Consider the following 144179-nt stretch of genomic DNA (forward strand, 5'->3'; position numbering starts at 1 on the left):
TCAACTCCCTGGCAAGAAACTTCTACATTTCCAGTAAGTCTGGGAAGTTCAGCAGTGTGTTCTGAGGAGCTGGTGTCCACTGTCTATGTATTTTATATATGGAGTTCTCTTCAGACTAATTGCAGTGCGCTCCTGTGTACAGAAGGCTGCCCAGGGAGGTGGAGTCACCACCTCTGGAAGTGTTTGAGAAATGTGGAGATGTAACTCTGAGGGGCATGGTCAGTGGGCATGGTGGGATGGGTCGATGGCTGGACTTGATTAACTTATAAGTCTTTTCCAGCCTTAGTGGTTCTATGATTGTTTTTAGAGATGATAATGATGTGTCTCTGTGGATTGTGGACATGTATGAAGAATGTATGTCAGAAGACCGTATGTCAGACTGTCTGTGGGCGGAGGCAAGAAGAGATTGTTTTTACAGACTGGTCTAGAACCAAACAGCAAAGTTTGCCAGAGAGGGAGAAATGAGAATCAGCAGAAGAATAAACAACAGAAGGCTTGGGCTTATGCAGTTTGTTGAAGATGTTGCCTTGTCCACCTTGGAGGTGATATGAAGCAATATGAGCAGATATGGACACCTAAGAAGTGGATGAAGACAAGAGGGTTCCATAAAGCTCAAAAAGATGCATTTGTTTGGGTACTGAAGCGTGAAGCCACGCAGGGCTGGGAGCCCATTGCTGCCCCTGGTTGGCCTCTGAAGGTTCGTGGGAGTTAGGCAGCAGCTGCAGTGCTCAGGGGCAGGGCACCCCAAGAGAGAAGTCCCACCCTGGATCACAGCTGTGTTCCACTCAACCTCACTTTTTGCCCTCAGCCATACTCAGCACCCAGAGCGCCAGAAAAAGCACAAACCCCAGTGCTTTGCAACGCACAGTGTGCTGGATTTTTCTAAAGGGGCTAATGACAAAATACATTATTGCCTGCTATTTGTATCCTTAAGCATAAGATTTTATTACGGCTTGCTGGACAGCTACGTATTTTTACCAAACCCTTTAAAATAATTCCAAGAATTTGACACATTGGTCTCCAAGAAGAAAGCGAAGAATTCCAAGAGGTGTTTTACATGCTGTGAAATTGCAGGTTCTTTCCTTTGTTCTAAATTTACTAGTAATTAATTTCCTCTAGCAATCCCATATTTGAATCTTGGCACTATAAAACAGAGGGGCTGAACACAGGCCTTCAAAGGCAGACGGCTGACGGACTAACGCAGAGTGCCCTGTAATAATGCAGATCTTATTTTTTGAGGAGGTGTTTGGGTAATGTTTCTGTCATAGCCTAGGTGAAAAACTAGCATCTGGCTGGTGAAATAAAGAAATGAAAGCCAAGCAGGGATTTACAGGGAAGAGTTTATAACTATATTTAGCATGCCTGAGAGAATGATACGTGTTTTCCTCAGTCCAGCCTTCCACCCTATTTTTTCAGGCACAAAGACAACAACCTATGTTTACTCTTCAAGCAAAAGAGGAAACAGTGCAAGCAGTGAAAAAAGACTCATCACGCTTTTCAGAGTTACTAGGGCAAGGCAGAACTTCATGATTAACTTTCCCGAGTCTAACATAGGCACTGTGTTCAAAACTCATGTACCTCCATGATGCTCCTGACTGTATACCTGTCACCCCAAAGTTTGTGAGACTGTTAATGCAGAAAGAATCTAGTTTATCATTCTTAAGATCTTCCCAGCTGCAGCAGGCTTACTCCAAAAGTGCTGACAGAAGTTTCATCAATACTTCATGGCTTCTATTTGTCCCAATTTCGTGGTTTTGTCCTGGTCAGAAAAAGCTGTGGTTTTACTGCTCTCTTGATTCAAAAGAATGGCAACCATTGGCCAGGGTGAAATAAATGGAGAAGTAATGCACTTTAAAATGCAAACGATACTAAAGTATGGTGCTCTTCAATGCTCGAGGGTGAGTCCCACCATCTGCTCTGGCTGTGGCTAAGGCTGACCTCCCTTTGTATTAGGGAAAAAAGTAACTGTGGGGATCAAAAGAAGTTTAAACAGGGAAAACGTAACTCCCAAATTTGCAGGCTGCACACAGCTTCTGCACACAGAACAGTGAGCATCCAGGAGGAATTTATTTTATTCTGAGGTGATGAGTATTTTACAGCCCAGGGAAATCCTCTTTGGCGAACCCTTCAGCTCTGGGATCCTTCTCACTCACACACCCATGTCTGCTTCACAATCCCCTCCTACGTATGCTCTTCATCAAACTGAAGATGAAAGCCACCAGCAAGCAGAGGGAAGTCACTTTCTTCCACATTTCCAGGTATGAGCTATTTGTGCAGTTCCCACCCCCCCAGCATTAGAGATGCTCAGAAAACAACAGACCATTGGTCTCCATTTGCATGCTGACATCTTTGCAGGGAAAGGCGCTGTTTCTAAGTCATGCTCCCCCTTCTCACAAAGCAGTTTTTGACTGAGACTGTTAACTAAAAGGAATCCAGTAGCTTTCCTGCAAGTAAATAGCTCGTTAATGCTGGAAGTAGGGCTTGTGTGCAAAGACTGTCCTATGCAAATCAGAGCTGATGAGCACTTAACTAATCTGTTTACAGACCAGAGCTGCTGGGCAGGCCTCAGCGATTTTCTATCAAAGCAAAGAACCATTCTTTATGGGCATCTGGTTGTCCCTGAATTGGTAGTTTAAGCATATACCCCTGCTTCAAAGAAAGATCAAAGGATTTATTACTTCTAAATGAGTGCATTATTTCCACTTACTACTTTCTTGTTTGCAATGTGTTATTAACAGCACCGTGGCAGGGTTACCTCAAGACTTGAGTTTCTCATAGATTCCAAAATGTGATTTCAGATGGTATATATAGCCAATAACAGGCGGGCTGTTACATGGATGGAGAAGGAAGTAGGAAACGTATTAGAGCAGCCAGTTATGGAAAATGGATTTAAAAAGAAAACAAAGCAACTACAACTTGATATACAAAAATGGCAGTTTATCATTTGAGCTTTAAAGGAACACAATGAGCCTATTTCAAAATGACAGCCACAGTTCGGCAGGCTGAGCCAGTTCTGGCTCCTCCTCATATGAAAAGAAACACATAGCAAAAGCCGAGATGCCGCAGTCATGAAGTAGCACAACGACGGGTTCAACGACCAGATTCCTACTATCCCATAAATGCCTACCATCCCCATCCTTTTGGCTTACTGTTTATAGCTCCGTTTACTTATTAAGTCTGGAAGAAACAAGGGAGACACATTCATTATGTGCTTTCTGGCACTACTGGGAGCACATGGAAAGCAAGTAAGACCTAACATCTTATTTACACTCACACTGAAGGCCCACAGTTAGCTCAGGCACAGAGCTGAAAAGGGAATTTTCAAGAGGAAGTGCAGAAGTAGATTCCAGGCAGCAAGGGCCAAGGCAGACAAAGCTGCCAGGACTAAAGCCGCAAGTGGCCCATGGGAGAATTTGGAGGGGCTGGTGTGATGTTTATTGCTCAAACTTCAGCTTTGGGTGGTGAAACAGGGACAGGAACTGCATTCTGCTGCCTGGGAGCTCAGCAGTGGTATCTATCTGTGGACTTGGTGTCTACCTTTATCACAGTGCCAGAAGGGAGCCCATTGCAGTCCCTATCTGTTTGACAAAGAGCCATCTCACTCTGACAGGCCTGGCAAGCCACACTGGCACAGGTTTTGCTTAGTTCTCCTTATTACACCCAGACTCAGTTTGCATCCACATCAGCCAACAGCTCCCTTTCTAGGACAAGCAGAAATAATAAGTGCCGTAGCAATGGGGGGTGGGGACACAATGTGTTGGCCTTCCAGGAAGAGCATCATGTTGGTTTTAGCTCTTGTGATAGATGTAAGCCTACTGATCTCCTCTGGTTTAGCAGCGTTGTTCTCCCCTTCTCCTGGCAGGGACCAGACGTTGGCTATTTTTAGTAATAACTGCAAAGACAACCCCAGCAAAGTCAAAGGCAGTGATGGAGTAATGTAATGGCTCAGTTTAGTGTCTGCAGCACAGCTCAGAGGAGTAATGAACTCAAACAACTGACACACCTCAGGCTTCTGCTTCCATGCAAACCATAGCTGCAAACAAGCAGAGCTTGCATTGAAGCCTGACTGCACAGGAATCCATCCATGTCTTAAATCCATGTATCTGAAGCTCCAGCACTAAGGGACATGATTTAGTGATGGCACTGGGGAGATCAGGTGGATGGCTGGAATTGATGATCCTGAAGCTATTTTCCCACCTACGTGATTCTGTTCTATAGCTCTATGATTCTAAAGCTATCTAGAATGTGTCAGGAATATAGTGGGAAGCTGGGGATCTGACAGATAACCCTTGAAAAGCTCACAGTTGTGTGAATTACAGGAGACTGAACATCAACAGAACCATGAGGCAGGGCATACTCCTGGGCATCATTCAAACAGACAAAGAAAAAGCAGATGATGCCAGGATGATGCTGTAAAACAGACAAAAGCAACAACATCCAACACATGAGCTTACTAAATATTGGTCATTGAAGTTGAACAGCACCTACATTCATGGAAAAACTTACCTTTGTATCAGTTGTGTGATATCGGCACTCCAAGTCTTTTAGAAATCGGTACAATTCATAGTATGTATGTTAGCATATTTATTATTTCCAGGCCAAACATTTAGTTAACTAAGCAGAACACTGTTATCACCAATGGGAGGCTCAGCAAAACCAAACAAAGAAACACACTGAGCTCTCTCTGACCTCAAATGAAAATAAAGATCTCATTTCAGGCCAAGGTCTAAAGGAAGAGTTGAGTGTCAGCGCAGAAAGAGCCAGACGCCTTTTTATCATACAGCTGCTATAAGAAGACATTTAGTACTTAAAAAGGGTTTATCCACCTGTTTCAATTGACTGTAAGTGCTCACAATCTATGATGAATACGGCCACCAACAAAAAATCATTGCCATATGGATGCCTAATTCCATATCGTACATTTACTGAACGCACCAGCCATAAAAATACTCATTCTCTGTCCACCTAAGAAAATTCCTTTAACTGTTGCTATTATTCTTATTGGAGAAAAAATTATGTGCAACGGTGCCAGCAGACAGGATGGTCTGTGACAAATCATATATAGAAGGCAACAAATCTTAAAAATACCAGCAGCCTTTAAAGACCATACATCCATTATGCTACTGCACAGAATGTCAAGCATGTCTTGCAAGCCTGAGCTCTTCCAAAATGCTGCTTATTCATTTGTAGACATTCAATTAAATTTCTCCCCCTGCAGAAGTATGTTTTTTCAGTTTTGCAAGGCTTGCAGCAAGTTCTAAGAACTTGATATGGAAGTCAACAAAATGGCTTCCCTTTGTAAAGCCTCATGACTTTGAGAGGGTGCTACTAATCTGTAAACCTAGAGCACTGCAGGGGGCCCAAGCTGCGCACATTGCTTCAGTGAGACATGAAAACACAGCGGAGACTTCTACATTGCATCAAAGTTTCTACTACTTGTTAGACAGTCTCTTCTTGTTAAACAGACATTCTCAGCTTTTCTTGAGCAAAATGGAATTACATCTGGCTTTATATGGAGGAGGAGACAGTAATGATGACATAAAGGCAAATCAAAAGCAAGAGGTACCACTCCAGTCTTAAAGTACCCTTTGAGTTGGGCCTGGTTGATTTTGATCTTGCTGATCAAGATGGAAAACTAAGATTGCAGAAAGGCATAGCATAATAGCATCATAGCCCCTGCATGATGGCTTTCCCTGCTTGCTCCATAGACAGTCTTTCTGCTCTGCAGATCATTTAGGAACACCCTTTTGTGTCAGAGTTGTAACATTTGTACAGCTGAAAAGATGGGCTGCTCTGTCCTCAGGCTGGAAGCGACAGTGGTTGTTCTATGCCCTCAGCAGCTCCATCATCTGCTGCAGGACAAGGCTGGGACACAGACTGGCAATATCACCTCCAGCAGCTCCTGCTGACTCCTTCCTTTTGCAGCCAGCACCCCAACTTCTCAGAATCCTGATGCCTGAGAGATGCCCTGAAGCTGTATCTTGGCCACACCTGCACTGGAATTACAAAGCCATTCAAAAAATGCTATGAAATCCTGGCAAGATTGTAGTTAATGGCAACATTCCCATTGATTAAATCAGAGCCAGAATATCATGCATAATACTTTTGCTTGGTCAGAATGCCTCTTCTTCCACCTGAGGCTTGTTAAGAGCCATAAATAAAGTTAAAGCAACATCATACTCAGCAGTTTAAATAGAAGGCCTCCTCTGTTAAACGACCACCAAAAACAGTTGCTTAAGATGGGTTATATTGAATCATAAAAGAGAGAAGGCTGCTTAGGTATATATATTTTTAAAACCATCACTACTTTTATTGGTTGACAGTGTTTTCCTGCTAGTCAGTAAATGCATCTGATACAGGTGAATTTCCAAAGTAAGCGTGATGGGAGGGCTAGTTTAACATTCAAAACAATTTTAAAAGAAGTTACCTGAAGTTTCCCTTTGGGACATTTAGAATATATGCAGCTAATTTGCACTACCTAATTTGTGTGTATGCACTGGGAAGTAATTAGTGTAGAAATTTAACCAATTTCACTGTCTTTCTGTTCAGCTCAATAAATTGCTGTTTTCAACACCTGTTTCTGGCAGTGACAACAGTTTTAGTACTTGCTTAATTTCCATAGGCCATAAGTATACCCCATGCAGAGCAAAGGATGCATTACACACACAGACAGATGCAGAATAGATGTAGCTAGCGTGAATACCACCACCATTATATGTATCCAGTAATACAGTATTCCCCTGCAGAATTAGGAAAAATATGTGTGTTCTACCAGAAATTGTATTACTGGCTTCAAGTATTGGACATTATTAAAAGTTTCAAGGCATATTCCATAGTAACATTTATGTTAAAAGTTGTTTCTAACTTTGCCAAAGTAACTGCCTGGTCTAAAATTTTACATGCTGGCTGTCTGCCCTGAATCTGGCTTTGGTTTGGTTTGGTTTTTGTTTTTAATTTCAGCCAAAATCCTCCTCTAAGAAACAGACCAGAAAACAGACCAGTTTTGTTGGTTTGCCAATAGAGCATTCTGGCAGTCTCTACTCCAACGTGAGCTTCAGAGTAGGAATTTAAAGTTTGATCAGAGGTTGTAGGAGAGGAGAAATGGACCCCAAGAAGTCTGAGTTACAAGCCTTCAGGAGAAACATAGAAATAAATCAAAGATTTTTACATGCTTCACAAAGACTTTACGATTTCAGCAACTAAATGTTTCAAGGGGTCTGTCTCACTGAACATATTCCTGTTCCTTATGGCTCCTAACATTTATATGTGCGTGTAACATATTAAGAAAGCAAATGATTATGCTTCCTGCAAGCAAACACGTTGATAGAAACTGCTGCTCCAGGGTGGGCTGGACACTAGAAGGATGCACCTATCAGAAATCCTCAGCAATCCTGCTACCAGACAGCTCTCCAAGTCAAATACAGAGGAGACTTAACCAGGCCTCCCTCTCCTACCATTCCTTATCTCATTCATTGTAAAACTGCCAAATGAACAAGAATCCTATCAGCAAAAACATCCCTGTAGTCTCAAATGTATTATGAGACTAGGTCCATCCTTTTTGTTGTGTGAGCCAGGAATGCCATAGAAAAACAAAAAGACCTCTATGTGATCTTGCAATCAAAGGTTGAACCACATACCTCTAACAGTGGTTCCACATTTGTGCATTTTCCAGCACTCATGCGGTTGATTTGGACATTTTAGTAGTTTTTATTGCAGATTGTTTTGTGCCTGATTTCAAAGAATGAATGGAATCAATAGTTTTATCGAATGAGAGAAGAACAACTATTAAAAAGTCAGATTGCTCCTGGTAGTCTTCGACTCATACAGTATTCATGAACCCCAAAGCTCTGAATAGCCTGGGATGTCATAGTCTTCAAAGCAAACTGAAAGGAGACCAGATCAATCAGTAGTTTAATGACTTTATATTATGTTACTAACAGGTTAAACCGTAATGTTCAAGTTCTCAGAAGATACTGAATTAAGCTAATTCAACCACACAATTTTCTTACTCGAATGTGCATGTATAAAAGGATCTGTCACAGGACCAAAATTGGAATATAAATGCATAATTGACCATGGTTTGAGCCTGGAACCTGTGAGTCAGTATGGACGTGAGTACTTACATTTGTAAGTATAAGTTTACACCTGTATTTTGCCAGAAGCAGTGAACGGTTAAGGTAATACATAGGCAAATATACCACTGGATGCATCACACAGTCAAGAGTTTTTCAAAAGCCTGTTATTGCAAGATAATGTGTAAAAACCCAATCAAATTACAACATAAGACCACTCAGTACCTTCTTAGTGAGCTGTGTGTGTGCAAGATTGCATCAAAACTAAAAGCAAATAATCATGGAGCAAGTATTTACCAGCATAGATTTTTATTTCTTTTCAAAATAATGGGGTTTGTTTAGGTTTATAGCATTGCAGTAGTCGCCTAAAGCAAATGCACACTTGGTTAGAACTTCTGGAAAGTGCTGTTTCTGGGCTCTGAAAATGTGTGACAGAAAATGTGTGACAGAATACAAGAAAATATAAAACTGGGTTAGCAAAATACAGTAACAGAGTTTTACAGGAGAGACACGCATACCATGTTATTTTAACTAAGTCTATCAGGCAAACATGCTGTAACAGCTCTCCACTTAGTAACATGTGCCTATAAACTTTATCTGCAACCTGAACCCCAGGAAATATTCACTACTTATCAATGCAAGGCTAGTAGGTCCAAGAAAAAAATAATAAAATCCATCTCACGCTGTGTTTCTTCATTGGAAAAAAAAAAAAACAACTCTTCCCTTTTTGCATACAGAATTCACTTTTAATTTGGATAGATTGCTATGTATCATTAAATCACTGTATAACTTTACTGTTCAAGATTCACCTAAGTTTGCAGCCATAATGTCAATTATTTTATATGCAAACAATTAAGTGTTTAATTTTTTAAAAAAATATTTATTTATTTATTGCATCTAGTGAAAAAAAAGACTTTTGATGGTTCTTATAAAACGAAATCACTGGCTGGATGGTTGCCAAACAACCCCATCCTCTGACTCACTTTATCAATGATAGATGAAGTCCCGGAGTTTGCTGTGATTTAGACAACCAAAGATGATTAGTCTGTATGAGATCAGTATGCACAGTATTTCATTAAACCCATATATTTCTTACATGAGCTGTAAGGATAAAAAAACAATAATAATGTGTTTTGTGACTGTTTTCATTGCCAAAGGACTGCTCACAAGCTTTCCTCCTCACGTAAAAACTGGAACACAGCTGAGAAGTCTTTCAGGGCATAGCCTTTTGCACACATCATCCTGTAGATCTGATGTGCCTGGGATCCCAAAGGAACTGGTGTCTTCGTGTTGGTGGCAGAAATCTGGGCCAGGCCGAGATCCTGAGAGGAAGGAGAGGAAGGAAGCGGACAGAAAGAAAGAAAGGAAGGAAAGGAAAAAAGTCAAGAAGAAAATGTCAAGATTATCAATAGCCATGTACATACGATATGTGAAATGTCTTTCATTGTTAAGAGAATTCTACCATATGAGATTTCAGTTCTAGAAGAAAGAAGTCTGTCCAGTTTTTCATTTTGAAAACGGTAACTAAATGTTATTCAATAGGAAAACAAAACAAAACAGAAGGAAAAAAACCCAATCCAAAAACCCAACTCACATACAGCTCTGCAAGGAAGACAACTTCCATCAGGACAGAGGGAATTTTCTTGTTCACTGCGCAACCTGATAGCAAGGCTCTGACTTTTTTTCCCCTCCACTTTACTACATTATCTCCAAAACTAAGATTCCTCTAGGTATTCACTTAAGTATTTCACATACTTTTCATATTAGTTGAGTGAGAGGACATTTTTCTTGCAAAAAACAGGTTAAAAACAAAGCTGGAGGTATTTGAGCAGCAACAAAATAAAAGCCTTTTATCTAACTTACATTTACTGTAATGTGACCACCGTGCAATTAATGAAAGAATGATAGGTGTGAGCCACTCTGTGAATATAAATGGTTTGCAGTCTCACTGAAAGGTTGTATTAAGGAATTCCCTGGGGAACTGTCCTGGTTTTGCAACAACTTGATATTTTCTGTAATGAGCGAAGATGAAGGGATATAGAGAATAATTCAACTGCATTTTTAAGCACCAAGTTTCAGGCAAAACATGAGGTTGTCAAGAAGAAAGATTTGAGATCCTATCCTCCAAAGGCATTTGGTCAACTATAGCTATAATCCAAAATAAAGAGGAGAAAAATGAAAGGCATGTAGCAGCACAGTGACTAACTGTAGTTAGTTAGAAAAAATCAGCTTCATGCATGCAGGACAGAAATGACGAGTCAGGCTGGAGGATGTCTTGAATTTTAAGCTGAATCAGACACGAAGCTCACTGAAGAAGGAACAGCTAACAAGGGCTTGGATATAGAAACAGATCTCTTTCTAAGTATGACAGTAATGTCTGCTCTCAGGGTTGCCTTTATAAGGTATTGCAAAAGAACGGAACTTAATTATGAGATCCACATTTTAAGAAAGCTTCAGAGATACTTCTTCACCATTACCAGCATGTGACGAGATTTGCTGTCCATCCATGACTGTGGTAGCTCATAGAATCTGCACTTTCCGTGGGTTTAATTTAAAAAAAAATAAAATATATATATATATATATGTATATTTATGACGAATAGGAAGAACTGAGAGACTGCAGTACTGCTGAGAGCACTTTTGGCTTCTCAAGAATGACTTACAAGACAGGTCTTTACTTTCTGTGTGTCTGTATTTGAAGTAGCACAAGGAAATTCAAGATCTTACTCTATTCTCTAAATGTCACTTCGATCTGTAAATCGGCTCTATAAAGGTCATTCTGATACAAATCAGAATTATAGTTACTCTTCCTATTACCCTTGAATGACTTCAAGATCTAGGGAAATGGGAAAAACATGCCACAGGGTTCAGATAAGATCCCTCATCTGCATCACTGCAGATCATTCCTTTTTTGCCTAGCAATGACTGATAACCTAACTCTAAGAACAGTGACTTCAGCCTAACTCACAGTAAGATATTCTATGCTATAATCCTAACCTCTTCCAGCCCCTCTTTGTGAAATCTGTTGCCATGTTGTCCATTCAAAAAACTTACATCACTTCATGTAATGATAGAACAGCAAAATCATCCTGCTCCAAACTAATGAAGGCCCTTAGTTTCAGTAGTAGTGGTCTATTATTCTCTGAAGGGGCTTGCACAAAAGCAGTCCCTGAATTCTGAACAGACTGTTAGCACAAGGACAATTTTATAAAGCAGATTTGTTTGCTTTTACACTGAAACTTGGGCTCCAAGATGGCTGAAATGTTAGATAGCATCTCAACATTTACTTGAACCAGGACTCCTGACTCCAAAGTCATGAAGGTCCCAGGGGTTTCTATTTGTTTGTTTTTTAAATTTCGTTCTATTAATTGGAAACCTGAAGGAATAAAAGCACAGACTGTACATAAAGCTTATCTTTAGCTTTAGGTTGTAAAAGATTTTGCGCCTTTTCTCTCAAAGTTGGAGCTTCCTCAAGTGAAATAGCACAAAACAGCTCGAAAGGAAACTTGTCTTTTTGCTGACCTTTCCAAAAAAGTGAAAATCAGAGCATAATTTACGGCTCCTCTCATACTCCATGAAGCTGATATAATCTTGCAGATGTCTTAATGTACCAACTATTCTGTTCAATTTTTCTCAGCTTGGAAAAGGGGAACAATTCTCTTTTGGGATACAGCTGCAAATGTATTTTTTAAAAGTTAAACAAAAATAACAACAAAAAGATCCACACAAAAAAAAAAAAAAACGGTCACCGTAGAAAGATGTGGCTCCTTAGACTTATTTTGGAGCTGATGTAAATGAACCTCTGCCATTTGGAATGAAGCATATAGTTGCGTTTTGCTTCTTGTAAGCAGCAAAAACATGCTTTGTACTTCCCAGACAAGAGTCCCCAGCTCAAATAACTTATATACTGCATGATCTATCACGCACCAGGATGAAAGGGATCACAGAAGTCCTCTGACAAACTAAGGATCAGTGTCTCAAAACTGGCCACTGCTTCACCATTTAATATCACAGACGCGATCAGCTTTCTCTTGGCTCCTTATTCATTCAAGTAATTTTCTATTGATACTGAAGAGGCATGAAAGGAATTTATTGTCTTTCCTTCTTACCAAGGCAGCCTATATGCTGTCTAGTAGACAAGATGGGCAGATGAGGCATCAGAAAAGGTGAAGAACAATTAAAAATCTCTGAAAAACAATCCTCTTATGCATTGATAATGCTTTAACCAAAAGCTGACAATTTCAACAAGCACAAGCCAAGCTGCTGTTCCTTTATTGAAGATCTCAGACAGAACAAAAGGGTGAAAAAATTCACCATTTACACAGAAAGTTAAAACGGATGGGAATATGTCCCATCCCATTTATATTATGAGGTCATTCAAGACAAGAGTAACAGTTAAGAATCAAAAGAACAGAGATTCCAGTGTGAAACAATGCACAACAGGCAGAACAGAGTTTGAAAGCTGCATGTGATAGAATCAAGAGCTTTGATGCAGCACTAGGACCAGGTTGCTTATCTCCAATCAATAACCCTGGCCAACTTCAAATGCATAATATGAATCATTTTATAGACCAGGAATTTTAATAATGTTTTCTTGTCTCCTGTGTTTAAAGTCACGAACATGATGTAAAAACTACTGCTTTCCAGTATTTTAACACATCCCTCAAAGAAATGAAAGCTGCTGGCTGTTGTTGCATAAACTTAAAATACTGCACACCAGACACCCAGGGATGAGATCAGAGTTCTCTTCCGGGGCTGTTTTTGTAATTCACCTTAGGCAATCATTGTGTAAAAGCAAAAGAAGTTCAAAAGTCAGCGTCCTACAGTTCCTCCCTCCAACTGTGTCCTCATCAGCATGATGCACAGCCCTGACCTCCTTGCCTACTTTCCTCTGCCCTCCAAGAGCTTTGCTTTCCTGACCACAGAGTGACTCAGGACCATACTTTTCCTCAAACAGCCAAGCGAGGCAGTAATTCTACCCTCCTGGGATGGGATAGCTGTAAGTTACAACTTCTTCATGCTGAAAAGGACCTAAAACCCAGATGTCTCACTTTGCAGACAAGTAATTTAAATCACTGGGTTATTACTTCTAAGAAGTATTATATTTGCTGCCACCGATGACAATTCAAGAGAGGTCACAGCACATGTGCACAGGCACCTGTAGAAAATCAGCCTGCAGAGGCTGAAGCCCGTCTGCATTATGCATTCCACATAATCTCAGGCAAACACCTTAGGAACTGGCTCAGCAAGGAAGGGGATGCTAGAAGGCATTCGTGGTAGCACAGCATAAGGTATCTGGAACAGATTAGGCCCAAAGTTTTGGATGCTTTTGCCATTATGGGCAACTAATTTGTTCAGAAGGGTTTTCTTGAACTTGAGCTGAGGCTCTTAAGTTCCAGAGCCACCTAAAAGGCTTGCTGAGCACTTGCCATACATACAAATCCATCAGGAGCTCTATGGCAACTCAGAACTGAAAAAGTATGTATTGTCTCATTGAGTGGCTTTTCAGTAACAATAGCTAGGAAGAGGCTGGAGATTAAGGAAAGCCCCCTACGCTACTTATTAATTCATTGCTATAGTAATAGGTTGAGATCGCTTCTGTCAATGCACACACATTTCCTTGTAATCACAAATTTTCACTGAGAATGCTTGCTAGAAACCCAGAGAAGAAGCGACTACAACGTTACACGCAAGTATTCCATACCTTAGCCATGAGCGTTGTTCCAAAGCCACCTTGATAATTATTAGCAGATGGTACTCCTTCCATCACTCCAGGAACAGGGTTGTACGTATCGCTTGACCAACAGCGACCTGAGCTCATATTTAGAATTTTGGCCAGCAGCTTTGGGTCAAGCCCTAATCTGTCAAAGGTCAAGGAAGAGAACTGTTAATGTCAAAATGCGCAAGACATGGGTGACTTGTTTTATATTTTAGGACTCTGCCATCATTTCTCTCCCTTTACTATAAGCCATGAAAAATGTCACAGTATTGATATTGGGGGTAGCAGAGCTGTATTTTAGATTAAAGACCATCAATCCACCATTTAAGCAGTAGGTTTTCAGAGCTTTTTTTCCTTGGCACTAAGCAAAGTGCCTCCAACCTAGCAATTCTGAAAGTGCAAGCAAAATAAAGGTCCTCTCAGAGGTGCAGCTCCCTTCTAATTGTTATAAGGCATTCTGTTCTGCCAGTGACTAGACCACATACCTGTTCTTCATAACAAAATTGTATTATCTAAAGCTAAACAAAGCAAATAATTGAAAAGCAAGTACCAAACCTGATACATTTCTAAAAATATATATATTACTATTGTATACATCTGTATTTTGCTTTGCTGTTACTTAATCTTCATTACATACTCTTGCTTATGAGGCAAGTCTGCCTCTTACTGTGACATACGCTATCTATTCACAAACATACATCATAGTTCTGGGTCAACTGTTGATAAGGTTACTGATCCTGATAAAACAAAGCTTGTCCAAGTAGAAAATTTGTTCTAGAATGGTTCCATTTGTTCTAAAATAGAGCTGATGGCATAAACTGCTGCTCAGTGTAGACTGAAAGTATTTTAATATTTTAGGAAATTAACTGTTTTGTGTTTTATGAATTTGTATTAATGCTGATATGAAATTGCAAATGTAAATTTTACTCCAATTACATTTATACCAACACTAATCGACAGTAGTGTATCTGATCCTATGGAAATGGTCAGTTACACTCATACAAGAAAGAAATCAAGGCAATTAATTCCAGTAACAATCAAGGATAAGAAAAAGACATTTTAAAATGGATATATCACACCCCCCTTGGCCAGGGACAAGAAAACAGGTTAAAAATAAAAAACTTTCCCACAAAATTTCAGAGGAGCTTCAGCCTTTACACAGGTCCTTCCATTAGCTTTTACCACAGACTTTTTGCAGATCTCCACAGCCATGGGAATCCTAACACCACTTCCAGGCTCTGCAGCTCTCTGGGTTTTAATTTTTAGGTGATTAAATCTCATTACCAGTGGAACAGTTCCTAAATTTAGATCTCTTTATTCCAATAGGATTTTCAGATTTGAAAAACGAAGTTTCAGGCAGCGATCTCTGCAATATGCTTCTTGTTCCCACAACAGCACACATCTCTGTGATTCTGTCTTCCTTATGCAAAGCAAGATCACTTTCTGTACTGCAAAGGTACCTTTTTAGCATCACTGCTGTGCAGCCTTATTTATGGCTTGCTGCACCAGCCCCTGGGACTGAGCTTTATCCTCCTCCCCATTTATTGAAGTCCTCTGAAAGCTTTCAATTGCTTTTTCTTTTAAAAAAAGCATATTTTCCAGCACCAATATCTCCTCACAGTATTTTAATTGCACTTTTATCCTGTATAACATATCAAAATCTTCATCAAAAACCTCTCAAAATAAAGGCCTTAATCGTTGCCATTAAAAATAACCAAAACCAAACAAAACTGAACCAAACCAACCAACCAAAAAAACTCCCATATGAACTGGGAGCACACAGTGCCTGAGCTTTCAAGCACAAAGAAGCTGCTTTTTGGCCAAAACAAATCTCTTGGTTTGTTTGTTTCCTTATTGTTCTTACACCCAGATCAGTATTTTTAGTGGTGCGGTGCCTGCCTTGTGCCACATCTAGCTGCATGCAGAGATCTGTAATTACAGCTCCAAGTACATTGCAAGGCAGAGGACCTAGCACTTCCAAATGCATATAAGCCTTCCCAAAAACGCTCTCCTCACACTATACCAACAGCCTCTCTGTGAAAATACATTTTAAAAGATAACTGTGTGTCATACAGATATGTAAAATACCGCCTGCATTACATCCAGCAGATTTTTGCTCCGGCAAAGGAAAAAGGCAGACACTGTCAGTTTAAATCCCTGCTCCTTCAAACTCTGCTGTTCTTAAAACATCATGCAGATTCTCTACAGGAGACCTGAACCTATTTCTTTTTTTTTTTTTTCTCCTTTGCAGCAAGTGTATCATTAATAAGAGCAAGTTAGAAGTGCTTTGCATTTCATCTTTCTGAGGATTCATCCAGTGGTGCATATATAACTGACAGTTAAAATTAGACATATTAAAATCAGTTACCGAAGAAGTCCTCTGTCTTCCACTGTGCCCAAGGCTTGTAATGGTCTGAAACTAGCTAGAATATACAGTAATTGTCATTCAGTGAGAGTCTATCCTAGAAAGTCATGCTTCAGTGGAGAAGACTGAGTTTCCATTTGAAATCAACAAATTAATCCGAGACAGGTATCTGAAAGGGCAAGTTTAATAGGAAGCAGCTACTGGGCTCTCAACCATGATAAAATGTTATTGCTGTTTCCCTGTAAATTGGCTGGGAACATATGATACTCTCTGCATAAGAGCTCCATTGCTGTTCAGGAGATATACTGCTCAAGCTATCAAAATGATGACAGTCTGCCAGTCCCCATAACAACTTGCCATTGGATGTGGCAAGAGCTTGTGCATGCGCATGTGAATTTACAATTACCAAAATATTCTTCTCCCTTATAAGCAGAGAAGAAGTCTGTGTATTAACTGCACTTCTAATAGAGCACAAAAACAATTAATTGCCTCAAATTACGGCCTCTTCAGTAACATTCCTAACGAAACGAAGAGCAGAAACTAAGCAATGAGCACAAAAACAAACAAAATAAAGGTTCAAGCAGAATCCCTTTGAGCCACTGCTCAATATTTAAGTTTATACTGAGCTCTGACAAAATAACACACTGCATTTTTCACACATACCTCCAGGAGTTCAGCCTGGAACAGGCAGAGAAACTCATAAGACATTTCACAGAGAAGAACAAAAATAAATGCCCTGGTCTCATTTCATGGTGTAACAACTGAAGTAGCTGAACTGTTGAGAGATTCACATCTCAAGGTGCTTGGGATAAATACCGTATTAAGTTGCAAAATATTCAAATGGAACCTTATGACCTTTCTACCACAGCTAAAACTCATCATGCTATCAGTGTTTTAAACAAGGTAAGTGCTCTGAAGCATCATTGGTAACCTTCAGAAGAGTTAGATGAAGATAGCAGAGACACAGAGTTCTCAGGGGAATTCAATTTTAAGGCCTTCTTTCTAAAATTTGTGATGGGGATGCACTCAGGACCACATGCCTCAGGCTGGCACACAGGCCTCTCTATGCTGCTGACTCCCATTTCTGCTCCCTTTTCTCATCTACAGCTCAAGGATGCTCACTAAAACCAGATCTGGAGGCTTGGCAACAGATGGCAAAGTTCTTTAACTGCCTTCGCACTTGATAGATCTAAAAAAGCGAGGCACAAACTAATACAGAGTAAAATTGCCAAGGAAGCAATTTTGTCTTTTGACACAAATCTGGGTACCACAGTAGTTCCTTCTAGTGGAGAGGACTTCCTCTGTTGTTAGTAGCCCACCAGTGATTCTGCAGTGCCAAAGACCACTTTCTGCTGTCATGGTATCCCAACCCCATTAAACTAGCTTGTACTGTCTTGTGTCAGCAGAGAAGACCTTCCCTGAGTCTCTAACGGGACTAAGCACTGCTTGATGAGCAGCTGCTTCCATCTGATGCAAACACAAACTTGTTATCATCAATAACTCATTTCCAAGGCTTACTTTGCTAGTATTAGACACTGCCACACTGGAACTCAGAGCTCAGTAACTGACATCACATGAGAAAAAGAAAAAAGAAAAAGAAAAGTAGTCTCTGGCTGCAGATAGTAACAACTAATGCTTTTATTTCTTATTTGTGAAGCTTACACATATTCTGTGCATTGATATGACACAACCATTCACTATGGCATTTTAAGATATGCACGTTACTTAATGTGTTTAAAAACCGTTTGGATGCGGTGCTCAGGGATGTGATTTAGCAGAGTGTTGTTAGAGTTGGGGTAGTACAGTTTGGTTGTGGTTGGACTCGATACCTTGAAGGTCTTTTCCAACCTGAGCAATTCTATGATTCTATCATCCATAAAACCATACAGTAAAATCTACTGTTTTGAAGCTAGAACATATTGATTTCTGAAAGGTACTATAATATGACTATAATAACTATAGTTACACCTAGTTCAGTCAGTGATATTTTGAATAGCTGATTATCCAAAGTCCTTAAAACTAGAACAATCCAGCAAATATACACGATGCACAACACAAAGATTTTATATTCTATCTAAAAGTTAACAATACGTATGAGCTCCACTGTTTCTACTGCGAGGGTACCTTGGGGTTTCCAGAGTTTTTTTTTTTACCACTTTTACCACTATTAGGTCAAATCAGATTTTCTTTATCAGTTCACCTTCCAGCTCTCTCCAAGTAGTCAAACCATTTCTTGCTAGGTAGTCAACTCATCCTTAGAGTGTTATACTTGAAGAAACAACTCACACGAACAACTAACCCACTTAATATTAACTGAAAACTTTTTGCAATTAGAAAACTGTAACTTGCATGTTGGAAATCTGTACGCACCAAAAGCAGAAAGCTCTTATTCTACTTGTATACAAAGTCTTCTCCAGGATTTAATTCACAGCACATTAAGACCACTGCAAGGGTCCTGAATTGCTTTACATTACCGCCTACGTCTTAATCTCATTTAGTCCAAAAATCACATGAGGTTTCATATAGGCTTTTCATATTATTCAGGTTACAATCAGCAGGTTTCTTCTACAATAGCTACTGTTCCTTCTTGACTGCCATCAGTGTAAGCAAGGAAGGTCAGTATATCGTCACCTCAACGATGGATTTTTGCTCACAAACACTGAATACAAATTGAGCCAAAATTTTCAATGGGAACCAACGAAATGAAATATGAAAATTCTAGAAATCTTACTACAGTCTACTACATCTGTTTGTTCTGTGCACAGAATACATGTCCAGAATACCCGTGTTCCAAAGCTTTTGACTTTATTCTATTTTTAATGTTAGACGTAGTCATTCCTATAAATACGGACAAAAAATTAATGAAAAATCAGTTGCATATGCTTTATTAAGCGAAACCTGACTTAAACCAGAATGTGATGAAAGCTTTACACCATACCAAATTACTACACTTGTATACAATGCCACTGTTTTTATTATGGCTTGATACAGATGTGCCTCTGTATCTTACAGACTCTCAATTTTAAAATGTAAATGGTACACGATATTGATAAACCAATTAGCACTGATGCAAAGCAAATTCCTCTTTTATCTCAATTACAACATGACAACTTAATAGGTCAAGATAGTCTAACATCTGAGACAAGGGCAATTCAATAAAACAACTGCATCTTGATATGGTAATTAAGAGGAAATGTGAATCCATTACACTGCCTCCTGTATGTGTGCATACGTAGGTGTTCTTTTTTATTTATTTAAGCATTTGACGCCCTCTTGTTGTTTTTATAGTGCAGCAAATCCACATGAGCACACGGTCTAAAGCCCAGTTGATAAGCATCTACACTTTCTGTAGTTTTAGCAGACCAACTGGAAGGATGCAACGGTGAGATGAATAATTCATGAAGAGCCCTTAAAAGATACACAATTGGAAGATAATCTCTTCAAACACAGAACTGCATATAAATTTGCAAATGTTTTAGATCTGGCCAAGAGAATTTAGGAAGGTTCAAATACTGTGATACTAAAGCGGTGCCTGCACTCACTGTATTTAAAAAATGTCAAACACAACAGGAAAAATAAACTGGTTACAACTGGAGAGGAAAAATCATTTTGTTTGAATATACTGCCTCTTACAAGTCAAATGTATCACCTGCTAGAAATGAAGTGGTGCTTTTAGCATTGAAAAGAGCAGAGTGGAACACACTCCAGCTCTTTGACAAAGCATTAGTTTTGGCAATTAGGTCAAACCACAGTGACAAACTCTGACAGAAAGGTTATTTTTTTATGCGCTGATCTTAACCTGACACATGCACTGCATTAGAACTTTCACTTGACAATTCAGTTTGGAAGATTTCACAAAGGTAAACAAAGCCAACATGAGCCATGTGAGAGAATAATATTCAGAATACAACGCACATTAGCTTAGAATCTGATACCTATCTCTATATTACCCCCTATGCACGTAATATAAGACAAACATTATTGTATAAAGTGCTACAACAGAATAAATAAAGTCTTATCTTTAGACGCAGAATGTAACAACCTTTACAGTCAATACAAGAGAACATTCCTGTTCTAAAGAGCCCTACCTTAACTAAATAATACCTTTAGCATGCTAATGGCTTTTATAAGAGAATTTCTGGCAAAAGATTTTCTATGCCATCCAATTATCACCGTCTCAGCAAAAGTCAACTGTAAAACACAAGTCTGTGAACAGAGAGAAAACACCTCCAATCCAATACAAAAATCAAACAAACCTGATTCCAAGATTCATAGTCTCAGCAGTTCCAATCATACTTATGGCCAAAAGCATGTTGTTACAAATCTTTGCAGCCTGAAAAGAAGTTTATCAGTCAATTAGTTTTTTTTTTCCTTGCATTTTCTAATCTGAAAATGCATTACATTTATGCATGAGTAATACACAGGGATTTTTTTTAACTACACAGGGGACAGTTTTGATTAAATATGCTCTTCTCAAAAGGTAGCATCAATAGACATGAACGTATAGTAGTACAACACATCAGTGAAAAATGCCCTACGGTTCCTTTAGAGACTAGGAAATATTTTTATCTTAGTACAGTAGGTAGGTTAGTATACATGGCACATGGGTGCTCTTTATCCTTCAGGACATTCAGTAAATCTAAATTTAGAAGAAATAAAATAAAAATCTGCATCCTTTAACATGCATTTTTTTAACATGTGAAAAAGCACCAGGTCAGATGTTCTGGTGCTAAGCTAACTGAGGAGCAAGTTTTTCACTCAAAGGGTGGTGATACACTGGAACAGCTTGCCCAAGGAGGCTGTGGATGCCCCATCCCTGAAGGCATTCAAGGCCAAGCTGGATGTGGCTCTGGGCAGCCTGGTCTGGCTTGGTGACCCCAAACATAGCAGGGGGGTTGAAACTAGATGATTATTATGGTCCTTTTCAACCCAGGCCATTCTGTGATTCTATACAACGTACTGGAGAATGGTTCCAAGATACTATTTCATCATGGTTGAAGAATAAGGAAACAAGTGAGAAAAAATAATACAAGGCATTTCATTTTGGAATACAAGAGTGAATATCATTCAAGAAAAATAAAGTAGTCAAAGCAAAAGTCTGAGATAACTCTTAATGCTCCAGCATTACCTGTCCAGTTCCAACCTCTCCACAGTAGACTACATTGGATCCCATGCATATTAGCAACTCTTTGGCAGCATCAAATTCCTGTTCCACTCCACCAACCATGAAAGTAAGGTTTCCAGCTCGAGCAGCTCCAACACCTGAATCAAGACAACATTGGATTTAACATCAGTACTTTTAAACAGTCTTAACAACTTCACCTGATCAGTAAGGGTCTGGTGATGTAAAATGTATGCATTTAATAAGTATATATAGTCTGAGTACCTACAGGATCATATATCTTAATTCTCAAACACTTGAGAAGATAAAGCCATCTTAAGAAAGGCTGCATCTTCAGCAATAACGGCGGACAAACAACTCATAAGAATTACAGAAAACTGGTAATGTGACTTTTTATAGTTTCATATGAAGAAACAACTAACCATTCCTGTGACTTTGCACCCCATAAAATTCATTGTAACTGCATCGCTACATAAAATGTCTGCATTGCCAAACCGCTCTTCAGACATGATTATGCACAAACAGTTGCTCAAAGTTAACTCTGGTTTTATCAGCTTTTCCAAACTCTGGGCTAAGTTTTATCAATGCTTGTTGACTGATAACTGAACAACTAAAAGTCACAGACATGTGAAACCTACTGCTTGCCTTCTGAAACTCTGCAGCTTATCACGTTCCTAATCAGGAGCAAAGTTCTACTATGTCACAGAAACCTCATATTAGCTTTCTATGCATAAACATAAAAACAATCATATAAATAATATAAATAAACATACACGGTCATATGGAGTACTATGCAAAACCAATATAAAACGATTGACAGGCACACACACATACAAACACACTATCCTCAGTTTTATTCCAAAAAATCTATCCCATCTTTACCACGGGTCAGTAAGAACACCTCATAATTCTGGATCATATTCTTCTTAAGCACAAAAAAAGCATATTTTTTTTCCCATGTAATATTTAGCACCTGCATGAAATGCTTCACTCCTTAAAAGATGCCTAATTCTAATACAAGTTACTCATATAATGTTGATCTCCACATCACCAACAGATTTAATTGGTAGAGCTGCTATGAAAATTTACCCCAAACACATCAGCTTCCCCTGTTTTTCACTTCAGCAAGAAGTAGAACCAGTATACATTTTTCTGCGTTATGCATCAAACTTTGGCCTTTTAGGATGTACAGCCACAGATTACAGCCCCTTTGACATGAAACAACAGTTTTATTTGAAATAAAACTAGTTAACAGTGTACTTGCAAACAGAACATCCAAGTAAAATGGTTTATTCTCCCTCTGTGGAGTGGACCATTCTGCTTCTACATAAGTCAGGCTGTTCTCTAGCTACAATTCACAATTCTTCTTCATGAACTAACTGCCATCACATCCACAATAATCCTTATATTGAATTAGTTTCCAGAGTGTAAGTGGAACACCCTGCACTGTGCTGGGTGTTGTGTAGTGACAAATGAAAACACACTCCCAAAATGGGAATTTCACATATTTTTGTTGGCACTCATTATTTCTTGTCCTGGTACAACTAAGAAAGATCTGACTCTCTCCCTCTTGTCAGACTTTTATACATGTTTATAACATCCCCCTTGAGCCTTCTGTTCTCCAAGCTTCTCCTTGCATGAAAGATGCTCCAGTCCCCTCATCAGCTTAGTGGCCCTTTGCTGGGCTCACTCCAGTACTGGGGAGTCCCAAACTGGAATGTCTGGAAAAACACAGACCCAAAGCTTTCAACTGATATATACAAAACATGCTGCTCCTAGAAAAGCAATTTAGCACTGAAATACTGACAATGGTAAAGACTTCTCTGCTCTTGTTAAGACACCTTATCTGCAGCCAATCCTTAATCTCACTCAAACAGCTCCTCCCCAGCCAACTCATGTGGCAGATCCTGAGAACTTGGCAAAGAGCAAAGCATAGATTTAGAACTAACACAAACAGGTCATTGTCATCTTGTTGGCTACCAACTTACTATGTACATGACCGCAAAGATTGCTACATTAATAAACACAATGATTTTCATTCCATTCCTCCAGCTATTTTTATTCAAACCACATAATGGCCTTTACCACTAATCCTGTGATCTGACCTGCAGCAAATTAAGTAGACAATTTAAGTCAAAGCTTACAAACAAAATCCAGTACTATCCATCATAGGTCAATAGCCTTGTATCTAGATTACAGACTGCTAAATAGCTTCAGAGAGTCATTTATTAGAGCAAAATTAATGCTGACAATAGTTTTCAGCTGGTTAATCTTCTGACAGCTGCACTCTCTCACTTGTTCAAACACTTACATTTCAAGTAGAAAAAATAAATTAGCTAACTAGGAAAAAAAAAAAAAGAGCAATTTGTTGTATAATGCAGAAGGCTTGGAAAATTCTGTTTTTAAAAAACAAAAGCCTATGCAGTTCATGACTTCTGTAGTATTTCTTACCACCTCAAACAGCGCTTTGTGTACCATGCCGGGTCAAAAGTCCACATTCAGGATCTATTTGTTCTTTACAAAATACTGAGAGCTTCTTCTTGTCCTCAGGGAGCAGTTTCTGAGAAATGGTATTAGCAAGCAGCATGTACAAGACCTCCTCCTCTGCAGGCAGGGCTGCAGGAGCCCATGGCTGCAGCCCTATGTTTGGCCTCACTCTAAGAGTCCCTCAGCCAATGTGCAGAATCCTCTAAGGCAGTCATGCCAGCAGATTGCACAGAGGAGCTCAACTCTGAGTCAGTAAATCATAAGACTATCAGAGTGTTTCCCAGAGATATAAATTGACAGGAACAGGTTTGCAGATAAGAGAGCTAGCCAGTGGGAGGGGCACACTCACACACACACACACACACACACACACACACACAAAGAATGTGGGAAAAATGCACAGTGAGAAGTTCTAGAGAAGGTCTGTGATATGTATACCCACCTAGAGACAGGCTTCCCACTTGGGTACCAAAAGGTTTTAGACAAAATCTGGAAGATTAATGTCTTGTAATGAGAACAGGTAAATAGAGAGCTGCTCCTTAAAACATCCCCTCACATCTGCCTGAGTCACTTGCAGGGCAAGGATTAGTACAATCCACGAGGTTCTCACTGAATTGCCCAGTGAACCTGACATAGAGCTGCTCCTAAGTTCACAGTTTTATATGAAAAAGTAAATAGAAGCTTAGGGGCCCTCATATGACAGCAGCAACTGGCCACAGCTGTCCTGAGACAGTTTGGATTCAGACAATCTCAAGTTATAGGCTCCCAGCCAGGCAGCCTATAGGTTCTCCAGCCACCAAGCACTTCCATATCCACTTTTCCTTGCTTATTACAGCTCCTACAATATTTAGTACCTTGGAAATAGTCTTGTAATTTGCAACGGATGCCTCCAGTGCCAAAAACAAAGGCCCTACCCCTAGAGCTACATCAGTAAGAGGAGTTTGTCTACAAGCAGCTTGCTTATTATAAAGAATAGAAACTGCTAGGAAAAAGAAAAGTTAACAAAGATGCTATGAGGGTATCTGCTTCTAGTTTCAGTTGTGTTACATGTCCATAAGAAGAGGAGGACATAGACAAGCTAAAAAGAAGCGGCACTGCAGGGCTGTGCATTAGAGGAGGATTCCAGCTACACTGCTGAATACACAGAGCACCCAACCATTCCCCTATGCCAAGACACTTGGATCACTGTTGTGTTGCACCTGCAGATAATAACTTTTGCTGTTGACAAAGTTGAACATGAATGCAGCAGCACTTGGCTGCTCTGAAGAAGATAAGGATGAGGGTTATAACACGATGAAGCTCAGAAGGCAAATATCCATTTCAACAATGACCTATTCGACATACAGCCTACTGAGCAAGATGTAACTTCAGCAACTGGCTTATGACCCAAAATCGACGTAATCGTCAACAATAAAAAATTAAGTTGTTGGAACTTGAATGCTTTCCCCTATTTTACAATGCGGTACATTCAGTGCAGAAGGGAACACTGTTCCCTTATCCCAATATTTTTGCAAAACTATAACCCAAGTGACTACAGTTTCCCCAAACAAGCAGTTTCTTGTTGTGATTGTTCTCCTACAGTTAGTCTGAACTTGAGAGCCTGAATCTGTGTATGTGTGTACGTGCTTATAGGCTCAAAGCAGTGTCCTTAAGTACCTGCTAGCTCAAGAGAAATATTTTGGCTTTCACATCTCGCAAGAAGTTAAACCAAAATACACAAGGAAAGATTAACCAGAAAGGTTACTATTGTTTCGTTCCATGTATAAATCAAAAACCAACTAAAAGGCAACAGCAGGTACAGGCAACCAACATGTATGGGCAACATCAGCTACAAATCCTTACTGGAAATAAAAGCAGCATATTTAAAATTATACCATAAATGTAAAATAACGAAGTGGAAACGACATATTTTATCAAATATAAATAGAACGTCGTTCCCTTCTTGTTGCTTCGTAGACAAAGTATGACGGGCTTGATCTATTACCAGGAAAAGAGTAAACAGAACAACCTGAGAAAAAACACAGAACAACCCCCCCCCACTCTTCCCAGGGATGGCACTTCTCTCCCTATTACAAAAATCAGCACCAAAGGTAGAGCTATGAAGCTATTCTACTGCCGTAGAAGCGAAACACAGTAAATCACTTAATTTGCTCCAAAGAACTTAAATGTTTTAACCAGTCTGCCATCACCAGAGATAAAGAAGAGGGCCGATGGGACCGGGCTGCGATGTGAGCCGTCTTTAAAATGCAATTGTTCTAATCATTTTCTACAGATGCAGCCTCACAAGGGGCTGCTGTCACAGGGACCATTTACGACTTGTTATGGTGTCTCTATTGTTTACCAGAGACATTCGCTAAAAAGGCGACAGCTGGGACAGAAAGCTGCTACTCAACGAACAATATAATCCCGTGAAAGTAATCAACAAATTTAAGGGTGTTAATTAACTTTACACTTTATCATGTTCAATTAGTTGTCCTTTCTCGAAAAGATTGCCGTGCACAATCGGTTTAGAGCGTGCCATGTTTGATTTGTAAGCGATCACAGTCTCTGTTCCTTAGCCCATGTCAGATGTCCTCTGGGGTGCCGGTGACACAGACGGATGGCTCCGCACATGCTGGGGGTGATGTGGTGTAGCTGGGACCAGCAGCACATAACCCCGGCCTCACACAACTGGAGCACCACGTACACACAAAGCCCCTCCGCCGCAGCACAGGCAACAACCCAAAGTTTGGTTTATTTGCCGAAGCACAAAGGCACAAATAAACGGGCAATTTTTCATCATTATATCCCAGAGCACAGGGCTTGTCTTTTAGGGGCACGCTCGGGATCATTTCCTCCCAGCAAGACCCCGAGTCGTGCCGCATTATGCACACGTTCCTACATTTTACATAATGCACGGCCGCCTCTCCGCGTGGCAGCTGAGCAAATGGGAAGTTCTTGTGGATATCAGATTCTGCGGTGACTTTTAAATGTCCATTCTGTGTTTCTAGCGGGATTATAGTGGAAAGTTAATTTATTAGTAAAATCTGCTGTTTTCCCTTGCACGCACCAGTTTTGCTTGCTAATGGGACAAGGCAAAGCTTGCAATGAAGTGACGGCATACTTGGAATTATGCCTTAATGAAAGCCATTGCTATCTCGCTTTCCTGATGAATAGAGCCTTGCACCACCGTACCTCATGAACTACTGATGTTTGAACAGAAGTAGAAATGGAGGTTCAGGTCAGTGCCTTGAAGATTTGTACAACAAGAGCTCAGTGCAACTCCAGAAGAAAAAGCACTCATGAGGAAGTAGATGCAGCATCATCCAATTATAAAATCGGCAAAATTATGGCTGCGCAAAGAAAAAAAACTAGTTGATTTTTATTCTTCAGCAACAGGCAAATTAAATGCACATTATCATAATTATGAAAGCACTTACGTTGTACATAAAAACAAACTGGGGAAGAAAAAAAAACAAGCAACAAAAAACCCGATACAATAAAAATGCGAAGAAAGCCCCATGGAAAAGTTGTTAACTCTGAAAGCTAATAATGGAGTAGGTTAAATATTTAAGAGGAAATTATAGTCTGTATCAGAAATAGCTGAAACCACAAAACAAAGCAGTAGAAAACATTAGTTTTCTGCTTGGAAGAAGATCTGCAGGGAGAAGGGAAGCGGTCGATAGATCCTTAAATTGGACGCAATAGCTGTTCTTCTATCCCAAGTTGGCAGCTGCTACATTTGCAGACCTGGTTCATTATTTACCCATAATGACCATCAAGCTCCAGTCAAAGTCAGATCACAACAACTGTCAGCAGCTCTTTTAATTAGCCTTGTTTGAATTCAGATAAATATCACAATGGCCCAGCTTCTGCTGAAAAAGCAACAGAAGACTGCAAGGAGTAAGCTGCTCTGAATTCCAAACAAACAGTATTATGAAAAAGTCCAGCAAACAAAAGTTTATTTTTTTAATTGAGGAAGGAATGATGATGTGCACGCTATTATTTCTCCCTCATGCGATATTCATATCGCAACCCACCGTTCTTGTTTACGGGCAGATTTGTGTTTCTCAAATGCCAACTCAAAGCATCACTCCTCAACCTGTAAGGTAAACTTCAAGAGATGCTTTACAGGTACTAATTAAATCTCTAACCTATGTGAAATTGTACGTTTTGAAAAACTGAATCAGAATTAAGGAATGCACATATTAACAGGATTATCCTCTCTCCTAATTTATCTCCTTCTGTTTGTTTATCCTCAGGGAACATAATCTTCTGTTGCATCAAGCCCCTCTCATTCTCCCTGTGTCAGCAGCAGAATAATAATTCCCTCCTCCTCCTCCACCCCTGCCTCCCACATGCACAGGCAAGAACGAGGAGTGGATCAGGCTGTGAGCATCAGCACTAATGCTCGATGCAGCTATTTTCATAACAGTGGCACAGAGTGAAAGAAAGATGAGAGAGAGGTGAGCAATATGCTACCTGTTCTGGAGAGCCCAGCGTGAGAGAGAGTAATTGAATGCATTTTGCCTCTTGGAATAATACAGAGACAGATGATGGGGCAGAGCACACTTTAATACCCTTTCTTTAGCACTTGTGTTGCTCTTGTGGTTGGCAGTACTTTGCTATATGCTGTGCAAAGACAAAAGCCAGCACCAACCTCTCCCATTCCACGTGGCAACCCAAGAGGCATTGGTGTACATACAAGGACCCATAGGGGTGGTGAGGGAATATGCTGAGGGAATCATGAGGATACACGTATGTGAACAACAGGAACACAAGTGCTACAGTGGCTCAAGAGAACAGAAAAAAATATGTAAACCTCATCAGGAAGGCAGTGCAGAGAGAATGATAAAGAAATAATAAAACAGGCAAAATGGTAATGAGAAGCTTTATGCTTTTAGAGGAAGCACTGAGTGGAATTCCGCAGGGATTACTGTATGAACTTGGCCATGGACACTAGCATAAAAATCTTCCATCTGATTTAGATGTATTTCAGAAGGATGCCAAAACACAGAAAACAATATGTCCTCTCAATAAATCATGCAAAAACTGAGCAGAAGCTATTGTTAAACAGGCTTAATATAAAGCAAATGCACCAGAAAAATTACGAGATGGTATTAAGTAACAACTGACACCTCCAAAATGATTAGCCAAAGAAAATAAGTTGCAACAGGAAAGAAAGCACACAGAAGGTGCTTTAACCTTGTCAACAAAGTACAAGCTGAAAGAAAGGCCTGATGAGACTGTACTGTTGGCAGCACTGTGTTTAGTTCTAGTTATTGCAATGGCAAAGTGAAATAACAGAGCACCTGGAAAGTTACCAAGGAAAATGGTTCATAGCATTGCAATAAGAAAGGAAATAAAGTACAATCGATTAAATTAGCAGCTTATTTTTAATACCCAAATTCTGCATCAAAAACCTTTTTGAGCTGCAGCTCATGCCAGTCATCTCTCATATGCTCTCTCTTTAATCCATACCCCACCATAAAAAGCCCTGGAGAACAGGAAAAGCCCTTGGGTGTCCCTGCTGGAATACCAGAGTTAGTTGTTCCTCAATATCCGTGTGTATGGTCTCCAAATTTCATTTAGGGCCGCAAGCCTATACGGCAATATTAAAACTTAACAACTGCAAGCATCTACCATCTTGGGCTAACTGTATAGGGTTTAGCACAGTTCAAAGCAGGAATTTCAGTTTTTATCCCAACATCAGCAAGAAGGCTGGCCAGCCAGTGCACAATTGAAGTGGTTTGTTCCAGGTATCCCATAAGTGGGATACCATAAGTGTTCTGATCAGACTTTGGGACAGTCCAAATGTAAAAAGCACATGGCACTAAGCTATTTGGTTAACCGTAGCTGTGTTCTGAGTAAGCACAGCATAAACACAAAAGAAACAAAGAAAATAACCCAAGATCTTCCTGGCCAGCACTACTGTTTGAAATTCTGGAGCTTCAGTGAAGATCTGAAAATGAAACATAAACATGCACACAGTTTCTCAACCATGTGGGCCAGCGCTATCCCTCCACACAACTGATTTTCAGTAGACAGGCTCCAACACAATTCCCATGCTGGCTGGATTATGCATCACATCCTAGAAACAAAAGAACTTCTCAAACATGTATTGCAAAAACAAGAATATTTTATGTTTAGCATTAGAATGGTGGCAGAGCCTCATATTTAACATATACTGACAGCTCCACAACTCCACTTTCTTCAGGATATTCCACACCATACCAAAGATCAGCAACTTAAAAATAGACCATTATGGAACAATACAAGAAAAAGCTTAAAGGGATGAGCATTTGCAATGCCCCCTTTATAAAAAGTAATATGCCAGAAGAGCAACTCTATCTGCTCTAGCCAAAATCCACAAGCAATACCCAAATGAACAACAGCAACCAAATCACCACATAAGCTTAAGGTTTGTGTGGGACAGCAAAGGCCACATGCAGAACCAGAATTCCACCTCAGCATCACAGCTTTTGATCTCATCAGCCTCAGTTGAGCACCATATAGCTGCTGTGCAAACCTGTGACCAACAAGGCATTAAGAACACAGCTAAGAAATAAAAAAGGAGAATGAAATCACACTGAGGCATGCATTTAAACTGCATTGCTCCACAGGTATGGGTTCTAGTGCTCCGCTTAATAAAGGGTTCCCTTTTAAGAAAGCCAGTGGCAGAAGCGTAAAGTCACGAAGTCCAATTTCTGTTGATGTATCCATTAATTCTTTCTTGTCGTATAATAAAAACATTGCAAAAACAAAAAAATCAACAATAAAAGAACATTAAAATGGGGGTGGAAGAGCACGGCAAACCTAGCCCTAAGCATTTCTGGTTTATCAAGAGCTGAAGATGTGGCAATGCCACAGCCAGTAGCAGTATCCCAAGCAGTAGGAGCCCATTTACATTTACAAAATCTATCTAGTATCTAACGGCATCAGTCTAATGAAATTCTGAACAAAACTGGACAAGATACAGTCAGAAAGAAGGACCAGATGCCATTCTAAAAGTATAAAAGATTTTCTCCTTTAAAATATATGCTTATTTTTAAGCAAGCCTAGCTTTATAACCATAGAGCAACATAGCATTTTGTGCTGCCTACTTTCAGTGGTTAATTCTAGTTAACTTTTATTCCGCACTAAAAAAGAAAGCAGAAAATGCAATCCGTTAGAAGAACAGATGAAATTGGAGTGATCCAGACCTTCCATTTAAGGCATCTTTTAGTTGTTTATTTTTATGGCTGTTCTCATATCTATTTCCTGTTTAGGGACCCTCTACACATAATTCTATTATTACTCCTTTGCAAAACAGAAAATACGTATCTTCCATAGAACCACATTTAGCATTGCCCTCCAGCCTAAAATGTAATGTACCATTCGATGTTCTCAAATCCATTTAATGACTCTTACCCAATGAATTCAGACCCCGTAATTGAATTATGAACCATACTTCTTTACATCACTCTAATTCTAACTTTAACATGGAAATATTTTTTAAAAGAGATGCTATTTTTACTATTACTTTTATTGTTTCAGGAAGGACAAATATGCAATCGTATGGTTTAAATTTACCCATCTTTACGTGCTCCAAATGCTGCACTTTCATGAAACAAAACACATTTTCACATTGTATGAAATATCAGCTTAAAGAAACTCACTATAATTACTGTACTGTTTTGGTTTCGTTGTTGCTGTTGCTTTGGGTGGTTTTTTGCAAGTAATTGCAACTATTTGAGCACTACGACTTAAAGAGATTTTGCACAAAACCAGATTCACCTTTTTTTCCTTAAAGTTATCTAAAGTCAACATGAGCCCTGGTCTTCTATAAGAAGAAGAAAATAGTAAGACTGCATTTTGCCTACAAACAGAATCGAGAGGGTAACAAAGTTAATTATTCCTCATAATCAGTAATTATGATTAGATAAGAGAGTCTTTGGTAATGAACTGCTCTAATGATGGAGGACCTCCATCCTAAGAAATATAATAGTACATTAACATAACTGTGTATGCAAAGTACATAGAACCACTGCCACAGTTAACTTGTCATTGAATGATTAAATAGGAATTCATAATTAGAAAAATCCACAGCGTAATTTATTGGCCTTCCCGACGGTTCTGGTTCATTAGAAGTTGATTACCAAACAGTGACCTCTAGTGGCCCGCAGGTTTGTCATGCTACCTTGTTTCTCCGAGCAGCTCCTCACTGCCAGTTCACCTACACCGAAAACTCACCAAAGAAAGGCATTTTGAGACATTTAAAATGTCTCCCTTGCTAATTCATTTCTTACTTCTCTTAACGCCTACAGCGTGTTAATGGCTTTAACAAAAGTCTCCCTTTCTGAGAGCAGTCGTAAATGTATGCACTGACATCAGATAGATAGAAATAAATGTACATACACCGGTCAACAAAACTAGCAAAAAACAGATTTTCAAAGTTAAAAGTTAAACAGTAAAAGCTAAAGTTTAAAGTTAACAGCAAGATTAACGCAGCCCTTGTGCTAATTAATAGCAGAACAGTGATTAAGCTCTGTGTTTTCTGGAACTATGTTAAACTGCCCACACTTGCAATGTTGGTAAGAGACCCTGCTTAGCTCAAGGTACTGTACCTTAAAGCCAAGACAAGCTTCACAGGATGAAATTTCCCTCCCAGTCAACAACACAAATCCCACTGGTAAGAAATCTGGGCAGTTTTTAAGTTTTCCATTATGATATCCACACCTTTTCTTGCAATAGGACAGCAGCTAATTTGTTTTTCCTTTATATATATATTTTTTTGTTGTTTAATCCAAATATTTTTGAACAGGAAAGATGCACATCTGAAACTAATACAGAAATCACTCAAACACAGCATTAAACAAGAATCCGTATTCAGGGAAATCCAGGCAATTTCATTTCAATTGTTTTCATTTTGTATCTTGTTAGTGTTGGAAAACAGAACATTTCTGAAGCGACGTGCATGGAGTTTTCTTTGTTTTTGTCTAACACAGAACTGGCTACAGAAATAATACTCTCCCATCAGGGAGAAGATAGAAAACAAACCACAGAGTCCTGTTTCATACACAGACAGATTTTCCAGAACAACTCCAGTCTCTCAAACAAGGAGGAGCCACTGGAGTGCCAGTGTGCTGGAAACCAGTTGCAGTAAACAGAGGAATGGATAGAGATGTGCACCCCTGATTATCCCACGCAGGAGTGAGATAGTGCATGTGTGTGTGTGCATATGCGTGCACATGCTGGATTCTGGCTGTTTGTGGCGATGATTTAATATAGCGAGTGGATAATGAGCTGTGCTCCCCGCAGCAAGTGAATCACCATTTAATGCTATTATCAACAGTTCATGACCCATCGGCATGAAGTGTCAGCCTGATTAATCTGAACACCACTGACCCCGGCGAGGGAAAGCTACCTTATTGTCAGAATTTAATATATAATAAAATCACACGCAGAATATAAATACCCGATAAAGCAAAGCTGATAACAGAAAATACACTGCATTCTGCTCTTCCTTTTGCACTTGCTAAGGCCCGGTTTATTTGTTTCTTTCTAAATAAGTATTTTTTTGTCTAGTCAAGCAGGAAGCAATCCATTAGGACCTGTTATTTTGATGTACAGCGAAACGTCTCAAAATGGCTGTCCAAACACAAACCCCAGGCTGATAACAAGTAAGAAAAAAGAATTAGAATATGCCAATGTAGGACTTGCTACTGTCAGTTCATATCAGGAAATGATCAGAAATTGTTCATGCTTTTCTAAGGTCAACGAGGCAATAAAAATAGTGATCTGTAAATAGGAATGGTTTGTAGAGTGATGCTGTATGACTCATAGAAGAACACTACCTCCACCTAATAAGACCAATATGCATCAGATAGATTAGAAACTTGTGCGAGTTATATCACGAATCTAAGGGGAAGAAATAACCAAACAACAGATTCTATTACATTTACAGTAAAGAGTTTTGCATATACAATTTAACATCATCATCACAATTCAGCACTACTCATTGCAATTACAAATGTAACCATTCTCCACAGAGAATAAACCACAAAAACAAGGAAGAAAGCTCTATGACACATCACAAGGAGGTTAGTACTATGCTGCTCTGTCTTCTTCACGCTTCCTTCTAATGGCCACAAGTCTGATAAAATGTAGAACTTTTAAAATGTCTTTTGTGAATCCTGTATGTCACAAGATATAAATAACTTAGATTAAAACCGGTGGGACTATGTGGCATTTATCTGTAAAATCACATGAACTTCTGCAAGCATAGGAACTGCTATGGCTTACTGTTAAAATGCCCTACTACAAACTAGGTGAAAACTACTGCAATTACTTTTAAAATGAAAAACAATTGTTTCACATCTCACTTTCTGTTGTTATCACCTGGCACTCTGAGGGTTAAGGGATTTTCAGGACAAGGGACTGGAAAAGAACTGAGACTGAAATCCCCAGATCTGTCCACATATGGATGGAATGATGGTGGGTGAGACAAGAGCCTGATCATTCCAAGTATTAACTTATAACAACTGGCAGCCAAGGGAAGGGGAACACATCAAACTGACTTGACTAAAACTTGGACAAAACAAGAACCCCGATGTCTGAGCTCCCAGTTAAGAGCTCTGCTGGAAATGTAAAGAAAGAATAAAGGAATTCTGGACACTTATGCAGGAAAGTAATTTATGCTGCCAACACAGACATATGTTTAAGCTTCACTTTTCCACTCAGAATCTAAAACGTTATTGTATGCCAGTTGACTAGTAAGAGTTGGCTTGTTTTGCAGAGGCTGTTCTCAAATACTGCTAGCTGCAGTGTGCCCAAGTGGGTAAAAGCATATGATAGCTGCTGAAAATCTCTACTGAACCTCCTTTTATAAGCTCTGAGTGCGTTTGCCACACAACAGCTGAGAGCCATGGTGCACTCAATTCCTGGAAGTGTTGAACGCAGCAGTAAGGAGCCTTAACACAGAGAGGCTGTGTTTAGGTCTTCATCTGTACATCTGTTTATGAGGATGTCCAGAACACTCTCGTTTATCTGCAGTTGATGACTATCCTCATCACCATGGGACTCTTGTAGATCAGCCCAGCTCTTGCAGTTAGTTCACATGTGCTGTTAGAAGGTACCAAAGTCTTCCTCTTCTATACAACATGTTTCTATCTCCATGGTTCCGCACTGTGCACTTGCTCTGCAAAGCCCTTTAAGAACCCTATTTGAGCCAACACAATTTTCACTGCATTTGCCTCTTGGAGAGGCAGAGAAACAAGGGAGCAGACATTATTTTGCCCTAATCAGCTGCATGATACAGTCAGGTCCAACAAGGGAGCACAAAGCAAACAAGGGGACAACCACAGCTTGCAGGAGTTTCATCTTCACAGAGGTGGGGAGGCACAGTATTATGCCTTATTCATATGGATAGATAACAGTATGGCATATTGCCCAGGAACACTGTTGAAAGCAAGGACCTAAAAACAAGCAGAGATTCAGTAGAGCAATGACTGATCCTATGTAATATTAAAGAACAACAAAAGTTTAAAGGAATAGATGAGAGACCAGTTTTCAACTGGTGGTGATGGTTGCTTATACGCTGGCACATGTGTGTGCTCAAATATGAGGAAAATAGAGATAAGGAAGATAGATCATCTGGGATATGGAATCCCAAGTTGATTTGTATCTTATGAAAACAAAAGCTGTAACTAGGAAATACAAACATAGTCCTCGTGAAGCAACCTCAACAACAGAAAATAAGAGAAAAATAAAAAACCCACTTAAGTGTGTGTCTGTTACAAAAACAACAACAAAGGATAAATTAAGCATGGAAAATTTAATAGTGGACAAGATTCAATTGTTATTGCTCAGAGAGCAGTCCAAGCAACAAGGAAAAGGTACCCAGTGAGGGCACAGAAACATTTCTTCCTAAGAAAAGAGAATATTAACATCAAAATCTAAATAAATAAAAATGAATTACAAAAGCCACATGTGGAGAAAAACAACTTGATAAGTAGTAAGGCTTGTTTGACTCATGCATAAGAAACACGCATCCTTCTTGAGCCATGTTTATGTTCTGTTCTCAACATTTTACACAAATCAATTACATCAGAAATGAACCAGATCACACATACCAAATAAATGCAGCTATTGGAAGTACTGAAGAAAGAAGCCCCATATTTTTGTATCCCAAAACCTGTCACCTTCAAGTATCCTCTAGAATATTTTGACATGCGTGTAAATTTTTCAAGAGACTGCTCACAACGTCCTCAATCAAAAAATATCATGAGGAGGTAAGAACCTGGAATAAACAATGTAATTTCATGTGTTTTCTACTTGGTCTATAGCTATGTATTAAATGCCCCCAAAATGTTAGAGAACAGTGGCTAAAATAATTTTCTTTAATTATGCTTTTTGAAAGCTCTTAAATCAGAAGAAAAAAAATGAGATAACAATGCAGTTTCAAATTGGCTTTTTAATGACACCCTGGAATGAGGATGAAAAAGAACTGCAGTTGTATGATAAAAGCATAGAAAAATGTGTTCTTAAGTTGTTGTACTGTGATTTTTCCGTGCTTATCCTGCAGTTCTTGGTACTGTCTCTTCTAACAGGAGAGAGGACATGCAGGAGTACAGCTCTTGCTTGTGCTGTACACCTTGTTAATTAGCACAATACACTTCAATGGGCACTTTAGGGGGGAAACATATAGAAATATGATCATAGCAGAGCTCAATACGTTTGGCTAAATATCCAGAGCCTCAGGGGGAAGTCAGCCTGTGCTCTCTGCACACAGACGTCTCAAGAGGTTTTGATAACACCCACAACTCCTTTTCCTGGAAAGTGGGTGAAGGAGGAAGGAAGAAAAGAGTTGTTGCCTGATAAACTCGCAAAGCATATTTAATTCTATATATATTTAAATACATAACTGCTCAAAATGTGAACCGAATAATCTACATGGCATCAGAAATTAAATGCATGAACCAACCACTGAGCAACTGGCATAAAAGTATCCACGCTGCCACAGCTAATACACAGACAATTATCAGATCTGCTGAACACAGCCTAACACTACAGTCTTATCAAGGAAGCTAATGATACCTGGTACAACATTTGAAATGGCAGCTCCTTAATCACTTTTGGCTAAAAATATAAGGTGTACTTTTGCCTTTCAATAATTCCTCTTAGCTTTTGCAGAGCACTTTTTCAGACTACGTTCCTTATCTCAGTGCAGCCTCTATATCCGTCTCAAGTAAGACTCCTCACTTTCTTTGTGCAAAAACTGGAAAGCAAGCGGATCAGAATCTCATCCAGAATCCAAAGATGCAGCACTTTGTCTTAAAAAAGGCTTTTTACATCTCATATCAAGAGACTGGTACAACTCAATGTATGAAACAGTGAAATGATGATGTAACCATTTGAAAACGTCACCTCAGGAAGCTGTTTGGCACGTCAGGAAAGCCTGTTCAATCAACAGTACTTCTCAAAATTCAGAGTTAATTCATGGAAAAAAAGGTAAGTGATCTAAAAAGGACATCTCCAGAATCAGATAAAAGCACAGTCAAAGGTTTCTGTTTACTTAGAATACAGACTTAAAGGGAATATACATACATCAGACTTGAAGGCGTTTCCCGTTCCAAAACAATGTATGCAACCAAAAAATACAGAGGCAAAGGAATACAAGTATGTTCTCTAGTTTTGGGGATTTTTTTAAAATCTGATGGACACAAATTAGTGATTTGCTCATCTATCACAGCTGGCTGAACACAAATGTTTTGAGTTTACCATTCTACAAGTGAAAGAAAGACCCAGCACTCCTCCATCGAAGACAGGCTCTGGCCTGACCAAAGGCAGAGTGCTGAAGTGCAGACAGGGAACCTCAGCCCACCTGCTGAGACATGAACCATTACAGCAGTAATATGGGAGTGCCTCTGTTACCTTCACATGATGGAATGGGTGGGGGAGAGCTTCCAGCCAGGTTGCCCTGAGCTGAGATTGCTAACAGAGCAAGGCCACAGCAGAATTAGGCATGCTGGTTACAGGGAAGGTGGAAGGTAGGGGTGGATAAATGCCATAATAAGTTAACTCATAATCGTAAGTCGCATGTTTACAAAGGCTAAACATTACTTTCTAGTAGAGACTACAATAAGAAGTTAAAGACTAATGTCCTATTTCGATATACTGCTTTTCAGGGCAGCAGTTAGGGCTACTGGTTTGGCAAAGTCTATGGATGATACCTCCTAAGAACAGTCCAAACTCTAATACTTGAAGAACAGTAGGAAATGTCTCTCCTCCAGCCTTCCCACATGAAAGTAAATTAATAAATTGGATGAAGTAAGAAGATCCTTAAGAAGTTCGGACATTTAGGGATACTATGTCCAATAAAAATCAGAGTTCCCTCTGTTCATGTTGCTTTGCTTACACCAAAAAAAGGGACTGCTAAAACCACTAGTCTGTAAGTTAAGCAGCAGCACCTACTTCAGTCAGTTGTGGCACCTAGTAAGTGGGGAATGTAACACCAATGGGGCCAGAAAGGATAAGCTGAAGAGAGAGCTTGTAATGGTTTTGTTCCTATTTTGGAAATTGAATGTCCTGGACAATGAACTTGTGGTGAACTGGAACAATAAAAGATGATTTTTTACATAATTTGATGGAGGAGGACTGAGGAAGAGATTACTAGAATCACACGTTCTTTTCCTACCTATACTGGTTTTTTGTGCACACTGTACAAGTAGAACAGATGTTGCTTGGATTGTTATTAACACTTTCCTTTACAGCGTATTTCCACAAACTGCTCCCTCTAACTGAGTATGGTAAATCCAGAATACAGGATTAGTTCAGATGGAAGGATCACAGGAGGAAAAAAGCTCCAGCATTTCATCTTATAAATGTATCAAGTCCATCAAAATGCATTTATGTCACTGACGGGGCATGCTTGGTTAGACGCATAAATATTGGTACTAAAACCCAACACGTAGAAACTAACACCAAAAGAGAGATTTCCAAACAAAATGCTGGAGAATGGGTTTGTCCTGTCCTTGTTAAAGGATGGAAAGAGCTTTCAGGAGGCTGGCTTTCAGCAGCACAGCAGCAGCCATTTAACAGAAGCAGGCTTCTGAAGCATCTTAACAACTCTCACTGGTGACTTGTTACATCCTCCCACCGGTCCCCGTAGGTCCCGTACCCTGACAGGCAGGATGAAAAGCTCCTCTAGCGGGGCGGCGGGCTGTCAGAAGCCACCAGCTGTCCTGCCAGGGCTCCGCCATCGAAGGGGCCAGCTGACAGCCTGGGTGTTGCTGGCCATGCTGAGAAACGTGCCACCCAGCTGCTGTGTGGTCACGTCCATCTGGAGATCTCCAGCCAGACAAATCTCTAGGCCTGTCAGCTCTCTTCAGCAAGCCTTGTTATGCAAATTCAATTACTCAAGTGTGCCCTATTACTGCTGGCTAACTGCTCCTAGAACCGATCTCACACTGACAGTCAGATCACATTTTTACCCACCAAAAGTACCTCATTTATTCTTGCTCAACTACTCCCTTGTATCATTAAGGCAGAACAGACAAAGTCCATAGTACTGTAACCTCTCTGCAGTGGGTTACAATTCCTTGCAAAGAGCTTAAAGAGAAATTAATTTGAAAACATACAGCTTCTAATCAAACACGAGTTAAAGCCACACTGTCTACATAACTTACTACTGGAAACAAGAGCTTGTAAACTTGGACAGAATCCTAGTTCATATAGCAAGTACTTTAAAAAGCAAACAGATAAACATGAAACATCGCTGAGAAAGAAATGAGCTCTGTTTGAGATATTTACTTTAACCGAGGGGTACAGGTAACGAGAAGTAGAATATCTCATTTTCTTTAGCACACCAGTGTTTGGATTTGTTCAATTAGTGGGACTGCTGCAGAAATAACCACCTACTTCTTTCACATATTTATTTATGGAATATAATTTAAAAGTAGCTTGAGCTATTAAAAGTTTTCCCCGATGCAGAGATATGAAAGGTTTTACTTAGAGGATTCATCATGCAAATATGCCAGTGTGTAATAAAAACGTTAGGTGAGGAATTGGAAAGGAAGAGTATGGCATCGTAACGTAGAGTTTCTCCGTATCTAAATAAAAGTTTCCACTCAAAATATTGTCATGAAATTACATGCCTTTGTTTAGAATAATTACTCGATAATTACTCCTCCTGTCATAGGAGACTGTAGCAGATAGTGCAGCTTGCTACAATGAACTGGTGTGTCTATATCTAGCATCTAAGCCAAATCTGAAGTATATGTTTTCCAAACTATGAACAAGCAGAAGAAATATTGTTAGTGAGCAATAATACTGATGGGATTTTATGAAACTAAGAATTCAACTATAACGAGTACAAAGTGACAGCATGGTTGTTTGGCCAGGTTTCTCTAACCTGGTTGTCAAGCCAGGTTTCTCTAACCCCACTCTCCTTCACAGGAATGAAGTGTTTGATTTATCTCTCAGCACCTTTCAAAACTGAATTTTGGTGAACAGCAAAGGATGAGGGGAAGACATCTACACTCAAACGGTCTTGTCTTTAAAAGTAACTGCTAAACCAATTTTTAAAGAGCCAGTGTTGGATGACTGTGGGGAAAATATTGAAATGCAATTGTGAGATGATGAGTTGATTAATACCGAGGAACTCGGGCTGTTGTGAAGGAAGATATGAGTCAAGCTCTGGGAGAAACTGGAAAAATGGCACGGCACACCGTGCTGGCAGAATGCTTGGCATGAATGAGGGAGATGGGGAAAAAAGATATATTTGTGAGATAAGCATTGTTTTAAGCCATGAAAGGTAAAGATATGTGATGCAGACAGAGATCAGAAACCAGGAAAAGGATTCCAGGAAAACATTTAAAGCAGTTTGTAAGAAATGAAGTCTTCAGGTTAAAGATAACAGATGGGAGACAAAGGAACGTGAGAGGCCAAGAAAAAATTAAAACAAAACACTCACAGTTACCAAAGTTTGAGATAACTGGGTCATGGACCACGGTCATATCAATAGCATGGGAAGATTCTAAAACAAATCTAGGTGAAATGTCAGCAATGCTTAAAACATACCGAACTTGGTGAAAAAAAAGAGAAACCCTAATCAGACTTGGTGAGACTGGAGTGTGAATGGGAGTACTAATGACTATGGGACAGCAAAACCTTTCTAAGACTGCAGACTGGTAGGAGGGAGATGGAAAGGTGTTTATTGCAAATCAGAGCAAACAATAAAGACATCTGCAAGGACACTGGAAAATGGATATCTGCATTCAGAATAAAACTGATAGTACTGGAGGTGATTTTGAAAAAAACCTCATGTTTATGCTTATATTTTTATAAAGGAATCCAAATTCAATTAAGCAAGGTGTCTGAAGCATAAAATGAACAGTCTCAGTGAAGGGTCTTCACAAATGGTGTGAATAACCCTGAAGAAGTCAAAAGAAGTCTTCCCACAGAAGATTATTTTTGTTGATTTGGGCAGAATGAGACAAAGAGAGAAGGACAAGTAGAATGGAAATACATATCATTGGCACATCTGGATTTGATTGAAGATCCTTGCTTTTAAAGGAGGTTTAAAAGCCTTGCTCCTAAGAAGCCAACTATATTCTTCTAAAAATCAATGGAGAGATGGGCACTGAACTCATATCCACCTCCTCATCCTCTCCTTAAAGAGAGAGCAGGAAAAAGCATTTGTTTTTAAAAATGGGCAACAGTCTGAGAGAAAATATCATCTAAAATGAATTCCATTCTGCCATTTCTTACACACATGCCTATGTTCTATCACCAAAACCCATGACACCCCCATGCAGAGAAAAATTAGCACTGTGAGAGAGTTCAGTTTCATTGACACCTTCCAGATAAAACAATGGCAGCTCCAATGACATCACCCCCAGCCTATGGGTGCCTGAGCAAAATCAAGCCAACTTCATGTAAAGTTTCTGTAACAATAATACAAATACTGCAGCCAGACTCAATCTATTCTTCTTGATTTATCTGACATAAATACTTAGTACAAATCAACATACAACTGTATAAATGGAAGCTAAAGAAGCATCACAAGGACACATTTCACTGGCAATAAGACAAGGACACATAATCGAAAGAAAAGTATTTCAAGAATACAATGCAAGTATCAAGTCAACTAACTTGTTCACCTGAGAAGCTGTGGTGATCTCACACCAGTAGATAGCTGAGCTCCAACACGCTGTTTTCTCACACCCCTTCCTCAAAAGGGCAGGGAGAGAAAATACGATAAAAAATACCAACCTTGTGGGTTGAGATAAGGACAGGGAGATCACTCACCAATTACTGTCATGGGCAAAACAGACTCAGCATAAAGGAGATTAATATAATTTATTACCTATTGATAACAGACTAGAGCAGTGAGAACTAAAAGCAAACTAAAACCATCTTTTCCCCGTCTACCTTATTCTAACTCCTCCGCCCCAGCTGTACAGGGGAATGGGGGCTGCAGTCAGTCAGTCCATAATGCTTCATCTCTGCTGCTCCTCCATGGTCACTCTCTGCCCCTGCTCCATGTGGGTCCCTTCCATGGGATACCCTTTCAAAACTGATCCCACATAGGCTTCCCACAGGCTGCAGTTCCTCAAGTGCTGCTCCAACACATGACCATAACATGGAGCCCAATCTGCAGGAACCAGCCCAGCAAGGGTATCCACAAGTGACAACTCCTCCAGATCTCCTGCCCCACCACGGGCTTCTCACCAAAGGTGGCAGCCCTGGCCCAGGACTGCTCCTGTGGGGGCACTCCATGGGCTGCAGTCTCCTTTAGCCATATCCACTGCTGCACAGAAGGCTCCGTGGGCTGCAGGGATCTCATGGCTAAGCTCTGGCCAGCACTGGGTCTCCTTTGGAACAGGTGCAGTTGGCTTTGGTCTGACATGGGGCAGTGTTGGGCTGTGGTCATAGAGGCCAACCCTGCAGCCCCTCTGCTGTCAAAATCTTGCCATGTAAGCCCATTACAGAAGTACCCTCAAGCCAACAGGATTCTACGTGGCTTTCTGCTCCCTCAGTCACGGTGTACCTTATAGTACGGACTCAGGGTAGTTGGAGAATTGACAGCCAAGCTCTTAATTGCTCAGTTTCTTGCTAAGAACAGGGCATAATTATTTCCCCACCAACAGAAGAAATGTAAGTAGTGATATGAAGAAAAAGAGAAAAAAGAGTGCAAGTAGACAGAATGAGGGCATGAAGAAAAAGCTCCTTCTGATGACTTTTTCTTCTCTTACCTCCTTACTTCAGAAGCAAGAAGAGTTGCACTACTCAGGTATTTCTAGACTAAGCTACAAAGCCCCATGCCTTTCCTTCGAAAATGCCAAAGAAATCATAAGCCTGCTCATGGAATTCTCATGGTAAGTTTTATCCCTGTTTTATGCAAAATTCAGTGCTGATGTTCATTAGAAATACAGCTTTAAAGCTCACACAGTTCAATGTTCTCATTTAAAGCTTTCTCCCATACATACATTCAAAAATTCCAGAAGCAAAAATCAGGGAAGATTTATGATTATTATTATTTTTAATCTAAAAGTCTGAGATCCTACATGAGAGTAACATGAAAATTATTCATTCTTAACCTCTGTCATCTGCTAGGTTTTTGATGCAGTCAAGTATGAAAATGCATACGTCTCATAGATTTCTGTTTAATTGTGTCTAATGAAGCTGTGGGTGTTCTTGGCAGCTGTATATACTGATTTAATTCTTTAATCTAACAAGCTTCTTCCCTAAATGATAACTTATGGCTGTATGTTCACTCCATACATTAAAACTGCAATGAATTAGAAAAAAAAGAGTCCTAGTTGTTAGTTTATTGCCTTTCAATTGGCCCCAATGTCCCTTTATCATCATACCTTTAAAAAAAACAGTCATATATGAGCTTTTTATTCAGTCCATATACCCTGCCCCTCTATATACTTCTACCCATGTATACTTTTGGAAGCGCAATTGCGAAAATGAAAGGAAACTACTATTATTTTCTTCCTTCTCTTATGTTTTAAATTCTATTTCATCAGTCTGAAATCTCCTCCATTTTAGCTGCATACTTGTGAAAGCATTACAACCAGAACATGTTACCCATAAAACTGGAGTAGCACACTGCTCATTTCTACACTGGAATTACATTTTATTATTACTTTTTAGGACTTGCTTCTCATACACACCAACATTTGTTTTGAATGCAGATCAATATTAAACATAAGCTTTTGCTAATTAGCATGCAAGGATATACAGTTAGCAGCTTAAAAAAAAAATGTTTTAAGTGCACCCAGCTAATTCAAAATCAGGCAGCAATGAGGAGTTAGTCAAGTGTTTTTTTCCTTAGTGATTACCAGTTTATATCAACACTGAACTGTATTTGACTCCATGCTGCTTGATCACATATCTTAATTTGTTGCCTTACAATTTAATTGAATGTACTTTTGTCACCGTATCTCCCCAAAAGCCAATGTATCTTTTCTACTTTCAAATGATCATAATATGTCTGAGGGACTTGTAAAAGGTTTATCTTAATTTTTTCCCCCTTAACATAACTAGTTCACAATGTGGAGATTAAATGGTGGGTTGTGGGCAAAGAAATTGCAATACTTTTAGACTGAGTGGCAGCAGGTGGCAAAAGGTGCAGAGCAGAAGGGAAGGTTAAGACAGCTGTAGTTTTCCTCTTCTGAAAACAGAAACAGATCTTGGAGAGATTAGAGAAATAAATCTCTGTGTAGATCAGAATTAGTTCACTTAGGGTCACTGCCAATAATTAAAGGGCATTTTAAAGGGTTAAAAAGAGTAACCTTCCTGTCTAGCCAGACCTTTCCACTCATCCAAACTGCCAGAAAAAGTCTGGTCCTCTTTTATTTATTTATTTATTTAAAACATTTCAATTTGAGTACCCATCTTGTCACACTCACTGTTACTGCTGGTAGCCAAGTTGAGTTTTTGCCTGGGCTCACTGAGATAGTGTTGTGAGATAAGAGATCATTTGTACTGAAGCTGATTTCTGCTTAACATTGGGATCCCTTCAACAGCAGCTGTTGGGCATCTGTGGTCTCCTACATTCCCAGCAGCTACCATACTTCTCAGATACTGTTCTCATGAAGGAATTAAGAGTAGATCCAATTTATTCACAAATACTACACTAAAAGCAGACTTGCAGTGGGCCTAGAAGAGAAGAATATATGTGTGTGGACGTGAATGCAAGTATTTTAGTATTCAATTTGGTACAAAACATTAGACAACCTGGCTCAACTGCTTCTGCAAAATGTTAGCCATTTCTATCAATATACAAACCAAAAGAGAAAGAAAACAAAGCAGAGCATGTACTTCCCTTGCCTTAGTTCATTATGTGCAGAGTTCTGAATGTTTTCTTTGAGAACCATTCCTTTATGTACGTGTGATTAATAATGGAGCCTGTAAGGTCATTCTTCAGCAATTTTCAAGTTCTCTGAAAACCGAAGTGGTCAAGTCAGAAATATAATCAAGTCAGAAACAGAAGGATGTCTATGACAAGTGTTCACCTTGTAAAGACACTATGACAACTAATTTATTCCAAAACAGATGGGAGCTGTTATTTCCATATAGCCAGCTTCCATCTAACTCAAACTAAAAAAAAACCCACAAAACAAAACACAAATATAGTTCACCTGCAATACTTTAACATATGTGATGAATGAAAAGAATATACAATAAACAATTTCCAACTTTTCACAGAACTTGCCGAAAGTGAACTGCAGACCTGAGAAAAAAGAAATTGCAGACACAGGCAATGCCATGGTCTAATGGAGGCACCTGTGAAGTGGTGGCAAGAGACAAGAAATCTTTGGATTGTGCAGTTAAGAAGGCAGAAACAAGAGTTACAAGGCTACAGCTCCAAAATATACAACGTTTTGACTATGCAAAGGAATCTGGTGTTGCTCCTTCTATCATTAGGTGCAAATCCAGGGAAAATTCTTTTTTTCCCCTATTGGATTTTTCTCCATACAACTTAATATTTAACTTCCATTCCATTTATATAAAACAACCATTTAAAAAGACCAGCACAAACGAGTAGAAGACCATTTACTACTGAAATATTACCTGAGGATAATGATTGTGTAACAGTAGTAATTATTCCACAAAAATGCATTAAACTAATGGAGATCTGCCTGGTGAAATCCTGAACTTGACTGTTTGCATCCCAGACTTTCATTTGTGCGATTTGACATGATGATACTGCACTGCTACTGTTTCACCACTTTGTTAAAGGAAGTCCAGGCAAGAAATACACAAATCTACTCTGTACACAGACTTCTTTCAGCACTGCCTTTCAGTTTCACATTTAAATACTATCAAGAATGTGTAATAGAGACCCTATAATCATATTGAATTATTTTCCAGTTTATAACCTTGTGTCAATGTCCCTTCATTGAAGTTCTGTGCATATGTACAGCAACTTCTCCACTTGTGTCAGATAAGCAAGCCAACTACAAAACAAGTTAACATACACAGAATGTAGTAGAACAGTCTGACATCTAAGTACAGTTTCATTCTACCATCTGTAATGCAGTCAACCAACAACATAATTAGTTACCTTCAGAAACAATTACCTTGAGAAAATTCTAATTCTGTTCAAGTCACAAAGCACAGAAGATCAAATACAATGGAGACATGAGATCACTCATGGTAGCAAAATTATAGTTACCACCTTGATGAAGAAAGAAGAAATGATATATTACTCAATTATGAGGCTAGCGCCAATCATAAACACAACCTTCCATTTCAACTGTATCCTCTGGAGCAACAAATCCCTCAAGCAGCATCACTGAGGTCACATATAAGTTTATGGTAACCAAATCTCAGAAATTTGGATTTGACATTTATTTTTCTTGTCTGTACTAAAAGTCACATTTTCCTTGGCAAGTTTTATTTGACAAAACGGGCTGCTATTTGAGATTTGAATTTCAACCATTTAATGGACAGAATTATGTCAGAAGGTTTAAATGAACCATTACCAATATATACTCAGTCTTGGCAAGCCATCTTTTCTTTATAAACTCCTACTTTCCCCAACTACCACCTGCTGTTGTACTTTGATGAACTGCAGAAAAGATGTTACGACATCATGGTAAGATGGTAAGGTCTCACCAAGTTTGAAGTCACAAAACCTATGAGTGAGGAGATGAACATTCAATGAAAGCTGACAGCAAACTCCGGAGATGGCTTTAAGTAGTTTTGGAAAAAGGAAACTGGAAAGAGGAAAGTACAGTAAACCAGGAGTCTCAAGTCACAGAGACCTACAGCAAGATTCACTCTATAGGAAGTTTTTCCTGCCTGGGAGAAGAATGTTCACTTGAAATATTTCACGGGAGGAAGTTAAAATGAAGCCATATGGCCACCTGGTCAAAGTGAGGAAGAGTGGGCCAATGGAGGGCTATCATTAATGAGGTCAAGAGACACACACAATTAAACTGTCAAAGTGATAGCTATACCCCAGATAAGATAACCCAGTAGAAAAAAGGAAAAAGAATGGTGGATCAGAGAATTTAATCTCGTGGAATGACAGGCAGGAACATTTTAGTCACAGTTTTCAATCATCCTAGATAAAGAAAGCTTCCTTCTGGTACCTTGAATGGCTTCTTTGCAATTTGCTTTGTCATTGTTACGATCAGTTTTTCTACTCTAGCTGCTTCCACTTTACCGTGGGGTACAGCCTGCTACATCAGTTCCCAAGCAAAATGAAATTCTACAACAGGCTCATCTTAGCTTCAAAGCAGGAAGCATTGTATTAAATTTATTGCCGCTTAATACTCTCCCTTTTGAAGTTCCGCAGAAAACACAAACCAGGGGTCAGAGATTCAGGACAGCAGTACCATGCAACAAATCATGAGCCAGCCTCCTGCAGTTCTCTCCAAACCTCTACCGGAGAAGGTCCATCACAGCGGTGGTCTGATAGCACTCCTTTCACTAGAACAGTCACGTCCACCTTGTCTTGTAACTCTGTTCTCTTGACTATGTTGGTCAAGACTCTAGTTGCATTAGCTGAGGCATAGCAAAAACAATAGATGCTCCAGCCAGGCATCCCACAGCCACTCTGGATACTCTGCGAATTGCAACAAGTCCAAGTGGATAATAATCACTAGAATAAATGCTTTCCTGCACTTTTAGCAAGGACAAAGATAGAAACAGACATATTTAATTATTTTGTTCCTTTCCTTATCAATAGCAACATTACAAATCTGTCTGCATACTGAATTGATATCTCTCATGCTTAATGTCTCAAATTGATAGTGCTGGTCTTGGTAATAACGTAGAGAGAGAGACTGCCAAAAGAGGAAACAAGAGGAGTATTTCCATAAACATCTTCCTAGTCAGAGAAGGCAGTAGATGAACATCAATTCAGTCACCTCAGTTCTTACAATAAAATTGTATTAGTTTACATAAAGAAGGGTGCTTGTGTCCTAGTTACTTTGGTAATGACGCTAAATGTCAGGTACCAGAACTAGAGAGTATGTCAGGAGAAATATTTCCTAAGGTTCATCACCCCAATGAGTCACAGGTAATATGAGTTATATATTAAATATAATTTTCAAACCCCTGCAGCAAATTTTTCGTTACTGGAAAGAATCTCTGTATCTATGCATACCATTGACTACATTATACTGAAGAGACATATAAACTCCTTCCTACAGATCTGCTTGGGAGATTATTTCCCATGAGAACAAGATGTATTGATGTCACCAAACCAGTAGATATCAGCTCTTTTCATCACAAGGTATGAAAAATACCTCTATGATCTATATTTTATCTGGCATTGGAGATGGTCCACAAGTCGGCCCTTTCACTGGCCATTTACATAACATGTTAATATCACTCTCTGAAGCTCTCACACAACTATTTTTATGATCTGTAGGAAGTCATTGGGAAAGCCAATGAAACCACATGGGCTGAAGCACTAGGAATATGTGTAGGGAAGCTCAGAACTGCATCATCTTTGTATTTAATATTAATAATCAGCAATCTTTCTCAAGTCATCAGTACTCAAATGAAGAACAGCTGACTGAAAATAAATGCCACTACCAAGAACTATTAATAGACATCAAACTGAAGAAATGACTTGAAGAACCTGCACTTTGTGTTATCAGTGTAGTGAAAGGGACAAATAAAGGAGAGTACCAGACCTACAAATTTCTGCTACATCTCTGGCAGCAGAATATATACACCTATTGTGTGGCTAGCTAGAAGTCTGTCTATCTATCAGGATTTGGACACACTGTAATTAGACACTCCAGATACAAATCAGGCAAGAATTCCCACTGCACAGAAATGAGACAGTGAAGGAGAATGAACAATGCCCAGAACTGCCATGGAAAAAAAAAATCCCCACCACACAACACAATTCATGAACTTCAGCCAAGACCCAAATACTATCTCTTCCATAATAGTTTATGTAGAAGCAGCAGATACTGTGAAAAAGCATATTCACTCCTATCCTTATCGGACCCCAGTACATTAGTTCCCCACTGAAGTGAGCTGATTTCACAACCCTTACTATTTTTCTGGAGATGTTCCTACTTGTGGATCTAGATAACCATAAGACATTCATTCCCTTTGGTAAATAAAGCTCCCAACAAACACCACTTAAGTTCACCAACAATAGATGTTTACACACAAGACTGAGAAAATGTATAGCAGGACTTCAATCCCGTGAAAACAGAAAGTAAGAGAAGCATATCGAGTGATACACTATTTACAATACATTCTGAGCTAAAACAGATTGTGTGGTTTTCCCTACATGTAAATAAGAATCTTTATAAGCTAAAGCTTAAAATGCAGACAGTTAATGTATTTTCTGCTTTAAGACTAACTAGAAACAGCTCAGTTATTATGGCAACAGACAGAAAAGGAAGGTCTGTAACACTGAAGTTTAGAAGCAAGTAATTATGTGCCCATGTACTGTTTATAGTTAGAAAAGGGCTTGACTATTTGACCTGCAGCAAAATATATCGGTATTGCTGATAAGACGGGTAATGCGTACATGCCTGCTGCAGACGGTGTCTCTGTTGATAAATTATGCCAGACGTTTTTCAGAATTGGCTCTGATAATCTTTTACCTTTAGCTCAGTCAAATTATCAGTTTTTCAGTTTCTGGGATCCTACTACTAGACGCGCTCCCAGGTAGCGTTTTTTTGTTTGCTTTTTAAATATCACTTTTATCTAATGCTCACGTGCCAGCCCATGAAAAAAACTTATTCTTTTGTTCATCCATTCCTAGAATACCATCAGTTCAGAGATGGGATAGCAATAACTTACACTGCATTCTGGCAGGTCTCCAGGGCAGTATTTTTTGCTTAATCTGGCCACTTAATATCTTGTAACAGTTTAAAAGGTCTTCAAAAATGTATTTAACAGCTCCACATTACTCTGGCAGAACAGCAAGGTGCTTACTTTTAAGTGCAATGTATAATTAAGTGGCAAGCAGTGCAGCATAATACAATTTGATCTCATTACGGTTGCTGTCAGATGAAAAAGAAGAAAAAAAGAAGAGAAAAAAAAAGCAGCAAACTAAATTTCCAGGGAAAGATAATATACCATAGTTCTTAATATCCTCATGTTAAGAGGGTTACTGAAGTATCCCCTCAACATATGTAAAAATGTGGTCACAGTGCCATAAATTCAGTATGTGGGAAGTGTTGGTACTAATTACTGGTATAGAACCTTGACATTACACATTGCAAAAACTAAGCATCAACTAGACCAGCTCTCTGACAGCAAAGAGATAATTATTAGGCTTCCGCTCTCTCAGAATTCCCAGGTCTTATTAATGCCAGTGTGCGCACAGACACACAAAACTCAAAAGAATGGAAGCTTCTCTCACTGTGATATGATAACCCACTTAAAAAAACAAAACAAAACCAAACAACACAGATAAAATAACTCCTTTGTTATGGGCTTATTTATAGCTGTCCTAATCTGATCACCTTATTATTATTATGATTATTATTTTTCCAATAAATAATAATCCACTAAATATGCCAGCAGTTTCTTGCAGGCTGCACGCTTTGGAAGAGAACTATTTGTTACCTTTCCTTTAGTATTTGTCACTGTCTGTCCAAGACAAAGACAACCCAGCAAATCTGTGACTCAAACCGTTTGTTCACTCAAATGCAGTGAAAACCACGTGCTCAGAGAAGTTGTGGGTTCATGTATCAACTTGTCCTAATTCTGGATCCCACACACATCCCAAAGCCTGTTCTAGAACTAGTTGGGTAATACAAATATTAAGTCCAACACATCACTGGATCACTGTTGTTACATATGTTAGGAACAGTTCTATAGATGATGCCATGCCCAAGCAAGAAAATTTCATGCTAACATAAGGCTTTTTGGCCAGCCAGGCTTATCTTATTTATCTTTCCCTTACCATTTCTTTAGAGAATCGTCTTCCTTCAATACAGCCTCCAACATTTTACCTGCCTGTCCATTTTTACTGGTAAAACATGAAGTTTATGCTGAGAACACAAATATCCCTCATTCAACACATTACGTGGAACTTAGGCGTATAATAAAGCAATGCCATAGGTTTTTTTTCCAGTGTCTAACTACATTCATCTGCATTTTCCAAACACTTTATATATCTATATGTTATTTATGTATAAATAATTACGAAGTCCTTCTCTCAGTACTTTGAGGCAATGCAGCATTGTAAATTTTAACCATCAAAAGGCTGTACACAGACACAACAATTGAGAACACAACACAATTAAGTTACTGTCCAACTGAAAATCTATCAATTCACCTTTCTGGAAATGTTTATAGTTGCAACAAAAATTAATTCACTGGATAATCATTAATGTAGCAGAAATAATTCAGCAAGAAACTAAGGTGTACACTACTACAATTACTGTCATTTTATGGCTTCGATACATATTTGTGTGGAAGGCTGAATGCAGTAAACACATCAGAGAATATCTTATTACCCAGTAATGCACACAGTCAACTACCTCATTGGCATTATAAAATGGTTATTTTAGGTTGCTGTTGTTGTAAGGAAATGTTACACTTTTTGTTATTCATTTTATTGGCTCATTTCTGATGTGTAAGGTAGGGCAATGTAAGATAAGAGAAAAGAACAGGGATATAAATGCACATATGCATACTATTTAACTTGCCCTACATATACCAGCGCCTGAAAAATATATAGTTCATAGGTGAGAACTTTAAACAGTTTATGAGCTCTACTACTAGCTTTAAATATTATTTCTGATGTCATTAAAAAGAGTCAAATGGGAACACAAAATGATGTACTTAAAATAACGCCTGAACCATTATGTTTTAACCAGTTGTCACCCTAATTGGCGCTTTATTTTTAAGAAAACAAAGAAGTACAAAAGCGCTTATATCAGCAACATTGTTTACAAACCCATAAAAGACAGAAATGCTTGTTTTTCCAGGATGCATATTGTTCCTTCAGAGGAAACCCTTTGCCTGTTGCCTAGGAGAACATTACTGTTTTTGCACTGTAAAACAAAATTAGTACTTGGATGCTGAACAGGTTGATAACATCCTGTTCTATGATGCAATCCATTCCTTTCCCAGTGAACATCTTTCATTTATTTGTGACAGCGGTCATCTAACCATTCTGCACAAAGATGCAGAAGAATTTAAGTACAGTCGAAAGGCTGTAACAGGATTTCTTTGGGATACTGTTCGTAACTATCCTCAGTAGTGCTCCATTATCCAACCAATGTCAGCTGTGAATCCCGCTTTGAAAGCAGGTTCTGCAGATTTCTTTTCTGAAACTAGTTAAAGCTTCTTAGCTCTTACCTTATGATTAGTTTATGGATCTACTTTACACCTGGTTTGCAAAATTATCATTCTCTAAAACTAGAAAAGGTAAAGCCAATGGTCCTGGGCACCTACTATAAAAATTGGAGGGTGTTTTCTACACAAGTAGCACTAATTTTGTTCTCTACATTTATTTCCAAGCATGTATCAGCTGGAGTATTAACCAGCTTCTGGAGTAAGAAATTTCATGTGGTACCATTAATGTGATATCTGCATTTTGCCACTAACCAATGCTGGGCTAAAAAAGATAACTGGATTTTGCTTTATTTTAATAGTGGGATCCCAGTGCATCTGCTATGGATCTAAGAGTCCTTGGAAGTATGCAGAATTTTTTTCATTCCCCTAAGAAAAAGCCTTTCTGTACTGTTTGAAATTTCATGTAGGGTTAGAAAAAATATTACTGGGAACATCAACTGTAAAAAAATCATACGCACAGACACAACCTTTATATATTTATGTACGTTATCTTATAAAATGCCACTTTTGACAATATAGTAGTCAAACACTTTTCATATTTTCTAAGGACCACATGCTGCACGCTTCAGCATTTCCATTTTTACTGACCCAAAAGCTAAAAACTTTTACAAAAAGAAAGAAAAAAATCAGAAGTGTCTGCGTAGGAAATAACTCTTGTAAAGTTTAAAGCAGTAAGTATACAAATACTATAAAATCCAGCCACTCTAAAATGGTGGTAGGTGTAACTGATTATAGTAATTAAACATTCCCATTATACACTGTCATTAAATTTTCTGATTTAAAACATGTTGATTAAACTACTTTAAAAATGGGCAAAGCAAAACACAACATTAGCATGTTTTGGACCCTATGTGTAAACACACATTACTTATGTCAAATGAAAAGTAAAGCAGAAATCTCTTTTCTGAAGACATTAAAATTCACTTTATTGGTTTGTTCTTCTCCCTTTCTCACCCAATCCCCAATTTTTTATCAGGCTAACTCAATTAGTGCACTGCATCTTAAAAGATACTCATTTTGTTTCTTCCTTTAATCCAGATATTCCTGTTTTTTGCCTCTGCTCTGTGATTCCCATTATTGCTCCCAGTAGCAGCGGTGTCACACCAGATTGAGCTGGCAGACGCAGAATCAAAACTGTGTTATGATTAAACAGGTCTATAAGAAAAACACTCCAAGTTACAGAGATTCTTTCCTCAGCAACCATTATTTTTAATGAGGCCAGTTTACTTTTGGAATCTTGGCAAAAAACAGTCATTTACTCTAGTCCTAGAGCAATGACTGCAAACTGGGCAAATATAAAGATTACATGCAATGTAAAATCTGCATGTGCATATCATTACACAAGGAAAGCATGATGTGCTGGGAAAGAGGCCTGTCAAGCTATCGTGTTTGTTAATGAAAAGAACAGTTTTATTCCAAAACAGTCTACTGTATCAGATTTGATAGAGCAAGTGTTAACTAAACGTTGTGCTTAAAAGCTTTGATGAGAAAATCTAACACGTTAAACCAAGAAACAGTTCAAGGACAGCAGGAGGCAATTCCAGAACACAGGCACAATCTATAAAGGCAAAGTACCACGGCTTTTTGATGTTAAGTAAGTAGCAATATCAGTATACAACAAAGCTTAAAGGCAGACTGTTGTATCAAGTTTAAAAGTTTAATATCCAGGGTCAAAAGCCTCAATTACCCATTCTACTACTACTCCTCTTAGTGAACAGATCAGTGTTACTTTTAAAGATTTATCTGCTTAAAGCATTACCTGAATGATCGTCTTTTTTTCTTATTCTCTTAGGATCTGGATTTTTAGTATTTTCATTACGCTGCATCTCAGACACTCAGACTAAGGCAAAACATGCATGTTTGGACTTGCACAAGGTGGGAGGTCAGAGACACTTAATTTGAAAACGTACATTTCTTAAAATGGGCTATGTCCATTAAGTGCACTAAGAAAAAGGGCAATAGTACAAGAGGAGTGGCACTTAGTAAAACTACAGGTAAATTACTGCAGTAGCATTTAGGCTGAAAGCATTAAAGTGCGCATTCAAAAAATACTAGGTCGGGAAAGAAAATCCCACTTACACAGACTAGGGATTTATTACACTTTTGACTATGCCATCATATTAAATTTGTCAAATGGGCCACATGACACATGTTATTAGCCATGTAATAATTTAGTTAAGTGATGAAAGATGATTTCCTAGTTATTTCTAATGGCCGTGTGCTTTCTTTTATCTGTTTCTAAAACAGTAAGGAGGGTATGATTAAACAGTAACTAGAAAACATTTTTAAGGCAAGAGAAGATTCAAAAACAACTTCATAAATTTCCTTTTTTCAGTTTTATTTTGGAGATATTCACTCTTGATACAAGAAACCATATGGATTCCTCTACATATACTCTTATGCCTCTGCACTCAACAGCTTTTAAGAGATCATTGCGAGCATCCCAGCACACAAATCTAAGTTCATTCATTAACTTAAATAGGAACACAGTTCTGTTGTTATCACTTTACCAAATAAATACCAACTAAATACTCTGGTATGGCAGTTTTAACACTTTTTTATGCTTGTCAACAAAACATAGCACTAAGTCACTACGTTTAAAGGAATATTAATTATCATACATTATAAATTAAGCCCTAAAACCTACAGAAAATAAATAAATGGGGTGAAGGGGAGAATTGTTTCTGTGCAAGTTTTCATAAATTATCAAGTGCCTACGTTGAGCAGGCTAGGCTACAATGCCACCTGGTGGCTTGTAAAACATACCAGGATTCTGTGTGAACAGTGCTTAATGGGTTGGAAAATATGCAATATTCTATAAAAATACCAAACATGGCAGCAATGTTTAAGTTAATCATTTGAATTTCTTAGCTAATTAGTCTTTTTTTCTTTATTGTGTTGCTTCTGTTACAGCGTTTTATTTAAGTTTTAAAGCTTTTTAATGTCCGGATCTAACCAGCTAGGATTTTACAGTTATTTCAAATAATAAGTTGAACTTGCCAATGAGTACATTACACTGTACACATACACACAGACTAATTCACACAACCCTTAAAATTGAATTCTTCCCCATTTGAGGAAAAATCAGATGCAGCAGAAGTCTAAAAGGAGGGTTACTGAAATGCTTTGTAAAATTACACTGTATAATTAATTCCATAGTAAGAACGTTTTTATGGTGTGTGTTGGTGACCTTTTATTACCATCAAGTTCACAATGCTGGTGGGCTGCCTTTTAATCCCTCCGCAGACAAAGGCCCTAAATAAACACAGATTCCTTCCTGGGAAAAAGTCCTCTCTGGTTAAATGGTAAGGAAATGAGTAAATCATTAGTAATCTTTAAAGCCAAAGCTATAAACTCAAGTTACCTTAAGTTAAAATGAAAGTGTCCTGCAAGAGTTTCAAAGTTCTGTCACAGATAGAAATCTCCAGCTCTTGACTCCAGACTAGGCGCCAGCTGATAAACAAACAATTTAAGTCAAGAGCTGGAGAATTCCCAGCTTTTTCATTTAATGGCCTTGGCCAAGAGTATTTATGGCCTCCAGTTTTATTCTCACTTAGCTCTAAGAGGAAATTTAAACTCATCATTATCTTAAAGCCCCATATGGGCCACAGTCAGCTCACCTGATAGAGCTCCTTTTAGTCTGCACAAGTTCTACTCCCCGCTAGAAGTGATGTAATAGCGTAAACTAATTAAAAGTAGTTTTAGGCTGACTTTTTAATAGACTAAATAAATTTTGTTCAATATGGTTTATATTCCCACTTGGGGCAGTAATGATTCCAAAAAGTTTAACTTTACAGTTTCCAATCTAAACTACTAGTAGTTTATTCCATAAAAGACAATTGAAACAAACAAACAAGCAGTCTTCGGTACGAAAGCATCCGGGTGTTGAAACCAACTCCTTTGGAAATTCTTTGCCATAAATTGATTCCCTGGCACCAAAAGATACACAGAATTGTGAAAAAGCAGACTGCGTAACATTGCTGACACTTCCAACAAAGCATTTCAGGAATGCAAAGACGTATGTAATTAGAACACTACATTTAGAGCACTACATTTAGTACTTGTTCTGGTTTTAGAATGAAAATAAGCAAAAATATGGAGGTAGAAATTAAATTTTAACCTGGCACTGGTGGTTAAGCCAGTGTTGAATGTGGTGAGCAAATTCAACATGAAATACTTTGTCCTAACACAAGAGGAAGATAACGTGATCCTGTGTCTCAGACAACACCATCCTTCTGTTCTAAAAGCACACATGAGGAAGTTACGATTCCTTAATACAGATTCTAGTGCTTATTTCACTTCAGAGATTTTTAAATCTATCATGAATTAGATTCAACATGTGCCATCTCATCTCAGACATCTCCCCCAGATAAAACATTGGTCTTACATATAAAGGTTTAGAATCTTTTAATTAAGAAATCACTTTCACAGTTGTCAGAGACAGAGAACCTTACTTAGCAGAAAGTCTACCATTCCTAAAGAGTTAATGAAAGTCAAACTTGAAGCCAGAAGGTTGTATTCTCCTCCCACCCGGCCCCCTCCCCCAGAAATACTTTCCTAACCTGACTTGGCTGAAAAAGGCAATTAATTGTTCCAGTGTCTGCCAAGACTTCTTATTCCTTTAAAAAATGCGGATAGTGTTTGAGACAGCTGGCTATTCCAAACCCAGGTAACACTCCTAAATGTGGAAAGAATGAGGGAACATGAATTATGATTAGTATTTTAAATGGATTTTAAACAGACAGACTGACAGATATCTAAAAGCTACTGTATTTCCAGCATGTATTATTTAAAAAGAAAACGATGTTATCTAAATGTCTGCTCAGCTACGCTAAATATTTGGAAGCAGTTTAATACAAATTGCATTAAAATGCGTAATTAGTTTTTTCCATCTTTGTTAGGAACCAAAAGCGCAGACACATGCATGCACACAAAGCAACCACAAAGTGACAGACAAGAACCCTTCCGAGCCTGAGCCATTGCAATTCCTACAGAAAGTATTAATTTTAGGTCAAGTTGAGGTCATTGCAAAGCAGAGAAAAGAAACCCTGAAGACAATAGTCTGCCAAGTATTTGGCTTAGCACTGAGCACAGAACTGCAATTAAATCCTTATTTGCTTTTCTACAATAGGAAGAATTCTAAAAGATACCACAATATGAGGGAAAACAACAGAAAATCCAGAAAATTAATCCTGCAGCATTTTTGTTAATGAAGAAGCTCACAGTAAGAAATTGCTGGCTGACCAACAGCACTTGGAGTCAACGTAACAAGGAACATTCATCGCTTGTATAATAAGGTGAAACATTCAAGTATTATTAGTTAATAGCTAAAACTCTGTGATTTGCATGAAGTTATGATTATGCTGCGTTATCATAATAATAGAAATAACTTTTAGAAGAGGCAGCAGTTACTTATATCTCACGATAGTACTTCCATTATCACCAAATGCACCAGATTTATTGTCTTCTGGTTTATAGGACATACACGTCACAGGATGTAGCTTAAGAAATAATCTCCTGTTTGAATGAACAGGGATAGCAGCTTGTATTGTTTGGGGTTTTTTTTTGTGCATTTTTCAATAGTCATTCCATTCTAGACATACAACACACAGGTTAGATGTGAGTCAGTATTAGTAATTCCTAAACACTGGAAGAAATATTACAGAGGTTTTTACAAACATATAAGAACTAGCATAAGAAAGATCAGGCACATCCTTCTGTCCTCTATCCTGTTTTCAGTTTGCTTGCTTTTATTTGTCAAGATGCAACAATTAATACAGTGGCTTTACGCCTGATCTAAATTGCTCCCTCTCTACCCTTTGATTTTCATGTATACGCTGAAAACTGCACAGTTCCACCTCATTGTAGTATTTATTCATATTGACAGTAACATTTGTCGGTTTCCACAGGGCAAAGTAATCAAGTTTTACTGTATCCGCATTGTACTGCTGTCAGAAAACGCATCCTCAGCTTGGGAAAGTCAAAAAGTAAAAGTGCAAGATTCAATTGAAGCAACACATGCAAATAACCACAAATAGGTAGATTGTATCCTAGAGACTTGGGAAAGTTGCAGACAAAGTTGTGTAGTTCAGCAACCTCCGTGAGCATTAAGAACAGTAAAATCTCCATGCTGAATCCACACGCCAATAAAAGAAACACTCCCAGTTGCTTCTTTTGCAACTGCAGTCTGTGCCAGGTACTTACAGACAAGTACCTCTCAACCCATAAACCTTCTCCAGCTCTCTTTCTCCCAAGAAGTGCTGTATATTCTATCATTGGAAATCCAGGGCAACATTTGGAATTTAGAAAACGTGCTTTATTTCATGAGCCAATATAGAAGATACTCAAGTCATTATAGAATCAAGTAACAGAGACTCAAGAATGTTCATTCCCAGCTGTGACCTCATTAAAAACAGCAGAATACGTAACACAGTGGATCAGTGGACATTATTTCTGCTTCAGTTATAGAATTAGGAAATTAGGGATAGCATTTTATAATGAATCCAGTATTGGTGTGCTGAAGAGACAATCGGTAGGAATCACTCTACAAATCCAAACGCACTACCTGAAATTAGATGACCTCAAAATGATGAGGACACAAGAAGTTGCCAAACCACATATCCTCTTCCCGCTTTGTTTTCTACTCAGTAGCTTTTTTGTCTGTGTAGTTTGATCGCAAAGAAAAGAAAAGCCATTGTATTTTACTGCTTCTTGCATAATGTAATGAAAGAACTGACTCAAAGACTTGTTTACTATTTTCAACTGTATTATTTGGTCTAATAAAAGCTTCTGTCTCTCTGTACACAGTCTTCCTCCTTTGTATTCTTAAATCACCATGTAAAAGAACACTGGCACCGTGTTACTACGAGTGCTTCTGAGTCATTATAGATATGTTATTCGTGTGGCAAGAATTTAATTAGCATAATACTACAGTACTTTGGTAAAAATTTATTACTAGAAGGAGCCAAAATGCCTCTGCGGTTCAGCATCCAGGAGCATGTGAAAATGGTAATGCACACCACTTTTAGACTGAGAGGATTACTACACCCAAGTAGTAATTCACACGCATCCCACAAGCAACGGCAGAGCCGTAGCAAATGCCACTCTTAGCCACATAGGGCTATATTTGACTGACAACTGCATTTGGCCTGTCTTTTTCCAATTAAACTCCATCTGTTTGCTCCACTGTACTGGCTGGCTTCAGGCTCCACAACAGAACATCCACTGTATGTTACTGCATCTACTTCCCCCAAACTGTTTGATGCCAGAAGCCTGGAGATGCTTCCTCAAAACACACTGCTGGGAAAGGCAGACAAGATGGGTGGATGGGTGGGAAAGGATATTTGGCATGAGAGTACTGCGAGCAACCTGAAAAAAAGCATGGTTTTAATAACTTTGGCATATTCACGGAAGGGTTAAGTGGCTACCAAAAAAAATGTAATAAAAGCACCATTTTTCTGTCATTATATAGTCTGACCAAGATGTTTCTGAAACCAAAATTAAATGCTATGATCCCTTCCATTCACTAACTTTTACACTCAAAAATAAAGAACAACCAAACTGATTTAAATGAAATTCTGTACAAGAATTTGTGCTTGGCTAAAAATGGGGCATTTGAGCCTGAAGCAAAAGTAAAACCACCAAGTTATAAACCTCTCAAAGGGAAGGTTTATAATAGAATGCCAACAGACCCTTAACTATAGTGGAGTCGTTAGGTGCCAATATATAAATAACTTTAGTTTTTGTGGTCAACTAATGATAAATTAGATACAGTGCAAGTGGATACAGTAGGGTTCTGATTCAGTAAACAGTAAGGGCCAAAAGTGCATGTTTGGATTTTTAGACAAGTATAGCATAGATTTGATGCTGGCTCTGAAACAGAGCCTATAAGGGACGTTTGGACTTTAAGTAGTATGCAAGCCATATTCTGAATTCTTGGGGGCTTGTAAAATAAAACCTCCTTAACAAGCTTTGCTGCCTACTGTTTCAATCTTCTAAGAGTCCTTCAACCCTGTTACCAAAACATGCCTCATTCAAATTTAGTATAATTATCTGCTAAGGAAAACAACATGCTAAGTTAAGTGTACATAATCACCTTCACTAGTATGAATTGATAGGCATACTTATACAGTACAAAAAAAAAGTATCAGTGACAGAACAGTAACAGATTACTTGCCATTTTCTTTACTACGTGTCAGTTACTTCATCACCAATAGAAATGCCTTCCTGTAGCCTAGTTCTGTTCAGCACTGGAACATCTGTGTGTGCATGTACATTTGTGTTGGCCCTGGGAAACATTTATTGCATTGTTCCACAGCAGTCAAGCCTTACATCTTATGACACGTGGAGGCAGTGAGTGATGCAATTAGTGTTCTCTGTGGGACTTCCATCTTGCAGCAGGTGGGAACACTCAGAGGCAGCCAGGATTCAGGCCAAGGCTGATGAGAAGATGCTCCAGTTCAGGAAGTTCTCTTGTTTGCCAGATCCACATCAGCTTCTCATGTGGTCTTCCACTACAAAATCTTCACAGTGCCCTGGCATCACCCCTAGCTTCCCACTAATGTAAACTCTAAGATGAATATCTCTAGAGATAAGAAAGCTCTAAAAGAGAGCTCAATTACAACAGGGCTTCATGTGCTTATAGAACGCAAGCAGAAAGGTTCCCACCCACTACTGCCCATTAAATTCTCAAAGAGAAAGAAAAATATTCTTTCACCACATTCAACACATTATTCATGGAAAAGATTACAGAGCTGATCTCTCATTCAGTTTTCAACCACTATCAATTGTAGCAATTTGTGGAAACAGATTCATATCAGAGAAACATAAGACATCAACCAAGTCTGAAGACCTAAGTATAGTTATATACCTGCACATACAATCCATAGTTAAAACCTGAATTTATGTTGATTACTGAAAAGTCGTGAATTTATGCAAAACTAAAAGATCTAACAAACTAAACACAAGAAGCACACTCCTCAGCCCAAATCCAAGTGGTCTTCTCCATACTCACTGTGGCAAGTACACAAACAGCCACAAGCCATGCATTCCTACCATACATTCTCAGAAAGGAGAGGAAATACTCAGATTGAAAAGGACAGCAAAAAGACATGTTGTTTCTGACTGCACATGGTTAAGCTCCAGATTTGCAAAGCAACTAGGATCTAATAGTTTGCAGCAACTCAAGTCAAATAACATAAATGAGTAATCATGTCAGATTAGTATTATTGCCAATGATCTAAATTACATATTAAAAAAGCCCCAGAAGCTTATGAAGAGTTAAATACCATATAATGATAGCATCGAATCATTATGTGATTTAAAATACATAAAGGTCTTAATAAAGTGATACACAATGTTTTACACTTCCAATTTCACTGGAGACAAACCCAGTATTTTTTCACAGTTCTTCTTCCAGCTAAATCAACTACGGGAATAAAAGAGGTACCTACATTTTAAGAGTTAAAGTCGAAGGTCAAACACAATGCAGAAAGTCATTTTCTTTCCACTTTGGGTTGCATGTTGTGCTTTGCATTAAGAGAACTGAAATTAGAAGCTCTAGCTTTCCAGTTTAGGAACTCACTTGTCCTCTGCATTTGAGGAGATAGAAGGAGTGAATCAACTACTGTTGAAGACACTGAAAGGTGAACATTTACATAGCTTGTGTGCTCACAGCTGAATTCTAACTGCATATCAACAGTTAGAGACCATACAGTTTTTCTTATGCTTTGTTTCATCATACAAATCATAGACTTTTTAAACGTAGCCAAAGCACAAAGTATTAGGAAATCTTGTTTTTACTATGTGCTCTTTGAGGATTAATCAAGAACAAAAGTTTAAGCTGAATCGTCTCAAAGCTGGTAATACTAAAATAACATTAAAATTGAGTAATATTCAGGTATTTGTTTAAAGTACAGAGGGAATACTTCTGATAGACCATTTTTTTCCCTCTTTTTATTGACACAACTTAAGAAACTCAATTTTAAACAACTTAATTAAACAACTTAATTAACTTAATTCTTTAATTTAAGATCAGAAGATGCTACATTTTCTCCAAGGCACCCCCAGTGCTTGCAGCTGGTGAGTATTGTCCTCAAGGTGAAGGCTGAAGTGAAGGCATAGTGTACTTCCAGTTCTGCTCTGTGCTACCTGGTCCAATTTATCCATCTAGCTCCAGCATGCTGTGGTGTTGGGCTCATTCCTGATGTGTGCCATTCACATAAATGTGAATGTCAGTACATGCAGTAAAGAAAGAAATGCAGTACAGAAGTAGGATTCAGAGGGAGACAGTCTGTTACTAAGAGCTGGAGCTGATCATCCCCACCATCCCAAGCACAACAGTCATGCTAGGTTCCTTAGCTAGATGAAAAACGCACTCTCTAAACAACACACTATGTACTGAGCAAAAATAGAAGATGATGCTCATGGACATTTAAGAACAAAGCAAATCTGGTAGAAAATTTCAGTCATCAATGCATTCCAGAAACATTTCCAAACACCACCTGCACCTCCTTAACTTTAAAAATGCTCTAGAAGAAAAAAAAAAAATCTAAAAAAAAAAAAAAAAAAAAAAGGAAAAATTGAATTAGTTTTCATTTCCTAGGACTTATGACTGGCTGAAATCTTTCTTACTCTGTATCTCTCTCTAAATGTTTGATGGGATGAACCACAAGTAAACAGAGCAGCTATTATATATTCAGTAACAATTTACATGCAGCCATGGATATTAGAAACAGTTTTATTGAGAAAAGGAATGTTGGCCATAATTCCACAGTTATCCCTTGCTCTTTTTCAAAGAGTGCCACAGGGATTTTCAATTTCCATCTGGACTATTTTCTTTTAACTGTTTTTGAACACCATGTGTGAGTACAAAACTGAATTGTAGACATTAGAGATGGAAAAGACCTATTAGATCATGTAGCCATTCCTCCACCAGTTAACAGTTTTTCCCTACAGAACAGTTCCTAGAACTTTGCCCAGTACAGTTGAAAGCATGTTAAGATGTTTGGCTTTAACCATCCCCTTTGGAAAGCTATTCCACAGAGTGTGAAGAATGTTGTTAGGAAGCTTTTCCTGGTAGACACAGCATGCATTTTTCTTTCCTTAATAATTTCCAAGCCACTATTCCTGGTTAAATCCCATTGGGCCTGCCTGAATAACTCATCTTTACACCTTCGAATAAATGGAGACAGATATGTTTCCCTACAAATGGGTCACTAGTTGGCCAGACTACACGCACTTTTAAAGCCAAAATATACACTGTACTTTAATAAAAATCAGTCATTCCACCCCTTAGGTCATTGTAGGAATGATTCTCTCCTCATTGAACGCTTTCAGATGACACTCTCAATAAATCTGTTTATTCTTGGATGGTTATATATTATCTTTAATTTTAAGGAGAAAGTATAACGTCCACTGAAGACAGCTACGCTCAAAATTAGCACATCAGTAAACCTAAGAACTAATCCTTCTGCAACGGAAGCTGCTGCCAGTACAGTGATTTCTGGGTTTATACTTCCTCAGAGTCATTTTGACAGTGTGTGTCTTTAAGATCTTCACTCCTTTCTCTTTCATCTCCAAGGAAAAAGACTCTATTAAAGAAGGTTTATTTCAACAAATGCAAAAATTGTTATTTAGTTTCAAATCTCCTAAAGGTATTATTAGGAATCAGAAGCTTTTTAAGCATCTTAGATTTCAAAAACATTTCCTTGTTGTGGTTTTGGCCACCTTCAATAGCAGTTAGTCCGATACTTCCTCTTCTGTTATCGGTTACTTCCTGCATGAATGTAAGTTTCAGAAAATCTCAGTAACATTTTCCATAACACCTTAACATTACAAGGCTGCACACTGAATTTCTACTGCTGTCCCAAAATCACTAAGCTTTGCAAAAATATGATTAAGATCAGAAACACTTGGCAAAAATGTATACAGAGAAATAGAGGAGCAGAGGAAGAAGTGAGGTAGAAGTGCTATACTCGGAAGCAAAGAGAACATTGTGGCAATCATGAATACACTTACATGGGATTTAAAACTAGAAGCATAAATGCAGAAATAATTATACAGGTTTCTTCTTGACAGTGTTTAAAGGATAGTAACACATCTTCCAATCACTGCATTAATAGGCCCCAAAGGCAAACGCTAACAAATACTCCTCACCACTAAATACAGACAATTCCTTCTTTCATATCTTCCATCTAGTAAAAAAAGTACATAATCTCTCAAGTTAGAGATGCTAGAATCATAGAATCAAAGCATGATTTAGGCTGGAAGGGAAATCAAGAGCCCATCCAGTTCCAACCTACTGCTGTGGGCAGCACTGCCCCCTACCAGATCAGGCTGCCCAGGGCCCCATCCAGCCCAGCCTTGTACATCTCCAAGGGTGCATCCACAGCTTCCCTGAGCAGCCTGTTTTAGCATCTCACCAACCTCTCAGTTAAAAATTTCTAACATCTAATATAAATCTCACTTCCTTTACTTTAAAACTGTTCCTGTTCAATCAACTGACCAACTCCTATGAATTTATATTGAATTTCTCTTAAAATAATAATAATAATTACAATAACAACAACAACAACAACAATAATAATAATAATAAAGTATAAAGCTCAAGAAGTAAAGGGGATCCAACCTGAGAAAGCCAGTTTAAAGAGTAGTTCTACTGAGGTTCTCCAACAAAAGACAGATCTATAAAACCAGCTTTATTATGACAAATCTATCACTGATGCATCGTTAGAGAATATTTTATGAGCCAAGAGCTGCAGTGTTTGAACCACTCGTTACCAATTTAAGAAAATGAAAAATATCTTTCAAATAATCTTTGCAAGCATGAATGTACATAGACATACTTGTAGCCCCTGTAAGTCTCTGCTTCTATTGGAGATGGTCCCTCAACGATCCCTCAGTGTTAGAGCAAAAGAAACATTCAACAGTTTTCTAATTGACCTGTTTCCATCTTGCCATAAATTACACTTTGATACCCATTCACTTTTCCAGTTTTGAAAAGGTGTTCCTTATTCTTCCTTAAATAATAAAATCTTAGAATGAAAAAAAAAAAAACCCACAAAAGATACCCACAGCATTTCTAAGCATTGTTTTACTTTGCACCATGTTAATGATAGATCAAGCAGAACACAAGTGAGGCTGCAACACATACTTCCAGGTCTCACATTTTACCCCATTATCAGACAGCAGAAGTCTCAGTTTGTCAGTATTTTTAGTAATATTCTTTCCATTGCTTAACAGTTAGCTGGGGCTTATGGAAGCACTACTGTATGATGAAATAATCTGAAGTGACAGCTGGATTAAAAACTCCAGCCTGTGGTTCCTGCAAGAATGTGTTTACTGCTATTTTAACATGACTCCAGTTCTCTATGACAGCTCTTATTAACAATTAGCAGCCTGACATTTTTATTGACTCCTACCCTGGCTAACACAGACAGTGAGAGGAAAGAGCTACCTAAGTTTCTAGAGAACCATACCTAAACAGTTTTCAATTATGTACCTGTAACTGCAAAAGCATAAAAGCTAATCAAGTTAACGCATCTTTGTGAAGTTCCAGCAATATGCAGCACAACATATTTTGGTCCAAACAGGAACTGATAGCCAGTATCTGAACACTAATAGTGCTTCAAGTGAAGAAGATTAAAAATAATGATCCACAAACTTTTTATCCACTGTACTTTAGACAATCTGTATTTTGTGTACTGAATTCAGAGACTGATGTTACAGTGATACCTGCAAAAAACACTAGAAAAGCTTGCTCTGAACTGCATATTGAGAATTAAACTTCCAGTGACAAGACTAACTTGACCCAGATCTTCAAGGCTAAATTTAGACCTCTTGCTCAGCCCATACTCCTTTCAGTGGCAACGGAAGTCAGTTTTAGATATGACTGTAATAGTTCGTGCATTCGAAGCCTTCTACACGTATGAAGGTGCAGAATCTAATCTTAAAAAGAATATGTTTGCTGCACTAGGTTTAAAAAATGTTAAACTTGGATTATGAAGATGTCTTCTCATTAACATACATTCACAAAGAGTTCACAGAGCAGGGCAGCACTGAACTATGACATAGCTTTCAGGCACCAAGGGATCCTAATCCCAGGACAAAGCAAGTGCTATCTCTAAAAAGCATTAGCAGCATAATCTGCATGCACCTACTGTGATGTGAAATATTTTCTAAGGTTAGTCAATACAAAATAACACTACAGTAACGAGGTACACTAGCTTCCACTTAATGGGTCTTGGCTGTAAGCTGCAGACAAACTCTATAGGCTGATCATATGAACAGCCTAGTATTACTATATCGGTAGCATAGGCCCACCTGAAAGAGATCAAAGGAAAGAATCTTTCAGGAGTAGGGATGCAAATAAGGTACTGTAATCTGGCCCTAACTCTAGGCCTTAAAACACTTCATTTGCAGTGTCAGAATAGGAATAAAAATTACTAGTATTTCTCCTTGAAGTTAATAGATAAAGCAATTTCCAAAATATTATTTGGTTTTTGAAATAGTTTCATTACAGTGCAGATTAACACTCATGTCCATTAGGTATGCCCCAAATGCTTGAAAACACAAGTGGCATAACCTGCCAATAACAACTAGTAAGCAGACGGGTATAAAAGTGACAGCTAGGCTCACTAGCTCCTTTCACCCCCCCACATTCCCTCACTGATGCTCCTGCCAAGGCTACTGCATTTTACAGTAACAGAACACCTGCCCATTTTTAGAGAGCTGAGCGTACTTCACCATCTAGTGCTTTGTCCAATGGCCAACAATGCAGTTAGTATGCACAGAAATACCCAGAACAACAAGATGCATTAGTTTCTGAAAGACATGAAAACCCAAAGCATAACGCTGAAGATTAATCTCTAGTTTTCAAGCAACTGGCCACTCTTTAAACATGTCGTGAACAGTGTGCTAATTGGCACAAAACTCTTCCTCCTTCCTTCAGAATATCACTTAACCTGACATTCACATCAAACAGCAAATAACTTGTATTTAGATGAACCACTAAACACCTGAACAGCCATCTGTATTCAGACTAGACAATGGTATTCCGTAATATAAACCCAGTCTCAGATCTAACACTTTCCAAAGAAACAAGACACAAAAGACAGCTAGAGTTGCTCTGGAATGAAACTTTCCTTTCTTTCTTTGTAGTCATGGCATAATCAGCCTTAAAGCAAAAAAACATTATCAGTAAAAACAAATTAGAGATGTGTCCAAAAAAACAATTCCCTTAGATAAACAACTTACTGAGGGGGAAAGGGGTTGAAGAGAACCACATAAATGATGTCAGAATCACCCAAGGAATAAGAATAAAGCTATGCTATATTTAGAAAAGGATCAGATATAAATACATGCCACACACAGCATAAATTTCTCCTTGCTTTTCATTCCTCTGCTGAGAACTTATTTAACTTCATAAAACAACATCTAATATTTTGGCTGTAAGCAAGAATCCCTGTCTTCCCATTGTGATCTTGAATATCCTTCGGCTCTTCCTGCTTAGTATTCACATTAGAATTGAGATGACTATTTTGGCATCTAATGTGTTGCCAAATCCTACTTCAGTTTTCACTAGAAGACTAAAAAAAAAAAGATTAGGTTTTGATCCTCATCTACACTCATCCTGATGACCTGAAATACCAGCTGTACACTTTCTAGCTCATTCATCATGCCTTTCATAAATGACGTAAAACCAAATTCTTTCATGCCTTTTGTGTTATTATTCTTTCAGATGTAACCGTCTGAGTCATCTTGATAGAGACAGAAAAAGTAAAGGAAACTATTTACATTAATTTATTAGGATGAATTGTGGGAAAAAACCCACAAGATTTCCTCATATAAAGCGGGTTTTCCTCATCTTCTAATTCTAGGAGTTTCAGATAATAATTCAACAACAACAGCTAGCTAAGTTTCTGTTATCAAAACCTTAATGTTATGCTTCTGCTCTCCTTCATCCACAAAATGACAGACTACCCTACTCCAGATTATTTCTTACACCAGATTCAGTACTCAGAAATCAGTAGTTAGCAATGTCCAGCTTCAAGAATAGACAACTAACACACACACACACACAACCATTATGAATCAGAGGAAAGCTCCTACTCTCATTTCTTGGCAATGAAATCCTCTTTTCTCCTTTCTCTTAGCTTTAATTTAATTGGGCAGAAGAACTGCCCAACAATAACCAAATAGCTTTGCCATAACAGATGTAAACACATGGAGACTGAAGTGATGTGAACACCTGCATCATAACACAGCTTTGTGAAAGAAGCTAAATTAAAAGGACCATGTATCTTGTGAAAACTCAGTTAATCCAGGTCTATCACAAAAGCATGTTCCTAGAGAGTAAAAACATTCGTAAAGCAACTTAAACATCAAGCTTTCTCAACTGCTCCGAAGAAGTTTGTAGTACAACCACATTGAAGAACAAAAAGTACACTGCACTGGAAGATCTGGTTTATCAGCCTAAGGTTCATAACTGCTACAGCACTTGCCTTCAGGCAAGAGATGACAAACAGAATTGTGCCTTGTTTCACAAAAAGCATTAAACTCTTTCCACAGAGGTAAATATCTGTCCATGTTTCAGAAAACATACAGTATCTTTAATGTAATGAAACAAAAAAGAATAGTATACATAGAGCAAGAAAAGCAACCCGTGCCAACAAGGTCATAGAGTAGCAGCTAAGACTGCTAACAAGACAAGCCATCCAATGAGGTAAACTGTTAATGAAGACTTACCTCCAGAAACTGGCGCGTCCATGAAGACAGCTCCCATTTTTTCAACTGCTTTAGCTAATTCTTTCGAAACTGAAGGGTCTATAGTACTGGAATCTATTAATAATGAGCCTTTCTTCACTTTCCTAAAATAAAGATTAATTATTATTTAATATCTGGTGCAATTACCATGGCAATGACTTTTCCCAGTATGATAAATACACATTTAATTACTAGCATATTTAAAACGGCCTTAAAATCTACTGAGCAAGGTCTGCTCAGTGTGCATACCCGAGTGTATATGCTGCACTGAGTTTGAATGGCTCAAAACACAGTAAGACCTGAAAACACACAAGCACACAAAAGTAATTTATATTCATTATTTTATTTTACTAAATACTACATTAAAAAAAAACACACAAAAAAAACCCACAAAAGGAGTTCACTAAGAGAGCCTGCCATCTTACAAGCTTTAGCAGTTTATCATAATACAGATCACTGAAGATACATTCCAAGCAATGGAACTAAATGCTGACACTGCTTAAAATTTTATATACCTTAATATAGATTTCTTTCCACATACAGTATTTTAAGCATCTTATCAGAATGGTCTGATTGCATTCTTTTAATTATTTTCACAATCTATTTTACATAAAGATCATAACTTGAACATCAAAAGCCCATTACAGACTTAAAAGCAAAACCTGTAGAAAAATTTCCATGGTGACAACTGGTAATTTTGTGCAGATAAATTGTATCTCAAATGGTGGAACATAAAAAAGTTGCACAGGTGATTAAAACAAGGCAATTAACTTTTAAAATGCCTTCAACAACAACAATCTCCTATACACTTAGCCCTCCTTTCATTCAATTGCACTATTATTTAATGTCCACTGGACCCACAAGCACTATGAAATCTAACAGCATAATTTTTAAGTCATAAAAAGGTGAGTAATTTAAAGCTACATGTTACATTAGACAAAGAGCCTTTCTGCACCTGGAGAAGAGGAGGCTCAGGGGAGACCTTACCACTCTCTACAACCTCCTGAAAGGAGATTGTAGCAAGGTGGGGGTTGGCCTCTTCTCCCCAATAACTAGTGACAGGACAAGTAATAATCAAAGAATGTCTTGGGTTAGAAGGGACCTTCAAGATCATTGAGTTTCAACCCTATGCCATGGGCAGGGCTGCCACCCACCAGATCCGGCTGCCAAAGGACCCATCCAGCCTGGACTTGAACACCTTCAAGGATGAGACATCCACAACTTCTCTGGGCAGCCTGTGCCAGTGCCTCACCATTCTCTGAGTAAAGAATTTTGTCCTAACATCTAACCGAAGTTTCCCCTCTCTTAGTTTAAAGCCATAAGAGAAGTGAGCCTCCTTTGCGTCAGCAGAGATGACTAACACTTCAAATCTTAAGTTTCAGGTTGATACCAAGAAAAATTTGCTCTTAGAAAGAGCAGCAGCTCATTGGAACAGGCTGCCCAGGGAGGTGGAGGAGTCACCATCCTGAAAGGCATTCAAAAACTATGTAGATTAGCACTTGGGGACATCATTAGTGGGTGCAGTGATAAGTTGGACTTGATGATCTTAGAAGTCTTTTCCAACCTAAATGATCCTATGACTCTATGATTCTATACACAGTGTTCTGTGGAACAAACTCCCTGGAAACAGCAGGATGACTAAGTTAACCCTTAAATGCTCTAGAACATCAACATTCTCTTCAGGAAAAGCTCAAAAAAGTTAAAAGAAAATAATAATATGATCAGGGTCAAACCAATTGTCAGTGAGGAAACCACTCAGAGCAATAATTAAACACTGCTGTCAAATGACACCTTCTTCTCTTGAATACGCAGACTAAGAACTACATGACAGCTTTCTGTATCCTGTTTCCCTCAGTATTAGGTACTCAGGAGATTAACTGTATTAACTGGTATAATGCAGGCAGTAAGTACTACCAAGCAGTCTTCAAAGCACTGCCATCCTGGATACAGTTCTCCCACAGCTGTTTGCCCAGATTTGTGGGACTGATCCAATTACCCCTCTTCCCCGAAGGGTCTAAGCTACAGAGACTTAGATCTGCTCAGTCCTGCTTTGTGCAGAATTAAACTATAGACAGTAAGGGAAGAAAGCAACCATTGCTTCCTGTGTTGGAAGCAGGAAAGAAAAATCGCTGTCCTCCATTTCATTTTCTAGTCACTACACCTTAATACAGCCTACAAGCAACAACTGTAATTTCATTAGTTTTAGAAGACCTACTGTATTTTTCTCATCTGTACGTATGTTTCTTCCTCTATATTATTAAGATGGATAGCAGTACAATCCTGCAAGATTTAGGTAATGAGTGGCCTTAGTCATCTTGCTAGAAGCAATCCGCACATGGCCAGAAGAGGTTTTAGTACTATTCATTTATTCATTTGGCAAGCCCCGAAACTATTTCTGTTATTAGAACTCTGCAAATAATGGATTTTAGACTCAGTGGGAAACCCTCCACAAAAGCTAACAAAACCACTGCTACACATTAAACAAACCCTTCAGGTATTTTCTTGATTAATAAGCAGGGAAAGGTAAGCCAAAGTGAAGCAGTTTTCTTTGCAGATCTGAAGACTGAAGCCTACCTGAATTCAGAAAATAATAGCAAAACAAAACTGAGGTTTCAGACAGATTTTTACATTTTTTCCCCCTGGTCAAATCAGTCAGACACAAAACTGATAACCTGAAGCTAATCATCTCTAAAACAGATTTATTTCATAGTTTCGGGAACAGGAAGAGCATCTCCTTTTTCAGATATTCAGGAACCTTATAGTGTATAGATCATAGATCAGACTGAATCTTAAAGCAACCCTATAGCCCACCGCTTCTGTGCAAGGTCCATTAAAACCACTGAACTCTGGCTCAAGACCTCCAGCTATTCAGAACACAGAGTTATTTTCAACAGTATTATGTATAAAAGCATTTTCAGTAAGCCAAATGAGAAGCTGATTAAGTCACCTTTTATACTCAGAAAAGCCTATTATATCTAATAAATACGTAATTGATTGTAACATTGATCTTCACTCTTGGATATGAACAAACATAGATGTTACTGTAGTTTAACCAATAAGACAATTTGGTTTTGTGTGATATACAAAACCAGATTCAAGAATTCTCAGTGATCCCTACTGTTCATTTTTACATAAAAATCCCAGAATTCCTTTATCAACAGTAAGGAGTCTGCAAGACTACAGACAATATGAGTTGAAATTAACAGTCTTGTCAACTATTCTATGTTAACACAATTTTAACACAATGAGAAACAACTGCATCTTTCAGAGCATTTCACTTATGAGGTGCGATGTCTAGGAAAAAAGTAAAAATAATTGTTGTCAGCAATTATTCTAGTTGTACTTGTCTGCAGGGTATATCCTTATCTGTAAGAGATGTGCATCTGAGAAGTCTGGTAAGTCAGTTGTCTTACATTCACATAAACTGCTATTCTACTGGAAATAAAATTTGATTTTAGCCACGAGTCAATCAAAACAATCACAGTTTAAGAGTTCTCATATAATTAGAAATATCAATAATAAAAAGAGAGCACCAAGTTAAGCATGTTGAAAGCACATTAAGAGTTGCAGCAATAGTTATTTAACACAATGGAAAGAGCAACAAGACAGCAGAGCAGCAAGGTCCCAGGCCACAGTAAGTAAAGATCTACTCAAAAGCATCAACAATGGGAAGAGAAATAAAGGAAAGAAGCTGTTTACCTTCAAAATGACTGTGAGGCCCTCAGGTAGGTAGGGATCTCCAGTGAGATACCTTTGCTATCCGTACCAAACCTTAAATGAGGTCTGGAAAGGGATGAATCCTGGCTCCATCCCTTCTGGTCACTCAGGTATGCTGTTTGTACCTGAGCTCCCCTTCCTACCAGGTGCTCAATCACTGCTTCAGGCAGTGACAGCATTTCCAGCACAAGCTACCATGTGACAAACACTGTAACAGTGATTTGAGTACAAGAGGGAATTCTTCAGACTGCAGTAAATTCTTACTTTAGAATTCCATTTGCTCCTGTGTAAACTTCTATTGCATTGGGACTTGAAGGCAGCATGGTAATAATTCTGTCTGCTCTCTCAGCTACATCTGCTGGGGAATCCGTTACCTTTAAAAGAAAAAAAATAAGAAAATTTAAGTAAGCTTTCCCTTTTGGAGGAAGAGCTGCCAAACATTTGCAGAGTTTAAGTATTTGCAGTTCATTAGTGACAACTAAGGCAGGTAAAAAAAAAACAACAAAAAACTAGAAGGCAAGATCTGCCCTTATGATGAAAAAGTCAATTAATTTGAATGAGTAAGATAAAAAATTAAAATATAAAAATAAATTAAAAAAGGATGTTCTGCTTCTCCAGAACATACATCAATGGAAATGTTTATAATTCATTCATGAATCTTCAATTCACTGTAAAACATGCCTCTAAAGAAAATATTGTTCTACGTTTCTAAGTAGGAACAACATTAAGGATCACAAAAATCTCATTATTTTTTTCTCAGATTCGAATCTTTTGGTTGGATTCCTCTCTTCTAATGCTGTACTGAGAGAAGGAGACTGAGGAAAAAAGACTTACTGTATCTCCAACCTTACCATAAATAACATCAGATAAACTCAATAATGTTTCTCAAAATATTATATTGACATTTTTAAATTTAAAAAAATTATCAGTTCAATCATCATTCACCAAAATGTCTAAACAAATTGAAAAATATAATATATATATATTTGAATTTTAAAGAAATATTTCAAGTACAATTTTATATGTATTTATAATGCAGTATGAATAAATCAAAATTTCCATTCCACATGGCATTAGTGTTTGAGAAATTACAGCTTAAAAGCTTTCTTAAGATTGATTCCTTTCTCTAAGGTATATAAATGAGCAAAGAGTTGATCTCATTACACCATTCCCTATCTGTTCATACCTACAGGTATTTGTTAACTTTTGTGTTAGTTCTGATACTAAAGGCATTTATGTGAATATATTATCTTTTAATATACAATGGTTTTTTGAAGGTCTTAGTACCAAAGAAAGCATTTTTGTACATGTTTGGAGAATATGGTAAATAAAATCTTACAGGACTTTTGGAATACAACAAGATAAACTTCCTGACTGCAGCTACTGTGAAATAAATAAAAGAAAGCAAGAATGTATATTCACTGTAAAAACATTCTACAATAAAAAAGGACTTAAAAACTTGTACATTTTGTTTTGAATGTATAAGGTAATACAACATAAAACATCAGGTACCATGCACAGACAGAAAAAGGAAGCATATCCTAGTCCAAAGAACAAACATTCAAAAGAATAAATGAGGCAATTATAAGCAGAAAAGATTCTATAGCTGATTAGTTAATTTTATGACTCGTGTATGACACCTTTGCCTTTAGTTCAGAGTGTCTCTGGTTCAGTTCAGTCCCAATGTGTATTATTAGAGGAGTAGAGAGGAAATGTGTAATTAGAACCTGGACTTATATACATCTTCTTACTTGAAAATATTACCTCCAGTAATCTCAAAGGTTTGCAAGTTATTGACTGAAGATCCTGTGGTCTTTTTTCATCTTTCAGCAAGTTGAAAAATGAAGTATTGCACACACAACTTAAAAACTATAACAGCCTCACATTTCCATTCAGCTTTACAGATAAGATGAAGCTGTTTTATTGTTGTCCGGCAGATATAAAGAAAGCTCAAGGAACACAGATAGAAGACACAGTATGGTAGTTGTGTATACAGAAATTCATTTTTCCATTCATATCTTTCAAAATGTGACAATTTACAATTTCAAATTACAAAAATGCATGTCAAAGTAAAAAATGAGACTAGGAATGCACACTAAGTGTGACAGCGCTTCTGCAGTCTGAGTATATACTGCTGAGTATTGATATAGACCATATTAGAGAGACTGGCAGCCCAAGTTCCATATATCTTCTGACATGAGTCAGTTCAAGCTAATTTTCGCAGTATGCAATTGGATAGCACAGACTTTTCTTCACACTAGTCACTGACTTATGTCCATGTACATCTGCTTATATTTGTTCTAAAATACTTCCCTATTTTTTCTTTATATTTACAGTGAATTAATTAACAGATACTCTTGCCTGAAATGCCATTTTCACTAAATACACCAAAAAACATTCCATGTTTATACTGCTTTACTCATCAGCTGACTTTAGCAGTATTTCCAAATTTGAGCTATGACTGAAAGATACATAAGCTGAGAAAAGTAAGTATAATAAATACATGCAGAGCACTGTGAGAAAGAAAAGGTTAAATATGAGGAAAGCAAAAATACAGTAGAGAACAAGAGTGCAAGAAGCTCACTTGCTCATAGTACTTACTACTCATTATTCCCCATTTGTAAACTTGCTATTTTACTCAATTTTCACCTCAGCTGCCAGAGGGGTGAATAACTCCCACTCAGCCAGTTTCTCCCTTACCAGTCACTATTAGTAGGCAGGCGGCTGCCTCCTTACATATACTACCTCCCAGTTCTTACTTCAGAGGATAAGGTAACTGGAGTCACAGCCTTTATAATCAAACAACCCCTGTCTTCCACCTACCCTGGCAGTAGCACTGACTTTAAACAATGGACATTTGAGGATGTTTACTGTCTCTTGGGGGACATCTTTTCACCTCTGTAACATTCCTGATAGTTTTACCCTACCAGCCAGACGAAAGAAAAAGCAGTCCTTAGAGCCCAATGTTCCTTCTACATCAGTTTCTACAAGGCCCTTTGGACCCACAAGTTTCTAAGTCCTGAGAAAAGTGTTGAGGTAGGATTTACACCCATAGATCAAAAAGAGGAAGTTATGTTCAAATATTTTCTTTAAGCGTGTTTTATTTGTGTTTAAGCCTACTCATGTATTCTATTAGTGATTTACAATCTTAAAACATACCTTTGGCTCTTAGAGCATTATAGTTCACCTATAATATCCCACATGAAGTCTTGCAGTGGATGCAAAAGATTCTGTTACTGTGGCAATAAGTTACCCAAATGGGCAAGCACAGTAAAGAGATCTCACTGCAGAAAGTGAATTCAGAACATAAGGGATTGCTCAAACCATTTCATTCACGCAGCATCTTGCTCTTACTCAAGATATGGCTCATCACTGAGGGTCCCAGCTACTCCAATGAAATAAGAACAGCAGATAGGAAAAGAAGCGAAAAAGCTAACTTTCCCACTTCAGGCCAAGATTTTGTAATTATTTCACATAAACTATAATTAATTATCAAGAGGTGCACTTCATTGTTATATCTGTCAGAAATCTTAACGTTATCTCGTTATTTAAAATGGCTGCAATTAGCTCCAAACGTTTGGACTTCCATGGCATACAGTTCTTCTACCTAGGTTTACCTAAAATTTCCTTGCCACTGATGCAAAGTTTCTTCCATGTGTGATTTTTGTATTGGTTTCTCCTTATTCAAGCACATTCTTTATTTCCATGTTCTACGTACCTATCCTTCATCCACAACTACCTGAACTGCTATAGCTTTGAAGTACGTCAAAGCCACACAACTACGTTTCAGATATTTAGAAAAGACAGCCCCAACCATGTGAGAAATGAAATGAGTTTCTGGGTGTATTAACAGACTAACAAGAACAATAGCACAGGCTGGAGCAGGGCCAAGATTTCACAGGGTATATGGCAGGAAGGTAAGCCTCCTTAATGTGATCAATTTCCTTCCCCCCTTTTCCCTTTTCATTCCTTCCTCTTCTCTCACTATAACCTTCCTCACCTCCAAGAAAATAAGCACTTAAATAATTAGATTTTTCCCCAACTCACGAGGACTGCACCTTGAAGCAGCAGGAAAGCTCGTATGTCCCTATAACCCTTATAGCTATGCCAGCAGGAATTTTTAACTAGGGTCATCTAACCTGAAAAGGTCAAAGTAGGAACCAGATGAAAAGCAGCTCACTGGCCATCTAGACCTGAGGGAGGAGGAAGCAACAGAAAGGAGGTGAAAGAACAGGCCATCAACTTACTCTCATAAAAGAAACAACAAACACAAGCACACACACACACAAAAATAAAACAGGTAGCAATTCTAGCTGACAGCATGAAAATAGCTTAGGGTGGAATTACGCCTTTGCTTGATGTAAAATCTCACAGATTCTGATTGCATTCAATAAGCTGTTTAGTTCTGAATAGGATCTTCACCAAAACAAAACAAAAAAACCAAGCCAAACAGATTATTTAAAAACTGTTACATGTAATCACCACTGAATACACACAGTTACTGTCATGACACAGAAAGTGTATTACTATACCTGAGCACCCAGGTCTTGAAATTCCTTGCATGCTTCTGGGAAAACATCATATGCAATAACTGGATACCCGTGTTTTATCAGGTTTTTTGCCATCGGATTTCCCATGTTACCGAGACCAATGAATCCAACAGGGGTTTTGGAAGCCATTGCCCTAGAACACACTGTTTTCAAAACAATAAATATCAATATTTTCATATCTTAAAGTTTGATAATAACACAACAAAAAGCATGTAATTAGTGTGCAATGATTTAAACAACTTAAGTATTTAAGCTTCAAAAGTGCGGAAAAGCACGAATCCTATTCCACATAATATAAACTGCAAAGCTTAAATTGAGCCACAAATACCATCCCAGAATGATTTTTCTACTTGTCAGATAAAATTATTTTACTGAGGAAAATGCAGATGTTTCAAAGAGCGTAGTAATAATCAAACTTCAGCAACATCCCTGCAAGCTAAAATCAGAGTTTCAGTCTGAGAAGAGGACTTAAAAGCATGCAGGCTTATCTCTGTTCCATTATGTGTCTAAATCCTAAACTGGATAAGCAAAATCATTTTCTATATATATTTTATAGATTTCTCCACAATCTTGGCTACAGCCCCGGGATATTGCACTTGTTCTCTAGAGGTGGACTGAGGCTGCCACTTTATTTCCTGCAGCTCCTAACAAACAGGCAATAACCGGACTACTCTGATCCTGCAGTCAGACATAAAGCCCAAATCTAAAGGTGAAATTCTCCATAATAAACCACTGCCAATTCTTTGAGCCATGGAATCACTTGCACTACAGTTTAAAAGCAAATATTGAAAAATAGAACAAAATACTGTATAAATACAAAATGATTAAATTTTTACTGGGACGTGTGCTGCATTCTATCTGCATGGTACCAAGGTAGAACTGTAAAGCATATTCCTTAACAAATGGAAAACACTGCACTTTTAGCCAGTTACTTTTTACAAGTAGTCAGTGAGTATCAAATGCTGGATTAGTCACTAGTTTTGCAGGCCTCCAGCATGCTGGATAGAAAGCAGTGTTGCAAGCATTCCCATACTGCAAGCAATGTTTCACCACTTCTAACACCCCTGACCCAATGCCAGCAAATTTGGTGGTTCCTGGATTTCTTTGTTGATGACACAGGATAATTTCTCCTTCACAAGAGAGGAAAAAGTTATGCAGAACAAACACTAAAACATGTGGCAACTAAGCAACCAGAAACAAGGCTAGCCATGGAACTACTGTAACTCAGAAGCACACATACAGAAGTGCTTAAGCTGGATCTAGACTCTAAGAGGTCTCAGCGCTTAGTGATGAATCCTCTCTAGGCCAATAACACTTGATTAATCATTTTAAAGTCTTTCTGACTTTAAGCTCCTTCTTAGCCAGCAATGGTCACGCTCTTTCATCTCCAGCGCTATTTTGGAAGTGCCACATTTAATAGATCAAGTTTGTCGAGAGAACTTTGGTCTGAAACAGTTTCAACAGATGCATGCGGTAATTACATAGCTACAGGAGTAGCACAGTTTAAAATAAAACTGAACTGGGAAAACACTTAGTGCAAACTGAGATAAGTCAGACTGCTTTTTTACGAAGCTCTACATGCCAAATCTAGGAAACAAATGAAGAAAGAGCTTAAAACACCATCATCAGTCATAGAGATCATCTCAAAGTCCCTTCTCATAGTTTCTATGAGTCAGACTTCCCAAGTGTATCACTTCCATTGACCTAAAATTACTCTGTTTGCTAGTCAGCAGCTTCCAGCTTCCTGAAGAGGTTCAAGTCCTGGTTTTCAGCATCTTTCCTTCTTTATCCCTTAACACCAGTGGGTGTTATTTACCTTAATTCTAGCAAAGCTTGAATGTGAGATACAGCTTTTCTTTCTCAGTTATATAAAAACTTGGCCACCTGCTTCAATGTATGCAATTTTGTCTCATCCTTTGAGGAAATACTGGAAACTGAGAAGGACATTTTGCTCACACTGTTTTGTGTTATTTCTTTTCTTTACCTGCCTTGCTTGTCTCCACCATGTAACCACAGAAGGCTGCGTTGTTTTAATGACTTCCCATGATTGCCTATCATCACGTTCTATGATTAAGATACAAAAAGCCTCTGGCCATCGGACCATAACAACAAACCTATTGCCAACAAGTACCTCTATTACTTCTCAAAGACCCTCCTCTCAATGTAAATGCCCATGAAGCTAACTCATTCTACTATAATGCCTTTCTTAAGGCCATTATTTCACAATCCCCAAAAGGCTTGATACAGATAGGCTGTAATATGTAGCAACATCCCAGTCAATCCTGATACTTTTGTCTCACTGTGTGCTACTGTATCCCCTTCTGGCTATCTCAGTGGTTCTCTCTTTTCCTAAAAGTTAATGAATCAGGTTCCATTTCCTTTTCTATGCTAATTAATGTTTGAATCTACAGGAAATGGGACGTCTTAGAGTAACAGTCCAATTTGTGATTCAGCTTCTAACTTCTTCATTAACTTCTTACAGTCCAACATTAAATTGGCTACTTTAATATTTGACAACTTTAAGAAACCTCCAGATCCTCAGGTACTCAAATAGAGGAAAACTGTTTTGAAAAATGGATAAAAGTACCTTACAAACAAAAGGCAACTAACAGAGTACAGAACATCAGTAGCAGGAGCAACAGAAGCTAATTCTGAAATAATCACTGAAACCACATGAAATTAATTTTCCTTCACTGGAAATAGGACCAGTAGCATAGGTTAATTTATACATGAAATTAATTGTTAGCAAAGCCAGCTATAGCTACACTAACTCCAAAGAATTTTGGCTTCTTCTGGGAGAGTCTTCATTATTCTATTGAGAGAGTTTGTGCTCAAGGAATCTTCTGCCTGTAAAGACAGCACTGATGAGATCTCACAATCCTCCCACTATATTAGGGTCTCACACACAGTACAGATAAACGTTTTGCATTGACAAGTTACCCTATATTATATACACTTGATAAATTCTGTGTAATCACAAAACAACTTTCCCTTTAAAATAATTTCAGAAAGAAAAACAATACAAGTTTATGAATTTCAGAATGCTTTTTCTTGAACAAAATACATCCGTTAAGAAAGGAAAGCCAGAAGTGCACAGACAGTAACCTGCCTTTAATCCTGTCCTTAGAATACCTGGCCTGTCAATGACCCCAAATGCAAGTCTTCTCTAGCTACTACATGCTATTTAAAGTAACTTTCTTTTTAACCTGAACAATGACAGCCACAAGTTGAAAAGATCATTTCACACACATTTCATTTGAGACTATTTCCTGAGGTAATGATTCTTAGAGCTTTAAGAAGAGATTTCAACTCCAGCAGTGCCTTGAATTCATTGCAAAGAATACACTGCACAGACAATATAATATGCAGCGCAGACTCCATCTTCTTGTAGTCACAGAATTAAAACAGCTCGTGGCTGGATAGGATCACAGACAGTACAGCTGCAAAAAGCCCAGTCTGCCTGTACTCTAAGGCACAGACTAACTGACCAAGAATAGGTCCAAGAAATCAGTGACTCTTCAACTGTAATATCAACTTTTTAACTTACTTTTTGGCTGTAAAAAATACATCTTGAACTATGTTCACCAAAAGTGCCCAGGTCCTGGGCTGGAATTCCTAGCTCCCATGTCAAACATAATAAATATAACTGGCACAAAGGATAAGAGCCCACAAATTCATCTCTGGTATGAATTCTCTAACAATCCTGATCTCTCTGAATCACTGAACATTGGGTTGTTTCCCATCCAGTAGGAGAGAGTTAACAGGAGTATGGGAAGTTGCCCATAGTGAGTTAGCTGATAAAGAAGGCTGCTCTTTTTCTGGGGGGACTGTATGATAAAGTACAGCTGCCTGTGAAGTATTTTGACATGGACAGGGAAACATGATAGTAGCTCAGTATGAGCCATTGAATGAAAGCTGTTGCCACTGATTCAGTGTATGGAGTTTTGCTACAACAAACAACAACAACAACAACAACACTCTTTTCACTTTCCTGCTCCAAAAGAAAGGATCAGAGAGAGCTTCAGTGTTTTGTGCAGTTCTCTATGGAAACTCATGCAGTCTCTACTGAAGTAGATTGTGGAGGGAAACAGATGGAGAAACACAGAAGTTAGGAAGGTTAGCTGTACTCATCAGGTCTTTCTGCTCCTAGAAGCTTTGCCAATGGAATTTAAATTGCCCAAGGGTCACAGGCTTTTAAAGTCCATGCAATGATTTTGTGAACTGCACTCTGCCAAAATCATAATTTAAGAAGATTACAAGACTCTAAATTTGGCCAGCTTTACACTGAAATCGTCCCACTTGGTTCTCCTCACCTCTGTAAAGGTCTGCTGATGAAAAACAGACACACTATCTTCTAAGTGTCAGTATTCTTACATCATTTTTCTTATCTGTAGGTAGATCTTATTAAATGTTTGTTAATGTAATAAAGACAAAAACATATACTAAGTACTTTTCATCTAAAAAGAACATCAAGTATACACTTGATCTCTTAATTAAGTAATGCGCTGGGCTTTAGAGCAGTAGGTCTTTCAGTTGTAATCCTTCCTTAGTAATTAATGCTTCTCTGCACCAGAGCATGGAATCATCCAGCAGTTCACACATGGCTTGTGCATCAACAGAAGTGTTTTTAAACTGTTAAGTTGAATGGGTTTTACTCATACAAAGCTGTTTGCAATGACATTTGCATGCTCTAGTAGGGTATCACCTTCTTTGACAAACAGCTCCCTTAGATGACACATTTCTTTGACATGTAAACCTTTCTCTCTCAGCCATTAACATCCCTCTTCCTTCATCCCCACCAGCAGTCCCCAGGAAGGATTTAACTACACCTAGCCTGAAAAAATGCTTTAAGACCATAAACACCCTCTCCAAGAAGCACCTTTGTCATCAACAGTATCAGTTGCACATCACAAGTCAATACCTTCTCTGTCAACTATCCAGTATGCCAATACACAAACATATGTAACCAAGATGCTTTTCCACAATCAGCCTTCATCTTTTTCCTCCCAAAAGATTTAATCCTCTAGTACATACATAAGAACCAACCCACCGTGGTTTGTTGTCCGACAGCAACTAACAATCTAAGGAGCATTGAGTAAATGAATGGCAACAGACCACTGACAGACCTGTTATGTTAGACATACTATGTTGTGTTGGACAGATTCATCAGAGTGGATAGATCCTTCTCTACCACAGTGTTCACTCAGAACAACACTCATTGAAATCCCTAATCAAAATACAACTTCTAGTCTGCTGAAAGCCAAAGAAAAGGGTTGCAAACCTAATAAAGACATTAGAGATTAAGATACCCAGACATGTAACAATGCAATAGAGCTTAGCAGATAAGAAAGCTTAATGCTCTTCATCCCATGAACGGTTTTCAGAGTCGAAAGGACTTTCAGTGCAGTCACTACCAAGTCAATGGCTTAAACACTGTGGGTGAAACTTTGGAGATCCCAAAGAGAGACACAATTTCTCCTTATAGTCAGTTTCTTGATAAGGTCTTTTAGTCAATGGCAAACCATATATTTCAACTTAAAAGAGTTGTCATGGTTTTGGTTGCTTAATGCAGCTGTGCTCACCACCAACCATCTTCATGTGCACTGTATTCTCAACATGAAACATGGCGACCAGGATATCGATCAGGATGGGATGTCAAAGCTCTTACACATATTCCTGATGACTACCATACACAGGAAACTCAAAATGCATTGGAAGCTGTTGCTACAAAAACAGCAGTGTCACTAAATGTACTGAATGCACAAGCAGGTATCTTGTATTTAACTTTACAAGCACATGACCAATACACCTGCTGCACTTGAGCTATTACCTGGCATAAAATCAGAGCTGCAACCGTGAAGAAAAGTCACCCATTAGTAACAGAGATAAAACTGAGAAAGATAACACTGAAAGCTGACTTCAAAATTAAGTGTCAAACACTTTTCACTGATCTGTTTAAACGAGGTTTAGGGCCAAATAAGAACTTAAAAACTTACTTTAAAGTGATGATCTGAGTAATTCTCAAATCTCTTTAAGTGCCTTGATTTTAGAAGCACATACCACACTTTACTACTTCACCTACCAGTCTGTTGGGAGCCTAACATGACATACGTGAGCTGCTACTGATGTTGGCTGGTTACATCACTTCCAAAATGACACTGAAAATGCTGCTTTCAGTTATCTGCTTCGGCAGGTCAAACTGTGAGGCTGAACCACGCTTTATAAGGCTCAGAGAAGGAAAAGGTTTGGGTGGCTGCACTGCCAGAGCATTCCTCTTCCCCTAGCACTGAGAGGACACTGAAATGCATCCCCCCGGCCGAGCCCCGAGCCAGGCCCGGCCCGCCCGCCGCCCGTGTCAGCGCGGAGCCGCGTGGAGGGACAGGTCCTTACCCATCGCCGCACTAGCGGCACGCACCCGCCGGTGCCAGCGCCACCAGCCCGCCGGTCCCCCGAGCACGACGGCCGCGGCCATGCTGCGCCCCGGCGCCGAGTGACCTCCGGCCAACCGCCACCCTCCCCGCCCGACACCGCCACCGCCCCGCGAGCGGCAGCCGCAGCAGCCAACCACGGCCCATGGCGGCGCAGGCTCCTCCCCGTGACCGCCCGGCTCCGCCCGCCGCTCGATGACGGCCGCGTTCGGTGCCAGGAGCGGGGCGGAGCGAGGCGGGGGCCGGGCAGGCGCTGGGGCGCCGTATTGGGGGAGCGCAGCTGGCGGTGGTAACTTAACCCCGCTGCCCGCGGCGGCGTTCCAGCGCTTCTTGCCGCTGCCTTCTATGCTAAGGCCGCTCCCTGAAGGGAGGCACTGAGCCACGTAGGCGTTTGCCTTTCCACCCTTTTTTGGGGTGGGCAGCCAAGCGAGTGGGGCGGCCTGTGAGAGCCTCCCTAGGCGAGGCCTCGGTTTTCTGGTGGGTAGGGTGTTGATTGAGGCAGGGGCGATGCACCGTTTTGTGTGGGGTATTGCTTGTCCCTGTAATATCACAGAATCACAGAATTATCAAGGTGGGAAAAGACCTAGAAGATCATCTAGTCCAACCATTACCGATACTTCCCAGCTACATCATATTCCTCAGCACCACATCCAAGCGTTTCTTGAACACTCCCATGGTCGGTGACTCCACCAACCTCCCTGGGCAGTGCATTCCAATGCCTGACTACCCTTTCTGAAAAGTAATACTTCCTAATGTCCAGCCTGAATCTCCCCTGACGCAGCTTTAAACCATTCCCTCTAGTTCTATCACTGATTACACAAGAGAAGAGGCCAACCTTCAGCTCACAACAACCCCCCTTCAGGAATTTATGGTGTCCTTGCTGTGAGGAGAAAGGCCTTTTCTTCATCTGAGTGGAAAACGGGTGTTGGCATTTGTCATACAATCATGAAACTTGGAAAAGACCATTAGTCTTTTCTAGGCATCTAGTCGGACCATCAACCCATCATCACCATGCCCACTGAATCATGTCCCTTGGTGCCACATCTATGTGTTAACTGAACACCTACATGGATGGTTGCTTAACTACATCCCTGGGCAGCCTGTTCCAATGCTTGACCACTCTTCTTGAAGTTTTTTTTCCTAGTACGCAACCTTAATCTCCCCTTGTGTGACTTAAAGCCACTACATCTCAGTCCATCCCAGCTGTTACCTGGGTAAAGAGGCTGACCCACGTCTCACTCCTTTCAGGCAGTTGTAGAGGGTGGTAAGGTCTACCCTGAGCCTCCTTCAGACAAACAACCCCAGTTCCTTCAGCTTCTCCTCATAAGACTCATGCTCCAGACTCCTCACAACTTTGTTCCCCTTCTCTGGATGTGCTTCAGAGCCTCAATATCTTTCTTGTAGTGTGGGTCCCCAAACTGAACACAGTACTCAGGGTGTGGCCTCATCAGTGTTGAATACGGAAGGATGATCACCTCCCTGCTCCTGCTTATTATACTAATTCTCATACAAGCCAGGATGCCATTGGCCTCCTTGGCCATCTGGGCACACAGCTGGCTCATGTTCAGCTGGCTGTCAACTAACACTCTCAGATCCTTCTCCTCCATTCAGTTTCATGACCAAATTCATTGTGTTGCGATCCCAAGAGCAGTTCCAGAAGGTCTCACAGAAGGATTATCACCATCAGTTAGCAAACAGCTAGTGAGAACTGAGCTGTGTGTCTGCAGTGTGGAATCCAAAGGGGCCTGGAGACCTACAGATGGTGTGGGGAGAGCCCCAGATTGGGTGCAAGGGAGCAAGGCTGGGCTGTAAGGGTAAGCAGGATAGACAGGTGAATGCTGCCTTTCAGAGCACAGCATCTGTCGGAGCTGTGCAATTGACACATCTCTGTCTCATGAACAGAACAGTTACTCTTTTCTCGAGGGCAAAACTTGCCTTAGTTTGTTGTGGTGCCACTGTAGAGGAGTGTTGGGTACTTTTAAATACCCAACTCTTTTAGGGTATTTGTACTATGGTAGAGGGTGTTGTGTGTTTTTCTTTTTTGTAGCTGTTCTGTAGTATCATTTATAGATTCCCTGAGGAATGTAGTTATCAGGAGACTTCAGGTCTCACAGTCAGGTATTCACTTAGTTATGTGCTAGTACAGAAAGAATAGGCTCTCTCTCCCTACGTATATACACACTTGGCTCTTCTGTCAGTATCACGGTGTATATTTGTTTATTTGCCCCTATAAAACAGTGGATGATACACGGTCAAATTAATGCAGCTCAGCATAAAGGCATCTTGTGGGCAGGAAACAAGGCTGTGGTTATACAATTGCTTTAATCTGGCATGTGTCACCATTCCACAGGCTGATCTCATGCCTTCGCTCAGTTGCTTCTTCTCACTGCTCTTCAGCTGTGCACTGAGACAGGGTAAAACTTAAAAAGAGCAAAAAAGATTCCTACAGCTAAGGCATGGGAAAGAGACAGAAAAACAGAAACTCTTTAATTTGCTAGTGCTTTGCAAATTATTTGAAGCTCCAGAGACTCATATATGCCAGTATTTTCATAAGCTCACTTGTTTCTTCCAACGTGCCATTTGAAGAGTTCCAAGTGAATGAAGCTACTGAGCTGGGTTTACTTATTTCCTCAGTGATGACGAGGCTAACAAACATCTTGAGCGTAAATTCTGTTGGGATGAGGTGTGATTCCCCATCAGCGTAGCTATGCTGGCAGAAATCTGCACTAGTCCAAATAAGGTCTTTGGAAGTCATTAAAACCTGAATTTTACACATAATCACGTGTTATTTTTACTCGTTTTGTTAATGTGGCTTTTACCTTCCTGCCTGATTCTTCGCTGCCTTGCAATTTCAGAGTCATTTATCTTTTTCCAGCTGGCTGCGGACTCTTACTAAAGTTGAACTGAGTTAGAAAATGATTGATTTGATGCGCTGGGGGGTGGGAATCAAGCAAGCAGAATCTGCTGATATCACTCACTGTGGTAGTCACAGGCAGAATTTTAATTCTCATTAGAAGACGCAGCTTTGCCTTAACAGGTACACCTTTCCTAGAACTTCATGACTAAGAGAGTTTTATTTGTGTAGGTATATGAGATTCGTACTAGCAAAGTACAAATACAGCACAATCATTTCCAAGCATTGCATGAGAAACTGAAGAAAGGAGAGTCCTGATGCTAACAGTATAGCCGGCTCAGGCTTACATTACTTTGCCAGCACACCTGTGAATAAACTCTATTGTCTATTGACATGTGTGCTCTTATCTTACTGTGCTTCTTACATTGCTTTCATACAGGCCGTGATTTTGTAGACGACAAAATATAAGAAACTTGATTAATCTCTGCTCACATACTGAACGCTGATACAACTTATACAAGTACTTTAGAACTTTTAAGATAAAAGCTATGAGAGGAAAACATTTGTAGGATTAGATGGTACGGACTAAATATTGCAGAGCATTTATAAGAAAACAGACTACAACAAAATCTAGCTGCTTCCCCTCCAACCCCCCACCCCCAAAATGCCCTCCAGTGATGTATGAACTTTTAGCAGGCAAATAGTAAAGTTGGCTCATTTTGTTAAAAATAACTTTGTCTTTCATAAAAAGTTTATCTTGTTATAAATTAAGCAGGGCTAGTTAATTTTATTTTGTGTGTTTCTTGTTTCCTTCCCAACCTGTTCACATTCTTTCCACGTGAAATGAAGAAAACAGGCTTTGTTAAGATTGAAATATTTTGAAGTAAATAGCCATGAACGCTTTTACTTACAATAAAACACAGGATAAAACATGTTCTGATTTCGTTTGGTTTTGTAAAGCAGCAGTATCTTCTTACTCACACCCACTTAAGAGCGTATTTCATAAAGACTTGTATGAGATGATTTCTTAAATTGTTAACTAGTTAAAATGCAGTTTAACAAATTATTGTTCATGTAGCTTATTTCTACAAATTAAAGAATATCTTTCCCGTGTGTTATGTGGATGTGTGCCTCATTTGAGTGCATAAAAGCCCTACTTTTTTCAAGTAAAATGCTTTAAATTAATATGAGGAAAGTCTAAAATTGCCTATAAAAATAAATTCATTAGATATTTCAAAATATCTTGAAGTGCCAAAAAAGCTTTCCAGAAATCAGTGATTACACTACAAACGTGCCACAAAGGGGAACTGTTAACAAGTGTTACTTTGCCAGTGGTAGGAAGATTGCCAACATTTAATTGGCTTTAAAGTTTTGCTCTATCAATGGCGTATTGTATCTTAAAAGCATTAATACCAACCTTATGATTTAGGCATGAAATGCGACCTCAAAATATCTGACTATGGAAGGAAGGAACTGTTTTCTAAAGGCAAGGTAGCCAGTCTCCTTGTTAACTCTGCTATGAGAAAACAGTTCATTTTTTAACACAGCAAAAAAGGCATCATAAAAAGAGATTATATATGAGAATGACGAATAGTAAATATGTAACCTGTATGTATCTGTTTTCATCGGTAAATACATCTTATAATGCTTTATCAAAAAGAGTGTGGATGCCATTACAGAGACTGATCTGTTGGCTGCCAGATCAGTCTAAGTCAGCCTTGCTCCCCAAACATAGGTGAATCCCTGAGGCACTTCTCAAGATCATAGAGCCTCCCAGTGTTACACAACCCATCAGTGACAGGAAAGGGAAAGAAAATAGAACTTTCTTGATTGTCCTCATTGTATAATCCTACCATGCTAATTGCCATTATTTCCATGTTCATTAAGCCACATTACCTTGCTAATTAATGCATAGTTGCCATCATCATCTTGCTTTGTAGACTGATATGGGCTCATTTCTGCAGAATCTTGTTGATACATCATGCCCACTAAGGTCTGGGGCGTCTAAAGAAATATAAGTAAAAAGAGACCAATGTAAAGAAGGCTACTTTGTATGTTCTTTGTGTTGAAAATTTGGCCATCTCAGTTTACTTATAGATCTAATATAAAAAGGCAAAATACACATAAGGTTTTTTTTTGTTGTTGTTGTTGTTGTTTTTTTTAAATAGGGCATTTATAGTATGTTTTTGGTAATGTACATTTTCTTGCATTTAAGGATGTTTTCCCCTTAATGAGAAACTCTTAAAGCAAAGGGAATTGTCAAATTATGCTAAAGGTTTCTGGATCAGCTTTGAGAGCCTGCCCCTGACATAACTGCATTCATGTGGGATAATTACAGTTCATCTCAAACATATAAGCTTACATCATGTTGAAGAGACTTCTTTTTTTAGGACATTAAGTTTTCCAGTTATCCAGGCTGGTATCTATGCACTATGTGTGCTTAATTTAGCATGTTACATATTCTGGAGCAGTATGTAATCCAGTAATTAACCATGAACTGAATATGTACAGTATTCTGAATATTGCATATATATACCCAGGGAAGCACATTCCAGACTTCTGTAGGAACACTGCCCTGGGGAAACACTGACTTTTTTTTGGTATGAAGAATTCTTGTCTGTTTTGTCAGGAGCATTCCTACTGTAGTCTGGAATTGAGTTGCGTCTTATTTGGGTGTCAGCTGAATGCAGAAGGCACAGGTTAATAGAAGTGCATATGTACCTATGCATACGTACTTGCAGTATTTAATACCAAGGTATGTTAAGCACTATAGGCAATTTGTTTTCACTTTTATGCTTTAACTATTAACCTTTGTGCACAGTAGTTTATTTTTACATTTCACATGACACAGAAATGCAATGAGAAAGATGACTTTGGTTCAGATTTAGATGAAAAGAAATCCAAAATAAATATTGCTACATGTGATGAATGGTTAGTACTGATCATGCTTACTTGATTTTGACCATTGTGAATAGTTCCCCAACTGTCAGTTATTGACACTGTAAAAGAAAATGAACATGGTAAGTCAACATGGAAAAGCAAAGTAGAAAAGCAACACAGTAAGATGATCTCAAAATTTAGGGTCCCATAATAGACCATGTGAATTGAGATATAAGCTAAGAATAAGAGAAGAGGAAAAGGTAACAAAAAAAGCAGTGATAACAATATACAATGCAATTATATATCTGCAGTGCAATTAGTCTGCTAACAATACAACTGCTTGCAAGTAGCAGTACAACATCTCACCACCTGCTGACTAACACCCAGCTAATCCTTAAGCAGACAACAGCCCTCAGCCAGCTCCCCACAAAGCAGTACAACATGTACCTAATGAGGCTTAACAAGACCAAGTGCAAGGTGTTGCTCTTCCATCAATGCAATCCCAGATGTGTACAGACTGGGAGAAAAACTCATTGAGAACAGCTCTGCAGAGAAAGATTTGGGGGTCCTGGTGTGTAAAAAGCCAGACACAAGTCAGCAATGTGCACTTGCATCCTGGAAGGCCAACTATATCCTGGGCTGTATTAGAAGAGGGATGGCCAGCAAGGTGAGGAAGAGGATTGTCCCCCTCTACTCTACTCTGCCCTTGTGAGGCCCCACCTGCAGTACCGTTTCCTGGGGCCTCTGGCACAAGAAAGACGTGGAGCTGTTGGAGGAGGTCCAGAGGAGGGCCACAAAGGTGAACAGAGTGCTGGAGCACCTCTCCTATGAAGATAGGCTGAGGGAGCTGGGCTTATTCAGCTCTTTTGCAGTTTGTGACACTTTCTGCCTACTGCAGCATCAGTGAGGGGGGCAGCTTCCTGATCTCCAAATTTAATGGCTATATGACACCAAGGAGCACTTTTGATTCAAGTCGGCCCTCACTCCTCAAGAGATCAGTTTTCTAGATTGCATTTAACCTGGGATCTACATTTATTTGGATGCATGATACTTCCCGAACATAACACAGAGTTAGCAGAAACAAACCAAAACAACACTTTTAAAGAATAAGGGAAGAAAAAAGAAAGCCAGCACTCATTCTTCTGTGTGAATTTCTGCCCACAGCATGTGTTAAAGCCAGAAGGTCCCTTTATCAATTTTTATGCATTTGGACAACTCCACACAAGAATGAATTGTCGTGTTATCAAAGGCCACAAATTATGATTTAGACTGAGCACTAAGCTTGATTATCTACTGCTTAGTTACTAGCACATAGTTACTATATACAATGCTCTACAACAAACCTAAGTTCAATAATTTATTTTAAATGCATCAAATCAGAACATTTCTATAACCACATAATTATTAAAAAAAAAGGAAAAGGAAAAGAAATTGTAGAGCTAATGTAAGAACTATTGAACAATTGGCCAATTTCTTTAAGGCTCACAGCATGCTTCATCTGTGCTGACTGTGATATGAATTCCAGTAGAGCAGAGTCACAAGAGCATCAGTCACCAAAACAATAGGAACATTATGTAAAGGTCAGAATTTAGTGTTGGTGCTCTACCCACCCACCACTCCCCTCCAAAAAACAAAATCATAAAGGGAGAAGTGCTTTGCTTTCCTTAAAGGCAAACCTTTTGTTAATGCACAACTTACTAAAGCTAAGAAGTAATTTCCTTTTTGTTGTCTGAGCTGGGAGATACAATATGAATATACATTACAAAGATATGTTGAGTAACCAGAAGCAACCAGTTACATCCAGTTAAGAAATACATGTAAGAGTTTTCTGTTAAAACATACAGTACTAAGGCTAAAACTTGGCTATGGTATTAATCCTAATACCAATATTAACAAAAAGTACTACTAATAATACTATTAGTAATCAATACCACTGATTACAAATGGATCTACTCTGGACTCCTTGAGTATAACTAAATATAATTGAAATGCAAATCTAGTCTTCTGTGCCTGCCTTTTGGTATCTGGTCAAATATAGGAAAAGATACACAAGAAAAACCACCATGACCAGTTTTCAAAATCCAGGGATGTTGATTTAGGGAAACTGGAGTTTTCTGAGTCTTCCTCAATGTTATTGTTTCTGTAAAATAGACGTGGTATGGCTGCTTATAGACACAAACTGAAGCTGGACAAAGATGGACAAAGAAATATTTTCCATCATGGATTTGTTTGAAAGAAAAATACCTTTTGAATGGTTTGGGTTTTTTTCCCTTAGTAACACATTATCTTCACTGAACATGAAGTCAAGCTGTGGTTTGTTACTGTTAAAAATGAACATAACTGTATCATTATCACTAGAGGATATATAATCCTATTATCATCTTCTTGATAAGCAGTGACAACGTTGTGTTTGTAATAGCCTCCAGAGATATAATAAATCTAGCCAGGGAATGTCAGCCTGGTCCAAGACAGATTAAATGTAGAGAACTGGAATATAGTTCCCAGTAAACAAACACTTCGAGGTCAGGAGGTCATACTTGCTCAGCTGTACTTCATAAGCCCTATTGGAAATAACTTTCATACCATCACTGAGTATACTTCATGCTACCTAATAATACTGAGGGCCAAGTACTGTTGAGTTAGAAATGATTTCTTGGTTAAATATTGAGTGTAAAATGATCATGAAACAATATGTAAGTGGCAAATCAGTATGATGTTTGACATCCTGAGGGTGCAGTTCATGAGATCTCTTGTGTGGGGAAAAGAAACTAATCCCACTCTAAAACTTGTGGAAATTCCCATTGCCAAATGAGCTGGATTTGGCTCTGCATGACTGTGAATAATAGAGCACCAACTAAGGTTAACTATACTTGAATGCAGAAGAGTATTAGGAAGAATATACAGCCAAGGAACTCTCTCATGGCAGTTGACTCATTGCTGCAGAGTGGGGACTGCAAGTCAGCAAAGGTCTGGGAAGGAGAGAGAGAACTGCATGCTGAATTTGCTTTTGGCATTTCTTCTGAGAGAAAAAAAATGCCTGTATTTTGAGAGTCCTAAAATAAATACATATCAATGTTCTGCTTAACATGGATAAAGTTTCCAAAAACTTTTAAGATCACTTGGTGCTTTTCGGAGGGACCTGAACACCTCGATGGCCTTGTTTCAGGAAGTGGCATATTTCTGAAAGACCGTGTGCCATCAGCAGAAGCTATTGACAAGCACAGGCAGGGCTGAGTGGTAGATTTCAGCTGACACTTTAATAAAGCCTCAAAGAGTCCCCTTTAGCACAAACTCGGTACATTTAGGACATGTGGATGTACAGGCTGAACGTAGCACTGGTATGAAATACATTTCAAAACCAGATTCTAACTGTGGTGTTTGTATACAAAACACTATTTACAGGCCCAGAAAATTCTTGCCATATAATAAACCAAAGCCATATGTCATGGCTGTGACATTACTGCATGTTTAAAAGACAAAGAGTTGTTACCCATGTTAATAATGTAAGGTACATTTTGATTGAAAGAGCCAGTTCTATCACACAACAAGCAGCAAATTGCTGTCTGGACATAACTGCTAACTTTGCTACCTTACAATGTAAAGTACTTATTAGTGAAAAAGAAGGTCATTTGCTAAATACATTCCTTCTTGTAGAGCACTGCAGAAATGTAAACACTGCAGAATTGTTTTCATAGTCCTTATACAAGGAAGATCATTGCAAAATAAGAAAAGATACATTTTATATTTTCCTAAAAAGGTGTGTGGTAAAATAGTTTGCATTTCTAAGTGAAACTTTGCTCGATGAAATAAAAGTAGGAAAAGCAGATTACTTTTTGTATAAAAAATTGCATAGAAAATCCAGTATATTCTGATCTGTCCAATGTTAATAGGCAGAAGGACAGTCAGGAGGATGAACTAAACACCAATTATAATTTCAGTGCTGCATTTTCTAGTAGTTGATACGAGAATATGAGAATTCCTTATGTCAGAATTAAGAAATCCAGCAGCAGGAGGACTCCAGATCTGTTGGATGTTTTCTATACAGACAGGAACACAGCAGGCTTAGACCATTCCTCAGAGCAAATGTGGGGCTACAGAGAAAAGCAGGGCTGGCTGTCTCAAGTCCCAAATCAGGCATAGCATCACTCAGATATTCTCATATTATTTGAGAAAAATATATACTATTAGAAGAAAACAGGAGAGCTGTCAGGCTCCTTACGGATAGAGCCTGTACAGTCACTCCTGTATGGTGTCAGTGATGGCAGCCAGCACAGAGGGGAGCTGGAAGGGGATACAAACAGCATGCTTGTATGGCTATGGGGAGTGTCTTTCTGTTCTCCATCCTCAGGGCTGAGGACTTTGCCCCGAGGGATAAGAGCTTAGAAATCTCCTTGCTTGTTTGTTTCCTGCCACAGGCAGTTTTCCTGCCTCTGAAAACAAAATGTTGGTCATTTGGGAGCTTCCTATTACTTTAGGATGGTAAAGATAAAAGGCTGGAAGAAACAATAAATCTACCAAAGCACACAAAGCAAAGGTATTTACCTGTTTTGTATCTGTTAAGATTTAAGTGACACCTACTCAGTGGTCATGTACATGCAGCTCTGTGTGTGCTTGTTATAGGTATGCTAAGGGCAAAAAAACCTAACCAAACAACAACAACTAAAAACCATCACAAAAAAAAACCCAAATCCAAACCCAACCTGCTAACATCATAAATAAGAAATGAAACACTCCCCCAGACCTGGGTCTCCAGTGCACATATATTAATTACACACCAGAGAGTAAAGCCTCAGTGTGTGTGCAAGCATTTAATTTGTTATTTGCATTTATTAAAAACATTCCTTTTCGCTTTAACAATACAGCAACCCAATAGTGAAATAGCAGCAATTCAAATGCAGTCATTTACAGACATGCGGTTTCTTGTGCCCATTGTACAGTGCAACGCTGCCAAGTCTCACACCTCAGGAGTAAGCTCTTGCTCTCTCCTCTCTCTGACACACGCGTACATGCACACACATACAAAATTTACATGTCTGCTCTCACCTACAGTCTATTGGGAAAAGCCACAAATTTCATCAATCTCACCCATACAGATCTTGGCAGCTTTTGAATAGCTTTTTTTTTTCATCACCTGCAATTAAGTGTTGGAAAAGAAATCCAAAATATACACAGAGAAACTTTCTCCTTAATAGGAAATGTTAGCAACACTGTGTGATTGCTAATACGTTCCAAGGTTTTGCCACACCATCTTACTGGAAGGCAAAGTCCATATGCTCTGTGATTAGATTTCCTTAAATGCTGGGCAATTCAGTGTTGTCAGCTGAAATATAAAACATTATTTATAACTGTTTAACTGTTTTAAGAGTATATTTAATAGCTTTCTGTAACATGATCTTAAAGAAGTTGATTAAGTGTGCTTTACAACGTGACCAGAAAGAGCTTCCGATTAGTGACATCGATCTATATATTTTACATCTCACATGGCCCATACTCTTAAAAGTTGGGAGTGTTTAAATAGGAGTTGAAGCAAAATGAAATCAAATCATTAGAACCTAAACGTTTCCTTACCACACTTCATCAATATCAACATGTCATGCCAATAGATTGAATATCCACAACATAAAGTAACTTTCTCTGGTCATAAAAACTAGAAATACACAATTTTTCTGTCACTCATTCAAAGCAGAGATGGGTCTCAGGGGAATAATACAGATCTGGATCCAAAACTCATCATGGCTTTGATTCAGGCCGTAATACCAACAGTAAACAGAAATACAACACGCTCTTAATCTGAATACAAGTTCAAATGTAGCCAAGGTTAAGCACACGTGACAGGGACACAGTTCTGATTTCAAAGCAGTAAATTGCTACCGGAGCTCACAAGTTTAAAAAGACAGTGTGGTTATGAAAACAGTAAATGATTACTATACTTGTAAGACTGTTTCCCAAGAGTCTGCAACATGCTCCATGCTTCCCATGGCAATCATGGTTAGTTACTGCTTAGACTTTTTATTCCTCGTTCATCTTATGCCTGAAGAGGGACTTGTGCAGGTCTCACACTTAGCAGAGAAAGTCTCTGTATAATTAGAAAGCAGAGGGATTTTTACATCTTGGTCTCTATTTCCAAATCCTTCAGAACTTAGTATTGCTCCAATCCAGTTTCTGCATTCACGTATATTTCTACCCTATTTAGATGTGCAGTGATAGAAGAAGCAAGGGACAAAATGGAAACACAAGGGTCCTAACTGACCTGCTCTCATTAGAGCTGCTCCAGAGGCCTCTTCCAATCTCTGTGATTCTGATTCCATGGCATAGATAGGAAGAACTGTGTCAGAAATATGCTTGATTTCTTCCTTAAAACAATAAACATAACATTAAACATTGGCTAAGCAATGACTGTACACGCTTAAGAGAAAAATTCCGGTATACACATCATATCTATTATAAAATACTGCTGAAACAAAAACAATTTCCTGTGTTCTTGAAATCAGTGTGGTTGGAAAGGTGGGAGTCAGACTAAAGACAGGATTACTGCCACCCTACCCGTAACAAGCTTTTCTAATTGAATTAGCGCATTAGTGTTAGAGTCTCACACGACAAGGCATTCACCAGAAACACCATCATTTTTCTTAGTGTTACAATATTAAATACAATGCAGAGAATATAAACAATAATAGAAAAAAAGTAGTATACTGCTCAAGAGCTAGTTTCTTAAAAGATTTGTATTACACAAATGAATTTAAAGAGTTAGCACCTTGTAATCTCTGCCTAGAAAAATTCAGGTCAATTAAGGCACTCAACCCTTAATTCTAACACCTCTGTATAAGAGAGATATGGAGCTCTTGGTATGAGTTTAGTTAAGGGTTTCTAAAATGATTAAGGGTCTAGAACGGCTCTCCAATGAGGAATGTCTGAGATAGCTGGGCCTGTTCAGCCTGGGGATGAGAAAACTCAGGGGGGATATGATCAATGTGTATTTGAAAGGAGAGTATCAAGAAGATGGGACCAGACTCTTCTCAGTGGTGCCAAGTGATAGGACAAAAGGCAGTGGGCATGATCTAAAACAATGAAAGTTCTGTCTGAACATAAGGAAAGACTTTACTGTGAGGATGATTGAGCAACAGTCATCCTTGATGAGCTGGAACAGGTTGCATGGAACAGACATGGGGACACAACCCTGGGTAGGGGCTGTTAAGGGACCCTGCTTGAGCACTTTGTGAATAACTTTTTAAAATTGGGAAACAGAGGATATTCCCCCCCCCCAGGCTTTTACTGTAAAAACTATGTTAGCTGCGAAAGAAAGAACATCTTAATTTCAGAACTCCCAGTACATTCCATAAAGTAACAACATAATGAGAGTCAGTGAAAACAAAACTACTCGTCTCATCACTGTTTATACTTCCCAGATACTGGCTGTGAAACTGAAGTTCTTTCAGAGTCAGAGCCCATAGCAGAACAGTGTCTTGTGACTCTTAGACAACCCTTTATCACATCATGTGGTGCAAAGAGCAGTGAGAAGAAGAAATGGAGGTTATAGATAAGACAGAATAGCTCTCCCCACCTCCTCAGAAATATGTATGGCTGGTTATTGCACCAATTTTGTTTACCACTGCACAAATTCCTTTGGTCTTAAGGAAAAAAAAGCCTTGTACACATACTTCTTGTGTCTTCTACCTGAAAGGAGGTTGTAGCAAGATGAGAATTGGCTTCTCCCAGGTTACTAGTGATGAGAGGTAGAGGCTTTAAGTTGTGCCAGGAGGTATTCAGGTCGGATGTTAAGAAAAATACTTTGTCAGAAAGAGTGAAGCAGGCTGCCCAGTGGTGTTGGTGGTGTTCAAGGGTAGCTGTTGTCCTGAGGGACATGGTGGGGATGGGCTGGTGGTTGAATTGATGATCTAAGTGCTTTTTCCCAACCTTAATGACTTCATGATTCTAAAACAATGTATTGCTTTCCAATGGAACATATGAATAACTTAAGGAATTACTAGTTATGTCCAGAAATAAAAAAGATTACTTAATAACCTGTTTTACAGGTTACACGTGAAGACGTGAAGTTGTTTTCAGACAACCATTCATGACTGAAGAGTTTCTGTGCTCCGGCTTAGTTTCATTAGGGGTGACTATTACAAAGCTGGCAATCTTGCCAGATACTCAAATCAATAATGTGGTCATTGTGCCTGTCTGTTGAGAATGGAAATAGTGATGAAACAGCGGCGGTAAAGAGGTAAAGGTGATTTCAAAGACTATTTGAGGTAGTGGTCGTGTTGGGTGTACTGGGAGAAGTCCGACACACCAATGGTGGTTACTCATCACTGAATTCTGTTCCTCATCTCTGCTGTTCTGTAAGAGCTACAGCTTGGCGCTGGACAGAGCTCCAGTAGAATCTGTGTATTTATGAGGTAACATACTTTGCCAATTCACGCAAGCAGGAGAACTGTGAGCTTTAATCTCACTCCTTGGTGGCTCAGAGACAGGCACAGGCCCGAAGCTTTAAATCCGCAGCTTGTGAGACGCAAACTGGTGTGACGCGAGCACAAACGAGCGGGCAGGGCCGGGGCTGGAAGTGACGCGGGCGGGCGGGGCTGCGTGGCGCTGATGGTGGAGGCCCCATGTTGATGTCCGCGGCGTCCTCCGCGCCTGCATAGGTAAGGGGCGCTGCGGGGTGCAGCTGAGGGGGGTGGGCGGGTTGGCAGCCCCTTCCCCGCCGGTCCTCGCCACCCGTTGGGGCGGGCAGGGATGTGAGGCGGCGGGCGGCGGCGCTGCGCCACCGGGAGGCCCCCCCCCGCCTGTACGGGGATCAGCTGGTCGGGGCGGCCTGTGTAGGCCTGGATCTGGGCTGCAAAGCAGAGCAGTCTGCAGAAGTCGCTTTTTTTTCTTTTAGCACATTCTTAGAATAAACTTCCTAATTTTTTGAGGAAATCTATTTTAAAAAAATTATATTCCAGTGTTTTTTTTTTTTTTTCTTACCAAGGTGATGAAAATTGACGTGGTTTGTTTCCTTTCAGTGTTGCTTAGCTTCATATAGTAAGGCTGTTCTGTTTCTTTTAGGTTAGCAGAAACTGCAGCTTTGTACTTGTTAATAATTCAGAGAGATGGACCCTTATGTTTTGCTTTTGAAGCATTTTGTGGTGCTGTAATTTTTAGCACGGTGTATTTGGAATGAGGTGGTGAAGGGAAATGGTGACGGGAAGCTTTTGCAATCCAACCGAATTAGTGCTAATCCATCCAACTGCATGCAGACTTGAATGTCTGCGCCATCAGTTCAGTTGTTATTAGTAAAAGTGCAAGACTAAGGGTATCTGTGTTTAAAGTGGGGACAGCAAATGTGCTTCCAGTCTGCTGACATCAGAAGAGAGGAGAAATAAAATAAGGAAAAAAAAAAGCCTGTTTAGATAAACTTTCTCCTTTGTTAAAATGTCTTAAAATGAAGCTTTCTTAGTTTTACTGAGTGGGGAACAACATTTTATTTATGGAAATACTGTCAAAAGCATTCAGAAGTACGGATTTCCCTGAAGCATCCAGAGTCACTAAAGACATTTAATTAAGTCATAGCTAACCCTAACCCTGCCTCATTTTCCCACCACTTTTATTTCCTTCTTTCTGGTACTCAGTTTATCTGTGTTATAGCAGTAGGGGCATTCAGTTAAGTGGTGCTTTCTCTCTGTTTTCATTTCATCACTGAGATGACTGCCTTTTTTTTTTGTTCTGAGAAGTGATTGTTTTGGAGCATTGCGTTTTGATGGGCTCGGTCTGTAGCTGGTCTGTTGTCAGACCAGAGGAGTGAATTGTTTCTCTGTCTGGTATCTTTTGAACAGGTTATTTTTAACTTAGTTCTTCATGATATTGAAGTAACAGCTTCTCCAATTTTGTTGCAGATCAAACATGTCATCCTTTCAAGAAGTCCCATCTTCAGCTAACGCTTTACAGACATCCAATTTTGCACACGTGATTTTTCAGAATGTGGCAAAAAGTTATCTGCCGAACACACACCTTGAATGTCACTACACTCTGACCCAGTTTATCCATCCTCATCAGAAAGACTGGGTTGGTATTTTCAAGGTAAGTAAAACTTAATCTATTCGTGTTTTTCACTTGTTCACTGTCTTCTCTTAACCAGTTTCTAATAGAGAAATCGAAAAATAATACTTTTATAAATGTTAGAGGAAGCATCACAGTGTGACGTCAGAGTCTGAGCTTTTAACGGAGATGAGGCTGGAGTGATAAGTACAAATGTGCTGGAGTAAAGGGAAGCCATGATGTGGTAGAGAATTAAATGGAGATGATTTGAGAGGAGGATTTTTAATAATATATTCAGTGACTACAGTCAGTGAATTGTGAGAGGGTGACATTAGCTACAAGCAGGGCGATTTCTCTGGTAGGAACTGGTTAAAAATACATCCATGTATTTTGATGACCTGATGTGTTTTGACAAACAGGAGTGTGACTGAGCGTGCTTGATGTTTAGTTAACAGGGCGAAGGAATGGAAGAAAAGTCAGAAGTTTAAAGAGAGTGCTGTTCAGGTTACACAAGCATTTTGGTATTATTTACGTGTATCCTGAGAAATGAATGTTGTGGTTCTGTGTGTATCAATCTAAGTAAGGGAGGCAATTAGGTTCCTAAAAATACAGATTAGATTTTTTTTGAGCACAGCAGAAAATACAAAATGTTTTTTTCAGTGACTGCATGTAACGCTATGTCCAATGTACAGATATGCTTCATTTCACTGTGTATGATGATAATTTCATAAGCTATTGAGGTATGAGGTTTTTATTCTACTTCGACAGTTGCAGGCAATACAGCTTTAGCAATTGTTTGGGAAACACTTTGAGCTGACGGAAGGTAACACGGCTGTAACATATCTTCCCTTTCTTTTACTTATTTCTTTTCTTCCTCCCCTTTATGTGAAATAGGCACTTGTGTGATGAACAAAGTCTGGGAATCGATTTCAGGTTCAGACCAGCATTTTGGGAGTAAATTATTTTTAGTGGGGAATTCCACAGCTGAATTTCTAGTCCATCTCATTCTCATCACTACGAAGGAAGGAAATGTTGCAAGATGGGGAAAAGGGTGAAAATTGTTTTCTGTTTGTTACTACGTGTTATGAATATACTGTCTTTATATAGTTATAGTGCAGTGAGGTAAATGAAGCCAGCTGTCCTACTACATCTGTGCTTATCAGTGTATATGTGTGTGAGTAATGCTTACAGTGAACAGTTTGTACCTTACTACATCTTCACAAAGACATTTTTTCCCGTGAACATTGTGGCATTGATAGTTCTAATGTGTACTACTGTTCTGTTCTAGGGATCAATGGCTTCGGCTGTATTCCTTCCTGTGTTTGCTCATCTGGTTCACTAAGAACTTTTTTCTGATTGTATTGAACAAAATTTATAGGTACCTCTTTCGATCTGAATGAAAATCATTAACTTAAAAGTCCAATTCTTCAGCCATAGTGATTTCTTCAGTAAACACTGTATCCTTGTGTCATCCCACTTGTTTTTCTAGTCCAGCTGTTTATGCAGCTGCACAGCAAAATGGATCAGGGAAATGATCTGATTGAAAAAATATTATTTCTTCTCCCTCAGCTTTTACCATCTTGTTTCCCAGTTGGTTTTATTCCTCAGTTTGTGTACTGTGAGATGCAGTGGGCAGCTCTGATGTTGTCACTGTGATGGAAGTGAACAGGTTAGGAGAGTGGGGAGGGAGAGGAAGGTCTGAGCCTGAATAATTGGCATGGCTGCTTGGTGTGGAATGACAATATAAGTTCATTTTTCAGATTTCTCTAAAGAGCAAGTAGTTCTAGAAACAAAAACAGATTTCATATAGCAGATCTTAGATTCCAGCTTTCAAGTTTTTAAGTATTTCCTTAGTTTCCACATGTCAAATGGCTGTTTTCAGTGCAAATGCAATTGCACGTGTGGTTATTGTAACTGTCCTACTTTGTGCAACTTATGTAAAAAAGTGATATTAAAATTAAATCCTTTGTAGGAACCAGAAGTTAAGTATAAGTCTTTCTGTGTGGCTATTTGTTTTATTTATTTATGGAATTTCTTTGCACTTTTCTCAGTCTTTTTCACTTGGTGTGTGCTCTTTCCACTTATTGTTTGTATCTTTTATAACACCTTTGCACTTCTGTGTTTCCAGTTTTCTACCTCTACTGGATATTTTCCTCACTGAACTTTAATCCATTTAATACTATGTTACTGTAATGAATTCAGTGGAAGGTACCACAGCTGATTCCTTCATGTTTGTGGTGGTTTAATTACACATATCCTCTTCTCAAGGCTATTTTACAAAGCAGCTTAAAATAAGAAGCCAGGGCAAGATAATATACTACTTCACTGTTGTCAGCAGACACATCAAAAACATCTTGTTGGGAGGTAGAATAGGTCTAGAACTGAAGGTCTAAGCCAAAGATTTGTGCCATACAACATTATTACAAAGAACTAAAAAAATCCCCAAATGTGTGACAGTTCTGAAATTTAACACTTCCATGTATGCGCTACAGATGTCATGTTTGGGATTTTTTATTGTTCCCAGTGATCAATTTTGGTGCCAAGCAAAAGGAATTTCTTGCTGATGTTGCATATAGAATTGTTTGCAAGGGAGTTGTCTATTGTTAATGCAAGCACGGTGTTCATATACTAAGAAGGTGATGTTGCATATGCAGCGAATATGGTACAACAGGATATTTCAGTTGTACCAGTTTTCTTACAAGGTATGTCTGTCTAATGGACATGCCCATTGAGCTACACCTTTGGCAATAACTTGGAGGAAAAAGAGCAGTAATGAAGAGGATGTTACCCTTTTTTTGTCATTTGTTTTAAAGTTCTGAGTACACAGTCCTTCTATTTTTTGTATGTACCTTTCTTTTTCTTCTCTGTTTCCTACAGGATGTTTTTGATTGAATTTCCCCGTCTGCTGTTGTTCATTTCTGCTATTTCTTTTCTGCTGTTGTGATGTTCTGGTGGGTCATTTGTGATTGATCACTAGAAGATCTTGATCAGTTTATCATTCTTGTTACAAAGGGAGAAAAGCCCCAACAAAACAAAGCAGTTTTACAGTTAGGTGTTGGTCTAGTGCTTAGCATGTGCTTCCTTAACCCGAATTCCTTTCTGTGCTGTTTTATGGGAACTAGAATTTGAGATCTGCTTTCCCTCTACTAAGGGATTCTGTGCAGAAGAACCTGATGTTCCTAGAGTGCCTGAGGGGAGCATGTTGTTGTTCTTGGTAGGTTTCATAGGAGATCTGTACTCCCAGAATGCTCCAAGCTCAGCATCTCCTTCTTCTCCTCCCTTTCTCTTTGATGGGTTGAAATCTGGAAGAGCCCTTAGGGTATTCCAAATTCCAAAAACCTTTGAAATGAGGGAAGACAATTAGTATGTGTTCTGCATCTGTTTGCAAAAGTTGACTGGCTGGTAGGTGGTCCTCATCTCTGGATGGGAAGTCTACAGTTTTTAGTTTATTTTACAATAAAGCGAAATAATCATATGGCCACAAGATATATATATATATTTTGCATTATTAATATATAATGTCCAGATTTGCAGAAGTGTTTGGAAAAAAAAGTATTTGGCTTTTAGGAAGAATTGCTTATGCCTTCATCTAGGGCATATGTGTGCAAGTTGGCCTGACAGATGTTCATTGTGCAGTAGATGAAGCTTTACTACACATCTCAAAAGCTCAGTAAAGTAATTTTATGGACACGATAAGGTGTATTGCTTCAAGAGAGCAGAATTATAGGTGTATGTGTTTGTATACATTGTAATAATATCTAGGTTTCTGAAGATATAACTTTGTAGAGGTCACCATGCTGGAAAGACCTGCAGTATCAGGTGGGGTTCTTACTTATTTTAATATAATGCTTTCAGTTGTGCTTCACCATTAACTAATTAAATCTTTTCTGTTCCGTGGATCCAATAGATATAATATGTTTTTAAAGTGATCAGCATTGCTGTTCTGATAGGATCTTGACTTTAATTATAGATGTACTTTTAGTATTGATGGGCACTATATACGCCTAGGGAAGAAAAGGAAATTTCATTTTTAATGTGCACATTTTTAATATCCACAATCTAAAAATGATGTTCTGACCTTCTGGTAGCTTAAAGTATGGAAAAACGAATAACCAGGATTGGGAAGATATTGAAAGGTTATTTGAACACGAGAAGCACAGGCTTGCTTTGAAAAGGTGCTCATTATTTAGGAGGTCATACCTCAGCTACTGTTTGTGCATCAGTGCAGTGTGTGTGTTTACGTGCAGATTAATAACCTGTCCCTTCAGTGCACTGATTTATAGCAAACCTTGGAGTTAACTTATCTGTGATCTGTGAAATTTGCAGTGGATTGACAGGATGGCTTACAGATAGTCTTGTCACAACACAACAACCAAGCTATAGAAATGCTTTTTTTGCAGTCTTCTGAGTTATTTAGTCTCCTTTGAACTTTGAACTGCAAATACCAGCATAACTTGTGTGAGCGGTTTCAAAGTCCTGGTTATGTCATGGGTTGATACTCTAGATAATAATTACTTCCATATCTGCAGATCAGTATATGGCAACAGCTGGATGTGTTACTGACCACAGTCATATTGAAATACATTTTTTCTGGCACGGAATCATCACTGCGCAGCACGACATGATAGATACAGAAATGTGTAGTGAACAGTATGTCCTGTTTTTAAAATAGTAGGGAAAGAATTACTGTAATTCTGAATGTTTTGAGAATTACTATGTTCACCAATAATAGTGGTTCTCTTTCTTGATTCATTTACCTTCTTCAGAAGGACGTATCTCAAATAACAGAAATATCTATCCAACAAGTGATTCTAAAAAGTAGTCAATTGTAATGTCATTCAGTTTTCTCAGTAGATGGGTTCACATGATGCTACTTTAATGAGAAATTATCATCACAGAATCACAGAATTGTAGGGGTTGGAAGGGACCTGTAGATCATTGAGTCCAACCCCCCTGCCAAAGCAGGTTCCCTACACCACGTCACACAGGTAGGCGTCCAGGCGGGTCTTGAATATCTCCAGAGAAGGAGACTCCACCACCTCCCTGGGCAGCCTGTTCCAGTGCTCCGTCACCCTCACTGTAAAGAAGTTCTTGCACACATTCGTGCGGAACTTCCTATGCTGTACTTTCATCCCATTACCCCTAGTCGTATCCCCACGCACTACTGGAAAGAAACCAGCCTCACCACTATGGCTCCCACACCTCAGGTATTTATAAACCTGGATCGTGATCAGGTGTCATTAATTACCTAAAAATATTTGCTGTAGTGGGCTTGTGCATTAAAGAGACAGGCAACATAACAAAATGGTCAGTAGCTGGTGGTAATTTTGAAATGAAAAGGTTGTGCCAATATTGTTTTAGTGAAATATGGTAAATTAATATTTTACTTGAACCCAACCACTTTTTTTTCCCCCCACTTTTTCATTCTTATCTCTTAAAGTAAACAGTAACTTTGTTACTCTTTGATCTGTCATAAGGTTTCCTTGGACAGTCATTTACATGTGTACCAGGTTTTCTTTTAGAGTGTTCATATTTTTTCTGTATTTAGTTTGATTTATATGTAGTAAGAGAGAAAGTTGATCATATGGCCCAGGCACTCCGTCAATGTCACTTTCACATATTCTTCTGAACTTCGAGATAGAAGTACAACCAACAAGAGATGATGATAGGTTGGGAACTTGATAGTACCTTGATACAGCAACAAATACCATATGTTCTCAATAGCCTGAGTTAAAAGGTTGCCTGTACGTGTTTGTAACATTCAGCAGAGATGGACAGCTTTGGGGTTTGGATGTGATTTCCTTCTTTCAGCGGAGTTCACTGAATACTTGCAGTACTGAAGAGCACTTTGCCAAATTATATTCCAAACTGCATAGTTTCCTTTCCGAATAACAAAAAGGGATTCATTTGAACTCTGATAGTTCTTTTAGAGTTGCATAATGTTAGGTATGTACTATAAATGCCCTGTTGGACATGTCAGTGTTGCTTCAGCTTAACAGGTCTTTCCTGGATTTGCTTCTTTGGTCTGTTGGCAGTACACGTGCTGTGTAGTTAGGTAAGATACTATCCAATGGAGCAGAGTGAAAGCTGCTGTTCTTGTGGTTGATGAGAACTGCTGGAAGAATGAGAAATGGCTGAATGATCCATTTACTCGTGAACCCATGTACTATTATGGTTTTTTTATTCCTTTGCATCGTTTGGCTTATTAGTCAGCTGATTTTTTGTTTGTTTTTTCCTAGCCTCATGGTGGAAATGTGCTGTGGGTAAAATGTAAACATGGAGGGAGATAATGACAATGAGAGCAAAGGGACTTGTATATGCAGGGCAGCACAGAAGCACAACTTTGACAGCTCTACCTGTTAGTAGAAGGAAGTGCTGTGTGGTGCGGGTATTGCAGACAGCTGAGTCACCCTCACCAGTCCAGCCTGACTGAAAAGTACTCAGTGTTCATCATCTTAAGTTTACCAAACTTCAGCATTTCCATTGTGAGTACAGAACTGGTTATGTAACTAAAAAGTAGCTTATGATGTCTTCAAATGAAACGAGGCCTTTTGCTCACAAGTATCAAATAGAATGCACGGTTTGCTCTATAATGGCCTATTAAAGCTCTCTATTTTATGAAAGGAAAGTGAACTACGTGAGTATTGTTTGAGTGACACATTGCACATGGTGATGTAATCTGAGTATGACATTGGTAGGACACATGGTGTTTTGGCTGCGTGGTTTGTGTTTGGCTTGAAAACATGGGTCGAGATGGTTGAAGTAGGATTTGGATTCTGGGCTGTTAATTTATTAGTATGTGGAAACGGACATTGGAATATGTACACAAATAGCTGTTCTCTAGAAGGATTTCTGAATAAAGTTTATGAGAATTAAATCTAGAGAGAGGCTGGAAGGATGTACAAAGTACTAGGTTAGCAGCAGGAACTATTTCTAATTCTGCTTATAAGATAGATGTGTCATATATATATACGTGTTAGTTTAGGGGAGTTGCATCATCTAAGTCTCGTTTTCTCTTTTGGCTGAGAAATAAGAATGTGAGTATTTTTTGAGTTTTTAACTGTGAATAAAGAACTTTGAGGGCCACAAAAATGATCCAAGGGATGGAATGCTTTTATGAGGACAGGCTGGAAGAACTGGGGCTGTTCAGCATGAAGAGAAGTCCAGGGAGAACAGAGAGCAGCCTTCTAGTATCTAAACAGGCTGTAAGAAAGAAAGGTACAGACTCTTCAGCAGGCTCTGCTGTGGCTGGACAAAGGGAAATGGCTTCATACTCTAAGAGGGAGTCTTTAGTCTTGTATAGTGAGGGTGGTGAGGCACTAGAACAGGTTGCCCAGAGAAGTGATTGATGCCTCATCCCTGGAGATACTCAAGGTCAGGCTAGACAAGGCAATGAGCAACTTGATCTAGCGGTAGGTGTCCCTGTTAAATGTAGAGAGTTGGACTAGGTGACCTTTAAAAGTCCCTTCCAACTCTAAGAATTCTATCATTTTAACTTTGTGTTTTCAATAAATTCCTTTAAAAAGTAGTGGCATCATTGCAGCCCGTCAGTGCATTGGAAACTGGATGGTGAACTTGAGGTCAGAGTTCGTAACAAATCTTGTACACAGTTTGACAGGTTATTATTTTTCTCTTCTTCTAAAATTCAGAGGGTTTTATGCCAGAGTTCTTGCGTGTTTTATAATGTTTCTGTGCTTGAATGGGAGTACTGTATTATTTGCTGGTGCTTGTGCTGTGATTTTGCTTTAGAATTATAAACTGTGCCTTTTCTATTCCTCCTTGCTCTCAGGAAGTTCCTGATGAGACTTCTCATTTTAGATTTCTGGGGGGAAGCAAGCATATCTAGCATATCTGCTAGTGTATACTTGCTTTGCATTTTGGAATTTTGGGTTTATGTCAGTAATTGATGATGCGTTTTCTTTTTTTCAGCTGATGGGAAGTTACTTTCATTAAGGGAATCCCACTGAGTTCTGGCACAGCAACAAAGTCTGTAGCTATTTTGATGTAGATGCTGTCTTGCCTGGTGGTGCTTTCATATTGATAATATTACTCTATTTTTTAATATTTTTAATAGAAAAATAGTTGTTTTCAAGGTAAAGATCCTTGACTTACAACATCTGTTACTTACTTTTCCATTTATTTTCTTCTCAGCGTATGATTACTTTTGTTTTACTCCTTGTTTCTTTCACTTAAGAAGTAATCCTGTAGAGGGGAGTAAACTCTTCGAAAAGGCTGACAATAGCAGGACTAGGGGAAATGGTTTTAAGTTAAAAGAGGGAAGATTTAGGCTGGATGTTAGGGGGAAGTTCTTCACTAGGAGAGCGGTTAGGCCCTGGAACAGGCTGCCCAGGGAGGTTGTGGATGCCCCGTCCTTGGAGGTGTTCAAGGCCAGGTTGGACGGGGCCCTGGGCAACCTGATCTAGTAAAGGTGTATGTTTGGTGGCCCTGCCAGGCAGGGGGGTTGGAACTACATGATCCTTGAGGTCCCTTCCAACCCGGGTCATTCTGTGTGATTCTGTGAAGTATGGATAATAATTGTTTAGTAGGAAGAACATGAAGTAATGTTGCTGACTTTGCTGCACAATACACAACCTCCTCCTTTCTTAATTTGTGTAACTGAGGATTACAAGATTTGTTCATGCTTTCTTCCTTACACTGTCATGTTTTTATATCTGTAATTCCTAGCAGGGAAGCCTGTTTTCTGAAATCCCATGTATGAAAATAATCATTGAGAGATCTGCTCATGCAGATAACTTTACATGTGCTTTGTTACGACGTAGTTTCTAAGAGTCAGAAGTGTGTAAGATGGGAGCTTTGGTAGAGGAAGTGGATGATGAGTGACCAGAAATAGGGGAAGTGAAGGGAGATAATAAGTGCCTGGTGAACTTCCCAGGGTATTGCCCACTGGCTTCTGATGTGTCGCAGTTCTTTTTTTACCAGTAACCCACATACTACGTGTGAAAATATTTTACCAACTCAAAAACAGGCCGGAAGTGTTGGTTAATTTGCTTTCTACGTAGTTGGTCTTTGTATTCATAGAACCATAGAATGGCTTGGGTTGGAAGGGACCTCAAGGGTCATCGAGCTCCTGCCTCCCTGCTGCAGTCAGGGCTACCGTATCTAATACCAGACCAGGCTGCCCAGGTCCCTGTTTTTTTTGGTAATTTCAAATTAAAATAAATTGAAATTAAAAATTAAAATTACAAATTACAAAAACAAACAAACAAACAAACACCAAAACCCAACCAATTTTATGTGCATTGATACTAGAAATATTCATAGTGTTTTTGGTTTCAGGGTAGATGGTATTCAGTGTTTATATCCTCTGGATTTTGCTCCCTCTCACTTATGTTTTCTGAAGTGCTTGATTATCAGAAGGAATTTCCATTTTACTCAGGAAATCAGTGTATGTATTTATGCTGATTTTTTTCTTTTTTCTTTTTAATTTTTACTGGTTTTTTTCCCCTCATTGTTTTTAAAACAAAGAAAAACTGGAGCACTCAGAAGAGCTTGAATTACTCTGTTCAGAACAAACAGGACAAAGAATTTGTTTCCCTTTTAAAATTAAAACAAACAAGAATCAACAGATATCCCCCTTTCCTCCCCATAACACCAGTTATTGAGAATCGAGTTTCTATATATAAAAGTTTTCTGTGCTGTAGGGCAGCAAATAATGGTATATGTTCCTTTTTACAGAGGTGAAAGCAGCTTCTGTGAAGAAAGGGGGATTTGCATCTGAATGAGATTTGGAAAGATGACTAATGTGAAAAATTTGCAGAATATTTTTCCTGTGGATGTTTATTACAGAAAAGTTGCTTTTGTCCCCCCCAAGTTACCGGAAGAGCTTTCCTTCCTATTTCTGAACTATTTTACAATGTGGGAATAACAGCCCCAGGAGATCTCATTTCATTTATGCCTTTAAAAGTTCCTCAATGGGGGATATCAGAGAAATCTTCAAAACTTGGGCTAAGAATAGGCTTGAAGTAGAACAGTTGGTTCCATTTTGGTGATTGTGTCAAGTCAGCCCAACTTCTCTCTAACGAATATTACCTTAAAAAAATGCTTACTGTTAACTTTCTTTTACTTTTTTTCCTCTCCTTTCTGAAATGAGGATAATTTTGGTGGACCATTTGTCCCTCGTCTTTCTTTACTCCAGGACACCATCCAGAGTTACTGTAAAAACGGTTGCATCATCTTTGTGACTATGTTTTTGATATTTTCTTCAGTGCAGTGGAACATTTTCTTCTCCACTTCCACTACACTATTACTGTTCTATTTGTAATACACTCTACTTCGAGTTTCAGGCTTAGATGTGTGTACGCAATGCTACAAACTTGGGGTAGAGTGGCTGGCAAGTTGCATGGAGGAAAAAGATCTGGAGAGATTAGCTGACAGCCTGCTGAATGTGAGCCAGCTGTGTGCCCAGATGGCCAAGAAGGCCAATGGCATCCTGGCTTGTATCAGAAATAGTGTAATCAGCAGGAGCAGGGAGGTGAATGTCCTGTTGTATTCAGCATAGATGAGGTCACAGCGTGAGTACTGCGTTCAGTTTTGGGCCCCACACTACAGGAAAGATATTGAAGCCATGGAAAGTGTCCAGAGAAGAGGCTGATGATGTCTCTGGAGCATGAGTCTTATGGGAGCACCTGAGGGAACTGGGGCTGTTTAATCTGGAGGAGGCTCAGGGAGACCTTACTGCTCTCTACAACTTCCTGAAAGGAGGTTGTGTTGAGGTGGGGATTGGCCTCTTCTGCCAGGCAGCAGCAACAGGACAAGAGGTAATGGCTTTAAGTTGCAACTTTAAGAGGAGGTTGAGTCTGGTTGTTAGGAAAAAAATCATAGAGAGTGGTGACTTATTGGAAAAGGTGCCCAGGGGGGTACTGGAGTCACCATCCTTGGAGGTGTTCAAGGAGCATGGAGATATAACAGTGAGGGACGTGGTTTAGTAGGTGTGATGGTGATGGGTTAACGGTTGGATTATATGATCTTTGTTGTCTTTTGCAAATTTAATGGTTCTACAACTTTTATTTCAAATTTGCTGGAATACGTTTCTTTGGGGGATAACATTTCATATTTCAAGGTCTTTATGATAAACTGGAAAGCTGGCATCTGTTCATATTATCAGGGAAACTGCACTAACTTGGCTGAATTAAGTTTTCATGCTTTTTATCTTTTTCTTGCAGGTATAGCATGTTGTATGTATGGAAGGGTGACATGCTGATTATTAATATTGCAGAAGCTGTCGAAAAAGAAAAAGAAGTGCTAGCTTAGGCCTATCAAATTTTGCGTCTTCAGTAGATAATAGCTTTTATTCCATTCTTTCTTGTTTTATGATCAACCTGTTGGATTGTGGACATAAAATAGTGAGCACTGGCAGAACCTGCTCTAGGAAAGTCTCAATATAAGCTTCTGAATTAATCTTTTTATAGTTTCAGTGTATCTTTGCAGGAAAAAGTAAATGTATCACATAGGAGGTTAATGTATACTGAAAACTGTATGGTGTTTTAATTTATATGGACCCTTTTATTACCTTAGTCCCATTTATTGACTTAGGTAACAAGCTTAATAAAATTCATGCTAAATCTTTGACATGCTTGTTAAAATATTCCTGATTTGTAAACATTGTTAAGTATCTTTTTATTTTGTGTTGAATGAGAAATATGCCTATTATGGTATGTTGTAAAGGCCAGGCTGTGATATTTTAACTATAGCGTATTTTTCTGCTTAATACTTCTCTCTCTCTCTTTTCTTTTTTGTTTTGTTGTTATGGTTTAATTTATTTTAGGTTGGTTGGAGTACAGCAAGAGATTATTACACATTTCTGTGGTCACCTATGCCAGAAAATTATGTGGAAGGATCAACTGTCAACTGTGTCCTGAACTTTCAAGGTGAATTTAAATAAAGCAGTACCTGCCTGTATTTTCCAGCTTCCACAGTTTAAAGAAAAAACTTATTTGTATATTAAGATATTCAGGGTTGCAGAGTAGATCTAGATTTTTAAAAGTTTTGGAAGAGGATTTTTTGTGTCCTTTGCATGCTTTTTTTTGCTAACAGTGTGAAGTTCATTCTTATTTTAGATGTCAAGGAAATTGTATGAGTGATTGTGTGAATCATTATATTTTTACATGGTAATTGGACAGTGTTCACAAGAGAAGCTGGAAACTATCCAAAGTGATGTTGTTTAATCAGCGGTGAGGTTTTTTGAATCTTGCCGTCTCTTAGTGCTCTGTGGCTTTGCATGTCTTCAATCTGTTGACTTCGGGCAATCATTCTCAACGCAAAGTAATTCTACGCAGAGAAAGAAGGGATAAATAATGTAAATGATGGTTTACTGAGGGTTCAGAGTTTCAGAGTCCCTTTTGACAGGGAGAGAGAATTGCTGAAGTTTTTAGAAGAATGTGTGCCCCGGTGGCGCAGTGGTAGGAATGCCGCGTTGCAACACCGGAGGCCCTGGGTTCGAATCCCCCCTGTGGCGCAAGTGGTAGAAGTGCCGCTCTGCTACACAGGAGGTTCGAATCCCGGGGGGTTGGACTCGATGATCTCTAAGGTCCCTTCCAACCCGCACGAGACTATGAGACTATGAGACTATGAATACGGAACAAAGCAGAAAATGGTAGACCACTCTACAAGCTTATGCTGTAACTACACTTTCAACAGCATGTGGATATCTGGTCCTCTCCCTTTCCTTCCCAGTCTCAGAAAGATGCAGTAGAACTAGAAAATGAGAGAGCAATGAGGAAAATTAAAGTTAAGAACCACCTTCTGTATTAACAGTTACATAATCTTCTCATTATTGACTGACCACATAAAAAGGAGCGGTGGCTATAGATTGTGGTCTGCGTCCTTTGGATTTAACATTAAAAGAAGAGTTTTTTCACAAAAAGAGGTGAAGTACCTAGCACATGAACAGGTATCCTGGGAAGGTTTGGAAGGATAAGATTTCCATACCCTTGGTTACACAAAGCTGCAGGAGGCCAAGAGTGCTACTGACAGCAGTCTCTTTTTGAGCAGGAAGTTGGGCTAGATGACCTTCAGAACTTCCTTCTGTGTCAGGCTTGTCAGCCTGAGAAAGGGAAATAATGGGGAAAAAACAAATCTGTAAAATCAGTTACCTATGGCATGAGTTGGTTATCCATTGTTCCTTTCTAAAAAAGCAGGGACCAGGGACTGGCAGTCTAAATTACCAGTGGTGGGTTCGTAAAAGAGTTTGCTTCGGTGTTTGTGTGCGAGTGTGGACGTATTGCTTAAAATATTATAATAGTAATAATAGGGTAGAACAATGAAGTATTAGAGTCCTAAAATGACTACTGATATTAGCTTACTGTCTTGTTTAAAAACAATGGATTTATCTGTACTTGCAAGTAGCAATAGCTGGAGTGAGATAACAGTCCTTCTATTCAGTAAGAATATAAATGTCAGTTATATCTAATATACATAAGGCGATGCATGTGTATGTAGTGCCTGTTAACCGATACTGTCCTAGGCTTATGTGTCTTATAAAAAGGAAAGGCTAGGATAAATTTTGGGAGTCTAAATTAGTGAGAAGGGTGATGTTTTCCTGTTTACGGTTGTGATTGACTATGTCTGTACTGTAACACAGATGATCAGAATGATATTCCTAAGTCGTGTGGTCTGATATGTATTTCTACATGGAGACTTGCAAAATAGGGTTTATTTGTGTAGAGTATCTCTTCAGATTTGAATTTATCTTGATAGGATACTACCTACCAAATGATGATGGAGAATTTTACCAGTTCTGTTACGTGACTCATAAAGGAGAAATCCGTGGAGCAAGCACACCTTTCCAGTTCCGTACCTCTTCTCCTGTTGAAGAATTGCTCACTATGGAAGATGAAGGAAACTCCGATATGCTGGTGGTGACCACAAAAGCTGGACTTCTTGAGGTTTGATTCAGTGTTTCTTAGACTGTCAGTCTATACATTCTTACATTTTATACATACTTATGTATGCACAAACATACATGAATTAGGATCTTGAGGAGCAGACCACAAAGATACTCTAGATTGTACATAAAAGGGCTGTATTTCTGGTTTGCTTTTTTAGATTGGAATTCAGAACATTTACATGTTAGAGGAATCAGTATTTGAACAGGTTACAGGTATACCACTGCACTCAGTCTAGGCTGCTTGTCCATCGCTGCCATCTGTGTTCTTTGAGTAAGAAGGCTGGGGGTGGGGGGAGAAGACATCCTTTGTGTGAGTTTTTTCCCTGTTTTTCCTGTTTTCATTCAGAATTGCACCAACGTTGTTCCTGTGTATGCGTTTACACTAAGCAGCCTCTTTGTCACCAAGCTGTTGTTTTGTCTTAATTAGCTCTTCCAAAGTGACAGCAAATATACATTAAAAACACTTAAAGAGGATAAAAGAGTATAAAGTTGTTATAAAAATTGCTTTGTGACTGTTGTAGTACTGTAGTGCAATGGTGACATAGTTAGAGTAGTGAAACTTCAGAAATTTGGGTAAAAAGATTAAGCTGTAAAATCATGTAGCCAGAAGACACATACTTTGTGCTTCTGCTCAAACACTGGCGTAATTTGTCATCCACTTACTGCATAGGAGTCAAAGGGAGAAAAATTACTAAAAATTCTTTTCTTTTCAACAGTTTAAAATTGAAAAAATAGTTAAAGAAAAAGAAGAGCTATTAAAGGTTACTTCTGTTCTGGAGAAAGAAACGGCACAACTCCGGGATCAAGTTGAAAGACTGGAAAAAGAACTTAACCTTGAAAAGCAAAGATGTGACCAACTGCAAACAGAGCAAAAGGTTAGTTGTTTTATTGATTAAAGCCAACTCATAATGTCTGTAATCCTGTTTTTTCAAGAACCAGTTAAACTGGGGTGAAAATCAGCTATCAAAACCCCTCAGCAGTTAGATAGACATTTACACTAGAATAGGTCAGTTCCAATTAACCTCCTGACACTATTCCCTTTATGTCGTAAAATGGTTAAAATATTCAAGCTTTTTGGTACCAGGCGTGGTAAGGTAATCGATGACAACTGTTACCAGATGTCTGACATTTAATTGTGGAATTCATAGTGGAGAAGTAGTTGGTAGTTTAAAGTTTGCTTGCATTACCTTAAAATGAAGGATGGTTTTTCAAATAACTCTCATTAAGGAATAATTACACAGAACACAGGATATTGAAAATGGTAATAAATAAACAGTAACATTTTAGGTAAATGTTGGTATTAAAACAAAGATTGAGTCTTGGTGAGGACAAAGATAAGAAAAAACATGCCGGGAGTGAAAAGTGAACTGTTGGCTTCTCTAAAAGATTTTACGAAGATCTAATGGTTCTGAAAGAGAAGACCTTAAAAATGAAGTTATAGTTGTAATTGATAATGGAAATACAAATCTAGCCTGAACCAAAGCTAGCTTAATTTGGAACTGTACACGTGGCAGGGAGTAAATGTAAACTATAACAAAGGCACACAAAAGTTGAACCTGGTATAAATATTTAAGCTGCTGCTTTTTTAAAAAACAAACAAACAAAAAACCAAAAAAACCCCAACTTTTAGGAGAAAATTAAAAACATGTGGGAGGGAGGTGGTGACATGGACAAATTTGAAGTAATGAAGCCTATATAATTTAGCTGTAGACAGCAGTTAATAGGCTATTTTAAAGTACTAGTATGTGTATGTCAACAGTTCTGCATGATACACCTTTGGTAGAAAGGAATTTGTTGAAGGAATTTGAGACATCTTAGTTTACTTTTGTTGGTCATAATGCAGTGAGCTACAATGCTAGGGAGAGGAAATGGCAGTGATAAGATCTGCTGTTTGTTCCAGATCTGAAAATTCTACCTACAGCAAAGGAGCATTTTGAATAAACATTGCCCATCTATTTGTTTTAGAGAAAAAAAAAAGGTGTAAAATCCTATAAAAGAGATATTTTAATTTCAAGCACACGGGAAGACCAGTTTAAGTTAACAAGACTAGAATTAAATACTTGAAAACATGGATTTCACCTATTTGCAGAATTAGAAGATTGTTGGGGAATTGAGTGAGCTATATAGGGTACCTTCCATTGTTATTTGAAGTTCTTATTTTAAAAACTCCTTGAAAAATTGTCAGTTCTAATCCATGTTAGATCTGTAGTGCATCTTGAGAACAATTTGTTAGATGGGATTTTGATAGCTGCCCAGTGAGAGTAGATAGGAACAAAAATGTCATGGTATTTCTCACGCTTAGCTGTGAATTCCTATAAACAAAAATAATTTCTCTTAAGATACAAGTTAGCAGTTAAAACATTCCTGAAGTTAAATTCTATTTTTGTGTTTTGTTGGAATGGTGATGCAGTGTGAAGAACTACACGTTCCTGTTTATATGCATAAGCAGAATACACATGCAGCATTACTCTCCAAAATTAAACTTGCATCTGCTAAATCAAATACAGTAATTTATGTTGTTTGTCATCAGAAAGTTTAACAAACAATACTTCTATATGCAGCTTTCTCTCAGACCTTTGAAGCTAGAAGATGACTTCCCTTTTTCCTTTCTCATTTTGCCCCTACCCCAATACAAGAGGTCAAGAGGTTATGATTTATCTTTGCTGGGAATGCTGTACAGTGGGTTAATGGATTGATTTAAAGATTCTTGAGCAACAGTTATGCAGCACACAGTTCAATTACAATAACTGTGTATGGTTTGTTTGAAATAAGTAAAGTCAGCTTATCTACTCAGCTTCACATGACAGGAATAATTATTATTGGCAAGAAACCTAAACAGTTCATTATTGCACTTTGTTTTTGGTAAGACCACGAGGGATATCCTTGAAATGTGAAGTAGTTAAAATGTAGTTCCTTTATGTAACAACAGAATGGATCTCCACCTGTGCTTAGTATGAAGTAGGTGGTTTTGATTCAGGTCTTTTTTCTTTTCTCCCTGTTTAAGTTAAATAGTGACTATTTAAATAAGTAGTACTGTGGATTTGTTCTTTTATTTCCAGCACATTCTTGTTACATGCATGTAGATTTTCAATTACACTAAATATTTGCTGCGTGAAAATTTTTCAACTCTTTTTTATTTTTTATTTTTTAATGCTTTGTTTATTTGGACAAAGCCTTATCTATTTGGAGTTCTATTAAAAAAAAAGAAACAGCTTTCAATGTACTGCAGGATATATTAAAGACAAAGAGTTCTTAAAAGGAAGTAGCCCATATAAGAAAAATAGAGTTATTGTAAGAGCCATATGTCATTACTTTTGTAGTTTAAGAGGAAGCTATAGGGGACAGAAATCTTTATTTCTGTTAAAATAAACTTAAGATACATTTCACTCCATATAATTTTTACTAGCAATTTTTTTTTCCCTTTTTGCAAATACTTCTATCAAAGCATGCACAAATGGTACTTCTGATTAACCAGAAAAACCCTTGCTTAGTTTCCTCAGGGCAAATAATACGGCTATCTGAGCTAATATTCTCATCTCTTGATCAACTACATTATTAAACAGCACTGTATTAAACTAGTCTGTATGTGTTGGGTTGGGCTTGGAAGGGGCTGTTGACTTGTTAGGGATAAGGATACCTTCCATTAGGTCAGGTTGCCCACGGCCTCATCCAACCTGACTTGGAACACTTCCAGGGATGGGATATCCACGGCTTCTCTGGGCAGCCTGTTTCATTGTCTTATTATTCTGTTGGAAAGAATTTCTTGATTACAAATCTAAATCTGCCCTGTTTTAGTTAAGAATGATGATTCTCTTGCCCTGTTGCTACAGGCCCTGGTAGAAAGTCTCTCTGCAACTTAGAAACTCTCCTTAAAAAAAGAAAGGTCGCAGTGAGGTCTCCCCACAAAGACTCATCCAATCTCAACAACCCCAACTCTCAGCTTTTTTTTTTATCACAGGAGAGTTGTTCCAGCACTCAAACCATTTTTTGTAGCCTTTAAAATAACCGAGTTGAATGGAGTTTGGATTGTGTGACTAGGTGTCATAAAATGTAAGTTATCTTACTGCGGTAAAGTGCAACAAATGGAAGTGTAACTAGAGGTAGGAAAGCTCTAGATTTGCTGTTTGAAAATGATTTGCTAAAGCACAGTTTCCTTAACGTCCCCCTTTTATTCATATTTGTTTATATGCCCTTAGGATAATTTCCCCTTTTCTTGGTACCGATTTTTCAGTCTTTTGTTTTCAGAAATCGCTCCAGTTATTTGGAATGAGAATTGTTCATAGAAAAAAATCATTTCCTAAAATGAACAATGTCACAGTTCTACCAAACTACTGTTACCCTCCTACTCTTGATTATTGCATTCTCTTGCATGCTTAGTTACCGCCATAGAGTTCTGGGCAGCAGAGCCATTGTCCCATGTCTGCCTTTTGATTTGTTGGGACGCTCTGTAAGTTGTTCTTTATGGACTATTTGGTGGAGTTTCCTATGGAGATATTAATGACCTGGATATGGATGCCTGCCTTTGCAACTTACTGTACTACTTTAATGTAGTTTTCCTTGATTTTCATCACCACTGTCACAGGAAAAAGAATGTTTGTGTGACACCCAGTTCTGTGTTAGCCAGTGCTGCTGCTCAAACAGAGCATGTGCTCCAGCACTGCTGTTACTTTTCCTACAGAATTCCCAGCTCTGCGCTGGGAATTGGATAGGCAAGAGAAAGCATTCGATTCATTCAGCAGTTTTGTCTATTGAAACTTTATTTTGCCCTTCAAATAGAAAAGGCCATGAACTGTTGTGTGTTTGTTTCACAGTATACGGAGTGAAGTTTGTAAAACTTCAGCAAGCAGCTCTCCACGTACAGCATGCATATTTTTGTTTTCACTTAGTAAGTCACAAGTACACAAAACTGGATGGATTTCACATAATGTTTTGACAGACTAGATTACATCACAATACTGTTTTTATCATTGATGGGCATGATGTCCTTTGGCACAGTCTTCTGTGTTGGTGTGGGTCAGCTGTCCTGGCTCTGCTTCTACAGCCTATTTCTGTGCTGGTTCAACTATTTCTACACCATTTTCTCCAGATTACATGAAATCATCTGTCAAAACAACCTGCTACTATGTGTGGGGATTCTGAAATACTGGAAATATTGCAGAAGTATTGGAGATATTTCAGGAATGTCACATCATTTTCTTAACCAGTTTTTGTTAGTGCTTTGCAGTTGATATTTTTACTGGTATGATGTTCCTCGATAATAGCATTTTTTAGTTTTGAATCATACTGTATATACAGCATGCAACCCTGGTAATACAACACCGTTAAAATGATGATGTGATTAGTCACTGTGATCGTTTTATTTAAGGTGATGTGATAGGTACATGGTCACCAGAACTCTTTGAGGTTGCTTTCAACATTAAAGTCTTTCTTTTTATTTCCTACTTGTACATAAACTGGTGTGAGAGCTGCATCACTAATCTGCTTTTACCTGAAAGGTAAAGGAAAGCTGAAGAACACTTGATTCAAAAATTAATTGCCTTTTCATATATAAAATAACATAAATAAAACAATAATAAAAATATTTCTAATATTTTCATTATACATTATAAATATAACAAATATTCCTGAATGCATGCTTTCTGTGGGAATTTTTGTGTTTTTTTTCTGTTCCAAGTTTAGCATGGACTTAAAGCATACTCCCTGACAGCAGTGTCCTTATCTACTCTGCTAAGTTTTAATATTCCCTTCTAGAAAAGAGGAAACACACAGCAGTTACAGTATCAGTCTTTCATTGATTTGCTCCTTTGACATTGCAGCTGCTCGGTTTTGTAAACACGGGTTTTCTGTATTTTTGCAGAGGACACCTTGAATGTCTGATCTTTTGCAGTCTTTTGTCTCCCTCTAGTGGGCAAAGAGTACTTCTGAACTGATTTCTTTAGTGTTAGATTGGTTTTAAGTCTTATTCCTATAGCAGAAGTGTTCCTGCACCTTTAACTTCGATAGATGTAGGAATTACCAGCTTGATGTTTGACCCTATGAATATCTACAAAGTCTTTCCATTGTGACACTGGTGTAAAAGGAGGCAGAAGTGAGTGTACTAACTAAATGAACTTGTTCTATCCCCAGCTTTTTGAATGTTTATTTCACTATTGAGAACCGAGCTAATTCATCTACCTGGTAGGTCGTTTTAACAGGATACCCATCCAAACCCAGATTCTCCTGAGGTGTGCTACCTTGCACAGTAGCTTTATTCAGGAAAGAATTTGATTCAAATATTAGGGATCTGTTTGAGTTGGCTTCTGATACCATCTTACAAGGGGAATTTCTCTGGTGACAGAATGCTGCTGTGTGGTGTGATCTGTCTGCTATGTAACTACCTAGTTCAGATTGCATGCACTGAAGTAAATTAATCAAGTACGTGTTTTAGTGCCTCTTTAAATCAAACTGTACTGTTTTTATATATGCTACACACCCTGCAGGCTAAGGAGCAGGGAGACTCATTGTTTTAAAACAAAGCAAAAGTAAAGCAAAAGCCTACCGTGTAAAATAACAATTTGAAGATACAAATTAAACAATCATAATTTGAATTGTCACCAGCAATTACAGTACCAAAGGGTACTGTAAATGTACTGTGAAGAGAAAACCCTGTTTTATTGATTCAGTGATAATTGTATGAATATTTCTTAAACCAACTCATTTAAATTTATTTCACCGAATGAATGGAGATACTCTGAAGTGTTTTAGGTAGGTGTCCTGCCTGCACTTCAATTCAGATTTCATGTTTATGTGAATGACTTTTTGCAGCTTCTAGGGAAAGTACAAGGAAGTGAAGAAACGATCATTCTGAAATGCCTGCGCTGCGAACTCATAGTCAGTGTGTAAATGTTTGGGTTGTCTCCTGGAGAAGAAGTACACACCTGTCCTTTTCAGTTGCAGGATGACTGATGTTCTGTAGATGAACTTTTACAGAGTTGGGCCTTAGTTTTGTACAAAGAGGCATGTAGTATTTGTTCTGTTTAATAATGTTGGTTGAATTAACACGCTTAAATTACTACCATATTAGGTTTTGGGTTTGAGTGTTCAGAGCAGTATTTCTGTAGCCTGTCACAGTGATTAAGATAAAGACTTAATGACATAGAATTTGTTTGAGACCTCTTTACTGTTTTACTTTGCTGAATGATTAACTTTCCTTTTGGAAAGGAAACACAGTTTGAGGTTTCATTTCAGAATGTCTGGGCCTTGACAAGTATTCAGATGGATTTTTCAGTGACCACAGAGGCTCTGTGTTGTGTTCATTGCTGTCCTCTCAGGTAGTTAGGACAGGATATAAAGTCAGCCTGGTGTTTCATACGGTTCTGTTGGAGCAATTCTGATATCAGTGGAAGAAACAAAAGGCAACTGCAGATAATCAATCCAGATTCCTGAAATTCTCAATGGGGTATGAAGCACAGCGATTCTCCTGAAATAAAGTTTAATCCAAGTAAATCAGAGCAGCTGAAACTTGAACGATGCTGCTAACTTATTTCTTTATGTAAAAAATAAATGCAATGGCAGTGTTAAAATGGCAGGTTTTTTTTTCTTTTTTTTTTTCAGAGGGTGGGACAGATTTTCATGTGATTACAGTTAAATTCTTTTTAAAATAATCAATTTTAAGTCATGTGCCATTTTAGAACGACAGCAAGAAAAAGATTTTGGGTGCACCATCTTCAGTTGTCTGAAGGTACATCAAACTTTTCAGCTTGGAATTTTGACTCCTGGAAAATAAATCCACTTGGCAGCTACCTCAGGTTTTCTTTGTTGCATTTCTTAAGTTAGACTCTTAGAAATTACAGTAGTTTTTGTCTTGGCAGCTTTTGTTTTGCAGGAGTGAAGCTGACTTAGATAACTTCTAGCTTCTTTATTCTCACCCTTGTGGTGCAATTTGCTTCTCCCCTCCATCTGTAAAACTGTTGGAGGTGGGGGGGACTGCATTTGTATACTGGATTAAAGAGTGTACAAGTAATGTACAAGTAATCTTTAAAATAAGTCTTTTTAAAGCAGTTTACCTAAAATGATTCATGCTTTTGCTGTGTTTTTCTTTCAGTTAAGTCACGGGAAGAAAAGGTAGATTAGTAGACATCAGATAAATTAAGATGAATTAATCAGCAACTTAATTATCATCTTGGTACCAGCAGTTGTACATGTTGATACATTTATTATATTCTTCCACTTCAAACTGTGCCTAAAACAGAGTCGACCTTTACCTGTAAAATAGTGAAAGAGCACTCATTTTAAATTTTATAGGCTCTGAAACCACTGTAACCAGAGTGTACGGGACCAGGATTGCAGCATCTAAATTGAATTGCTAAGAATTCTGTAAAATAACAAGTCGTCTCTAAAAATTAATCCTTTCTTCTTTCAAAACTGTAGGCTTTAGTTGTATCTAAACAAGTTTATTAGGTGAGAATCTGTTAAGTATGGAACTTTTACGTTTTAATACCATGTCCCTTTAGAATAACTAGGAAAGCAGCATCAATTGTAATGCTGTTTGTGGAGTGTATTTTTTCAGGCCATTAATTCCTTTTAATATATGTTACCTTTGGCAGCCTGTTTGAACTGTTTGTACAGTTTGTATATGTAATGTATTAGATTAAATTCTTTTGAAGGCACTTAGGTTACAACAGTTACAGTTATGCCGAAGTGGTGTTTAGAGAAAACACAGATATGCATTGAAATAGGCTTTTTACTATACTAGACTTTCAAAACAGGGGTGGGTAATTAGTCTCCACTGCACTAGGGAAGGACAAGCAGTTATAATGTGTTGTTGCTGTTGGTTATATGGCAAGTTTTACTTGCAGTACAGTCTTTAATTAAAATATCCTGCCTTCATTATGCCGAAGTACGTACACTTTTGTTTGCAGGAAGCTGATAGATCTTCAAAAACAGAAGCCTTGCAAAAGTTATCGGTTTCATTGAAAACACAGTTGGAGGACAAACATTGTATTCACGATCCTTCCTTCAAATTCTTATTTATTTTAAGACAAATTATAAAGCCTCTTAGATTTCAGGCAGTTGGAATGGATTGCTCCTCTTCCTTTTTAATAGTATCTGCAACAATAATTAAAATCTACTTTAGATGCTCATTTAAGGTTCAGGAAGTGTTTGAGACATCGGTTATATATGCCACCCTTACAATTCACTTCCCCTCTTGCTTCCCAAATCATAATGTCCAAACCTCTGTTTAGTTGCTTGTAAAAGCAGGGCTTAATTACACTTGTGAGCAGCATATTTTTGACAATTAATGAGTAAAAACAGTCCTCATTATATTTTATTGTACTTAAAACATTGTTAGTTAAGTGGAATCTGTCCAGTAGGGGTTCTCCATGAACTCTGGTTGATGTGTTTCTCGTGATACAACAGTACTGTTTTGTTTCGAGGCATTAAGTTCTGTTTAAAAATGATGAACAGATGAACTAGTGCTTTTATCTTCCAAATGCAGAGTGAAAAGACAGCTTGTACCTTAGTCTGTGCACAAACATTGTAAGTCATGCTGGAGTCTCTCATGTTGGTCAGTCTGCCTTGACCTTGTTTACATTTTGATTCATATCACTGGCCTGGTTGATATTAATCTGAGCTTTGTTAAATGTCGGTAACAAAAATGGTGTTGTGTATTACTGATTATTTTTCTCAGGAAAATAGCATTGTATTGAAAATAATGTTTCTCTGGGCCCATTTATAAACGGTCATTTTACTGTAGTGGAGGCGGCATTTAACTCTCCACTGCTTTGAATGGTATGGACATGACTGTCGTTAGAATAATGAATACTCATCTCAACTTGGATCTCTCATTGTGACCAAGGACTCACTTCTGGGAATTGTCATCATTCTGTATCTCTTTTGTGATGCTCTTGAATGCTCAAGCTAGTAGAATGCAATGCCATTACTACCTTTTCGTCATATCAGTGCCTCCGTTCTTTTCTTCTTATTGTGACTCCGTGGAGTGGTGTAGTCAAATGCAAGTCTCTCTTATTTTTAGTTGAAAGAAAGTACAAATGAAAGTAAAGTTCTTTTGTTTTTAAATTTGAGCAGCCATTGGTTAATTTGCAGAGAGGAGATGGGCAAAAGATACAAAATGTATCTTTGTCCAATACTGATAATCTCTGGTAGATTGCACTTAACTGTATGCTTGTGTTGAAGCATACTACTTATTGACTCCTTACTAGTACATTCAATAACCACAGCAAATGTAATATCTTTCTATACCAGGAGGGCGGTTCAAAATACATATATCTTACATTTTGTGGAAGTGTAGAAATTCAGTGGCTGTCAGCTGCACACTGTAGACTTACATTTGCTCTAAAGTAAAAGCATTGAGTAATTTCAAATATTTTACGTTTTTAGGCTGTTTTATATAAAATATTTCAGTTGTATAAATGTGATACTGTTTAAGCAGAATGCTCAAATTCATACTGGAATGCTGCATGGCTTACTGTGTTAGTAGTTGGAATGGTAAACGTGATTTGGAGCATACATATTTTGATATTCTGATAATAAATTGCTATAATTTATTTTTTATGAGAACAGTATACATGCTGCTGTTTTGTGTAGGAAACTTAAGATCTTGAAGTAGAATTTTTGTAAAATAATCATTGATATTAGCAATAAAACACATAGAAAACCTATATGTTGTATATGAGGTAGAAATCAACAATATTAATATATTTGAGCATTTATTCAAATAGTGTTTTGTTGTTTTGGAGATGTGCATTGTCAAATTACACACTTGCAATTTTTTAATAGACTAATATTCAAGCATCAGAAACTCTGAAAATTGAAAACGATGATTTGAAGAAAAAGCATGATGAAGTTACTTCAAAAGTGCTCCAGCTTGAGGAAGACATCATGACTGTTACTCAGAAAGCCATTGCAAAAGAAACAGAGTTAGACAGGTATTAAGTCTTTTTGTCCCCTACCTTCCTTATTTTATGGTTTCTTTCCATAGTCGTTCTTTCAAACTAAGACTTTTTAATATGTTGATGATTTTTGAGCATTAATAGCTTCTTAATATTAATTTGTTAATTTCCTAGTATGAAGGACAAGCTGAAGAAAGTGATGCTTGAGAAAGACCAACTTGAATGCGTGATAAAAACAGAAAAGGACGTAAAAGAACTTTATAAGGTAACTCTATTCTTTGTACATGTATACGATAAAATGTTGAAATAAAAGTAATGTTTTTCATGAGCCTGCTGTACTACTGTGCCTAATTTGATCTGGCTCTCTGCTTAGCAAAGTAGATGCAGAAACTGATCAAGCTTTAGGAATATTACCCCTAAACTTAGTTGAGTTGATTGATGACTGTTAGTTTTCATACTCGTTTTTGGGTTTTTTTTTGTGTGTTTTTTTTTTTTTCTGGATGGAAATATCCTGCTTCTGGTTGGTATGCTGAAATAAGGAAGTCTTTAGGTTGTGGGAAAGAAACTGTGCTTATATGTGTTTATTTACATTCATAGAAAAATATCTTGTACATGCAGGCAACGTCAGATTTTATAGCAGAAGTCATCTTAGAAGTCTGCAAATGTCTTTCATTGTATGTAGTTTGTCTGTAAATAAGCAGCAGAAGTCATCTAGTCTGTGAGTGGACAAAACTTGAGCACAGCAGTTATCATTTATAGGCATTATATGATAGTTTGATGACATTTTAAAAGCAGCTCTAGTGTCGTTCTTTTAGTTTCCCGTCTTGGTAGCTGGATGTTGCTGGTGTAGTCCTGTTTGCCTAGGTAACTGCAAGTAGACACAGCCAGAGGAATAATTTCTCTTTTGTTTTCTTCAAGTAATTTTGCTTGCATTTAGTTTTCCTGCAGTTGTGAAGAGAGAAGTTCATTTTCAAAAGCTTGGTTTGATACATGTAGAAATCAGGAGCTTAGCTTCTATCTAAGAGCGCATCTGCTGTTAGATGATGAAGCTGAAAGGATTTCAGCAAGGAACCTTCTTCTGCGAGGGCAGTGACATTACCAAATGTTTTATTTTTCTCTTTAGCAGTTCTGCTTTGTCTCAGAGATGAGTTAGATTTTAGCATTAATGTGGAAGAGGAGTTTGACATTTTTTAGCATCATTATAGTTACACTTGAAGAATACAGAAATAGAAAACACGAACTAGTAAAAGAGATCGAGACGTTTAAAAATTTGGATGCAAACAAAGAAAAGATATATCGTATTATAAAGAGGAGGTTGGCAGATTACAGCTATTTGTAGCTGAAAAAGAAAATATGAAGAAAGCTTTTTTGCTCACCTCATCAAATAAGGTAAGCGTTGCTAATGTAATTGGCCAACTTTAAATTTACCTAAGATACGATGTGCTTGAAAAGAGAAAGGAAGACATTGATATTCTCAGGAAACAGGCTGAGAGTCAAAATGATTGTGGTGTTCTCAGCAGAAAATAACCAAAGGAGAAAGTGAATTCAGTATTGCTTTGGTCATTCTGAGCTTGTCGAGGTGCCTCATGTAAAGAAATCTGAGATGAACTTTTGTGTGGAAAAAGTGATTTGTGTTTTTGGGAGAAGAGTCAGGAGTTAGTTTCTTCTGAGTTAGGAAGTTATACGCATGACAGAGACTGAAGAATAGAGAAAAGATTGCAGTGTTGAGAATACAGAGGGTGATGAAAGAGGAAAGAGGAGGCTTCAGAAGGTGTACTGAAGGACTTTGGTACTGTTAAGATACAATGATGTAACACTGGAGGAAGGGTAACATACCATGTAAATTAACTAAATTGACTGAGAAATCATCAGTAAGAGTAGGATTTATTATGAGGAGGTGACTTTTGCTATGCAGTGTGGTAATACTGTGGTTAGCAAGCAGTTTGGTGTAGTAGGAGACTGAATGTGCTAAAGAGCCGATATCCATGCTGTACATGGTCCAAGGTGGTTACTCAAAAATAGTTTCAGTGTGGTGCTGTGAATAGAATACCTGTTGTATTGTTGGAGTCTGTTAGGTTTGGTCTTGATGCAAGCCTTCTGGTTTCGCTTTATCAAGAGGATTCCTGCATCCTTGCCGTGAGAGTGCTCTGTGATGTGATCTGAAGTGTGGTGGGTAATAGTAGAATGACTGGATGCTTTGCTTCAGAAATCTGCTCTTGATCCAAAACAGAAAGATAAGTTCAAGTTTTTTGGGCCAGCATGGAAAAGTCAGATTATGCAGGTGATGCAGATTTTATTCGTCTTATGTATTTTTTCAGTATTCATCTCACTGAAAGAGCAGCGTAAATTATGAAAGAAGAGAGATTTCTAACTCTTTGCTTTAAAATGTAAATACAAGCAGAAAAGGAGTGCTACAGAGAATGGAAATAACAAGAAGAAAGAGATGCTTATATTGCTTTAAGTTACAGCTTGCTTTTTTTTTTTATCTTTTGACTGCTGTACAGTTTTGTATCTGACCATATTAAACTACTCCAGTATTTTGCTTTAAAATAAAAACATGTAGTGTGTACACCAGCACTGGAGGCCCCGTACACTGATGTCATTTACTAACACAGAGAAGCATTTATGACATTGCTGGTGGAATCATTAACATTTTTGGCTTACGCTGTCAAGTTGTAGACGTATACTGAAATATGTTACTGATGCATGATGTACTGTAAAGATACCTATGGGTACTTCATAGCATCTCCTTAGTCCATCCATCTTCATAAATGCTTACAGAATCTACATTCCATTGGACTTGCTGTGTAATCTTCTATGTGATTCTTAAAAATTAACAGTGGACTAGAGATATTTGATTTTTATGTCTAGACTCACCGGTATGAAATTACAGTGTCTTCAGGAAGCTCAGATCCTACAAGTGGCTTACAGTATTTACTTTTTATGTTACTTTCTATGATCTTGGGCTTTTCTGAGGATTGAGAGGTCAGTAGTGGAGCTTGGTCAATGGGCCCTTGGGTTGCCCTATGCTTCATGCTGCTGCGGTGCCAAGCCTTAGGTGCTGCATGCTTCAGCTTGCTCTCTGTTACTTCTTGTTCTCATGTCCTTCTAAAAAGCTTATTGGGCAAGATCTTAAGCGATGGAATTGCATGAAGAACGTCTCAAAACTGTTTTACGTTGTCTTATGTAAAACACTTGTAGACATTGTAAGGCCTCTAGTGCTCTAATTCTACTGTCTTACTGTGGAATCAACTTAATTTTTTTTGAAGTTGGCTGGCTGTTCGTGCCTGTTATGATTTCTTTGTGTCAGGAAAAAAAAAAAAAGAAAAATATTGAATATGCTTAAACTAAAGCTGAAAATACAACAAAAATCCAGTATAGGTAAAACAATAATGCCCAAATGTGTGTGGTTTGAGATGGTGATTGCTTGAAGATCTCTATATTATAATGAGGGGTATTTGCAAATCATTGTTGGCCAAGAAGGCAAATGAAGCACAAACTTTTGGATTTAGCGTTTGTTTTTGCCAGAAGAGCCAAGCAGATTTTCCTTTCGAATGTTCCAAATCCCTTCCCAACATTTATTTGAACTTTGAAATGAAAGTGATTGATTCTCTTCCTCTCTTTCCCAGGAGGATGCAGCTATTCTGAAAGAGCAGCTTCGGAAAGCTGAAGATCAGATTCAGGCTAGCAAACAAGAAGCTGTCCTAATGTCAAAAGAGCTGAGTGATGCAGTAAATGTGCGAGATAAAACAATGGCAGATCTTCACAGTGCGCGTCTGGAAAATGAGAAGTTGAAAAAGCAGCTTGCTGATGCTTTAGCTGAGCTTAAAAAAATCACAGCTTTGAAAAATGAACAGGTAAATTGTTAGTTCTTAGTGCTCAAGTCTTTGTGCAGTCACAAAATCTGTAAGGGAAAGATTTGTTACTATTGGGGAGTAAAAATGCTTTCTTGGATAGTTACTATAAAATAGGAACTTGTTCTTTACTCACATAGGCTAATTTGGCTTTCTTTAATTAGAAAATGAAGGTTTTTGGGGAATAGTACTGTTTGAACAGAAGGTAGAACAGTTTTGTTCTTTTTCTGAATTTCTGTAAAGGAAACTGTGAACACAACAGAGCAGGAACTGCGCAGAGAAGTTGAAGATCTGAAGCTTCGTTTACAAATGGCTGCTGACCATTACAAGGAAAAATTCAAAGAATGTCAAAAACTTCAAAAACAAGTGAACAAGTTTACAGAACAGGCAGTAAGTGAATGGAGGATTTGCACTTGCTTTTCTAACTTTGCAGCAACTATTTAATTTCCTTTTGCAAAAAAACCAACAGCTACAATTGTGTTAAACATTTGGGTTTTAGTTTACAGTTTTCTTCTATAAATCTGAACTATTTCTGTGCATTCTTATATATGTAGTAAGCTATTAGAGTTTGGATGATTGTGTAAGCCTAACTTTGTTCAAGGAAGAATTTTGAAATTGAAACAGGGAAATGTATAATTTGTAACCACCACCTTAAGAAACAAAAGACAAACAAGTAGAAATAGACAGCCTAGTCCAAACACTGTGGAAGTGGAGAACTTAAAGGAAGACTCTGAGTGGGGAGGGTATTTCCACGACTCAGTGTATAGTCATATTCCGTTTCTGTTTGATGTTCTGATCACACTTGAAACTTTGTTCTATAATTAAATGAGAATTTTGTAATGTTGGTGTCCATCTTATACCACGTGGTAGATTAACTTTTTAGTGAATTACAAACAGATTTGAGAGCAGAGCTGGTGATGTAGTAGCAGACTTAAGTGTGGAAAATGGCAGTGGCAAGATGAGGGACGTAGCTTAGTGAGAACTATTGGTGATAGATGAGTGGTTGGACTGGATGATCTTAAAGGTCATTTCCAACCTTGGTGATTCTGTGCATCAATGTGATTCAGAAAAAACATGCAAATTATTTAGACTACCTGCAGAACAAATGGATAAAATTGCCTGTCTTCAATCAACAAATTACTTTCAAAATTTGTTTCTCATCCAGAAGGTCAATGGTGAATGAAGTGTCACATCAAAAAGCTTGTGGCTTTTCTTTCAAAAATATTACAGATCTTGACTATGTTGTAGATCTGATACCAACATCGAATTTCACTTCTGTAACTTATAGCAGAAGAAGTACAGCACTCATTATTAATACTGACTTCATATTCAAGTGGGTTGTTAGCTTATAACTGATGGTTTTAAGTGTAACTTTTTCTCCAGAGAACAAGATGTTTTAATAATTTGCTTAAAAATTACGGTTTCTAGGGGAAAGGAACTTTGTAAAATAAGACTATAAAAATTATCCGAGACCATTTTCAGTGTTAGTAGAATAATACTGGTTTGTATATTTATTATGCTCTTTGTTTCCATTCTTCCTCATCCAATTTTGGAGGAGGTGGTAGTGGAAAAAATGTTACTTTGTGCTTCGGATTTCATTTAATAAAACACCAAAACAAAATTTCTTTTCACAAAGAAAATCGCGGGGAATCAGCAGAAACTGACAGATGCATCTAACACTGTGACAGCTACTGCCATCGTTAAAGACAAAAAGTTGCCTGCATCTCCAGGTATCAACAGCTTAGATTTTATCTGTTTGTATCTGCCTGAAAGTGGTGTCTTTGTGAAGTAGTCCATAAACATATTTCTAGTATAAACTAGGTAAAGTCATTCTGTTGCAGTTAAAGGAAGGAAAGCTGGTTAAAAATGTGAAAACTCATCTAAAAAGCTGGTTTTTTTTTTGTTTTGTTTTTTTTTTTTTTTTGTTTTTTGTTTTTTTTTTTCTCTCCAAGGAATTGGATTCAGAAATGATTTCATTGCTTTTGTTCAAAACGGTTAATATTAACTGGGATTGAAATCTGATTGTTTGGCTTGATAGTTAACACAGAACTCTTTTTTCCAATGGAGTTGATTTAAGAAATAAGAAAACCATCCCACTCGAATTCTCGAGTTATGTACACTAGTGTGCAAAGCCAGCAGTTGTGTTGCAGTGACCGTCCAATGGAATATTCTACTGTAAAATCAAATCCACAGTAAAATTCTGGTTATTTGATGACAACGTTAAGTCTATAGAACATTCTTACTATTTATAGGCTGTAGTAGTTTTATTAGAGAATGTTAAAGTTATAATTTTTATGATCTATTAAGTTCTTAGAAGACTAGTCTTATAGAGTAGACATAATAGCTTATAACTGAACCTAGTTTATTATTTACCTTAAATTGATAAATGCTGAGTAATTCTGTGCTCGATGCCTTAAAATTGATGCACCTTTCCCTCTGTACCAGCTGTAGGTTGTAATTTCTGGTCAGTTTCATCCCATTTTCATTAAATGCAAGCGTTTTTTAGAACAACTACAGTTCCAGTATGACTAGTTATGATGCGTGATGGGATGAAGCAGATTGTTGAGGCATTCCATGTTGCGGAAGAATAATAGAATAGCCAGCGTGATACTGAAAAGAAAGTATTCTAATGTTTACTTTCTTGGGAGCTCACGGGAGAGTTACCTGTTTTTGTACTGATGTTTGTGGTAGGCATGTGTGTATTTATGCCCCTCTTCTGTAGGGGAGAGAGAGCTGAAAGATACTGATAGGACTGTTGATGTGGCTAGTGATTCATTTATCTCTTTGGTTGACATGGAGCACTCTGTTCTCAATGCAACATCAGATTTGGCCTGTCATCTCTTTCTTTGATACAGACTTCATTTTTAGAACAAAAAAATCGATGTTTGTGTTTTTTTTCTTCAATGTTCACAGTTAGCCCCATTTCATCTGATGTAGTTTCGGAATTCATGGTTAAGGAGCAAGTACGTGAGATGAATAAAGAAATTGCTGAGAAAACAAGCAAATGTTGGCAGTAAGTAAATGACTGATTTGGAAAGCCGAACAGAACGCTCTAGGTGCTAAATCTTAAAACCACAAAGCTTACCCACATGATTTGCCTTGTGGCTTGTTTGTGTGATACTCCATGCTTAAGATAGAAGTGTTAATATGATGAAACACTTTTTTATTGAGTCAGCTTTCAATTACCTATTCATTTGCTTCTTGTTTGGAGATTAAAAAAATAACAAAGTCAGAACAGTTAGATTTAAGGTTAGAATTAAAAACTTGGAATTTCAGTGTGCTAATATGCTTTATTTTCAAATCGCCATAAGACATTCATAGACTGTCGTGAACTCAGTTTATAATCCTAATTCTCTTACTTATCACAAGGTGACTGTACATTCAGGAGAGGATAACAGGATAATAATTGCCATGTAATTGTGTTCACCGTTCCATCAATAGAGAGCCTTCATTACCATCCACTAGCTATTGCTTCTATAGTGGGGTCCAAGAAAACCTTTGCCTTTGACTTTCTGGATGAAACATATTTAAGGTGATGGTAAAAATTGCAGGGGAAAGGATTTTATATTGAAATGAGGCACTTGAAAGTGCAGTGATGTAGCGTGGTGTTAGGATTCTGTTTATACGAAGAAACTTGTAACAGTGAAGCTAAGGAGAAGCTGCAGTATATTGAAAACTCAAGAAAAATGTATATTGAATGCCATTTTCATAATATCCAATGCTCAGAGCCACTGTAGTGAGGCAAGTTTGATTCACTGAAGGCATTTGTAAGTAGTTTAGTTCTAAAAGCATAGAGTTGCACAGAACCATTGTTTTAAACCAAATAAACGAAAACAGGTAGAAATGTTTCATGCTGTGTTATGAACTGCTTCAGGGTGAGAAGATGAAATGCAGTGTTTATGCTGATGAACTGGCTAAACTGGAGCTGAAATGGAAAGAACAAGTGAAAATCAATGAGGGTATAAAATTACAACTAGCAGCAATGGAGGATCAGTATAAAGTAAGTTACTGATTTTTTTGGTTGTTTATTTTGTTATGACAATGAATGGTATCCTGCTCTTAACTTACCTGCTCATCTCTAATAGTTCAGTAGTTCAGTTTTAATGGGAATAAACATGAAATATGTTTTTTTCTGTAAAAAGAAAATATGTCTTGCTCTGTAGAAGTAGCACGTTCTTTTGATGTTTCTTTTAACAGTTCTGCCTTACTTTAAGTAATACACTTAGCAAATGGCTATCGGTCTTTAAATGCTGTGGATTTAAAAGAAGCTGTAACTAACTTTAATCTGTTATTACAGGCAAAAAGTAGTGGAGTTCTGATTTCCTGTTGCTTACAATAACATTAGCAGGAATATTGGTTGGTGTATTTGTCTAAAATCTTGGTATTGAATGCTGCATGACCACTGTAGTAGTGTGTAATATGTTTTGCTGTGAGTTAACAAGAGAGATTGAAGGTGAACAATGTATTGTTTTTAAAATCATCTTGAGACAATTACTTAAATTAAGGGGATTTCAGCTGTAACTGCAGTGTAGTGATGTAATTTACATGCACCAGGAAGTCAAGCATCATGAGCAGCTTTATCTTACCCATATCCTTAATCTCTGAGGTTGTGCTATTAGTATATATGTACTAGTGGCTTCTTGGGTGAACAAGGGAAAGATAAAAGCAACCCATTTCTCCCCAGACCAGCTTTTAGACTTCTGCTCAATCTTATGGTAATGTTAGTTCAGTTGATAGGGTATATAGATGCTCAGTATTGCCCAGTGAAGGAGGCTTAAAGTGAACTGTGGTTGTATTATTTCTAGTAAGAACCTCTTCTCATTAGGAATTGCAACACCTATTCATTATAAAATACTAAATTAATCTACAGCTCATTTCAGCATAGGCTGTGCTATCCCTGTGTGATTTTAAACACTCTTTTAAAACTCTAATTTGCTATATAAAATGCACGTCTCTTCCCAAGTTATTGAATTTTGTTAATTAACAGTGATCACTTGCCACACATAACTTCATGAAAAATTAGTTTATTTATTTTGTACTTAACAGCAGGAGTAATAAATAATTGGTTCTGAAGTTGAAAAGATTCTGACTGCAATTGAAAAATATGTTATCATGAGTGCAGGTGTAAGGATGGAAGAAAAAGTCAGCTTTTCATTGCAGACACTGTATTTCTCTCTCTTTGAACTCAACTGGGGAAAATAATTTAAGAACTGGAGAAAAAAAGATACTTAAGTGTATGAAGCACTGAAGTTATATGGCTGATAAACTAGTGGAGGGATAGTCTGTGAAGTCACCCAATCCAAATGAAAATGCACTCTGTGTAGAAAGGTCGTTGAAATAGTAATTTGGAAGCCTGTAGAAATTGAAGAGTATGTGTGTTGCATTTCTCTACTCCCTGGTCACCCAACAGACATGCGGTAGGTGTTTGTGAAACAAATCAAGTATCTTTGAGGTTGTTGGGGGAGGTTTCGGTTCTCTTGGTTCTTTTGTGGGGCACGTGGATGGAGGGAAGTGAATGGCATAAATAACTGATGGGTAGCAGTCTTATGGAGACTTATGGAGAATGTTTGGTTTTAATGATTTGTAGTAGTACTGTAAGTTTCATTTGAGTTGTGTAGGCAAGTTCTTTTCCATCTGAAAGATGAACTGAAGTCATTGCATTCCGTATTTTCACAGATATAGCATGCAGGATTAACCTGCATCTGTATGTTCCCTAATACAAGAACTGTAAATGAATACTGATTTTCATACAGGTTCAGCTGGCAGAAAAAGAGAGACGCATCAAGGAACTGGCATCACAGCTGGAACTCTTTACCGCTGAGAAGGTATTGTCAGTACTACCGTCACATCTTGTAAACTGGAAGCCATGGGGCTCTTTGATTTGGGGGTTTGTAATTCACTGTTAATTGAGAATTCGTTTACCGTCTAAAGATTCTTTTCCATATTTGAGTATCTTGCAAGAATTAATTGGTGGTTTAAAACAGCAAGTTCTGATAGTGTTGCTAATTCTAAAAGGGGAAAAAAGTAAGCCGATTCTCTGCCTTTAAAGGAAGGCTCAGTCAACAAAAGTTGGAGGATTTTCATTTCTTTGCAAGAGCAACTCTGATATCAGGAGTTACTGGCTGTCAGGCAGCACAATTAGTAAATCTCACTCCCTTTGGGATTTTGGTGTAAGATGTGAATAGTACATGCTTGTGTTGACAGTTTATTTTTTCCACCACTGGTTAGGGTTATTTTTGCTTTTATCCAGTCACGTCCTATAACTAGAGATGTGCACATTTCAGCAGTAAAATTGCTGCATTTTTCATGACGTGTGCACACAACCAAATCCGTTTGACATCTGCAGTTCTCTTGTTGACCGCTTGTAATAATAAGAGCAGTTTGACATATGTGACAGCAGTGACTTTGGTAAAATACAACTGAAAACATATCTTTATAAGAAAAGCATGATGCACAAGCAGCGCTGTGCTTTTGGAACGTATGATAGGAAGTGGATGGCTGCTTTCAGAGGTTCAGTCTCCTCAAATTCATTATCTTTACTATTAAGCCAGGAACGCTGATGATGATGATACACTAATACTAGAAGTACCTTGCAGGTATCACATGGCAGATAAGCAGAACTGTGTTTTACTGAAAAGTAAATGATGTCTTCATGACATTCTGATAGTACTGAGTGATACTGTGGAATAACTAGAATTGTTCAGATTACTTGCTTCCTTTTTTCATTGGATGTGGTTTCAGATGTGAACAGATGCATATTAAAAGCAGGATTTTGCATTCTGATACATTATAATTAATTTCAGATTAAAATGTTTTCTAAAATCCCGGATTCTCGAGTAGTTGGCATTCAAACTCTTTATTTTTTTTAAACGGTGATGTAATTTGTAGTACTTTTTTCTCATCTTTTCCTAATTCAAGTAAATTCCGAGTTTCAATTAATCTCTTTTAGCTGGAAGGAGTAATTTTAAACACCACGCATAAGGAGTGCAACTGTAATAATAATGTATGGAGCTTATAAAACCTTGGAACTTTGTCTACCAAATTTATAGATATTTACATTACGAAGAAGAATCAAAAGTGCCTTGCTAGACTGGAACCATGTTTTAAAAGGTTCAGCGCAGAACAGTAAACAGCTTTTCAATTTATGCTCCGTTATCAGTGTTTGTTTATGAATGTCACCAAACATAGCATGCTAGAAATGTTCATTTGCTGTCTCTTCCAACCTATAAAGTTACTTGGTTCCTATTTTATTTACATACTTACAGACTTTGATTTTGAATCCGTCTCTGCCAACTTCTGGCTATGGCTCTTTTACGGCACCTTTTTACAGTCACTTTGATCTGCGTTCTGTTTTAATCTTATGTGATGCTAAAATTGAAGTACTGATGCCGTTCCTTCTCATTCTGAACTGGTTCCATACTGTATGAGAATTTGATTTTAAAAAGTAAAGTCTTAATTTCAGTGATAATTAACCGCTCTGGCTTTGTATTGAGTAGAGATTAATTATTTGGATTTTACATGCTCACTAAAATTTTAAGATGTAATCCTAACCACTTAACCTTGGTCATTTCAGTCATACATGCAACATAGTCAATAAATCTAATATAACATTAGCACATTAACATTAGCTCTGTATCATATCTACAAGAGGATGTTGCGCAGAAAATGTGCTGTTCTGCATTGTGGTGTTTTCTAAAGTAACATAAAAGTAATACAAAGTATTGTCTTTACAGTAAGCACTCTAACAAAAGGTAACCTCCTGGAAGCTTCCTTACTATTGTAGACAGCATTTTTCTCCTTTTACTCTCCTTCCTGTTTGAAAAAGGCTTTAAGTAGTTGATGCTGGAGTCTAAGCCTTCCATGTCTGAAATCTCATAGTATTTATGCATTCTGCTGTTATGAATCGGAGAGGATCCAGTGCAATGTATTTAGTAGTCCTTAATACCTGCCATTTAAGGGTTTGTAGGGAATTATGTCCAGTAAATCCATATCTCCTTCACTTATTAAAATGATCCATTCTTAACTTTCCTAATTGCACATGGTTGTCACTGTTACTTCAACTCACCCTTTACTATTTTATAGTCCTTTCTTTGTTCTGAGAAGGATGCAGATTCTTCTTGAAGTACGTGGCAGTTCTGTGTATACAATTCATATTAACAGATGAGAAACGTTCTTTAAAATACCTCTGTGTTTTCTTTGCTCAAGTGCTACATTTGACATTGGGTCAAAGTGAAATGAGGGTCTGAAGATGTGACTTTTTTGTTGTTGTTGTTTTAAATTTAAATAGTTCATTAAAAAACCCTCAACTTTTGCCTAAACGTCCGTGGAGTGATTATGTTTTAAACTTTGTGTTGTTTAGGAACTTGGCAAGGCAGCAGGAAATCAAGCAGGGAGGATGATGGAAGGACAGATTTCACAGCCGACGTTACATTTTCGCAACCCATACTCAGAGGAGAACGGCCCAGTTCCTGCAGTGCCAAGTAGACTACCAGTACTGCAGTATGGAAACCCTTATGCAATTCAGGAAAGAAGAGGTAAATGAGTGTGTGTGTGTGTGTGTGTATATATATATATATATATATATGCACATACATACATACACACACACATATATATGTGTATATATATATAATTTCCACGTATTTCTCTCTCACTGTTTCAAAAGCAATGCTGCATTCATTCAGAGACGCTTAAATGCAGCTTAAGAACAGTCTCAGTGCTGATGTACGGTGCTCTTATTTGTTGTCTTTGTTAATGAGAATCATTAAATGCCTTTGTTTTGTTGAAGAGAATCTATAAGTTAAGAAAAATTTTACAGACGTCTTTTGAAAAAGTAGATTTCTGTCTTTTCATACCTTATCTAAAGCCAAAAATATTTGAAATCCTTGATTTAGGGTGTAAATTGGCACATCTGTAAAACAAACTGAACAAGGATCAATTAATTAATTTTTCTTCAGATGGAGCAGATGGTGCCTTTAATCCTGATGAGATCCAAAGGCCACCTGCTAGAACTTCCTTTTGGGAGCTAGAAGATGACGTGGTGTGTAGTCAGCCTTCACGCAATCTCAGTCGGCCCGATGGTTTAGAAGATCCTGAGGACAGCAATGTGAGTTATCTTCTATATCATCTTTAATTTTCCATCTCTATTACCTATTATGTTCAACTTTCCTTGCTGTGATTACTACTGAACATTGGAGTTGCCCGTTGGTTTTCAGTATCAGATATGCCCGATCCTATTGTTTTGTAAATATGGGATTGATTTGGTTTTATTTGCTTCCTTGTTTGTAGGCAGGAAGTAAGTTGGATCAGAGCAAATAAAAACCTGAAGTATTCTGATAGCAGTAGCTTCCGTTAAATACCGAAATAAAGTGTCTGTAGTATCAGGTATTTAATCCCTACATATAAACCTCTAGTTCTGTCTTTTATTAGCCTGCATTTATTCCATTTCGATTTTTTTTTCGCTGTTAAGCATATATTTGGAAGAGCTGATTGATGACTAACGCTGATTAAACAGAAGGTGACAGATTGTCACCGATTTCTTTTTTTATGGCTTCGTATGTTTGAAGTGGAAACTGGTTTTCTTTGCTTTCTCAAACATTCAACTTTCACGCCATACCTCTGTAAAACATAGTTCTAGTAAATTGGCTTCTGTAATAAGCTGGACCAAATGGCTTCATTTGAACAGGAGCAGACTTATTACTCTTTCCAATTCTAAGTATTCTTGCACCTTCAAAAATATTCAACAAGAAATACTCTTCTGCAAAGTATTTTGCTCTTTGCAAGTACAGCGGTATCATGACCTGTTTCTCGTTTAGTCTAGTTTGCCACATTTAATTGCTATTAACCTTTGCAGAAGCTGATCAGTGTTCAGACAGGCATGATTTTAGCCCTGGTGCTCAGCACCTATAATGGAGAAAAATGTATTTTTCCCTCCTACCTTTTGCCCCTGGTGTCCATTACTGTGAATAATTAGAAAAACTGTCAGAACTCCTGCAGCCTATTTAAGAATGTGAGCTTAATACTGTTGTCCACCTTTTCTCCACATTTTGCATATTTAATCTGATCATTCTTGACGTAGATACTACATATGACAAGCTCTTCTCTTCTTTAGTCATCTGCTTCAGTTTAATTAGCAGGGTGTTCTTTCTGATCTATGTGCTTTGCCCCCTTGCAAACCCAACTGAAACAGTGCTGTAGTCTTGTGCTCATTTGCTGACACAGCTTGGATTTTTGTAACGAGATGGAATACAGCAGGCTTAAATAAAGTTCAATAAATCAAGTAATTTACATCTTTATTTTTGACTTTCCAATGAGAATCAATTACTTGCTGCCACACCCCACACCCCCCAAATCAGGCTGTAGGTGTAGAGTGTACAATTCGACATGGAAATAAGTATTTGTCCATTATATATCCATTTTGCTTACGCTCTGCAGTTGAACAAATGATAATCACTTGGAGGAGGTTTGTACAGGAGAGATACGTGAAGGAAACAAAGTACTTTTCTGAAGCTCACACTTCAGTATGAAATGTAGATTTGATTACAGTTGGCAGTAAGCCCAGAATAGCTGTCCCAGGACTTCAAGAAAGCTGTTACTAACAGCAAATGTGTAGGGTGAGGGGATTACGTTTGGCAGCCAGGTCAAGCTCTTCGTTGAGATGAATTCACAATGGCCTTTCTTTTAGCCCAGAAACCCCACTACACTTTCATCAGCCTGATCATAGCTGCCATTTACTGTCTTTATCTGCTAATAGACTTGAAAAGAGTAGTTGGTATCTGTGCAGATGTCCACATACCTCCTGGGAGACGAGGCTGCTTGCAGAGATGTAGGGGGTTTGATGAACAGTGCTCATGCAGAGCTGAGTCACGAGAAGAAAACTGTGTACCCTTCTTTGGTGGACAGAGCAGAAGAACCAATGGTGTGGCCGTTCTTTGATTACTTAAAGCTTGAGATGGACATTGCTTTGCTTCCTGTCCCTGTGCTAATGTTCCCTGGAGCTTAGAAACAGAAACTCTTCCTGTCTGTGGGTTTTGTACTGCACCACATGGCTGGTTGCTGGCTTCTGCTGGGCAGTCTCAGCTCTGGTTATATGGGCTTTTGGTGGTAGTCATTAAAGCAGTAGGTGTTACATGAGACAAAAATGAGTCGGTAAAACTAGGTGAGTTGTGCTTGTGTTTGGCTGTTAATGCCTGCTTGCCCTTCTTCCTCTTTCAGTGGCAAACAGACTCCCTTGTTACCAAACTTTATTGTGTGTAATTGTGTGGGTAAGTGTTGCGTGTTAATGCTCTATTTATCTTCATGATTCATACAGCCTGTTGAACTCACTGGCAGTTTTAAGAGTAAAAGTTACGATCCAGTGATAATAGTGAAGTTATGTTGTTAAAGGCAGCTCTTCACAATTCATTAACCTTGGTATCCAAATTTCTGCATTTGGACAGCCTAGTATTTTTTAAGCTGCACAACCATAGGGCCAGAGCTCCTTGACACATTGCATCAGCCTCATGAATGAAGATGGAGGCCACATATCAGCCATGTCACATCGCTGCCAGCTCTGCACAGGCCTTGGGGCTCCCGGTGTCCCTGGTCACCTCCGGGGTGAAGCAGGCTGCCACTGGGCCTACACTTAGGGCAGCATCATGTCTCTCTTGGAGCATGAAGGATGGGCTTCTGCCCAACTAACTGGGGTTACTACACTGAGGGCTTTGGGGGCAGTAAGCTGATGCCTGTTCTTAAAATATAGCACTGATGTAGCTGTCAAGGCCTGACCTCCCAGACTGTGGGTAGCTCTGCTTGTAAAGCTACTTCAGGTAGCTTCCTCAGCTTGGCTTTGGGGCTTTCATGGGGTGGATTGTTACTGTGGGAGAGCGGATGGTTTTGAAATGTTACATGTGCTTTTCAACCTGGCATAATTTATATGAGTAAGAACAGCTTCACTGCTGTGCTTACATACCATAGCAGAGGAAACAGACATGGCATAACAGAGGAGACAGACTCTGTATCTTAGCAGACACCACACCTGCTGTGTTCAGTACTGTCACTTGGCATGGTGTGCAGGTCAGGAGCTGTGGTAAGGAACACACAGGATGATTTTCATCATTAATTGGTGGGGCCTTGGGACACACCCAGCTGACATGAAAAAAGCCTTTTGTAAACTATTATTAATTTCAGCTTGCTGGTTCCGAAGCAGTCTGTTCTGGTGGGCACAGCTAACATACATGGGTGGAGGGCGGTGGCAATTACAGAGTCATGGAGTGTCCTGTGTTGGAAGGGACCTACAAGGATTTTTGAACCTAACTCATAGAATCATAGAACGGCCTGGGTTGAAAAGGGCCACAGTGCTCATCTGGTTCCAACCCTCCTGCTGATGCAGCTCCATGCTGTTCCCTTGGTTCCTGTTGCAGTCACCAGAGACAGATGGCTTTCACTTGAGCACAAACTGCCTTCTGCTCAAGGAGTAGCTGAGTGACCAGCAGCCAGGGCTGATAAAGCCTTTTCTGGAGGTCTTAAATGTTAATTAGACCTGCCTGTGTAGTGGAATTTACTTTCTTGAAAGATGCGGATTCATTTTAGTCATGTTTTTGGCACCGTGTTAGCTGCAGCGTTGGAGTACAGGAGTGCTTTAAATAGCTTTCCTCCTGTAACACACACATCCTACCTCTCTTGTGACAAATAACATTTTAAAACCCATATGCTTTTTTTTTTTTTTTTTTTATACTGCAGGTGCAAAGCAAGCGAGTTAGACAGGAAAATCTGTCTGTCGCTGGCATCTGTCACAGCAAGCCCCACTAGCTGCTTAATGGAAACGTTAAATGGCTGAAGCTGAACAGCTGTTGACAGGAGAAAAATGCTGAGGGAACCTTCCTGTCCTGCCCTATTTCCAGCATCTCTTCCTAAGGACAAAGGATGTAGGCTGGGAAGGCAGTGAAATATGTTGGCATATACCTCTGTTGCCTGCACAGAACATATTGCACGTCATATAAGGCCCCATTTCTAAAGACCAGCTCAATAGTTTGTAATTCTCACATGTAGTGTGTCTTTGAAATGAACAAGGTGATGATTTAGGATCTGGAGTTGCAAAGCTCTTGCTTTATTTCCCTGTTTTCCCATCTCAAAACAGGGGGGTGCCATGCTGCGTTACCTCACTGCGGAATAAAACCACAGTGCTCTGATGGGGAGTCTCAGAAGCAGACCCTGTGGGTATTCCTCATCTTTCTGCTCAACATCTCCACTGAGAAACACATTTCTGCTGTTGTGAGCAGTGAGGGGCAGCAGCAAATTCTCTGGAGGCCGCCGGCCTTTCCAGCTTGATAGAAGCCCGAGTCTGTCACAGAACTGTCCTCAGTGGCAGCAGCTGTGTGTGCTGCCTGTGCTGGGCAGGGGGCACGCCTGGCTGCTGGGGGCTGTGCAGAGCACTCAGAGCACTCAGAGCTGGCTGTCGGAGTAAGTGTGTGCGTCCACATCAGGGACCTCTGCCCTGCCTGAAAGGTTACATTGATGGACTTTAAGATCTCGCCTCGATGTGTGTGGACTTAACTTTTGAGTTGTAGCTCCGTGGTTGAAGCTCTCACAGTTGGTAGCATGATGCATCATTGGGGTGAGCACGTGTTTTCTGTGCTGCCTTATCCCCCAGGCATGGACAGAGAGGGGACCGCATCCTGTAGTGACTGTATCAGGGGCAGCTTTGAGTAGCACAGTTTGTTGCTATACATATGTGGGCAAAAGGTGTTTGTTCAGCTTTTCGTGTTCATTAACCTCTCTTTTGTACACTGCATAAAACCTGTGCTACTGAGATTACAGTCATAGAATCATAGACTCACGCAGGTTGGAAAAGACCTTAAAGGTCATTGAGTCCAACTGCAACGTAACCATACTTCCCTAACTAACAACCCTCCGCTCAGTCATGTCCCTGAGCACCACATCCACATGGATTTTGAGCACGTTCAGGGATGGTGACTCAACCACCTCCCTGAGGAGCCCATTCCAGTGCTTCACAACCCCTTCTGAAAAGAAGTTTTTCCTAAACTTACCGTGATGCAACTTGAGGCCATTTTCCCTCATCCTGTCACCAGTGAGAAGAGACCAACCCTGTTCTCACACTGTAAGCACCTTTCAGATACTGGAAGAGAGCAATAAGGTCTCCCCTCAGCTTCCTCTTCCCCAGACTAAACAGCCCCAGTTCCTTCAGTCTCTCCTCATAGGGCTGATTCTCCAAGCCCTTCACAAGCCTTGTTGTCTTTCTTTGGACCTGCTCCAGCACCTCAGTGTCCTTTCTGTATTGAGCTTCAGCGCTTAAAGGGAGAAAAAGAAACTCCTTTTATTGGGTATTTAAAATGCCACTGTTCTTTTTACCAGGATGATGACAACGCTGTACCTTCTGCTCCTGATCCTCCGAGCCTCCTCCTGCATGAACGTGGAACGGGTTTTTGCTTTGATTCCAGGTAAACATTTATCTTGTATTGCTCTTCCATGTTTCTGCATAGCTGGAATCCTTTCCTCAGTTTGGGGGAGAGGGGATGAAAAGGGGAGGACAAACACCATTAAGCATTTTTAGTTGGTGTTTGGTTTACAGTGAACTGTGAGAGAACTCCCTGGGTGGACTGTTTGTGTTATACCTGATTTTTGACTGCACGTCAAATGTCATTTGGTAAATGAATGAATAACTTTTGGGTCCCCCCCCCCTCTTTCTAACCTAATTGTGAACCTAAGTTTAGAGCTTTTACAAAGTGCTATGTTTGCTAAGAACGAGCATTTATGAGCAGGGAGAATGGTTTCCCATGAAACCGCCTGGCCATTAAGGCCGTCAGTGGGTTTGTATTCAGCGGTAGCTGGAATCATGTCAGAATGATGTCACTTTCAAAATGCCGAGGTGGTTCTTTTGGAATTCCTGTGTAAAACCACACGGCTGTGTCCAACACCTTCAGCTCAGGCGTTTAATTAAGAGCACGGTACTGCCTGCTCACACTTAGGTTGGTAGCAAAGCTGGTAACGTCAGTGGCAGCGGATCCTACTTCTGCCTTTAGCTTTGAGATAACAGATTAAATGACCCATCCCTTCTTTTTGTTTCTTCCTCTCCGCCTCCTGATGAAGCTTTGATGTGCACAAGAAATGCCCTCTTTGCGATGTGATGTTTCCACCCAACTATGACCAGAGCAAGTTTGAGGAGCACGTGGAGAGCCATTGGAAGGTGTGCCCCATGTGCAGTGAGCAGTTCCCACCTGACTACGACCAGCAGGGCTTTGAGAGGCACGTTCAGACGCACTTTGATCAGAACGTTTTAAACTTCGATTAAATACTCCTGTTTTGCAGTGTAGCTTAAGCAGAAACTACTTTTGAGTGGTCTACCTATGGAAAACAAACAGCACATCTTTCCTTTAACAGTGCAAATCTCTGAGTAAAGCTAGTATACTCTAATGGAAGCCATGAGGAGTCTTGGCTGCAAGCTGCTATTTGGGTTATTTTCTCTTTATTTAACATTATACTAAAAACAAGCAAACAAACAACTCTCCAGCCCCCCCCCCCTTGTTGTGTCTGTAGTTATTTATTCCCCTGCTTAGTGGCAGTTGTTAAGGACGCGGGAATGACAGCCTCAGAAAAAGGCCCACCTTCATGATATTCTTCAGCTGTATGGAAAACCACCAGAACACCTGTGGTAACTGAGGCGTGATTCAGATGTAACACACAGATGCTTTTCCTCCTGGAGTCGTGCACTCTCTTTGAGTATCAGTTAAATCAGAAAGCGAAATAATTAACCCAACAAAAGTAGAGTTTTCTAGAACCTTTCT

The 144179-nt window shown here is 38.6% G+C and overlaps 2 protein-coding genes across 2 annotated transcripts in view; one reads left to right on the forward strand and one right to left on the reverse strand.

Moving 5' to 3' along the window:
- Nucleotides 1–8363: 8363 nt before the first annotated feature.
- On the reverse strand, nucleotides 8364–84090 carry HIBADH (3-hydroxyisobutyrate dehydrogenase). The gene is made up of 8 exons (XM_015853849.2): nucleotides 83957–84090; nucleotides 77549–77709; nucleotides 73281–73390; nucleotides 69282–69403; nucleotides 21285–21418; nucleotides 20413–20489; nucleotides 13777–13933; nucleotides 8364–9394 (listed from the first exon to the last, which is right to left on the reverse strand). Exons 1-8 carry the CDS (start codon nucleotides 84036–84038, stop codon nucleotides 9236–9238), a joined length of 1002 nt encoding a protein of 333 aa, XP_015709335.1. The 5' UTR covers nucleotides 84039–84090; the 3' UTR covers nucleotides 8364–9235.
- A 14168-nt stretch (nucleotides 84091–98258) lies between these two features.
- The window catches only part of TAX1BP1 (Tax1 binding protein 1), a 46342-nt gene continuing 421 nt past the window's right edge, over nucleotides 98259–144179 (forward strand). Inside the window, exons 1-15 of the mRNA XM_015853731.2 lie at nucleotides 98259–98373; nucleotides 99604–99787; nucleotides 111531–111633; nucleotides 113462–113649; nucleotides 114368–114526; nucleotides 124431–124579; nucleotides 124718–124808; nucleotides 128173–128400; nucleotides 128641–128787; nucleotides 132272–132397; nucleotides 134151–134222; nucleotides 136757–136931; nucleotides 137355–137503; nucleotides 142750–142835; nucleotides 143485–144179. The exon at nucleotides 143485–144179 is cut by the window's right edge and continues 421 nt beyond it. Coding sequence (XP_015709217.1) covers nucleotides 99611–99787; nucleotides 111531–111633; nucleotides 113462–113649; nucleotides 114368–114526; nucleotides 124431–124579; nucleotides 124718–124808; nucleotides 128173–128400; nucleotides 128641–128787; nucleotides 132272–132397; nucleotides 134151–134222; nucleotides 136757–136931; nucleotides 137355–137503; nucleotides 142750–142835; nucleotides 143485–143686 — 2052 coding nt within the window. The 5' untranslated portion in view covers nucleotides 98259–98373; nucleotides 99604–99610 and the 3' untranslated portion in view covers nucleotides 143687–144179. The remainder of the gene's footprint in view (nucleotides 98374–99603; nucleotides 99788–111530; nucleotides 111634–113461; nucleotides 113650–114367; nucleotides 114527–124430; nucleotides 124580–124717; nucleotides 124809–128172; nucleotides 128401–128640; nucleotides 128788–132271; nucleotides 132398–134150; nucleotides 134223–136756; nucleotides 136932–137354; nucleotides 137504–142749; nucleotides 142836–143484) is intronic.

This window comes from Coturnix japonica, chromosome 2 (genome assembly GCF_001577835.2).
Source record: "Coturnix japonica isolate 7356 chromosome 2, Coturnix japonica 2.1, whole genome shotgun sequence".
In the NCBI taxonomy this organism is placed as follows: Eukaryota; Metazoa; Chordata; class Aves; order Galliformes; family Phasianidae; genus Coturnix; species Coturnix japonica.

Bases quoted from the DNA above. Each gene is read 5' to 3' on its own strand.
- HIBADH (XM_015853849.2), bottom strand. From the start codon at position 84,038: ATGGCCGCGGCCGTCGTGCTCGGGGGACCGGCGGGCTGGTGGCGCTGG. The intron at 77,710-83,956 runs GTAAGGACCTGT...TTTTGAAAACAG, and splicing joins TGCCGCTAGTGCGGCGATGG to TGTGTTCTAGGGCAATGGCT. The intron at 9,395-13,776 runs GTATGGAATACT...CCTTCCTCTCAG, and splicing joins GAACAACGCTCATGGCTAAG to GATCTCGGCCTGGCCCAGAT.